The sequence below is a fragment of the Mytilus galloprovincialis genome, chromosome 1, assembly GCF_965363235.1.
Source record: "Mytilus galloprovincialis chromosome 1, xbMytGall1.hap1.1, whole genome shotgun sequence".
Taxonomy (NCBI): domain Eukaryota; kingdom Metazoa; phylum Mollusca; class Bivalvia; order Mytilida; family Mytilidae; genus Mytilus; species Mytilus galloprovincialis.
This window is the reverse complement of record NC_134838.1, coordinates 108,166,464-108,293,408: the sequence shown is the minus strand read 5'-3', so window position 1 is coordinate 108,293,408 and position 126,945 is coordinate 108,166,464. Positions and strand designations below refer to the sequence as shown.

Sequence of the window (126,945 nt, the reverse complement as noted above, 5' to 3'; positions counted from 1 at the left end):
AAACCACACATGTATCATCAAAAGTAAACAAGAGTGCACACGCTGAAATGTCTCGCCTTCTTTACTTATCATTGATATTATTTTGATAGTCCTAAATATAAATCTTTATTAGAGCTGTAACATAAACTTAACATTAACCAAGAAAACTAAACATTCACCTATGATTAATGAGGTCAAGGTCAGATGAACCATGACAGGCATACATGTACAGCTAATAGTTCTTCCATACCGCACAAATATAGTTGACCTATAATAATTGCTTATAGTTTAAGAAAAATAGAACAAAATACAAAAACTTAACACTGAACAATGAACCGTGAAAATCAGGTCAATGTCAACTAAAAGCTTTGTAACTGACATATAGATCATAAAATCATTCCTTACACCAAATATAGTAGACCGATTGCATGCATATATACAGTACAAGAAAAACAGACCAAAACACAAAAATTTAACTATAACCACTGAACCGTGAAAATAAGGTCAAGGTCAGATGATACCTGCCAGTTGGAAATGTACACCTTAATTATAGTTCTTCCATACACCGAATATATACTAGACCTATTGCTAGACCTATTGCTTATATACTAGTCAACAAAAGAAACGATACACGACTTTAGAATAAAACTTATCAAAAAGTGTTAAAACTAAAACAAAATGAGATACACTATTTTAAAAACATTTCAATTGCAATGTATGCACATATGATAATGAAAATCAAAACCTGTCGGAAAGTAACTAAATTAACTGTAAACGATCATAGGGTGCAAATTATTTTTGCGGAAAGTTGTGGACACAAAATCAACACATAACGGTTTCTAAGTACTAAATGAATTTTCAAATTTGTTTTAAAATATTCAATATGCTAATGAATTAAGGTTCATATTGTCACTAATGGGTTAAAATATTGTTTTTTTTTTAATTTGTGTTTTTTTAAATCTCAAAAAATGCAAAAAAAATAAAAAAAAAATGTTTTCGTCTCAAATCAATTTTTTAGATATGAAAACAACACACTGTAAATTTGGAACCTTTCTGATTAGTTTTAAGATTATTAACGGTTTTTTTTTTAAATTTAATTTACACATACTGTCAATGGTAAATCAATTAATAATAAAATTGAGAATGGAAATGGGGAATGTGCCAAAGAGACAACAACCCGACCATAGAGCAGACAACAGCAGAAGGTCACCAACAGGTCTTCAATGCAACGAGAAATTCTCGCACCCGGAGGCGTCCTTCAGCTGGCCCCTAAACAAATATATACTGGTTCAGTGATAATGAACACCATACTTAACTCCAAATTGTACACAAGAAACTTAAAGTTAAAATAATACAAGACTAGCAAAGGCCAGAGGCTCCTGACTTGGGACAGGCGCAAAAATGCGGCGGGGTTAAACATGTTTGTGAGATCTCAATCCTCCCCCTATACCTCTAGCCAATGCAGGAAAGTAAATGTTTACATTTTAACGATTTCTTGTGGGCCAAACTTTGCTTTACAAATAAACAAAGAAACTGTACGATTTTTAAAAAAGAATTGATGGCAAACATTGTCCTTATCTTAAGCTTTGAATGAGAGGTTGGCATCATTAGTTGGAACTTCTGTTTTTAAAATTATCGTTTTATGCAAATTTTGTCAAAAAAAATAAATTTCGCCAAATGACGTCATGAGCATGATGAGAGCAAAAAAAAAATTTTTTTTTTAAACGGATTTATATTTCCATGGCCATTAAATATTACTACCTTCAATATTAGTTTTATAAACGGAAAACTTCATCTTTAATTTGAAAAATAAGTTGTATATCGTTTCTTTTGTTGACTAGTATAGAGTATACCTGAGATATGGACTTGACCACCAAAACTTAACCTTTTTCACTGATCCATGAAATAAGGTCGAGGTCAAATGAAAACTGTCTGACGGGCATGAGAGCCTTGCGAGGTACGCACCGTGATACCAAATATAGTTATCCTATTACTTTTAACAAGAGAATATTTAACCTTAGCTGTATTTGGCAACACTTTTATGAATTTTGGATCTCAATGCTCTTCAACTCCGTACTTTATTTGGATTTTTTTAAAAACTTTTTTGGATTCGAGCGTCACTGATGAGTCTTTTTTAGACGAAACGCGCGTCTGGCGTATATATAAAATTGAGTCCTGGTATCTATGATGAGTTTATTTACAACCACTGGGTCGATGCCACTGCTGGTGGAGATTTATTTCCCCGAGGGTATCACAAGCCCAGTTGTCAGCACTTTTTGTGCTGACATGAATTATCATTGATATTGTTATATTTATAAATTAACTGTTTACAAATTTTGAATTTTTTGAAATACTAATGCTTTTCTACCGCAGGCATAGATTAACTGAGCTGTATTTGGCAACACTTTTAGGAATTTTGGATCTCAATGCTCTTCAACTCCGTACTTTATTTGGCTTTTTTGGGTTTTTTTTTTTATTCGAGCGTCACTGATGAGTCTATTGTAGACGAAACGCGCGTCTGGCGTATATATAAAATGTCATGCGTTCTGGTATCTGTGATGAGTTTATTTAACATTTTTTTTTCAAGTAGTCAATGAACCATGAAATTGAGTTCAAGTACATTGGACATGTGACTGACGGAAACTTCATAACATGATGCATCTATATACCGTTGAAAGTATGAAGCATCCAGGTCTTTCGCCTTCTAAAATATAAATGGTTTTTAAGAAGTTAGCTTACGCCGCCGCCGTATCACTATCCCTATATCGAGCTTTCTGCGACAAAAGTCGCAGGCTCGACAATAAAACCACATGCACATGCATCTCATCAAATGTGAATAAAACCACACACGTATCTCTCATGATAGGCGGATCCAGGGGGGGGGGGCCTGGCCCCCCATTCGTGGGGAAAATTTGGTTGATTACATAGGGAATCATTGAAGCATGACTGGAGCGGGACCCCCTTAGATCAGTCAGCGCCCCCCCCCCTTTTTAGGAAAAGTTCTGGATCCGCCACGGTCTCTGTTAATTCTGACAATTCTTATTTAAACTTCATCGAGGTGAATCGGTCTATATTTTGTATAAAATTTTCATTAATTCATTAAACATTTTTAACAATCTTTATCTATCGTTATTGAATCAGTCATTTCATTTATCTACATAAAAATAATTTGTTTTTTGCTCTTATACTCCACAGTGTCAGAGTCCTGCTTATGGTGTTCTCCGAGCCCAGATAGACATCGTCAAGAGGTTGTTTGGGTATTCAATGAAACAAACTACGACACAAAACTATCAATACAAGTCTAAAGGGTTGCCGACTTCTTTTTAGAGGACGTCAGACAGTTTTGTTTGTCTCATTCATACAATTGTACATCAATACATTGAAAAATGACAATTAATATTCACTTAACTTGACAAATCAAGTTCCTCTCCCTCAATATATATTGTATTTGTCTGAGTTTGCACAACGGAAGGTCCGTGTTGACTTATAGAAGGTCTGAGTTGGCTTTAAGTCTGTCCGAATTGAATTTACAAACAGTCCGAGTTGACAGTCAAAGATGTCTTATGTAAACGGCAGTCCGAGTTGACTTATTGACGCTTGTCTTTTTTGTAAACGGTCAGAGTTGTCTGGCATATTTAACTAGATCAGTTATTGTGTTTTGTAACTGAAGGTGTGACAATTTTGGTGAGATTCCTTCAATAATTGTAACCCGAATAACTCAGTCGTTATATTCCGCTGATCTACGAAGGCTCGTGTGGTAGAAAATCGGACACGGAAAGGGCTTGAATTATTCGAGTTACAATAATTGTAGCTTTTTTAACATTTTATTCATTCATACTGATGATCACTGATCGAGAAACTGAACAAAATGTTCATTCACAGTCAGTTAATGCGCATGCAAGTTCAGAAACAAGTGTCTGTGCTAGACATCTGAAAAATTATTGCGATCAAGTTTTGTTTCAATTTTCCAGTAGTTGTAGGAGAGAAGATTTTTGTAATTTAAGTTAACGGACGACGGACGGCAAGTAATGCACAAAATCGATGATAAGTTTTACTTCCGGATTTATCCGTTGTTGGTATATATTCAGAGCACGTTTCATTTCCGGTGCAAATTTAGCCAATCAAAATACGCCAAGTACATGTGCTTCCTGTGATACACGTCTGTCAAAATTTGCGTAAACGAAGTAAATACTCTAAAACGTCAAAGTTGAATGAAAGTTGGTGATTAATTTAGCAAATTTACCACAAGACTTAAAGAAAACTCAGTTAACTTAATTGTGCTCGTTGTAAACTGAGAATGAAGATTGAAATTGTATCTTGGGTGGCACTTTCGTGTCTCTGGTTAATGTTTGCCGGTTCAGCCGCTTTGAAAGCAGGGGAATGTGAAGGTAAGAAATAATGACTGTCTATATTAATATATGTGAGGGGCTGAGGGCTCGTGTTATAATTTTCTACAGATCATAATTGGTGGAACTTGAAAAACCAAGCTTTCGATTGTTGGACAGTCGCCCTAAGTAAATTTGAGCATAAACCCCCCTTTTTTTTACCCCGACACAGCTAAAATAATGTATGGGCACATGATGTCATTGAAAGCACAACACGAGGAAATTTATACCTGTAAGAATATACGAGCAATAATTAAAGAAAGATTAGATTAGAATGTAATTACAATTGTAGGGAGGAATCAAAACTTTCCCCCCAGTAACAAATATTTAAAGAGGCTCCAACTGGAGATCAAATTATGTATAGATGTCTTTTTGCTTTGTCTGTTCCTGCTGAAAAGCTCAGAGCTTCTCTGCAAGTACTCGACCTCCTTCACCATAATAACTTTTACAGTGTCATAACACTCCATTAGGTAACTGGATGGGGATTGTCCTGGTGTATTTAAGTAAGTGACACATCTCCATTCATCCTGACAAGGGAGTGAATATATACAGATTCCACTTTACCCTCCCAGGAATCAAGGGATCCTCCGTTCACAGACGGAACTGCATACATACATACATTTGTACATTTATATAATGGCAGGAAATTAGGCTTACTTTTAATAAACAAGGAAGGAACTCCTATGTTAACAACCTAATAGTGGTTATCAGAAAGGATAAATTTGTAAGTACATAAGCAACCAAAAGATTGAAAAACAAGGAATTCCACATTTACTTACTACATTGTCCATGTCCTAAAGAAAACAAAGTAGCAGAAACAGACCCTGAATATACTAAAGTGTTTCACATGACCAGAACAAAAATTTATACAACAGCAGCCATCACTAGTAGATAATCAAAGAGCTGAATGCTCTGAAGAAAAATGACGCCACTGTCTCTAATATTGGGATAGTTTTTATGCAAGTCTTGATTTTCACATACCGTAATTAGTTTAACAATGCAACATGTCTCGTAAGCATATAATTGATATTCGTATATGTGTGTGTGTGAAGTGAAGGTGCCAACTGGCTGGGTTTTTTTTTAAGACAAATGAATAGGTCAAGACTACCTGAATTGTACAAATAAATACCGTAGAAAGGCTTCTATATTTCTCACTGGTACATAGGCTGAATCCGGGTCCGTTCGCGCCCATTCACGTTTGCACCAACTCATGTTCGCCCCCTTTCACTTTCACACCCTACATGTTCGCAACTAATCTTAATTGGTTTTGTGTTTAATAACTCTGTAAGCAAGTGTTATCTTATAAGTATAATTGTTGTCATTGTCTCAAAATAAAGTGAGACAGCATTTTTTTTTTGTGTTGAATAAATCTTAATCATGTTTTGGATAGCGTATTGTTAAAGATAATAATAATCCTTTCTAAATAAAGTGGTATTTTGTCAACGTTTTATTTAGCGTTGAATAACTCTTAATCATGTTTTGGTTAGTGTATTGCTATACTTTGTTTCATTGACCTCTTTCATAATGAAGTGAGATTCTGACTATTTTTTTTCTGTGTGTTGAATAAATTTTATCATGTTTTGGTTATAATAGTGGATTGCTATATTTTGGTTCCTGTATTTTATTGTTTCGTTGTTTCACGAATCAGATCAAAGGGCTTAAAAACAATTATCTTTTGTGTTTTTCCTTTAAAATCTTCAATGTTTTACTCATACCAAGCTAAAAATACATTCAGTATTTACACCAAAGCAATTTAAAACAACAATCATGATTTTCCAATTATTCAACTTGAATTTGAATTAAAATTGGGCGCGAATGAGTAGAGTGCGAATGGACCTTGGGTGTGAACGTGCGAGGTGCGAAAGTGTATTGGGCGCAAACAGACCTGATACCACATAGTCTGAACCCCCTTCTCCCACAAAATATGATGTAAATTAAAAACAAATTGTTCAGAGAATAATTGAAGTCTTTCCACTAGAAAAGATCTATTTTTATATTGAAATATGAAAAATCAGTTTAAAATGTTAGTTCCTATGGCTTTATGACGTCCTATTAACCTATGACCTTGACCTCAATTTCAAGGTCACAAACCATGGACCTTGAATCAAAATATCCTAGGTCTTTAATATGTTTGGTTAATGAGAACTACCACTTGACGCGTAATTTTAAATGTCAGATGGACAAAAACTCCCTTTTATTGTATGCGCAGCCTTTCAACCAAAATATACAAGTAAGGACATGTCGCAACTAATAATTTATGAAAAATTATTTGTCAAAATGTCATACAGTATTTGAAAAGAAGTGAAAATAAGCCAAAATCAAAATTTATAATATGACCTTGACCTTTGACATTGACCTCATTTTCATTTTTAGTACCAATGACCTCATGAAGACCCTAGGTCTCTATCAGTTATGGTTTACCAGTTGAAAATGCATATCGCTTGAATCAAATGAAAAAGGGGGAATAACTCTCATATGGAGTCCCCATAGAGCTATGGTTCAAACGAATATTCTTATCCTAAATATGTAACGAGCAATTTGGTAAAATAAAATCTTTTACGGTTACGAAGGAGAGGTGGCCACAAGAAAAACAGTGTTTGGGGAGATAACTCTTACAACGTAATGTATTTTGTTATAATTACATTTGATATATGTTTCATTATAATACTTTATTCTGATTGGCTAACTGCACATCACATGTTATTCCTCAAGCAATTGCATCACTCAATAAAACTTTTCATTCATGATAACACGTGGTCCCACAATAAAGTGCACAGATGAATTGAATAAAAAAGTTATAAAATTCGTGTTTTCATGATCCTAGCTAAAAAAAGTAATTATAAGTATTGAATGTTTCTTTTTGTAACCTCATAGGGTTGCAAAAGTGTTGACCGTGTGCACATTTTTAGAATGAAGCGCTTATGCGCTTCATACAAAAAGTACTTCGGTCAACGCTTTTACACCTCAATGAATTTACAAAAAAAAGCATTCAATACTTATATGCAGTTGTAAATTTTTAAAGCAAAAAGAGTTAATACTAACTTTCACTTTTTTGGATGTTCATGTACATTTTGAATGTATTTATTTTTCTCAACTACATGAATTTTTTGGTGTATTTTTAATGATATATATGAGTAGTCCAAATAATTATTAAGTCTGGCAAGGTTTTTTAAATTTTATTCTGGGACACCTTCCTATGACCACAAGGCTATGTTAATTTTTTTCTGGGACGCCTTCTTAGGAAGCCTTCCTACGAACGTCTTAGGAAGGCGTCCCAGAAAAAAATAAAATAGCCTTATTGAATATTTTTATGCATTATTTAACCAGTTGAGTCTTTTACAGGATTGTTTGTTTAATGCTGTTTAAACATTACTGGAAAAAAAACCACCTTAAATTTGCTAATTATTTGGCATGAAAGTTTGATTTATTGAAAGGGACTCATAGTTTTCCATTTAATTTTAATAATTGTCTAATGGTTAAAACAATAGCTTCGTTGTTTACTTTTGTACACAACAACATATTCACTTTGGTCTCGTTGTTTACCTAATATTCACTATGTACTTGGTAACAGTTATTAATTAATTGAATAGAAAATATTATAATAAATATTATTGGAAGCCGAATTGACGTCAAATAGGTGCCGATTTGACTAGATGCCAATTTAACCAGGTGCCGACTTGACTTGTACGTTTCAATTCCTCTGCGATCGTTTGCGGTATTTTCTTGAGAAAACCTATTTTCCATCATCAAAGAGAAGAAGAAACTGCTTGAAATGATTCCCGAACGCTTCGTGATTGTTAAAATAAGTTTAATTCACTCAAAAAACAATTTTAAAACTTGCGATGTTTAAACAGGAAGTTTCAAAAGCACGTGTAAAAGAAATTAACCGGTGAGAGTGGAAATCCGTACATAACATATATCACTATAGTACTTCTGCTTCTGCCTGATAATGGCCACAATCAACGAGCTGATTATTATGCCATGACTTAGGTGCGCATACAGACCCCCCCCAACCCCCCAATTCGATAATTTAGTTCAGCTTTGTCAGTGAGGCTTTAAAGGCCTCAACTGACGGTGCTGATGCTACCCCAGGAGGGAGAGCGTTCCAATCCCTGATTGTTCTTGGGAAAAATGAGTATTTCCTGTAATCACTTCTGCTTGCAGGAATTTGATAGCTTTTGTCGTGCATGTTCCTCGACAGTCGTGTTGGTTGCATAAGACGACCTTCCTTAGTTACAGCCACTTGTCGTGTTCTATTTTATAGAGCATAGTTAGCCTAGCGTCTTTTCGCCTTTTTTCCAGAGATGGCCATTCCAGGTGCTCAATCATTTTGCTGACACTTGAGTGGTTATGGTGTTTGTTGGAAACGTATCTTGCTGCTCTTCTCTGGACCATTTCTAAACGATCTATTTCGGTTTTAAAGTATGGGTCCCATACTGGACTTGCATACTCTATTATTGGTCTTGCGAGGCTTTTGTATGCATTTTCTTTTACTGAAGTTGCTCCTATGTTTAAATTTCTCTTAAGGAAGCCTATTGTCCTATTGGCTTTGTTACATATATTATTGATATGATCATTCCACTTCAGTTCGGATGTGAAGGTGCAACCAAGGTATTTAGCACTTTTGACAGGTTCCAGTTTGTGGCCATGCAATGTGTAAGATGTTGGAATGGTGTTGTTTTTGCGGCTGATGGTGAGAACATTGCATTTGTCCGGATGGAAGGACATTTTCCATTTGTCTTCCCATGTTCCCAGTTTGTCGAGGTCGCTTTGAAGGTCATTTGAATCTTTGTCAGATGAGATGGTAAGATATGCTATTGTATCATCAGCAAATAGGCGGACAGTGGATTTGATCCCATCTGGCATGTCGTTGATGTAGAACAGGAATAATGCAGGACCAAGGACAGAGCCTTGGGGAACTCCAGATTCTACATCAATATGTGATGAGCACTCTCCATCCACTACCACTGCTTGCGTTCGATGGGATAGGAAGCTGGCTATCCATCTATTGGTTTTACCACTGATACCGTAATGTTCTAGTTTGTGTACTAGGAGACTGTGACCGACTTTGTCAAATGCCTTTGAGAAATCCATTATAAGAACATCTGTCTGTTTACCTGCACTCATATTTTTAGTGATGTCATCCACGAATTCGATTAGTTGGGTTTCACACGAGCGTTTAGTACGGAAACCATGTTGTAATGGATAGAGGATTTGATGTTGATCAGCATGTTTCATGATGTGGCTTGTAACTATATGCTCTATTAGTTTGCAGCAGATGCAAGTTAGAGAGATTGGTCTATAGTTTTCTGCTTTATATCTTTCTCCTTTCTTGAATACTGGTGTTACGTTTGCATTTCTCCAATCATTTGGTACTTCCCCAGTTTCTATTGATGTTTTGAAAATGATTGTAAGGATTGGGGCTATTTCTGTGGCCAGTTCGTTGAGAAGTTTAGGTTTTATATTATCTGGTCCAGCTGCTTTATTTGGATTTATTTTTTGCAGGAGTTTGAGTATACCATTTTCTGTGATGTTGAGTTCCTCTGCTTTGGGATATTGACCTGGCATATTGCATCTGGATTTAAACTCGTGTTCATTATATGTGTCCTTGGTGGAAAAGGCAGATTGAAATTGCTTGTTTAGAATAGTAGCTTGGTCTATAGGGTGGGTATGTAGTATACCTTCACTGCGAAGTGGAGCAACTCCATTGCTTTCTGTTTTTTGATGTTTGATGTATGTCCAGAACCGTTTCATACTACTATATTGGTTGTTTTCCTCCTTAGGTGTTACGATGTTCTCAATGTAGTTCCAGTATGAACGACGGAGCTCTCTTTGTACCATTCTCTTTGTTTCTTTAAGTTTGGATTTTATTGAAGGAACAGCTGACTTTTTATGTTTTTTGTACAATCTGTCACGGCGTTTTATTAGTTTGCGTACTGATGGTGTGAGCCAAGGCAAGCTGTCTTTCTGTTTTGCCATTTTGTGTGGGATGTGATTTGTCACACTCTGGTTTAAGTTGGTCTTAAAGATTAACCATAGTTCCTCAGTTGAACTGCCGTTTGCCGCTAGTTCCTTGATCTTTTGATGGGTGTCATTCATCTCCTTTTTAATGGTTTCCCAGTTTGCTTTTCTATATAGGGGAATTTTTCTTGGTTTTTGTTTCCTTGATATTGGCTAGGTGTCTATTTCGCTAAATACAATATCATGGTCGGACAATCCAGGTATTATTTTGGTACGTGTAAAGCGTGATGGGTTATTTGTAATAACTAGGTCCAGTGTGTTGGGGCCTCTTGTTGGTTCATCTACTAGCTGTACAAGACCATTGTCGTCCAGGATATCACCAAACTTATAGTGGTTTTTTTGGCAGGTGGATTCTGGTTTTAGGGTTCTTGTTAACCAATTCCAGCCTGGCAGGTTGAAGTCACCACCAACTACTATGAAGGCGTTTTTTGTTGTACTCGCTCGTTCTAGACTTATTCCAAATTCTTCGATACTGTCTTCGTTTGATGTTTTAGGGTTATAATATGATGCCAGATACATATCTTTATTCCCGACTAGGCTTATTTTGGCCCAAACAATTTCGCAGTTGGTGTGGAGCTCAGGCACAGGTGTGCTGAGGTGGTCATTTTTTATGGCTATTAGTACTCCTCCTCCTTTTAGGTTGCGATCATGCCTGTATATATGATAGTTTGGTGGAAAGATCTGATTGTCTGTTATAGTTGGGTCTATCCATGTTTCAGTTCCTAGGACAATATCAGGCTGTGTACTTTCTACTAGATTTTTAACTTGTCCTTGTTTAGATTTGATGGATTGAAAATTCACAGTAAGCATCTTGATTGGTATAGTTTTGGTTTTTGGTCTATAGCTTTGGTTTTTTCTCTCTGGTGTGGATGCATGAATTGGTTTGATGCAATCTAATGGAAGTGGACTTTTAAAGCAAAACAGTTTCATCCTTTTGTAAAACAGTCTTTAATATACCTATCACATTAATGTTTGAAGGGTCTTAAGCTTATTCAAACCATATAAGTCGGTATGAAACACCAAAACGGAATGATAATAACCGATTACGTTTTGTAGTTTACAAAATTCTGGACTGGTTCCTGTCAAACTACAACACTTTCTTCGACTGTAGTGGAATACAAACAGAAACCAGTTAGTTTGTAAACTGGTTCCTGGCTGATTACTACACAATGCTCATGCATAATGATAACACAAGCACATTCCTCCAGTTTGTATTGAAATTAGTAAATACGAAACCAAGCGCGGTAGGCAGAGAAATCAGGTCGACAGTTATGGAACAATGACTGCGTCATTTTCCAAAAATTAGAACAATCAGTCACTAAAAAAGGGTCTTAAGATATAAGAATATCTAGTTTAAATATTACGAAAGTAATAGGTTCACTGCCAACTGAACTCTTGGAGGTTGGGTCATGCTTCTTCCAACAATCTATCTACACAAGGGGAACATACTAATTAATTGCCAATGGCAATATTTTCCAACTTTTCAAGAAAAAAATATTGATCAATTCAGAGTAATTACAGATTGGTCTTATTCCCATTTATTATATGCAACCTTTGGGAATATATTATTTTCTCAAATTTGATGCAGTATTTTGAAAAGAATAACATTCCTAACAACTGATAATACACTTTCAGGAGACATCATACACGTGTACCTTCTAAGTAGTTAATGTCACAAACAATTTCCGCAACACCAAAAATTAAAGTACTATTGACAATGGCACTTTAATTTTTGGTGTTGCACTATCTATTTAAAAGAAAACTTAACTTTCTCTTTGTGATTTGCATAATTTTAAAGACTATTCCTGAAATTTGTAATTTTGTGTATTAATAATGTGTCATAGTTGAACTAGAGGTGTCAAAAACGACATGATTGGCCCTGTCTCAAAAAATTGAAAAACTGCGATTTCAACAACACTTGTGGACTCAAACATGATGGTAGTGTCACATATAAAAAATTAACTCAAAATTTGAATGCATATAGAAAAAAAATCTGTATAATTGTGATTTTCAACTATTTTCAAAGATGTAAACCCTTAATTTTGACAAAAATCAGCGGAGCAGAACCTAACTTAAAAGTGATCTGTAACTCATCATGGTTAACTCACATACCAAATATCGGCCTAATATCTGAAGGCATTTAGAAAAAAAAACGTATAATGATTTGTTGCGTAATGACAGAATTATGGAATGACGGACAAGGGTAAAACTATATGGTACAGACAACTTCGTTGTGGGCCATAAAGCTATATGGCACCAATTACTTCATTGCAAGGGCCATAATAATAGGCAAAAATATCTCATCTTTGAAAGCATTAAACAGGATACTTTACTTAACATGCTTAATCCTGGGCCTCTTTTTTTCTGCATATAATACTAGATTGTAGTTTTTGTCTCCAAATATACCCTGTCAGGTTACAGATATTTCTAAATGATTTGGGTGTAAGGTCAACTCCCAACTTAACAGTATATGAATCTTTTACACATGTTATAATAAACGTATTTACACTTTTGATATTTAGCTGTATCTTGCCTCCGAATAACCTTAGATCGACTCAGAATCACCTTTTGACGTCAAGCAACAATCACTTTTAAATTGTGGCGTAAAAATTTGCAAAGAAGTGTAAATATGTCTATTATAAATGCAGAAAAATTTGGAATTCTTACCTGTGATAACAAAATTTTACAACCTCTGCACACTCATTCTATACCAATCTCAGGTGTCCCATGCGTTGCTCATGGAACAATCCATAAATTTACACAAAATGTAATAAATATACAGCAAAGGGGACATTTTGCTATCTTGTTTACTCTTGTACCACAATGTTATGAATGCAACTCCTCTGACACCATTCAACAGAAAGCTCTCTTACTTGGTAGGTTTGTTTGCCATCAAATTGTTGGTGATATATTACTAAACTGTCATTTTGATTTGACTCTTTTTATGGAAGTTAGTTAATAAGGGACTTTTACCATATTTTTATTTAAGTACAACAATGATTTATTACTCAGCAGTGGGTACATTTAACTCGTTAGTAGCCATTTATCAATTCATTACTATTGTAAAACTGATATAGTATTTTTATTTTGTTTTTTCAGTGTGTATCAAAGTTTTAGACAGATTTGTTAACTCCATAGACGAGGATGTAAAAAAGAATCAAGATAAAGTCGAACAAGAATTGAAAAATTTCTGCAAAAAATTGAAAAATAAAGAAGAACGATTTGTAAGTACATACATGTATATGTCATGAATTCATGAAAGAGAAGGTAAATTTGATATTCCGGATCAAAATTGGTGAATGACTTGCTACCATTTTAGCTCATAAAGGTTATTGGTGAATATTGCTTTATTGATCATCATACTTTTATTATAATTGATAAGAATTAAGATATACAAATTTGACAGGAATCTAATACTTCTTAATGATGTATTATGGAAAAATAATACAAAGGAACAAAAAAAACAGGATAAGGTTTTTCAACGGACATCTTGTGTTATCGCTGCAAGCCTGCAATGTTGAATGCCTTCAGTGATCTTTTGTTATTTTGGCTTATTTTAACACTATCGAGGTGTTCTGTCTTAGATAATCATTGTAAATTCTTCTTGACAAAGGAGAGCAGGCTTTTTCATGGAAATAAAATATAGCTAATGACCATGCATAATTCAAAACTTACTGCATGTTTCAACATTTCCTTGTATGTGGGCTGGCAAAGTCATGCAAATTATATTTTGCATAGCATACGTTACAATACTTTAATAACTATACAATATTTTGACATATTACATTTATATAATAAGTATTTTGATATTTTCTTTTATTTTAGTGTTACTACATTGGTGGTTTAGAAACTTCAGCAACAAATATTCTACGTATGATATCTAAACCAATAGGCTACCACATGCCTGCAGAAAAACTGTGTAGTAAACTGAAAGACGCAGATGGTCAGATATGTGAACTTAAATATGGTAAGGATTGGCTTTAAGTTAATACCATTTACGGGTACTATGTTTATAAGATCAATGATTTTGACCATTTAAAATGCATAAGAATTTAATGGTTGTCATTGTAGCTCACCTTGACCTTGTTCATCACCTGATGTCCATCATTCTCTGTTAAGTTTTACAAAGATCCATTCCTCTGAAACTCCTGGGACAACTTGAACCAAACTTTACATCATTCACGCTTAGGATATTGAGTTTGAAAAAACTTGTCTCATAATTTATCCTGCCACCAAAGCTAAAATAGAACATACATGTAGGGGTAGTTATATGAAAGTTTTATAATCTGACAGGGTATAATTTTTAGAATATTAATATCTACCAAAAGTCCATTTGGACAAAAAATGTTTTGACAACTTTATAAAGGAGGTATTGCCCTTAGTTTTATGACAATTTTTACCATTTTATTTTATCTTCTGAGCTGAAATTGTCAGTTGATAGTTACAATATTCTATACATCTAAGTACTTGCAGGGATATTACAGTCATAAGACACTATCTGAAAGCTCTTCTCACTTCTGTTGATATTTTTAATTGTTTTGAAAATCAAATAATTTGACCTTATTGATAGTTGTCATGTGGCTTTCACTATTTGTTGAATTGTGTGCTGTTAATGGCAAATCTAATTCTTTTATTGCATATATATATATATATTTGCAACTAATATAGACTCAGTTCATTTGATTGTAAAGCCACCTATCTGTATGTTGCCCTAAAAATGTCTTATTTTTGTGGTTGGATGGTTTTCTAATTGCTATTTACCCCATGTCATTTATCCACTCTTCGTTTATTTCAGATAAAGAAATTGATCTCTCATCAGTTAATTTGAAGAAGTTGAAAGTAAAAGATTTGAAAAAGATTTTATCTAACTGGGGAGAAGATAATGCATGTAAAGGATGTGCTGAAAAGTCAGACTTTATTAAAGTGGTGGAGGATCTAATGCCTAAGTATGCTCCAGAGGCTGCTAAAAAGAGGAAGACAGAGTTATAATGTTAATACTACTTAGGGAAAAAAACTATTAGAACTATTGAGTATTGTTAGATTATTCGAAGGAAAATAAATTATTGTTTTATACATCTGCAGAAGTTTATGGCTGTTTAGTGGTATTTGTTTATATATTGTTATTTTTTACTGTAGAAAAGTGGTAAGAAGTGTGTTTCTTTCACACTTCAGCTTTAAAAACTTAAATGGAAATTTTCTTACACCTATATGTAAATTAGGGAAACATTGAAAGTAAAAACCCATTAAAACCATGTAAATAGTTAAAATGATGGGTGATATTGGTATATGTTGAGCAGTGTAAATGTATATTGTATAATTATGCTGATATTGGTGGAATGCTTAAGAAATGTTTAAAATTAGATGATTTTTGTAAGCAAAAATATCTTTTATATGCATAAAAAGATTAACAATTTCATGTTACAAGCTAAAAAAATTATAAATTTGGAAGATAAATATTTAGAAAAAGGATTTACTATCTGCTGTTTTAATGATAAAGATTACTTGACGCAAATTTGAATGTGTATCTCATGTCAGAATGAACAAATGTATGAAAAAAGCTTTATGATTCATGGATCAATGTTATCTTATGTTGAAATGAATATATATTTTAAGATATATGGAGAAGGTAACTATTACATGTATCAGGAAAGAAAAAGTGGAATGTTACATCATAGTTTAACTTAATATTATGCTGATGTTGTACGAAATATTGTAAACCTATTAAGACCATCACAGTGGTGGATCCAGAACTTTTCCTAAGGGGGGGCTGGCTGACCGACCAGTCATGCTTCAATGATGCCCTATATAATCAACCAAATTTTTCTAACGAAAGAGGGGGCCCAGGCCCCCCCCTTCCCCTGGATCTGCCTATGCATCATATGATGATGACTGTATACTGTGTAGTGTAAATGTACTATTTTTGAAAAAGTAGCTTCTATTTAGAACTTGTTTGTTTGTTTAAATGAAAATTATAGACTAAATTTATTTTTTTATGTGTCTGTACAACAATAATTTTCATAACAAACTTGGAAAATAGTCATGGGATCATTTTGGGACTTAACCATCATCCGTCTTTAAGTTTTTCCTCTACAGTAATCACTAACATGTCATCACCAAGGTTGCCATTTCAAACCACTGTCTGTGGATAGATTTATATTACTCCAATCTTAACTGACAAGAAGGATTGCCAGGATGTAGTTCACTACATAAGTATTCTGATTTTCTCAACCTTTAAAAACTGGCCTTTATGTATAGCGTAGGTGAATGAAGATTGAGTCAAATACCAACAAAACACGGAAAATGCAAAGGCACATTTAAACATAGGATTATTCATTGTTTGATTCAATAACCCTTTGCAGCAACTTCCATGTTTTACTGAACATCATCAAATAAAAAGGGATTGAAAGTCATGAAGATGTGTTAAGTCCTTTAATAACAAAAAGTACTTTAATAACAAAAATATGAAGATAAATGACTAAGTCTAAATTTTCCTTGCAATTTTTTTTAAATGTGTATTTTATGTAGTAGAGATATAAAAGTATATTTGCACAGATTATATAAATGTTTTGACTGTTATGGTAAGGGATATGAAAGTTTCAATGATGTATGAATGTAGATTCACTGCACAATGTGTCATTAACTCAAAGCGATCTTGTGATATCATCATGTCATTTAGGTATAGTTGTAAACGTATGGTGTGAGTTGTTAATGAACAGAAATATTTTGTCTAAATAAAATATCTTTATGTTATGGGTTTTAACTTATCTTTAACAATTCAAACATGTGTTTTGCACTCTTTCTGTGTCTTGCAGGGATTTGTATCTAACATTGATATTGTATGTTAATAACTAAAAAAGAACACAACATAGGGATAGATACACATATAGAGAATATAAAGAATTTTTATACGATCACAATTTTTAATTTAGGTTGGTATAATGCTATGATGTCATTGTCTGAAGACACCTTTGGTTTCTAGAAAATAACTTTAGGTTAAGTGAATGGATCTCTATGAAATTTTTTAAGAAGTTTCAAAACCACAAAAGGAAGGTTGGGATAGATTTTGAGGATGATGGTCCTAACTGTTTATGAATTAGGGTCCCAATACAAGCATTTTCTAGTTTCAGGATAATAACTTGTGTTTAAGTAATATGATTGCTCTGAAATTGTAATGAAATTAAAACACAATGCTTATTAACACAAAACACTGATCAAGTTTGAATTGTGGTGGCATCACCTTAACAGTTCTGAGTAACAAGTGTATGCCCCTTTATAAATGAATAATTGCTTAATTTTTAGTTTCAGTTCTCTAACTTAAGTTTGCCTCAACTAAATGTTATGAAACTTATACATGATGCTTATTACCACAAAACATCAAGTTTGAATTTTGGTAGTGTCACTTTAACTTTTCTAGAGTTATGCCCCTTTATAAATGAAAAATTGCTGAATGTATTTGTTCTTTTACTTTAATATGCCTCTTCCAAATGTTATGAAACTTGTACACATTACTTACTACCAAAAAACTCAGATCAAGTACAAATCGTGTAGCATCACTTTTACAGTTCTTCAGTTATGTTCCATTATAACTTTATATGATATGCAAGCGGGGGCATCATCTGTGTCCAATGGACATGTTCGCCATTTATTTTAGTATTAAAATTGGCAGGGCTGAGTTGACTGTTTGTATAATGTTCAGAGGTTTGAAGACCTTTGTTTTATCTGTTGTATGTCCATTGGTCTTGTTGAAACCTTATTTTTTCATGGTTCAGGGACTGTTTAAAATCATTGTTACTGTAAATTCAGAAATTATTGCATTTGTCATTTTAAACTAAAATGCAATTTTAATTTTTGTGATATTTAGAACTTGAAATACTGATTAATTTCATATAAACTGCAACCCTGTTGCATTTTTCACAAAAATAAAAACATCACAATAATTCCTGAATTTACAGAAGTTGCTGTCTCTCTTTGATGTAACTTCAGTGTGTAGTTTCCTGTGGCTGCAGCCATGTCAACAAAGTATTGGTCTGTGATTAGGTCAGTAGTAGACTACAAGTGTTAGATCTGATATTTCATTTGGCATGCAGTTGTATAAGCAATGACACATGTCATTTCCATGGAGATTGTTTGTCTATGAATGATTTGCCTAGTTTATAATATTTGTTAAAGTTGGTGATTTGATCAGTTTTTAATTAAGATAAATCACACAGATAAAGGTGAAAGATATATGGAATGCAGTTGTATTAGCAAACATTTCCATTAAGACTATTTGCCCCCCTCTATCATCTTTGTTTACTGACTTTGTATCTTTAGTAGTTTACGAGTTAGTTTGTGTTTAGATAAGTTTAAGGGGTACCACTTATGATAAGTCGATGGTATTTGGTAAGCAATTCAGTTCTTATTTCTCACTTATGAGTTATCTGATAATTATATTCAGTAATAAATGGGTTCCTTGCTAGGTCTACATGTCAAGGTTTAGTTGGTTTCTCAGATGCCATTAGCAATAGGTCAACTATATTAGAATGATTTTAAGAATTTCATGTGGTAGATTCATTCGACCTTCACTCCATTTTCATGGTTTACTGGTCAATCTCTTCAAGGCTTGGCCTTTTCCCCTAACCCGAATAATTCAGTTGTTATATTCTGCTGATCTGCCATTTCTTCACAAATAGGAAAGATTGATAACGGCGAGGGGCTAAATTAGAATGAAATTAAAACAAGTGTAGCTGTGGCCATTGATTGACACATTAAAATCATCCATTAACTGGGACAATCTTCGTGAACGTTTGTCTGTAACGACCACTGTTCACGACGTACCTACGATAGACATTTAAACTGTGGGGTCACCAAAGGTTTCTTAACGCCTTTAATTATAAAATAATTCGAAAAATTAATCAGGAATAACCTTTGTGTTTTGATTTATATAATTGATATAAATCAAAATATCGTGTTATTTCTGATTAATTTTTCGAATTACTTTATTTAGGTGTTGAAAACCTTTGGTGACCCCATAGTTTAAGTGTCTTTAAAAAGTACATAGTGAGCATTGGTCGTTACATACAAACGTTCACCTAAATTGTCCCAGTCAATGGATGATTTTAATGTGTCAATCAATGGCCACAGCTACACTGTTTTGAATTTCATTCTATTCTGGTTACCGCTTTCCTAGATACTTTTAGCAAAAGGTCAACTACATTTGGTGTATGTAATGATTGGAAGATGTACATGTCTGTGTGGCAAGGTTATTATCACCAGGTTTTAAGGTTTCCAGGTGAGCTAAAAAAGGATTAAAATTTGTATCCAGGTGCAATTATTCCGTAAAGGATACAGCTGAAAATTTCTGCCTCATTATGTTTTCTGCAAAAATGGATCATTTTTCTATTCACTCATGCTTTATCTAGTTCAGCCAAAAAGTGTTGGGTTCTTCAGGGTTCAATAATTGCTGTAAGGAGTCAGTTTGCAATTTTGGTCACAACTGACTAATTAAAGCTATTACATAAAGCATCTTTGATATTTTAAATTTCTGTAAAAAAAAAAAGATATACAATTGTCAGTCAGGGGCAACAACTCTGGGTCAATTGACCATTTTGGTCACTTATTTGTAAAACATAATCAACAACTGCCAATTTGCTGAAAGTCAGTATTTCACAACAACTCTAAAAAGGAGTATCCAAATTTTATGAAATTTTACATGTTTAAAGGAAACAGACAGTTTTGCTGATAATGTTTGCCCTATGTCCATGTGTCAGACTTCCTATATTTGCTTTAGTTTTTTTTAGAGAAAAGTAAAAAAACTGAAATGTGCTAAAAAAATGACATTTTAGAGGCAATTAATGGTACTCCAATTCTGAAATTTTAAGGGGAGTTAGACTTTGATCATCATCTACTATTTTTTTATCCATGTTAAATTAACTCTTCTGTAAATTAGTTTCAAGAATTAGATATAAGCTCAAAACTGTATTTTATACTTATGTTCAATTTTTGATAACAGGAGCCATGTTTTTAGCTCACCTGACCTGAAAGGTCAAGTGAGCTTTTCTCATCACTTGGCGTCCGTCGTCCGTCGTCCTGCGTCCGTCATCCGTCGTCTGTAAACTTTTACAAAAATCTTCTCCTCTGAAACTACTGGGCCAAATTCTACCAAACTTGGCCACAATCATCCTTGGGGTATCTAGTTTAAAAAATGTGTGGCGTGACCCGTCAAACCAACCAAGATGGCCGCCATGGCTAAAAATAGAACATAGGGGTAAAATGCAGTTTTTGGCTTATAACTCAAAAACCAAAGCATTTAGAGCAAATCTGACATGGGGTAAAATTGTTTATCAGGTCAAGATCTATCTGCCCTGAAATTTTCAGATGAATCTGACAACCGGTTGTTGGGTTGCTGCCCCTGAATTGGTAATTTTAGGGCAATTTTGCTGTTTTTGGTTATTATCTTGAATATTATTATAGATAGAGATAAACTGTAAACAGCAATAATGTTCAGCAAAGTAAGATTTACAAATATTTCAACATATTTAAAATGGTCAGTTGACCCCTTTAGGAGTTATTGGCCTTTATAGTCAATTTTTAACCATTTTTCGTAAATCTTAGTAATCTTTTACAAACATCTTCTCCTCTGATACTACCATGCCAAACTAAACCAAACTTGGCCACAATCATCATTGGGATATCTAGTTTAAAAAATGTGTGGCGTGACCCGGCCAACCAACCAAGATGGCCGCCATGGCTAAAAATAGAACATAGGGGTAAAATGCAGTTTTTGGCTTATAACTCAAAAACCAAAGCATTTAGAGCAAATCTGACAGGGGTAAAATTGTTTATCAGGTCAAGATCTATCTGCCCTGAAATTTTCAGATGAATTGGACAACCCATTGTTGGGTTGCTGCCCCTGAATTGGTAATTTTAGGAAAATTTTGCTGTTTTTGGTTATTATCTTGAATATTATTATAGATAGAGATAAACTGTAAACAGCAATAATGTTCAGCAAGGTAAGACCTACAAATAAGTCAACATGACCAAAATTGTCAGTTGACCCCTTAAGGAGTTATTGCCCTTTATAGTAAATTTTTAACAACTTTTCGTCATTTTTTGTAACTTTTCTAAAAATCTTCTTCTCCAAAACTACTTTGCCAAATTTAACCAAACTTGGCCACAATTATCATTGTGGTTTATAGTTTAAAAAATGTGTCCGATGACCCAGCCTACTAAACAAAATGGCCGACATGGCTAAAATTAGAACATAGTGGTAAAATGCAGTTTTTGCTTTATATCTTTGAAACTAAGACATTTAGGGCAAATCTTTCAACATTTAAATGTCCATCAGAATAAGATATATCCCCTCACAAATTTTGAGTTGAATCGGACAACCGGTTGTTGGGTTGCTGCCCTAAAATTTGTGATTTTAAGGATATTTTGCAGTTTTTGGTTATTATCTTGAATACTATTATAGATAGAGATAAACTGTAAACAGCAATAATGTTCAGCAAAGTAAGATCTTCAAATAAGTCAGCATGATCAAAATTGTTAGAGGACCCCTTAAGGAGTTATTGCCCTTTATAGTCAATATTGAACAACTTTTCGTCATTTTTGTAACTTGTATAAAAATCTTTTCTAAAACGACTTGTCCAAATTTAACCAAACTTCGCTACAATCATAATACATTGTACTAGGGTATCTATTTAAAAAAAAAGTGTCTAATGACCCCTCCTACCAACGAAGATGGCCGACATCAGTAAACACATTAACAGGTGAGCGACACAGGCTCTTGAGAGCCTCTAGTTTGATGGATTAAATCCCTGAACACAATTTTCAAACTAGATTCCTTTAGGAAATGGTCACATTTTTCCATATTGCATGACAGTTTCATGAGAAGCTAAAAAAGCTTATTACTGCAAACTGACTATACATATACCTGTAATTAACATAATGATCTCATATTTTATATAGATTAGAACGTTGGTTTTCCTGTTTGAATGGTTTTACACTAGTAATTTTTGGGGCACTTCATAGCTTGAAGTTCAGTGTGAGCCAAGGACCTATAATGGTTTACTTTTACAAATTGTGACTTGGATGGTGTCTCTTACCACTTCTTCTTATATCTATACAAGATATTTTTCTGCCTTGTGGACAGTTGTTTTGGCAATCATACCACATCTTCTTATTTTTATATATAAGTGATGGCAAAATCCAACATTGTCTTATATAACATGTGAGCTAAAAAAACAAATGTAAGGTGTAAATTTCAAAGAGAAACACTCAACATTACAATAAAGACACCTTAAGGTCAACATACATCTATAAACCTCAACAATTAGAGGCAAGAGAACATGTTTTTAACAGAGGTTTTATGAGCCTAGATCAGCTCTGAATCATCTGAACCTAGAGTGACCTAGCTATATATATATATGTAAGTTTATTGTTTTCTGTTCAGTATTAAATTTATATTACTGTGCCTATCCAATAACCTTTGCAGTAGTGAATTACCTATTGCCTGACCAGTTTAAAAAATTGTCAATACAATTTGTCCATTTAAATTGTACAATAGGTATTGTGAGAGCTATTATCAACAGGTGGTCATTTAACTACCTGTAGATTTACCTGGTTTGTTTTTGACAGAGCTAATTTAAATGAATGATAGCTAGCTTGCTTTCCTCATGTCCAATGTCCTGAATGGACTATTCTATTTAGGTATGGGACATTTTACATTTAATTCACTATTTGTTTTTTCTTAGGGAGCTACCATTTGATTTTTATGGGGGGGGGGGATGAAATTTGAAAAAAATAGGCAGGACAGGAGTTTTGAGTAAAAAAAAAAGGCAGGATGAGACACTTGCAAAAAAAAAAAGTCAGGACGACAATTTAGGTAAAAAAAAGTCAGGATAAACTAAAAAAAAAAAAGGCAGGACCGAACAGAGTGAAAAATAAAAAGGCAGGACAGAGATTACAGCTAAAAAAAAATGCAGGACAAAATTTTTCATCCTAGCCCCCCCATAAAAATCAAATGGTAGCTCCCTTATAAAGATATTTATTGTAAATTTATTTATTTTGCTTACAATCACAAATGAATCATTGATGGTAAATCCCACTTTCATAATAAAGCACTGAAATTTCTCTTCACTAAGCCATTTGTACTTTTTTTTGATATATTGAAAATAAATTTTTAACAGTAATTCCAATTGAAGTAGATCCTGAATATTAAATGAAACTTAGCATCACTACTATTCCATTTCAGGAATCGTAATATAACATAAAAATATATCCCATTAGAGAACACCAAGCCACACATAATTCATCTTGTAGAATTATTCACAATTAGATGGGCTATCCAAAAAAAAATTCATTTCACAAACACTTAATTCCATATCAGGAATCAGAAACTTAAAATACATCCCACATTAAAAACACCATGAAGCAAACATATAATATCTACTTTTTTTATAAACTAAATTCACTGATTGAAATTTCCATCTTGACTATTTAGAGACACAAAAAGAAATGGCTTAAAATGTCCCATATCTAAATAGAATAGTCTATTCAGGACATTGGTCATGATACATGAGGAAAGCAAGCTAGCTATCGGTCATTTAAATTTTACCTTTTAGGAATAGTGAAGATTTTTTACTGGGTAGTAAAATGACCACCTGTTTATGAGCTCTCACAATACCTATTGCACAATTTAAATGGACAAATTGTGTTGGCAATTTTTTATACTGGTCAGGCAATAGGTATTTAAATACCACAAAGGTGATTGAATACTGACAGTAAGATCCTTTTTGTTACATCTTTTGATCAATTTTATTTGGCAATCGCCAATGGCAGTCAGCAGGGTTAAAGAACATCAGTTGTTCGACCTGTTAGTCAAATGCGTTTTGTTTAATTATACTTTTTCACTTTTTTGGTCTTTTGGAAATGTTGTTTGTGCTGTATTTAGACCCTTCTACAACGAAATTTGTTTTACATGCACACATATAAAAATTGCGGTTTTTATCCAACGCAATCATAGGTTTGAACGTAGTTTTTAATTAAGACTTGTTTATATAGTCATATATAGTTATATATGTACAGGAATATTTCATAGTGAACTAGTTATAATCACCAGTTTTCAGGATATAAACTATTATCACAGAGATATGTCTCGTCTTTTTGTAATTTTGATTATGCAAATGTTAAAATCAAAATAGCAAAACTTTAACATCTTACACAAGTTATGAAAATATTTAAAGCCAATGAACCATGACTGAGTTACATGGCTTAGCAATCTCCATGTAAATGAGATGTGCCAATGCTTATACAACTGCATACATGCAAATACCATCAAGACCATTGACTTATTATAACTTTTAAAATAAAGTTGTCCCAAATCTAAATACAAACATTAACTAGTTAACTATAGAAAAGTTTCAAAGTCAATAAGAGGGGGTGGGGCTATATAATCTCCATGGAAACGATACTTGCAAATGCCAATAAATTTGCATACCAAATATCATTGACTTAACATTATCAGTTCATCTAAAACTGATCTAATCACAAACTAATACATGTAAACTAAGATAAGTTTTAAAGTCATTAGACTGTGACGGAGGGTTGAGGCCAAATATCCTCCATGGAAATGAGATGTGCCAATGCTTATACAAATGAATACCAATTAACATTGGCCTAGCACTAATGGTTCCCCTTGAATTGACCTAATCACAAACTAATACATGATAACTCGGATTTTTTTTTAAGTCAATAGACCACGATTAAGTGGTCTGAGCCAAATTATCTCCATGAAAATAAGATATGCCGATGCTTACACAACTGCATACCAAATATCATTGACCTACAACTTGTGGTTCACCATAAACTAGACCTAATCACAAACTAATACATTGTAGAAGCAGCCGTCACTGCCACCGCCGGAAACAGCATACCTATGTCTCGCTTTTGGACTCCGTCAAGGTGAGACAAAAATCACTAATTATATACCAGTGTTATTTTTTTCTTTGAACATATGAGAATATGTGAATATGTAAGAATTTATAAAACATGTAGTTTTACTGTGCGTATTGCTGTGTATTGCTGTGCATTTGTATTTTCTACATTGGCTAGAGATATAGGGGTAGGGTTGAGATCTTAAAAAACATGTTTAACCAAGCCACATTTTTGCACCTGTTCCTAGTCAGGGGCCTCTGGCCTTTGTCGTGTTTGTAAGGCTTGTATGATTTTTAATTCTAGTTCAAAAATATATTTCAGAGTTTAGTATGATGTCCATTATTACTGAACTAGTACACAATTTTGTTTAGGGGCCAGCTGAAGCATGCCTCCTAGTGCATGATTTTCATGTGTATTGATGTCTTATTGGTGGTTTTCCGATGTTTTCTGCTCTTTGGTTGAGTTGTTGCCTCTTTGACATATTCTCCATTCCCATTCTCAATTTTATGTAAAAATTAAAGTCTGTATAGCTCTTCTACCCTCTGAAATATTAAAGCTTAATTCATATTAGAAAAGTAAATGAAACTTTCAGCAAATCTTACATAGTGACTTATCTTGACATTTAATTTATACAAATTTACTTCAAGTCAGAGAAAAGTCTTTAAAGTCACTAGCAATCTGGCCTGACTTGAGATCCATTCGAATTGATAGGTTTATTTTCAATTACATTTGTAACCAAGTAAAAGTAATTTTTATTTACTTAAATTCTATTTAAATGTTCTGAAGTTGGCTGGTACATTTTTGTTACTAATCTTTCAATTTCCATGTACATGTACCATGCTTAAAATGATGGCTTTGATCTTCTCCATTTCCCCAATGAGTTGTGCACCAACATTTTCACTTACATCAGCCTCTACTCCTAAATACCCATCCTTCTCTATTTCATACACATATATAGTACTACCCATATCATTTGTGACTAGCAGGTACTTCTGATCCTTACTTAAACAAAGACCCATTGGCCTTATTAATTCCTCCTGCACGTCAAAGGCATATGATTTCGAACCATCACATGACATCAGACCAATCTTATCTGCTTCATAATCCGAATAATATACATTTCCTTTATCGTCAGTTTCTACAGCTTCTACACCCTCAAATGTATGATCAGTATAAATAAAGCTGTCACTTTCACCTTCTGGTAGGTCTGGAAATGTTTTAAAGTATATAATGTCACCACATGAAAAATAAAATCCTTTTTTGTTTACATGGACATAACTTGAGTTTTCAAGCCCTGGTAATCCTTCAACTTTGGTGCATAATGTTCCTTTTAAACGGTCATAACATTCAATGGTCTTTTCCTGTCTAACAACAAGGAAATTTTCATTTAGTGAAATACCATCTGAGTTTTTGTTAATAGAAAGTTTCTGTTCAATTATGAGTGTATTTTCGTTTAAGAATTCTATACTTCCATCCATATCATTTAGTAAAGCAATATAGCCATGTCCATCAGAAGCTAAATCATATGGTGAATATTGAAGCTGGAGAGTAATTAACTTTGTACTGTCAATACTGTACACCTCAATGCATTTTGAATAAAAATCAGCTACAAAAATGTATCCATTGCTAGAAAAGCATGCTTCATTGTTCCGTTTTTCTTTTTTGATTTCAGATATTAATTTTAACTTGACACTAGGCAGCAGATTACAGGTTAATGGGAATTCACATTGCTGGCTGACTGTTGACACCATACATTTTTCTAAGGCATTATTGATTTTGTCTAGTTCTTTACTAACAGTTGATGTTAAATGTGAATGAAAGTAGGTATTTGTAAAATGATTCGTAAACGTGGTATGTAGAGGAGATTTTTTTCCAAGTTCCTTCATCGTAGCCATTATCTGAACATTTGATGCCTTTTCAAAAACAGTTGTGAAAATGCTCAATTCATTGTCAATGACAGCGATTCTATCATCTAATTCTTTAACCTTTGTGCTATATTTCCTCTCGCTGTTTTCTGAAAACTGTGTCAATTCAGCAGTCAGTTTGTCAGAAATAATATCAACCTTGGTCTTGATATCTCGTCTGAAGTCATTTAGCTCTTCAACAATAGAAAGAACTTGATCTTCAAATTTTTTGGAATCCTCAATGAACCTTTCTCTTAATATTTTGAGTTTCTGTTTACTGCATACTAAGGTTTCTTTTATATTCTTTGGTAAGTCAGATTGACAAATATCTTTTGCAGCAATCTCTATTGTTTTCACAGTAGCACATCTCCTATGATCCACTGATACGCACAATGAACAGCATTCAATTTCATGATCACAACAGTACAATTTAAGCATTTCTCCAGGATGCCAGTTACAGCATTGTTTGAAATTTTTGAGTTCATCCCTTGAAAGCTCAGTAAACAGATGTATATTATGTGTAGCTGTTAATTTGTTAGCACGGTGATATTTAGTACACATTTCACATAAGAGTTCTCCACAATCTTTACAAAAGTTATTAGCCCCTGACTTTTCTCCAAGTCGTTCACAAGAAAAACACATTTTGTTTGTGCTCTCAAATTGTTTTCTTTCTAGAAGTTCAACAATGAGAAAGTTTAAAGGAAGTGTTTGTACCCATTTTTCAGGAGAAACTAACAATGTTTCCGAGGTTCCTTTAGGTTTTGTGTAATTTAATACTGAACGACAAACTGGACATTCTAATGTCTGCTGATTACCAGATGCAGCTGTGAAGTGTTCACAATAGGCTACTATGCATGTTTCACAAAATGAATGCAGGCAAGGCAAACACTTTGGAACTTTCATTTGTTCCAAACATATGGGACATGTTGTCAGATCCGCGTTTGAAATTTCTGGATTTATAGGAGAAGCCATGGTAAAGTGTTTCCAATTGTCCAGTCACTGTAAACATTACTATGATGGGACTTTGGCTGTGCTAAAATGAAAACAAAAAGCAATGAACAAAATGAAATGAACAAAATTAAATAAAAGCAAACAAAACTAAATATAATATATTTGATAGACTTAATCAGTGTCGGGTCCAGAACTTTTGTAAAGGGGGAGGGGGGCGGCTCCAGTGATTCCCTATGTAAGCAACCAAATTTTTCCCACAAAAGGGGGGGGGCCTGGATCCGCCTATGTTAATACTACAAATAAATGGGAAATGATATTATGATTAATTTAATATATATAAAATAAGGTAAGTGAAATACAGGTAAAAGTGAGTTGTTTTCAAATCTCAGTACTAAATATAAAATTTAAAGGTAGAAATATATGCATTACGTTTGTAAACAGTAAACATTAATGGAAGAATCAAAATATGACGATACTTTTAACTATATAAAATAAATATGCAAGAATATGTTGATTATGTGGAAATCAGATGAATCATAGCATAACAATATATAGGCAGAGGCGGATTTAGGGGGGGGGGGGCTGCCCCCCCCTTTTTGGAAAAAAATTTTGTTGCTTATATAGGGAATCATTGAAGCGTGACTGGAGCAGGCCCCCTCTTAGGTCAGTCAGTGGGCCCCCACTTATGTAAATTTCTAGATCCCCCACTGATAGGAACCAAAACAATTTCAACATCTGGATAGTATTTACCTGTGCAATATTTTCTGTCTTATAAAATCATGTTTTAAGTAAAAAAAAAAATCATATAAATTAATATAAAAAATAAGATTCAAAGGAAAATTTCACTATAAAATAGATTCAGGAATATAATATTAATATCTTTACAATATAAATTGATTATAATTACCTCCCTCTAATTGATAAATTATGCAAATTTGTTCTACCTTTGTGAAATATTTATAATTATTTTATCCTGATGACGGTGCCCTAGGCACCAAAACATGTCGATCAATAAATTTTCTGCAGCAGTCCCTAAAGTGTTGTTGTTATAAGACTCTCTACATTTTATGTTTTTTTATCATAACGACCCTGCATACCCGGCGAGGTATCCACTTTATGGACTCTACCATACTACAGACTCACCAGGTGTTGGTTCACTTTCGTTTGTAATTGATTTATAATTATTGTCAGGTATATATTGATTGTAAGTAACTTTAATACATAGTAGTCAATGGGATTCTATTTCACAAGGTTCTGTGAAATCTGTAAGAAATAAACCGTTACAAGAGCATGGAAACCAATTTTGGGATGTATGTAGACGGACAAGTGTAAAACTTAATCAGTGGCGGATCCAGAAATTTTCAAAAGTGGGGGCCCACTGACTGCCTAAGAGGGGGTCCGCTCCAGTGATTCCCTAAATAAGCAACCAAATTTTTTCCGCCTCTGTTAATGCTCACTGCAACGACGGGGCATAAAAAGGAATCACAGGTACCGTAAATGAATTGTAACTAACATTCCCCAAAAAGTTCATAGCTCATATAAATAAGGGAGCTACCATTTGATTTTTATGGGGGGGGGGCTAGGATGAAATTTGAAAAAAATAGGCAGGACAGGAGTTTTGAGTAAAAAAAAAAGGCAGGATGAGACACTTGCAAAAAAAAAAAGTCAGGATGACAATTTAGGTAAAAAAAAGTCTGGATAAACAAAAAAAAAAAAGGCAGGACCGAACAGAGTGAAAAACAAAAAGGCAGGACAGAGATTACAGAGGGTGGTAAAGGGTTATTTTTTCGCCACTTTATACTTTTTTTCGCCAGTAAATTGTAAATGGCGGGAAAACAGCGATAAGTAAAAAAGGTCCTCCCCCTACCCCTTTTACGTCTCCGATAAAATGATCGCACCTCCCTTCTTTAAAAAATCCAACTGACTGGATGTTGCATTTAATCTTGTATGTATGTACCTTTTGCTTTTCAGTCACACAACTTCCCTAGGGCCGATGAGCGATGGATAGCTTCGTGGAAGGGGATGTGAACCAATGTAAATGGGGTCTTTTAGGAAACCCTCTCGTATTTTCATCAGTCTCGGATCTTTTCATGTGATATGGACTGAAAAAATTAACCAGGAAGAAGGAAGATAACATCATCAGTAAATTATAAGTGAAAGAACCAACATTATGTCAGGGTTTCACGAATCTATTAAGTCTTTATTATCAGGTAAAATGCACAACCGCTAGCCCTACTTTCTTTTTAAAAGATTATGAATAGAAAAACCTTTTATAAATACATACTCCGTAACTCGGATAGTGATGTTTTCAGGGCGGACCATTTTTGTTCGAGACATGTATGAATTGTTATTTTGGGGAAATTCGGGATTTACACTTATCGGGATTCTCTATAACCATTCATTAGTTGTTGTTTTTTTATGAAACAAGAGAGAATGCTTCATTTTTTCTGGAATTCAGGATTTAGCATTTCCCCTCTGAATTCCTCCAACCACTTTTGTTTGTATGTCAACCTTCCATTAGCTGATTAGCATGACATGCTTTTGAGACATTTCGGCCATGAAACTGTTTAGCCTTATGACGTTTTGGCCATACACTAGTTTGACCTTGGTCGTTTTGGTCCATTTTTTCTTTTTTCCTGAATGCCTAAAATGTGCCTAAAAATAGGTAAGTTATTTTTCTGTATATGTGATACAGACTTTTTTTTAATAAAAAAAAATATTTTTATAAGCTTGAACTTAGCTTTAGACTGTTAAGCACTCTTTATAATCCATTTTTTGTTGTTGAAACGAGACAACTAATGCAACTTTTAAAATGTTTGTTTACTTCATGTTCTTCAAATATCAAATTGATTATAAAAAATAATGGTAAGTGTTATCTTCAATCAACTTCTTATTAACTTTCATATACTACTTATTTTTTAAAGTTATAAAAGGTAAATAAATGAGAGTCATAAAATACCAGTTCAACAAAATATCTTTTAATCTTAAATAAAAGTTTACTTAAACTCTCAGCTAAACTACTTTTATTACATGGCTGAAGTTGACATGTGGCTGAAACAACCAACGCCAAACTGGAAATATGGCCAAAATATCTTGTTTCCACGCAACCTCCTGCATACCGTAAACGTCCTCTTCGCATCAGAATGGCCAGGAGTTAAACATTCCATGTGACCACTTTAAAAGCTGAACATAGCTGAGTTACAATTTAAAACTACCAATATGGCATATTTTGATGACTCCCTTCATATTTTCGTATTATAAAAATTAAAAGTTCACAGTTAAATTATATTAATGTTTATTTGTTTATTTTATAACTTGTACATTTTATTTCATGATGATAGAAATTGGTATATTTCAGATATTGAAAAGTTTCTAATAGAGACATTGAAGAATGAGAAATTGGGGAAATCTGCAAAAAGCTATAAACAAGAAATAATAGAAAAAATATGCAAACTTAAGGAAGAATGGCCACAATTAGGAAGTGTGCACACTGCAGAACAAGTTAAACCAGCTAAAGGTAAAAATATATTTTTAGTAATGGAGATCTTTAGTTGCAAAATGAAATTGTTTGTTCTTATATAATTATAACATGATTTTGAATATGACTTTAGTTGTATTCCAATTTAGAACATACTTAAAAGTATCATTATCTGACAAAAAAAATAGTGCTTTTGGTGTCATTATTTACTTAATATTTAAGTAACTTAAAAATTTTGTTGCAAATTGGCTAAAAAAAGGTGATACATGTACAATTCAGGATATATAGAATAGAATAGAAATATATATAGAATAGAATAGGATATTTTTATTTCCCAAATTACAGGGCCCATAAAGGGCATAAAATCAGTTACAATTGATTTACGACGAGTTAAACTTAAATAAGATAAAATATTTTGAAAGCTGTTAAAATTGAAAAAAAAACATGGTTGCATGAATAAATCATGATTTTGAATTGTGGTCTAACACCTTTAAAAGCAGTATTTGTTAACGCCTGAAGTTTTTCTAAATTTTTTTTATTGAGTGTAGGATATTAATCAGTTATGATAAATGATAAAAGAATTTACATTACTTGATATATATACCTGTTTATTGCAGTATGAGACATAATAGTATATGTAGTTAATAGCTCATGTTCACATTAAATAATGTTATCATCATAGATACTTTGTATTACCAGTAAATACTGCATGTTTTAGCATGTAACTCAAGCATACATTGTATATATATATATTATATATATTAGAAATATTGTTGCATTTAACAATTAGGGAGAAGACAGCAACGAAAAATAAAAAATGGTACAATGAATTCATCCTTTATTTCTTGGCTTGGTAGAGTACAATTTGATTCTAGCTATAACTCCTTTGCACTATGCAGGCAGCTAAAAGAAAACAAGATTATAGTGAGATACTGCTTTTTACCCATCAGGCTTTTAAAGCTGTTTTTAAACTGATGTCAGTCATTGTCAGTTGAGATTTGTACAAGGATATAAATAATGTGTTAAAGTTTTATTTTAGTTTATACTGCTGTTCATATTACTTTACACATGTTAATTTAGAAACAAGTTTTATATGAAGATTAAGTAATCAGAAAATAGTATAAGATTTGATTTAAAAATATTTAGGAAGAAGTTATGTGGAATATTACAAAACTTGTAGCAAAAGTATCCTATGGTTAAAGAAAATTACAAGGAGATGTTGAATAGGCATTTAAGTGCCCTTAAATCTTACCCATGAATTTTCAGTAAATTTGTCAAGTACACCATTTCCTTCCATCATATTAATGTACACCATCATCATACTTTCTACCTGCTGGGAAAACAAAATTTTAAAGTTACAGAATTTGGAGTATTTGTTCTCCTTCCTCAAGGATGTTAGGTTCTATATACATGATATAAAGGACCTTTAAAATGAAATATTTCTTTGTTCATTTGTCAATTTGTCTTTTTAATTTTATATGGCTTTTTCTCTGAAATAATTAAGAGAAAGTAACAGAAATTTGCCTAGAAGCCTTATTATTTAATATCAAATTACTTAGTTCTCTCTCTATGATACATTTGTTAGCAAATTATTGTTAGAACTTTTTCCAGTTAGTTATTTATCATAGTATCCATATTTATGATATTTAGGTTAAGTTATCATTCAGTAAACCCTCTGGACTGCACATATTTTAAAATGTAATTGTTGTTACCATTTTTACAGAATTGTTCACTTAGTCAGTTTACATAAGAAATAGACCCCGTTCACACTAGCATTTTATTTTAATCGATCTAACTTGAATCGATCTAAATAAAACCAGTTAGTGTTCACATTATCTTTAATCATAACGATCTATATCGGTCTAAACCGATCCACTGCGTTCACACTACAATTAAAAACGCAATCGATCTAACCTTTTTACCCGTAAAACTGTAAACATTGTGTATAAATAGAACTGATTTATTAAATTCATCTATTAATAGTCTGACACACACACTTGAAAAAAAAATTGGATAAAGTTATTGTTTTCCTGAATCAGAATTTAAGGTAACGTTTTGGTACAGGTGTTATTGCTGTTTTCTTTAATTTTGAAAAAAATATCTGTAGTAACGAAGTTACAACACGACGAAGTATTGCGGTTCCTGAAAAGAAAAAAACTCATCATAAGAAAAGAAGACACAGATTTCACAAATCTATGCGATGGCGAAGACCAAATGTTTTCAGTTTGTTTTAAATGTCTGTAAACAGAGACATATATATAGTTTAGACGGATTGAAGATCGATTCAAAGCGTTCACATTGGCCCTTAAATCGATCTAAAGTGAACCGATTTAGTTTAAATCGATAAAAATGTCCTAGTGTGAACGGGGTCTAACATGTCACAAAGCTGTGAAGCAGTTTTAATGTAGAGCTGAACAAAAGATATGAATTTAAAGATGATAGTTTTAAAAATAAAGGATTACAATTCTATTCAACTAGTTTATTGCTACACTTATAACTACAGGAAGTAACAAAAGCTCCATTTTGTTTTTTTCTGTACTGAACATTCATTTAGTCTAGATTCTAGGAATCACATAAAGTAAATGTTGTATTATATCAGTCCATCAAGAATGTGCAATAATGAATTCTTACAGTTTTCTGAATTTACAGTTATAAAGCTGATATAGTTTAAAGAGAAAGAAGAACATTCTGTTACTGATTATTATATTTTAGTGATTTTGTAAGCCAAAAAAGTGTCCCATGAAATTGAGTCCTCTAGAACATTATTTCACAGTTCAGCCGTGAAATTTTGTTCAAGGGACAAAATATCACATTTGTAAACCATAAAATAGTGTCTCCCTTAGTGAAAAATTGTCCCTAGTACTTGCACATAATTTCTTGGATGTTATATAAAAATATGTCACAAAGGACAATATTTCATAGTGTAGCCATTTTTTCTGTCCCTAATGAAGGGAAATAATTTAGAAATCATTGAAATGTTTTAATCAATTAGTTTTAAAATAATAGTTGAAATTTAAATAAAGACAACACAGATGTGAACAAAAATGGAAAGTGATGAATATAAACAGCTGTATAATTATGTGTGTGATGGTCAATACCCTCCAGAATTTGAAAATAATGATAGATCATTTAAAAGGAAGGCAAAGCAGTTTCACATTAAAAACAATGAAATGTATTATATCAATGTTGACAAAAAACAACAACACAAGAGCAAACATTTAAACTTGATATTCAATCATAATTGCAATCAAGCATTTATGAATATTATTCCTGACATTTTTGATTTTGTTAAAAAGGATAATTCAAAGATGTTAAAACAATTCATAGATTCCTATTGCTTATTTAAATACAAATGTCAATTTAGTCTTATTATTTTTTGTTAAATAAATTTTTTGGTATAAGACAAGACTTTTATGCAATATGGACATGATTTTACTATGAAAATAGAATCTCTTGCCAAGGGACACTTTTACATAGAGGTGGACAATATTTTATAATAAAATTATGTCCTGGACCAAATTTCACAGATCATGTCTGTGAAATTTTGTTCATGGGACATAATTTTATGGGGGACACTATTTAATCCTACAATTACTTTAAATTTTCTTTCATAACATTTACAAAGTTACTTTTCTTTCACAACATATACAATGTCACTTTTTTATTACAACATTTACAATGTCATTTTTCTTTTACAATTACAATGTAATCTTTCTTTTATAACAATTACAATGTAATTTTTTCTTTTACAAGGAGTACAATGTTAGTTTTCTTTTATACTATATATACAATTATTGTTGAAGTAAGCATTTGAATAAGTCAGACCATCAAATTACATTTCCAATAAGTATTTTTTTAAAAGGTATATGTTATTTTGCTCTTTTTGGCATTATAACTTTTACATGTGTATATATGAGTGTGTTAATTTGATTGCCTTATGTGCCTTAGACTGGTTTGGCACATTAACTCGATGGAGAAGGAACAGTCGTATTATTTCATGGATTGGTAAGATTTTGCATGTATCATGATTTATCTGGTTTCTCAATTTTACTTTTGGTTTCAGGAAATTATTTAAAATGTTTTGTAATATATTTCCTCAATTTTTACTAATTTGAACAAAGGTTAGTATTACATTTGAGATGGTGTATCATCATACAGTCTTATGTTGTAGTAAAATACAGCAAAGGCAATACTGGTAAATGACAGATTTCCTAAGAATATCTGTGTTACAGGATTACAGACTTAACAAAAAATTTAGTCAACCATTTCTTCTTTAAGGTATTGTCCTTGAATGGTTCTGATGTATGATGGCAATTAATTCTTTGGTTTTCAGTAAATCATTAGTTTCTTTAAAATAATTGAAATTTCTGCCAAAATTGTACAAATATCTTGTTGTCTCAAATCAATTGACGTTTATTTAAGGTCACCTTTGGTTATCAGCATGAATATGAAGGTTTAACAAGCATGACGAGGATTGGTTGTTTATCAATTTAGTACTGATTTGAAGTGTCTTTCCATACATTTAACCTACTACAGTGAAGAAAAAAGTAGCAAATTGCATGCTGTAACAGCAAGATCTTAAATTTAAAGGTGTGGAAATTAACATTTTGGTTTTTAGGGATGTAAAAAAAAAATCAGTTCTAAATACAAAAAAGGTGTTAAGACACTATTTATCAATAATGTATATAACTTTTAAAGGAGTATATTAAAATGTTTGTCTCCTCTAAAGTTGAAACATATGTACTTGGTAATGTTATTATTTAACAGATTTTTTTTTTTTTTACATTTTAATATTTCTAGTATGAAAAGATAAACCTGCATTTTCATTCATGGTGGATCAAGCCAAATATTTAATTCATAATTATGGAGTACAAAATATCATAAAATAGGTACAAAATAAGGAGAATTAATGAATTTTGAGTGTTTAAAAGCAGATGCTGTATTTAATTGGTTTAATGAAAAATATTCAATAATTCTTAATTCTGGTAACCATTGCTTTAAAACTTTCGTAATATTGTAAGTCATAGCTTTTTTTAATTCTTAAAATGCATTTTTTTCAGTATTGTAGGTTCACGATTTTAAATTTATGGATAGAAGTCTATTTTGATTAACTTATGTTGATGGATTTTTATCTTATTTTAATAAAAGAAATGAATCTGCAGAATTTCTGATGTTAGAGCTAGTGTCAGTAATCAGAGGATTTCACTTTTTAGGCTAGCAGTTCGTGAAAACTACATCAGATCATTTAATTTTACTTAAATTAATACATGTATATTTTACTTTAATTAATATATTTATATTGGTTTTATTTTTATAATGCATGTTCTAAAGGTGAAACATTTGTATGTTAAATCTTATTTTTTAAAGGATTCATTGATAAAGTTCTTAAATGTGTTCAAAAGAAGTAGATGTAAACAAGTATAGGCAAGTGTACAGCCTTCAACAATGAGAAAACATATAGTTGGCTTTGAAAGGCGCTGACATGAAAAATGGAAAACAATTCAAATGAAAATAAACCCAAACATAACCAATTATGAAAAACAAATTGCATGCCAGAAATGAACCAAAGGCAACCACTGAATTTCAGGCTACTTGTGTTTATGAGTACACAGACAAAATGCTGTCTCTTTATACCCTGGCATGCCCATTGGAAGCAATTTCATATATTATATTCCAATCTTTAATTGCGTAAACCCCTCATGTTTACACAGTATATATTGGACGATGTCCGTAGTCTTTCGCAACACCGGATGTTATTTGGAATACATCTGTTCTTTCCAAGGCAACCTTGCATATAAATGTGCAATAGCTTATTAATTGACCTGTTGAATAAGCATTAGCATCTTAAAGTTGCCATCTAGAGATATGTTACATAGGATGCATAATTTATTATGACGCAAGCTACTTTTAATTATCATTTGAATACTTCCCTGCACGCAATTACAAGCTGCTAATATTTACTTTCAATATATGTGTGGTTATTTTAATTAGAGTCAAACGTTGAAACCAACTGTGTTTAGATATGAGATAAGATTTTCATGTAAGCAATACGATTTAGTTTATATTCGAAATGTGTTTTGTTAACTAAAATCTATAAAAGAAGTATTACTATCATTTCAAGTCATTTAAGATTATGAGTCTAGGGAATCAGGCTATTTTTTTCAACTGAAATTCAAAGGAAGCTAGTCTTTCTTGCACTTTCTTGAAATTTTACGTCTAGGATAGACCAAGGACGTGTATACATAATCTAAAAAACGTGCCTCGAATAGGTGTAAAAAATGAGGATTTTTCAAAAAAATATTGTTTATTGAAAATAAAGTTAAAATTAATTATGAAAGTATATTTCCGTTTTTGTTTTCATTTAAAATGCAAATTCAAAGTTATTTTCTGTGTTTAAATTACTTTTTATTAAAAAAATACATTCCATCTACGTTAGACAAACTCCAGACATACGCCAACATACGTCACCTGAACGCCTGATAAATGCTTAGTACACTTTTCGCACGCCCAATACACGCTTTTAGCTCGTTGTGCACATGATACAGATATGATTGACAGGTTGAACCATCCAAAATTACTAGTGTTTTGGTAGCGTGCATGATCTTTTACCATGGCCGACGTACGTCGGAGCTATAAATTGATGTGTGCCGCCGGTATTACATTCAGTAAACAATCAATGTCAGTTTCTAATTCTTATACAACAAAAGTAATATAAAACAATACATCTTTATTAAACAATTATCTAATATATAATGAAAAACAAGCATTTGGGTTTACGATTGCAATTCTTTTTTTTAAGAAAGCAACTTGTTAATAAGATTTTTTTACTTTTTGTATGGACAAAAGGGAGATAACTCAATTTAAAATATTGCATTAATAATTTACTTTCCAAAGACACATGATACAATGTAATTGTAATTTTATAATGGGGGAGATATAAGTCTTGATTTATTGTAAGTAATTATCTTTTGATTAGATACAAATAATTTTGAAGTTCATTCCAAACATGTATCATAGGGACAGAGTTTGAGTTGCATACAATCAGGAACATTTAATATGTAAATGTTGTTTTAAAAAAAATAATACATAATAATGACCGCTACTGCAGGAACCCATATCTCTTCATATATTGCTTTTACCCAAAATACTGGATCCCTGCATGTATATCACATCATTTGCATTAGACAGTGTGTTATATTTCATTATTGTAAGTATAACATACATATGCAGCTGTATTCATTTTCATATATATAGTAAAAGAATTAATGATAACACATCATTGTTCATAAGGAAGATATCAACACAATCAAAATATTTGAACTATTTTTCCTTTTCCTCTGTTGAAGATAATCAAATCTTGGGTTTCAATACATATATATTCCAATTTTTTTGCAATTTATGAATTTGTATTACAGATGTACCAAAAGATGATGAATCAACAAGAACTGGTGGTAGTTCTAATACAGATGAAACAGAAGACCCTTATGCTGATAGTGAGTATATTGAATACATAAAAACTTCAGTGACATGGCTCTAAAATGGGTAATTTCAAACTTATTTAATGTATTAGTTAAATTTTCATGAAATGAACTAAATTGCAAACAATTCAAAAGTTCATGTTGATAATGATCATGTATCTGATTGATCTGAATTTGAATTTTAGACAAGACAAATTCTTTATTAAAGTCTCACCTTATGTACGTACATCTAAAACATATAAATATATTAAACAACAGCGTAAACATAAGCCACTCTAAAAAGAGTAACGAGAGACTGACTAAAACACATATACATAAAAATTTATATAAATATATACACGTATTAAACCTATGTGTTACATCGACCTATATAAAAGGTTAATTTCAGCTTATACATAAAACACTCAAAAAAGAGTAATGAGAAGCTGATTAAAACATATTGACATAAAACATGTAAAAGTAATTTACAATCATTAAACATATAAAACACTTTTTCTATTATAATAATATATCATGGCAGATTTTGGCAGTATAAAATTGCATATCATCATTATTAAACATAAATATAAGTTTTTCACCATCAAGCATACTAATAAAACTATTCTCAAAGTGACTAGCATGATTAAAAAAGCTATCACGTAAATCTGCATATATTGGACATTGCAATAAAACATGTTTTTCATTTTCAATATCATTACTAAAACACAATCTTTTTTCTAAACAGAAATTCTGGTATCTTCCTGTTTCTATTCTAATAGGTGCAACACCACACTGAATTTTAGACATAGCACTCCTGTATTTACCAGGCATATTTTTAAGCAAATAATTCTCAACACTATATACACATTTAAATTTTCTGTAAGTTCATAATTTACTTGTATCATTAGAAATCAGTTTTATTAACCACTCCTGCTTAAAATTTTCAAATAATACATTTTCGATACCTTTTATATCATTCTTACTTAGAATATAATTAGTATTACATAAACTGTTCATACCAAGACTTATAAATTTGGAATTTACTCTTAATTGCCAATTTTTTATTCTACCCTTTCGGTAGGAATTACTCCATAAAAAAACTCTTTTATTCAACCTCTCATCACACATTTTTGTTAATCGTTACCAGTTTCTAAATACACAAGACCATTGCTTAATACTACAAGGCACCCATAAAGAAGCGCATGCATCTATTTTATGTCAGGACTTAATTTGACATTGTAAATGTGGTTCATGTGTTTATTGTTCATTTCTGCTTTGGATGCCATTTCAAATATATTTTGATTAATTTGAAAATATGTGTTCACCATTACAATTAAGAGAGTAAAGCATTTATGTGTTTGGAATTACCTGTGTGTTAACTGGACTTACAGGCATGGCAGGGCATTAACCTAACAGTTATAAAAATTGAAAGTGGAAGAACTAAAGTAACTTTTATAAATTCAACAAAAGAGAGATAAAAGTTTCATTTTATAAAATGTTCATATATAAACATATGCTATTGACTGAAAAATAAACTTACATTACAAGTACTGATTAATGCAAATGCTTTTTACCTTCAATAATCCAACAATTCTAAAATAATGTCAAACTGTACTTTCATTTTTATTCCTGGGATGTCAATTTTTGAAGATTTTGTGAACTACAGATTTAAATGTTCAAAGAGGTACACATTTTCTATATGCTTGTATGCAGACTTATGTAAATCCATGAGATCAAATATCCACATAGATTGATACACACGAAAATAAATGAATCCACAGTGAATTATGATACAATTTAACCATGAATGTATATTTCCCCTGGTGAGGAAACAACTCAGGTCTATGTAAATTGTATTCTTTAAACTGACATCTTTTGATCAGTAATTATCTAGGTAAATCCTGGTATGTATAACATTAAACATCTGACATCCTGGTCAAGCAAATTACTTTACATTAATATAGGTTATATAGGATTTAATACATTGTGGTAGTTACAATGAAATTTCCTTTTTAACATGGAGTTTTTATATACTAGAATAAGTATAAGGAATAAAGACAAAGGTAAATCACTAATTGGCATTGTTTGTTTTGTTTATCTAAATACAATGTACTTTCTTAAGAAACTACCTCTGCACCAAAAAGGTTACTTTGCTCTGAAAAAAAGTTTATTTTTAAACATTTGTAACGTTATTGAGTATGATACTCGTGATACAGTTGTTAGTTTTATGTATTGTGGATTCATTTGTTTCTTGGGTACAAATTTTCGGGGAAGGTTTTGAATTCAAGGTTTTTTTAAGATTTAGTTGAGCATTTAAGTTCATGGTTCACCTTAACCTACTTAATCCACGTAAATTAATAATTCAGGGTTAATAATGAATCCACGGTATCAAATTTACCAAAGAAAGATTTATACTGTAATGCGGAATCCTTTCTGATTTGTCTCATCAGTATGTTATAGTTATGATAGTTGAAAAATTAAAAATCATTAATGTTAATAAATGATACAAATTAAATGTTTGGTGTTACAGGTAGTGCAGACATACCAAATGTGCCGGCCATGGACCTTACTAATTTCACAAAGGCTGGATTTTTGGAAAAGAAAAGACCTACAGGTATTAGTATGTAGCTTGGATTCTAAGCATGTTTATTTTTATAAAAGGTTTGCAAAAGTTTAAATGGTTGGAAATAAAATGTTTGATCACTGACCATGGATGGGTAGTTTGTCTTTTTATATTAAAGCATGACAGTCAAAGTCTTTATCTTAAAGTAGTATGTCCCCATTGCGATAAGTTTATTATTACGCAATATGTTTGAATAATGAATCTTCCTTAATCACTATGGATATTCCCCATAACTTACAACTTTAAAATATAGGCTTTGACTGTCATGCTATTTATACATATTTTTACAGGTCTGAAGACAATGCAAAAAAGATGGTGTGTCATTAAAGGCAATATATTTTTCTACTTTGATGGTAAAACATCAAAGAAAATGAGTGGGGCTTTCAGATTATCAGATTATAGTTTTGAAGAAGCACCAGAGATGGTGAAGGAAGAAAAGAAAAAGGAACTTTGCTTTAAACTTGTTAGACCTGCCAACAGAACCTATGAAGTAAGTATATCTTAACCTAATTATAGAAATATGTATGCATTTGGAAATCGTCAAGATACCTATAATCATTGATAGAAATGATACATGTGGTTTTCATGATTTTAGAGAAACAACAATTGAAAAATGTGAAATAGATCTGCATCATTTGTCACTGGTGGAGAGTTGTCTCATTGGCAATTCTACTACTTATTTTTATTTTTTCACTTATAATGCACAACAGATGACATAACATTACTTTCTTGAAATATTGATTTCTTGAGAATCTGTCCACAGAATTCTCATTTTTAAAATTATGTAGTTTTGCTGCGTAAATTTCTATTAATATTTGAAGTCAATTTTTTAAATTTTTTTTGTCAAATCCCGCAACATATGCCATGGTGATTGATACCATTTTTGTCTATTGTACAATTTGTTTTAGTGAGAGAGAAAAAAATGAGTGGGATGTGAAAATTCTCATATTTTCTTGTTCAAAATATTTAAAAAAATGTTTATTCCAGTTTATGGCTTCAAGTAAAAGTGAAGTTGAAGAATGGAAAACTGCAGTCAAACAAGCCAGTGTTGTTGTTCCGTCTAAAATCACAGATGTTGATAATGAAGATGATGGTAAGCCATTCTGTAACTGGATAATATTCTTTTTTTAATACAATATTTACATTTAAGTTTTACTGCTGTCTATCGAGTTACTTTCAACTATTTCGATTTTGATGATGCTGCACTGAAAAGAAAATTCCTCTACTGTATTACAAAGTTGATCAATATCTCAACCATGCACTGAAAATAGATAAACTTTTTTAATTTTATATTATTTAAAATCATCATATGCATAGTATAAATTCTCTGTTTCTGGTGCACAAATCTAGATAATGTACATTACATTTAAAAAGTAGTCAAATGCGTAATTAAAAAAATCTTACAAATGGATTATTCCAAAGAATAACATCCCAACAGACATTATGTTCAAGAATGTAGAATATACATTGTTAATTTCTGGCAGTAACTATTACTCAACCAGTATTTAATATGAGGTTTTGAAATGTGTAAATCGTGAGTGTAACTTCCAGATGGTATTCTGTTCCGTTCATCATCATATGTACAGTTGGAAATCTTGTGTAAAAAAATGATCTCCTCTGCAAACACTGCAAATTGATATCAACGTTTGTCCTGATTTAGCTAGGACACTATCAATAATAATTTCACAAGAACATTTTCTTATGAAGTATTTCACATTTCATTAGTAAATCCTTTATAAATATATTTTTTTTTAGGTGATATATATGAGCCTGTTGGAGAGGAAGCACAGGAAACACAAGAACTTTACGATGATGGAACAGAAGGAGATATTTATGAAGCAGAACCAGAGTCTTATCCACCAGAACCTATACAAGATGATATTTATGATGAAGGAGCATCTGTACCAATACAAGAGGAGATGTATGAAGATGCCTCAACTCCCTCTTTGCCATCTGTACCTCCACCACGACAGGCACGTCCTCCACCACCCCCAGTTCCTGATGATGATCCATACCAAAGCAGACCACTTCCACCAATAAGGGAGCCACCTAAGAAGAAAGAAGAACTTCCCCCTCTTCCACCACCAAATAAAGTTGTGGAGGAGGAACCAGAATCTTACAGAAATGAGGATGACTTTGAAAATATGTTTATGGGGAAATGGGACTGTACTGGGGACAATGAAAAAGAATTGTCTTTTAAAAAGGGTGATATTATTTACATTATAAATAGAGATTTTGATGACCGCTCATGGTGGGTTGGTGAACTGAATGGGAAATTTGGATTAGTTCCCAAAAATTATCTCACAGAGGCATATACAGAGACACTAACATTCTGATCTTGAAAATGTTAAGTGCACTTTTTATTTGGATCTACCGATAAAATATATATATATCTTCACTCACTGTCATGAATTCGGGCGGTAAGGAGATATTGTTCTAAACTCTTTTTGACAAGGTTAATTGGAAGCAGGTTTTTTAATGCATAAAATACATCTGTGTACCCTGAAATTTAATTTATTCATGATTGAAATATAAATAAAACCTTTGTTCTCTCTGATAAAAAAAATGAAATGAATTTGACATGAATTGCAATTTGAATGATTGACCATTTTCCTTTATTCTATTGTTAGCTTGACAAGATTCTATCTTTGAATTCAAAAATATTCAGACATTTTTTTTTTATATTTGTTTTGACAGTGAGTGCAGGGACACTCAGGTTATCCAAGGAATACTGTGTGGATTGTTTTATAAATTTGCATGTCACTGAGTATTAAAAAGTTTAGATTATGAAAGAAATATTTTGTTTTTTGTAGATCTGAATTAAAATGAAGTTTTTCATTTTGCATTATTATTAAGGTGCTTATTTTTTATTATATATCTTAAATATGTATAATGTTATACCCTGATTTAGCAACTAAAAATTATTATCACTTTTTAGGTACACTTTTAAGAATGTGTTATTTTTTGCTGACTTGTTGAAATGTTGAAATGTTTTAGTAAAGCATGCAGTACAGACTCTTAAGTGGCACTTTAATTAAGTTAATCAAATCTGCTTTTATCTCACTTATATCTTAAAGAATGTTTTTTTCAAAATCTTTTCATTTGATGTAGTGTTTTCTTATGCAACATGTTAACTTTGTAAGTTTTATAATTTACAGGTGCTCTATTTCATTTAATCAAATGAAACAATGTTTATACAAATATGATTTTCTTTCAAAAATGTGTATAAATTTAAAAAAAAAAGGTGAATTGTCACAATAAAAGAGTTTGAAGTTTGTCATTATTATAATCATTTGGTAATAAAGTTAACAGATATTTCACTGATCATATTTGCATATATGCTAAAACTCTTGCCAAAAAACAACCCTTGTCTCAGAACAAAAATTGATATTCAGTCATGATTTTAAACATTTTGAATATATAAAAAAATTATGTATTTTTGAGGGGCTAGTAAAAAATCTTTTTACGAGCCCCTCAAAAATACATATTTTTTTTATATATTCAAAATGTTTAAAATCATAACTGAATATCAATTTTTGTTCTGAGACAAGGGTTGTTTTTTGGCAAGAGTTTTAGCATATATGCAAATATGATCAGTGAAAATATGATCAGTGTCAAAAAAAACTTGTTCATGAATATTTGTGATTTAACATTGAAAATTTAAGAGGGACCTCTGTCTGAACATGCTCAACAATATTTATGACTAAACTTGATCATAATTACTGAAATTTTGAAATGGAAAACTGTAGTTATTTATTGTCAAGCCTGCAAATTTGTTGCAGAAAGCTCGACATGGGGATAGTGATCCGACGGCGGCGGCGTTAGCTCACTTCTTAAAAGCTTTATATTTTAGATGGTGGAAGACCTGGATGCTTCATACTTTGTATATAGATGCTTCATGTTACAAAGTTTCCGTCAGTCACATGTCCAATGTCCTTGACCTCATTTTCATGGTTCAGTGACCACTTGAAAAAAAAGTTCAAATTTTTTGTAATGTTGAATTCTCTCTTATTATAAGTAATAGGATAACTATATTTGATATGTGCGTACCTTGCAAGGTCCTCATGTCTGTCAGACAGTTTCACTTGACCTTGACCTCATTTCATGGATCAGTGAACAAGGTTAAGTTTTGGTGGTCAAGTCCATATCTCAGATACTATAAGCAATAGGGCTAGTATATTCGGTGTATGGAAGGACTGTAAGGTGTACATGTCCAACTGGCAGGTGTCATCTGACCTTGACCTCATTTTCATGGTTCAGTGGTTATAGTTAAATTTTTGTGTTTTGGTCAGTTTTTCTCATACCATATGCAATAAGTCTACTATATTTGTTGTATGGAATGATTGTTAAGTGTACATGTCTAGCGGGCAGATGTCATGTGACCGTGACCTCATTTTCATGGTTCAGTGGTCAAAGTTAAGTTTTTGAGTTTTGGTCTTTTTATCTAATGCTATATGCCATAGGTCAACTATATTTGGTGTATGGAAATATTTTAGGATCTTTATGTCAGTCGAGCAGGTTTTATTTAACCGTGACCTCATTTTCACGGTTCATTGCACAGTGTTAAGTTTTTGTGTTTTGGTCTATTTTTCTTAAACTATAAGTAATGTGTCAACTATATATGTTGTATAGAAGCATTGTTAGCTGTACTTGTCTGCCTGGCATGGTTCATCTGACCTGGACCTCTTTTTCAAGGTTCATTGGTCTTTGTTTAGTTATCTTAGTTAATGTTAAGTTTATGTGACAGTTGTAATAAAGCTTAGCTTTATACTTAGGACTATCAACATAATATCAATGATTAGTATAGAAGGCGAGACATTTCAGCGTGTGCACTCTTGTTTTTTAATGATTCAGTGAATTGTAATATTCTATATACCCTTTTATGAATTGTAATATTCTATATACCCTTTTATGAATTGTTATATTCTATATACCCTTTTGAATATTTATTCTTTTCTCCACCATACTTTTTGAAGATTTTTGTTCAAAACTTGTATGCTCTCTATTTTTGTTGAAATTCATGACATTTTAATATTCATCATCTATTTTTTATCTAGTCTGTTTTATCCAGGTTGTCTGTTGTTGTAGCATTTTACAGTTTTATGCCTATTCATTCCAAATTTTGATAACATTGACAGGTATTTATTAATCTGTTTGATAACATTGACAGGTATTTATTAATCTGTTTGTTTGTTTGCTGATGTTTTACACTAGTTTCAGAGCCCCTGACTATTTCATGGCAGAAATCAAGTATCAGGAGAGAACATGTCAACTATAGATTTTTTGGAACCAAGAAAATTGAAACTGATCCCAGTTTTTTTTAGTTTCGTAAGGTGTGGAAGATTAAAAAGTATTCAGAAATTTTTATTCATCTGGTGCTACTGTCTGTTAACCACAAATCATGTTCCAAATTTCAATACTGAAATATATAATTACAATGGTTTCCATTTTATTTTATATTTTTTTTATTGATTGTCATATATATTTGTTATTGATTAATAGTCTTAGTATTAGTATTGTTGTTATAATGATTACATTTTATAATTTTGCTCTTAATTTGTGCAATAAATTTTTTATTTTAAAATATAGACTGATTATATTTTGTTGAACATATTATTTTATGCAAATTAAATTGTCTCTTGAATGAAAGGACAGTCTAGGTTTTGTCTCATCCTAACATTAAAATTGTTGAGGGTATATATTTTCAGTGGAACATAATTATCTGTTAGTCAGTTTGTTTTCCTGTCATCATTTAGTTTCCTTTGTTTGCTCACTAGGGCCCAAGGCGCTCATGTGAGCTTATGCCATCAGTTGGCATTCGTCGTCTGTCGTCGTAAACTATTTCAAAAATCTTCTCCTCTGAAACTACTGGGCCAAATACCTTCAAACTTTAAATAAATGTTCCTTAGGATATATAGTTTAGGAATTGTATCCGAAGTTTTGATCCATCTAGAAACATGGCTGCCATGGCTAAAAATAGAACATAGCGGTCGAATGCATTTTTAGGATTATATCTCAGAAACTAAAGTATCTAGAGCAAATCTTACATGGAGTAAAAATGTTCAAAAGGTCAATTTCTATCAGTTCTGAAATTTTTAGACAAACTGAACAACCCATTGATGAGTTGCTGCCACTTAATTGGTTATTTTCATGAAATTTTGTAGTTTTTGGTTATTATCTTGAATATTATTTAAGATAAAGACAAACTGTTAACAGCAAAAAATGTTCAGCAAAGTAAGATCTACAAAAACGTTTTACATGATCAAAATTGTCAATTGACCCCTTAAGGAGTTATTGCCCTTTAAAGATAATTTTACACAAGTTGTTTATGTTTTTTAAATCTTTTCAAATGAATCTAGTATAAATTTTGTATTTTATTTTCCTTTTACGCCAATGACTTAAATGGAACATAAAGGTAAATTACATGACAGATACAATGAATATTTAAATATATTTAAATGGCATTATTCATCCACTTATTAATATATATTGAAGAGCAAAAATAATCATTGATGAAAGATTTAAGCCAAAAAATAACAGGCGAGCGATTCAGGCTTTTGGAAGCCTCTTGTTTTAAGCAGGCCACACACACTTATTGATGTTGTTTTCTATGATTGAAGGTTAACTCTATCAAAACTTAATTGTTGTTCCTGTTTCAGATGATTAGATCAGGAAATGATTTTTTTTTTGTGGAAAGTAGGCTTGTTAAATGCACTTATCAATATTCAAATGCAAAATCAAAAAATAAAATCACTTTTAAAATTGTTCTTGAGACCTAAATTCTGAAAGTAATAGGCCAGTGAGCACAGTAAATGATTGGAAACAGATTTATGGCAATTGGGGATAAAGCTTTCTTGTTTTTGGTTATACTAATTCTTATTTTGTTCAGAACCACACTGATTCTATCAGAAAATATTTGAAGATAATTTTATCAAAATGCTTGGCTTTTTAATCAACAATATATTATCGACTTTGGAGGATTGATATTTCAACAGATAATCGGTATTCCAATGGGTTCTAACTGTGCACCCCTTCTGGTCGACTTGTACTCTTATGAGGCAGAATTTATTCACAACCTTCTACATTGATTGATTGTTGGTTGCTTAACGTCCTATGGATTCTAAAAGAAAAGAAAAAGCACCTTGCAAACTTTGAGTTAATTTTTTACTATCAGATATATTGATGATGTCCTATCACTGAATAACCCATATTTCAGTCAGTACTTTTATCTCATATATCCCAGTGAACTTGAAATTAAGGATACTACTGGTACAAGAAGGACTGCTATATACCTTGATTTTTTCCTTAATATTGATACAGATGGACGACTTCACACTAAAATTTATGACAAACGGGATGATTTCAACTTTCCAATGATCAATTTCCCATTTCTCTGCAGTAACATACCTCCGTCGTATGATGTATCTCAATTAATACGTTATGCTCGTGCATGGTCACACTATACTGACTTCATATATAGGAACGTGCTCTTAACGCAGAAACTGCTCCGACAAAGTTATGAGGAGGAAAGATTAAAAATGACACTACGTAAATTTTATGGACACCATCAACAATTGGTTGAACTATAAATAAGTGTTGCAAGTCACGGTTAAAAAAATTAAGGCTGACTTTAATGCTTAGAATGCTTTTTTACATAGGTGAAAGAATCTTCTAGAGTGACCAACAAAGAATATTGTTTTCCTTTTGACAATTTCAAAAGGACGCGTAAAACGGATTTTTAATAAAAATGTGAATATTCAATCACAGAACACAGAGTAGCAACTGGTACTTTTGTGAGATATCATAGAATATCTTTTTTAAAAGACACAATTACAGACACGAGAGTACGCACAGTTACTTAAAAAGTAGAAATACAAAAATACCAAACGCCGAGGCAAATTCAAAACGGAAATTAAGTCCATAATCGAAGCAAGTTCAAAATAATGAACAAACAAATAAATACTATAAGTAAAATGCATTTTCTAAATTTTTTATTTTGTTTAAAATGCCCATGCAAATTGAAACGGAAATTGTGAAACTGATCCTACAAAAACGCCTGACAAAAACTGAGCCACATGCAGCAAATATTGAACATTATTTAAGAATATTCTATGATTTAACTACATTGTGCGAACAAATTAAAATAACTAAAATATCGAACTGCAAGTAAAATTAAAATCGGAAAGACCTCTTGTAAGAATGTTAACCAAACAAAATTCTACCTTATTTTTTACCACCTGCACTGGTTTCGACTATATATTTATATATTTATTGCATGAACTGTTTGGATGGCGGTTACACATTTGTCCTGATGACATCGCTTAATTTGTGCTAAATCTGACATTTTTTAAAACCATCAACATTACAACCTAATTTCATGAAACCTAAACAAGTACACCATGCCCTTTTTAATGATTAAACGATTTAAAAAAATGCATGCACACACCATACCAATGGACATTTTCTATTTGCTTGTGTTCTAAAAAGATTAAAGGTATAAACATGCATTATTATAATAACTTAGACATCTTTTGGCATATCAGAGCGCACAAGAGGCTGAAGCAGATCATTATCTGATTGTAGATACCACAATCTCCGGAGACAATGCAGATGAATATAATCTTATCTTTTCACTGCAACAAAACAGGTCCTTGAACGACGATTCCTTAATATCTGTGAGATATGATCAAAACGTTTTCTGTCCCGAGGTCTGACCGGGGTATAACTATTGACCCCGCCTATACAATCTGTTGTGGGATGTATAAATAATTTGCAACCTTTTTGATTTGGAAATTTAATCTTACACTTCCATAAGGAGAGTCCAAAAGCCTTTCGCACACTGAGAACAATTAAACGGGTTCTTAGGTTTAATGGCATAAATTCTAACTTTTCTAAATACCCTCATTTTTAGCTTAATAGCGGCGGTCGAAATTCCGGGCCTTCATCCTGGTCAATATATTGTAAAACTGACTTATTGTATATCTAACGTCAATATATATGTTCCTGGTTGGTTTTAATATTTATTTGTGGTAGTCCTGATACATAAATTTCAGAACGTTAACAAACAACAACAATCAATCACTGAAAATAATTATATTTTTTTCTCAGCTGAATATATCACACTTCTGTTATGAAACTCTATTTTCTATGAGTTTGTTCGTATTTTTTTGTTCTTATGAAAGAACAATTTGCCAATCTGCCATCATGAGAAGATCATAAAAATTACCCTCTGAAATACTGTAAGACAAATAATCTTCCCTGCTGGCATTAGAAGAATAAATCCAATTTTACTGAAATAATTTTTTCCTTTTAAAATATTGTGGGGTTTTAGGTCATGTATTTCACAGTTAACTGAAAAAATAACCAGGCAATTTGTCGGATTTGGTTTTGAAGTTTAAATCACAAAAAAAATACCTCTCACAGTTTACTGAAAAAATAACCAGGCAATTGGTCGGATTTGGTTTTGAAGTTTAAATCCCCAAAACATACCTCTCACAGTTTACTGAAAAAATAACCAGGCAATTGGTCGGATTTGGTTTTAAAGTTACAACCATAAAAAATCACAAGCAAGATAATAATTTTGTGACTTACTGTTAGGTCGTCGTCTGAAATGTCGAGATTAAAGGTAATATTATTGTAAAGCGATTTCAATAATTTTCGACTGATTATCTCCCTTAATTTTTGTATACGGATATTGTGGGAAACAAGTGAAGCGTAAGCTAACAATGAATTGACATCAAACAACTGCGAGGGGGAAGTAAAACAAATACAATAAAATGTTTATTTCAGAAACCATTTATTTACAAGCTTCTCGGGTGTTTTCCTTCTGCCCCTGTTAGAAATGTACAAGGAAGAGGGAAGAAATCAACATCTTAGTGTTTTGACAGTCAAATAGTTGAAAGATCTTTCATTATGTCAGAATTTCACGAATCTATTAAGTCTCTTATATCAGGTAAAATACACAAACACTTGTTTCTGCTTAAAAAAGAAAATCCCTTCAATTTTAATATTTGTTGTAATTTCGCCTCTCTTGTAATTTATTGCTCTCATATGTATTTTCCGTCAAGTGTAATGTTCAATTGCAGATTGTGCCTTGAAAAACGATGATACAACTAACAGCAATCTTTTTTAAATAGCAGAATTAACACAAAAATGAAAGTTAGTTTTGCTGTCACCGTAATACTGGTTGTTTTCCTGCCCCTTAATAATACTGGTTGTTTTCCTGTCCCTTATTAATACTACCTATTTCCTGTCATCTTGATACTAGTAGTTTTCTGTCCAATCAATACAATAAATTTTGCAGTTCCTTAAATACTAGTTGTTTCTAATGTAATATAAGTTGTTTTGCTGTTCAATACATTCCAGTTATTTCCCTGTCCATCAACCGGTTTCCTTAATTAATACTTGATATAAAGAGTCGGTTTCTTGTCCTCTTAATACATTTTGTTTTCTGTCCTCCTAATACTATTCGTTTGGCAGTTCATTAAATACAAGTTGCTTTCTGTCCTCTAAATGCTAGTTGTTTTCTGTCCTCTTAATACTATTTGTTTTCTGTCCTTCTATGTTATATTAGTTGTTTTGCTGTTCCATAAATGCTAGCTGTTTTCTTGTCTCATTTATAAGGACTGTTTCCCGGTTTCCTTAATTAATATTAGATGTAGAGCTGTTTTCTTGTCCTCTTAACACTAGTTGTTTCCGGTCCTCTTCATATTAGTTGTTTTCTGTCCTCTTAATACTAGCTACTGTAAACCAACTTATTTTCGCGGATACTTTATTTCGCGTTTAGTCGTTTCTTTTCGACTACGCGGCTACTTGTATTGGCGATGTTATTTTTTTATTGATGTACTTATATGGGAGAAGATCGAAGTTTAACATATTCGCGACGATTTATATTAGCGTTTTATATCAATCGCGAAAGTCGCGAAAATAAATCGCTCGCAAAAATTAGTTGGTTTACAGTATTTCCTGTCTTCTTTATACTTATTGTTTTCTGTCATCTTTATACTAGTTGCCTTTTTATGTCTTCTATATACAAAGAGTTTTCTGTCCTTTTAATACTAGTTATTTTCTTTCGTCTTGATATTAGTTGTTTCCTGTCTTCTAAATAACTGTTACTATACGGTCCTCCTAAAACTAGTTGTTTTCTGTCCTCTTGATACTAGTTTTTTTTCTGTTTTCTGATTACTAGTTGTTTTCCTGCCCTCTTAATACTGGTTGCTTTATGTCCTCCTTGTATTAGTTGATTTACGTCCTCCAATTATTATCTATTTTCCTTATCTTTTTATACTAGTTGTTTTCTGTCCTTATAATACCAGCGATATCATTTTTTTTTGCACGCTACAGCATTGGAATTTTGGGTACTCAATGGTCTTCAACATCGTACCAGATTTGTCCTTTTTGACGCTCATCTTTTTTAACGCGCGTCTGACGTACTAAATGTACAGCGTGGTATATTTGATAAGCTTATTTGGTAGGCAAACAATGAATAAAGATGATAAGGTAATAATTGCCAGTTCATTTTGTATTCATTTTGCATAATGTAAAGAATTATAGTTTTAAATTATAAAAGAAATTCAAAACGTTGTGTAATTTACTGTTAGTTAACAATTTCATCGCATACAGAATTTCGTATTATCCAGTATAATATATTTTTTGCTGGTTACCAACATATTTTACCAGATGCCACGTTTATTCTTTTCTAACAAAGTTTTTTTTTCTATTATACCCTGTTGTTTCCATTATATTATAAATTCATGCATTTCAGATGTTGAAAAGTTTCTGATAGAGGAATTGAAACATGATAAATTAGGAAAAACTGCAAAAAACCGTAAACAAGAAATAATAGACAAAATATGCAAACTGAAGGAAAAGTGGCCACAATTAGGAACAACGCCCACAACAGAACAAGTCAAACACGCGAAAGGTTTGATTACTGTTTTCAGTAATTGAGTTGTTAAAAAACTGCACAATGAACGATGTTTGTTCTAAAAAATAATTTTAATTATGACTTTTTGCAGTATAGTTGGACACTTCTACAAGTTTTAGAGTGTATTCTTATTTAGTAAAATTGAGGATGGAAATGGGTAATGTGTCAAAGAGACAACAACCCGACCATAGAACAGACAACAGACAACAGCAGAAGGTCACCAACAGGTCTTCAATGCAGTTAGAAATTCCCGCACCCGGAGGCGTCCTTCAGCTGGCCCTTAAACAAATATATATACTAGTTCAGTGATAATGAACGCCATACTAAACTCCAAATTGTACACAAGACACTAAAATTAAAAATAATAAACGGATTGATGCATTGGAATACCATATACACATGATGCCTGTTCTGTGTTAATAGATTGAGAGAAAAAAAAAGTAAAATAAAAAAGGAAGAAATAATAGAAAGAAATAGAATAACAAACAAAAGACGAACTCCAAGGAAAATGCAATATGGAAAGTCCCTTAACAAATGGCAAACTCAAGTTCTCAAAGACACAAAACGAATGGAAAACAGCTATCATATTCCTAACTTGGAGTTTCTGAAGATGTCATATATTTTAGTTATAGCTATTTTTCTAATGGGATAAAAAGTGACGGGAGGAGCATTTAATATGTGTCGTATATAATATAATAGAACATACTTAAATGAAAAAAGCATATTTATTACAGTTACTTCCAAAGTTTTCCTAGCAGGTACAAAAAAAATGAATTTATTCAAATGTTAATAGAGTCACTTAAATCAAACTTATGCAGAAAGTTTAAATTCAGTGTAATTCATAAATAATTTGCCCACATGCAGTCATTATCAGGCATGAATACTGGTAAGACCAGATATTGTCACAAGGGAGATATAAGCGTTGCACATTTTGAAATTTGTACATTTTCTTCTCTTTCAAAGAGTAAAATCTATGTTTTCAATATATGATTATTCAGCCTTATTGCTATATGATTATTAATTACAGATCTTTCAAAAGATGACGAATCAACAAGAACTGGTGGTAGTTCTAACACCGATGAAACAGAAGATGCTTATTCTGATTGTGAGTAGAGTATATTGCCAAGTATTTTTTTTTCTTTTTACTTTTATTTAAATTACTCATAAATCTGTAATTTCAATCTTATTTTCAAATTATATTATGTATAAAATGTTGTAATTAAAGTTTGTGATGCCAAAATAATAAGTATATATATGCACTGGGGTAAAGCTGATGACCGTAACTGCATTCACGGTCATCCCAAGATGTCGGATGAAAAATTAGGTCAGTTTCTGTATTGTCTGTTAAAGTGTTTCTATATCATTTCCTTTACAAATCATACATTGAAACGATGTAAATTTATAAAAGAATCACTCGAAAATCACTAATTACTTCTGAGAAATGTGCATGAAACGGGAAATTCGATTTGAAAAAATCGCCAAGATGACCGTAAATCATAATCAAAATATTTTCAAGATGACCGTAACATAAAACAAGGATGACCGTAACTTGTAAAGGACGACCGTAATTTGTAAATACTGACTGTAATTTATATAGGACGACCGTAACTTTTATAGGATGACCATCAATTCTAAGAAATATCCGTTTTGTATTCAAAGCTTTTTTGTTGAGTTTGTCTATCTCAATAGGGGCTCGGTTAGCGGATATAAATATGTTTCATAAATTTCTTTTTTAAAACTATAATATAATTGGCCATAAATTTAGGATTTATAACAATGATAGTAAATTGCATATTTCTCGGAAACAATGAAATATTTATTGATATCGACGTTAAAATTTTAACACAAAATGACAGCGATAAGACGAAAATTTGAAGAAGCATGAATGTGTCCCTAGTACACGGATGTCTCATCTACACTATCATTTTCTATGTTTAGTGGACTATGAAAATGGGATAAAACTGTAATTTGGCATTAGAATTAAAAAGATCATACCATAGGAAAATGTGTACTAAGTTTCAATTTTATTTAACTTGAAGCTGGACAAACGGACAAACAAACAGACGAACGAACGAACGTACGCACAGACCAGAAAAACATAATGCCAATAAATGGAGCATTAAAAACATTAATAATTATACATACGAATATTTGGTTATCGAGCCCATGTTTATGGTTCCAGAGGAAGCAGATTGAAATCTTAATTCGTCTTGATATATGCAGGCGGAAACACTTTTGAAATAGAACAAAAGAATCAAAGCTCTGTGTTTATCGAGAAAGCGATAAATGTTAACTGTAATGTTTGATATAGTAACAAAATTTTAAAAAGTTAATAGAAACAAATAAAACGACAATTTTCTTATTTTAAAAACACCATTTGCATAAGTTTTCAATGTATCTATTACAAAGTAATGCAAAACAATAAGATATCAAGTCGACGACATGGTTCTTATCGGGGCCTTTTATACACAGGCACTTGTCTCAGAAAAAAAAATATTAAGGTATATAGGTAATTTTTTTTTTCTGAGACAAGTGCATATTAAGGTATATAGGTAATTTTTTTTTCTGAGACAAGTGCCTGTGCTTTTATAGCGGACTATGCGGTATGGGCTTTGCTCATTGTTGAAGGCCTTACGGTTACCTATAGTTGTTAATGTTTCTGTCATTTTGGTCTTTTCTGGATAGTTGTCTCATTGGCAATAATACCACATCTTCTTTTTTATATATAGTATCTAGAAGTTGGATGTAGAAAATGCATAACTTCCGATTTTTTTTATCACGGACGGAGAACAAATTATCAATCTTTTAGTTCAGAAATTTTCGTGTCTGCCCTTCCATAATGTGAATCAAGAAAAAATTCCCCAAAACGGGTAACGATTGCCACGGTATCGAAAAGAGAAAAATCGAGTGCACCTTTTTATGTTAGGGCATGTTTGGGGTGTATATTTTGTCTTTAAAACGTACAAAGCAAGAGTATTTTATATAGCATCTCGCTTCAGTTTCTATCATCATTATATATCAAAGCTACAGGTTGACTTTATAACGCAAAAAATGACAGTACGAAAAGATGAAATATATGGGTCAAGTGAGATACCTATCTAATGAATCACAAAAACAGAGTAGGTGTGTTCGAATAGCTATTTTTTTCTAAAAGTACTTGACGACAGTCTTTTAATTTGGATGATGAAAATGGATATCTTCGAAAAAATATGATTTTCTTGTGTGTGATAACTAGGGTTTATAATCTTCAACCACTGAAAATGTTAAGTCTGCCCTTCCACTAAATATTTAATTAGAATTTTTTTAAATGCTTAAGAATTTTCAAAAATTCCATCTGACATCCGAACAGACAATATTTTTAAGTTGAATCAATGCAGACGAGATCATGAACTAATGCTCATTAGCTAGTAGATACATTTGTCTTTTAAAATACAACTGACATATAACGATCGATCGTAATGGTGCTATGTGGATAAATTTATCAGTTTTCAAGAGCAAAATTGGCAGAGCGTCATCCCTACAATGGCTTCCATTTCTACGATTGTGAGCATGAACTGGCTTAATGGGGAGATAATTTTGAAGAAATAGAATCCTGACTATGAATAACATTTCTGGATATATACAAATTGACAACGTTCCGCCTTGTGATACGCTTTTCGTACAATACTATTTTAAGGATCTATTTTGCTGGAGCTCACCTTCACTAGTTTATTCAAATGATATTTTCAAAATATTTCTGTTATTTTATTTGCACGACAAAATGAAAGACGATATAATATCAATGGGTGTACATGCATTTTTTTGGCATTTTTAAAAATGTGTATTTATTATATGTCATTGAAAGGAATCCCAGAAACAATACAAAAAATCTTTTGTCGAGCAGTTGAAGGCTGTGCACCGCATTTTTTCATTATGCTTGTAAGGTGTAATTTTATCGCGCTTTTGTAGCATGTTTTCCCTTCCTGTTCATTTGCATGTCTTTTGGCAAATTCATTTTAAAAATTAAACCCTCTACTGTAAAAAAGATACATATGGTAATCTTTGCATTTGAAGCACGTCTTATTTTCTTCTACCTATAGGATAAAACTCTCATATTAATATGTGTATACCAACACGATTAATCATTTGATACAAAAAGACAGTTATATAAATACGGATATTTCTTAGAATTGAGGGTCATCCTTTAAAAGTTACGGTCATCATTTATAAATTACGGTCATCTTAAAAGCAGTTACGGTCAGCCTTGTTATGAATCGCTGATTCTGTTACGGTCATCTCGATTGTGATTTACGGTCATCTTGGCGATTTTTTCAAATCGAATTTCCCGTTTCATGCACATTTCTCAGAAGTAATTAGTGATTTTCGAGTGATTCTTTTATAAATTTACATCGTTTCAATGTATTATTTGTAAAGAAAATGATATAGAAACACTTTAACACGCAATACAGAAACTGACCTAATTTTTCATCCGACATCTTGGGATGACCGTGAATGCAGTTACGGTCATCAGCTTTACCCCAGTGTATATGTGTCTAATTAGAATGAATTTGAATCACTTATCAAAGTACGCGTGTTTCTGGTTAGGAAAAAGGTTGGGTGTTATATATAGTATCGTTCAAACTTTTGATCAATTATTATCTCAACTCAAATACTGGTACAAATAAAAGTTAGGTACAAGATATCAAAAGTCATCAAATGACATAAGTCGAAAACAAACAGTACACAAAGTACATCACAAAACTCTGAGCGCCATGAGTCCCACCAGAAACATGGGGTGATCGCAGGTGCACCTGAATGGTAGTCAGATAGCATAGTAATTTTAGTATCTTGCTCAAGATTATCATTTCATATTTTTCATTTGTATATATAAGGGATCAATTAAATTATGGTTATTTGAAAAGCAATTTCCTTCATACATGAAGCGTTTACATAAAATAATAAAGGCATTGGTAAATTCTTATATCGAATCGGATATTTTACTGTTGGATAACAGATTGCAATAATAAAAAATGTAAATAGTTTCAACTTACATTTTGCAAATGTTATCCTCGATTTGAAATACAAGACACTAATAAGTATATGTTAGCTAACTATTATATGTGAGTTTAGAATTAACTAGTATATGTTAGTTTAAAATTAAATTTGATTATCTTATTCTACAGGTAATGCAGATATTCCAAATGTACCAGTCGCGGAGCTTACAAATTTCACGAAGGCTGGAATTTTGGAAAAGAAGAAACCAACAGGTATCCATATATGGTTAAGGAAAAAGTAAAATTATAAACGGAAAGTTTAAAGAAAATAGCAAATTCAAAAGCTCAAACACATCAAACGAATGGATTACAACTGTCATTTTCCTGACTTGGTACAGGCAATGTCTTATGTAGAAAATAGTGGAACAAACATTGTTTGATAGCTAGCTTAACCTCTCACTCTTATGACAGTCGAATAAAATTCCATTATATAGTGTGAACAAAACAATCAAAACTTTTATAGGTAAGCATGCTAGTACTCACCAAAATTGGGAAAGTATCTTTATTGTTTGCTGATCAGAATAGTTATAGAAACATCTTTTGTTTTCTTTTTGCATTAGGATAAAACTTTAGTGTCTGTTTACTGATTATAGATGTATAGTTTGCACTTTAGTTATACAGTCAATTTTGTATCAAGCATTTGTTACTGAGGTATTTTTGAATCAATGAGCAAAAACAATACCACATAGTTAATTGTATAAGCTCTTGACATAACAAAATGTACACCAATTCAAACGAGAACACCAACGGTCTAATAAATGACAAAATAACAAAAAATAAAAGAAAAAAAATACAGAAATCCAAAAATCCAAAAATTCAAAACGGGAAATCCGTAATGAAATGGCAAAATTAAAGGCTTAAACACATCAAACGAATGGATAACAACTGTCATATTCATGAAGTGGTACAGAAAAATAAGAAAAAAGCAGGGTCGATACAGTATTTCGAACAATTCAAACTCAGTATTGAATTAATAAATATGACAATATCAATGATGATTTATGTCAACACAGATTGGTGACTGCTGAACTGGTGAACTGATTCCAAAAAGATGTAGAGCCTTTAAATCATAAGGTTTAACCCAGTAGGGCAAGACACCAAAGCCTTGCATGATGGAGATATATTTCTTGATTTAAGATCATTTCCAAGGTTTTGAAAAAGCCAGTTTTAATCCACATTGGCATGCCAGTGGCGAAATACTGACTACTACTGGTGCCCTAATATTATTCAATAATAAGAGAATGAATGACTAGAATTGCTTTGTGCTGTGCTTTGAACAGCAGAATACTGTTGTCTTTATTCATTTTTCTTCATCTTAATTACATGAATTCCCTTAAATTCATAATACGTTGTTTATTTGTTTTGTTATGATTTTATTGTGTTTAAATTCATGATTTATTTTATTAAGGTCTTAGGACTATGCAAAAGAGATGGTGTGTCGTTAAAGGCAATATATTTTACTACTTTGATGGTAAGACATCAAAGAAAATGAATGGAGCTTTCAGATTAACAGATTGTAGTTTTGAAGAAGCACCAGAAATGACGAAAGATGACAAGAAGAAGGAACTTTGCTTTAAACTTGTTAATCCTACCTCAACCAGAACCTATGAAGTTAGTATATTTTAGGTGAAGTACAGTATTTTAAAAGAAATACTAATAGGTGAAACATTTATATTCATTTAAAAAATGTTAAGCTTCATCTGAATATCGAAAATGAAAATATAATACAAATAGAATGGACTAAAAATTATGAACCTATTATGGTTTACTTTTTTAAATTGTTATTTGGATGGAGAGTTGTCTCATTGGCACTCACACCACATCTGCCTTTATCTATAGACCTATAAATGTATGATATGCTCGTAAAACGAGAGAAAATAATCATTTCCTGAGATTTCTAGTTTACAAAGAACTTTAATAAAATATATAAAAATGTCCACGAATTAATTTTGCTTTTCCTGCCTGAATCATTTAAGATTGAGTGATATATTAACTAAAAACGATACTATGATGTTGCATCTATTGACTGACAAAAATCTAGTGACAACATATAAACTGTAATCAAAATGGAAATGTTCAAAGCAATAGCATATAATTAGTAAACAACTTTCTGTTGAGAGGTAACACAATCTCATGGAGAATGGTTTTACATGTGAAAGCTATTTGTCAATCCTATCTTAACCACACATCTGTAGTGCTCTTATACAGTCTAACTAATTGTCATATCCTGCCTGCATAAAACACAATACTGGTTACACTTGATTTGTTAAAAAAAACCCAACACCAATGGATATTGTATGTCTTACATAAGAAATGTTTCCCTGTGCAAAAATCTAAAACAAGAAACAAAGTTAGTAATTGGAAATTCTTAATAGGGGATTTATAGAAAAAACAGTGAGCTATTATTGATGCCTTTTTGAAAATGCATCATTCGCAAGTCTTTAAGGTAAAGTTAACTTTTAGAACATACTGTTATTATCAAATTTGATAAAGGAACAAGGTTTTTTTTACATTTTATCTTAATAACTATATTAGTCTAGGAGAAATGCAAGCTTGAAAGAAAATGCAATGTAATATAAGACATAACTTATATGTCGAAGGGACATAGCTTTTTTAAAAGTATTTCATTAGCACATATTTCATTAGCACTTATTTTATGAAATGTCTAAACATGGCTGATATAGATTTGATAAATATCTGGCATAAATTGAACATGTGAGAGGGCTAACTATGTTATTGTCAATAAAATTAATTTTCGAACTTGTCCGAGACAATGCTGATATATATTTATGATATATATTTTATAAAAAAAATCTGACAACTATTGTTCTGGAGAGCGCGAACAAGATCGGACGGATGATAACGGGTATTTCTAGTCCCTTGCAACGCGTCGCGCGGGATTAAAAAAACTACACAAAACTGCAAAATTTGTATCATGGTTTTTGGTTTGATTCTATGTCTGTGGTTACATTTTTTCGATTAAAAACACAAAATTTATGTATGAGGTGTGGAATTTCTGATATTTTATTATTTCCAGTTTATGACCACAACTAAAAGTGATGTTGAAGAATGGAAAACTGCAGTTCAACAAGCAAGAGCTGTTGTTGCTACAAAAATGAAAGATTTTGATAATGAAGATGATGGTAAAGGATTGTACCGCTAGCTTGACTTCATGTTAACATACCATTTTACCCCACCCCTCGCTTTATATAGTACTACTGTAGTATATAGTCATTGTAAAACCATCTGTCTTTATCTTCGTTCGTTTTTTTGTTCCATGTTTGCACTGCACCTTATTCTAATGCATGCATTTTGTTAACATTTCACATAATCATAGTCAAATGAAGTGCTGTTGCACATTTGATTGAAGTTCTACTTTTAAATAATTGATTGCAAAAGCTTTAGGAGGACACAGCACTATCAAAATTAATAAAAAGAAATTGTAGAATGAAAATGACATGTGTTACTGTTGTTTGTTCAATGTTTTGTAAACATTTTCATTTCTGTGATGCAATACTGAAATCAAAATAATACCACTGGTCAGATACCTCAACAATGCCCTGAGAATATTTAAAAACATTCTATTCTAATATTTTTACCATTATGTTTTTAATTAGTTTTCCGTTTAAAAGGCTGTAATCTAAGCATTATTTCCAAAATACTTGAATATATAAATCAAATATATAGTTTCATAACGGTAGTAAGACTGATTTATAGATTACACATTTAAAGTTTTACGAAAGAAGGAAAAAATGTACGAACGAACTGTGATTTATATATGTGCACATTCTGAGTATTTCAACCAGAAACTAAACCGATGTTCTAGTTTTGTTTTCTTGAAAGTTATCCCCGTTTTAGGTAATCTCTATTGGTAGTATTTCTGTTAATTCCGCTGTTTAAATGTTTAAATTTCAGTATGACTTACGGTACAAGATATAATTGTCAACAAATATGTGACATGACTAGTAAATGCACAATTTACGTCTAATTTTGTTTTTATAATAGTCTATAAACGGACAATTCTAGATATCTATTTTATTCAAAAATTGTCATTTATTGTTCTTTGTATATTTAAACTTTTGTTTCAAACAGACAAATAAGTTTTAAACCATTAGCCTACAACATTTCCTAATATGTGAAAACACTTTGTGAAAAAATATTCATCGTAATCATTACAATATGTTAATGATGTCTGCTAGATTTTGATCTGATGTTGTACTGTTACACCACTGTCCCAGCTTAGGGAAGGGCCTTCGTCTTCAAACTAATTTAAACCCGCCACATTCTACGTTTGCCGGTCTCAAGTCAGGATTCTGAGCGATAGTTGTTGTTTTTTGCTGTGTATTTTATTTTGCTGTTGGACCAATGTCCTAGGTTAGGGGAAGGGTTTGGTGCTATCTAGTTCAACCCTGCCATATTAAAGAACCTATAACTCAGTAGTTGTCTTTTGTTGCTGTGTAACATATTTGTTTTTATGCCCCACCTTCGATAGTAGAGGGGAATTATATTTTCTGGTCTGTGCTTCCGTTCGTGCGTTCGTTCGTCCGTCCGTTCGTTCGTCTGTTCGTCCGTTCAGGTTAAAGTTTTTGGTCAAGGTAGTTTTTGATGAAGCTGAAGTCCAATCAACTTGAAACTTAGTACACTTGTTGCTTATGATATGATCTTTCTAATTTTAAAGCCAAATTAGACTTTTGACCCCAATTTCACGGTACACTGAACATAGAAATTGAAAGGGGGAGTTTCAGTTTAAAGTTTTTGATCAAGGTAGTTATTGATGAAATTGAAGTCCAATTAACTTGAAACTTAGTACACTTGTTGCTTATGATATGATATTTTTAATTTTAAAGCCAAATTATACTCTTGACCCCAATTTCACGGTCCACTTAACATAAAAAATGAAAGGGGGAGTTTCAGGTTAAAGTTTTTGATCATGGTGGTTTTTGATGAAGCTGAAGTCCAATCAACTTGAAACTTAGTATACTTGTTGCTTATGATATGATCTGTCTAATTTTAAAGCCAAATTAGACTTTTGACCCCGATTTTACGGTGCACTAAACATAGAAAATGAAAGTGGGAGTTTCAGGTTAAAGTTTTTGGTCAAGGTAGTTATTGATGAAATTGAAGTCCAATCAATTTGAAACTTAGTACATATGTTCCCTATAGTATAATCTTTCTAATTTTAATGCCAAATTAGATTATTACCCAATTTTTACACTCCATGGAACATGGAAAAGGATAGTGCGAGTTGGGCATCCGTGTACTTTAGACACATTCTTGTTCGTTCATTATTTTGTTCATAAATTAGGCCGTTAATCATGTCGGTGTCTTTAATATATGACTGTGGGGTATGAGATTTGCTCATTGTTGAAGGCCGCACACGGTGACCTATATTTGTTAATTGCTGTGTCATTTTGTTTCTTGTGGATAGTTGTCTCATAGACATATATGTTATTTTTATTATTTATATATAATTATCATTATAAATAATTCGATGTTTAATTCATTTTAGGTGATATATATGAGCCTGTAGGAGACGATGCACATGAGTCACAAGAATTGTATGATGATGGAACAGAAGGAGATATTTATGAAGCAGAACCAGTTGCTTTCCAACCTGAACCTATACAAGAAGATATTTATGATGAGGGATTATCTGCTCCTGTACAAGATGAGTTGTATGAAGATGCATCAACTCCTTCTGTGCCATCTGTACCTCCACCACGAATTGCACGTCCTCCACCGCCACCCGTTCCGGATGAGGATCCTTACCAATCCAGACCACTTCCGCCGATTAGGGAACCAATGAAAATGTCCGACGAACTTCCCCCACCTCCACCACCAGTTGAGGTTGAGGAACCAAAGTCATATAGAAAGGAGGATGACTTTGAAAATATGTATATTGGAAAATGGGATTGCACGGGGGATAATGATAAAGAGTTGTCTTTTAAAAAGGGTGATATTATTTACATTATAAATAGAGATTTTGATGACCGCTCATGGTGGATAGGTGAACTAAATGGTAAATTTGGATTGGTACCAAAAAATTATCTCACAGAGGCTTATACAGCGACACTAACATTCTGAAAATTTTACAATTTGATAGAAAAATATTATCAAAATTATTTCCTCTTTCCTCCTACTTTTATTGTTAGTTGAACCTAATGATATTTTTATGCTGTTTTGTATAAGGTAAGATATTCAAGTTGACATCGTTCATGGAATCTTTTGTGATTTCTATTTTTGTTTTCTTGTTTTTGAGTAAGTAAAGAGTTTAGACGGAACACACATTTGTTAAGAACTGATTTAGAATAAAATTTTGATAATTTGAAACTATGTGTTGACATTTAAAAAAAATGAAAAGTATGTTTTCACACCTGTTTTTTTTTCTCTATTTTTTTTTTTTAGATTAAAAGAGTATTCGACAGAAATTGTACTAAATTAATAGAATGCTTTCTTTTAAACATTTTATTTCCTCAAAAAATCTTTTAATCTCATCCAATCTTGGGCCTAGTTTTGTCAACCGCCTCCTTCATACATTTTTCCCTAAATATGATATTAGTAATTAAAAGCAGCTTTTCCGATTGAATCATATATAGAATTATAGCACAAGGAAACCAAATTTTGCATACATTTACATCATAATACAATTCAAAAATGCTTATGCTGTATTTATGTAACAATATTTGATTTTTTTAACATATTCAGATAGTTCAAATATTAAATTTTGTAGAAATATTTTCGTTGTTCAGAAGAACATCAATTTTTGTTAACTTGAATCATTTTGGTTTCATTACTAATCGAGGGATAGCTATTTTTGTTGATTTCGTGAGCAGGGAGTAATCGTGAATTTAAATACTCACCAAAATGCATAGTTTAAGAAACTATGATAGGGGTTCATAAGTCTTTAAATTTCATAAATTTTTTATAGATTGATATAAGTAAATTTTCAAAATTTATGTTGAATACTAAAATGAATTTGTCCGAAGTACTTTCTTTATTTTCCTTCATCAGGAACGTTCAGAACCAAAATTACAAGTAATTTTTACTGTGTCTGTGATTTTTTACACCACTGGGTCGATGCCACTGCTGGTGGACGTTTCGGTGTGGACATGAATATTAATAATGTGGTTATTTTTATAAATTTCCTGCTCACAAAACTTTGAATTTTTCGAAAAACTAAGGATTTTCTTTTCCCAGGCATAGATTACCTTAGCCGTATTTGGCACAAATTTTTGGAATTTTGGGTCCTAAATGCTCTTCAACTATGTACTTGTTTGGCTTTATAAATATATTAATATGAGCGTCACTGATGTAGACGAAACGCGTGTCTGGCTTACTAAATTATAATCCTGGTACCTTTGATACTAGTTGAAAATGTTGTTGGTTTAATATTATAAAGTTACTTCTGTCTAGAATCCTTGATTCTGTCTTGCATTTTCTACATTCGAAAATGCCTGTACCAAGTCAGGAATATGACAGTTCTTGTCCGTTCGTTTTTTATGTGTTTTGTCACTTGATTTTGCCATGTGATTATGGACTTTCCGATTAGGTTTTCCTCTGAGTTCAGTATTTTTGTGATTTTACTCTTTGGTTATGTACTGTAAATATGTTTATATTAAATATAGTTAGTAGACATAACTGATAAATTACGCAAAATCAAATCACATATGTACAAATATAAAGGTGAAGTACCAATAACAATATACAATGCACAGTACTGTCGTTAAATTGTCAAAAATATTTTTCTGTACATTTTCATATTTGTATACTAGTACTTACTTTTTATCATGACTACCATAAATATAAATATAATTTTTTAATGTATTTGGGTTATCTGTGAAAATTATAAAAAAAAATTGAAACAAGTTGCTTATATAAATATACATAAATGGATTGACCCGAGGGTATCACAAGCCCAGTAGTCAGCACTTTTTGTGCTGACATGAATTGTCATTGATATGGTTATATTTATAAATTTACTGTTTACAAATTTTTTAATTTTTTGAAATACTAAGTCTTTTCTACCTCATGCATATATCACCTTAGCTGTATTTGGCAAAATTTTAGGAATTTTGGTTCTCAATGCTCTTCAACTTCGTACTTTATTTGGCCTTTTTAACTTTTTTGGATTCGAGCGTCACTGATGAGTTTTTTGTAGACGAAACGCGCGTCTGGCGTATATACTAAATTTAGTCCTGGTATCTATGATGAATTTATTGACTTACCTCTGCTAGATGATAATGAATAACTACATTTTCATAAAATATTTATTGACAGTTCATGGAAAAAGATCAATATTACCGAATGATATATTCATGAGTCCTTTTTTGAAGTGCAAAACATTATGCGTATATTTTAAATCTTGTACCAAATTGCCATACAAATACTTAACATTTTATTCAATGCTTTCAAATAAATAGTTTAAAATTATTTACTTAGAGTAATGTAAAATTTTATAGACAAATATATATATATATATATTGACCATCACATCAAACACACACATTTAATAATGCACATTCAACCTACACTGTGACACCGTTTTTATTACGAAATATTGTCAATCGTTCAACGCATATTCGAAATAGAGAAAAAAACTGACAATTCATGCGAAAAAACCAAGATGTGTTCTTATCTCATCGTTTTTCTACACGTACTTACATCTAAACATTTTGTTTTCTATTTTCAAGTATTTATCATAAATCAACATCCAAACATACCTTTAATAAAAGTTATACAAATAGCAGTAACAAAATAAAATAAAATAAAAAGGTATTTTATCCGGTCAAATTAAATAAATAATTAAGAAAATCTAGCCAAAAACATTTGAGATTTCTTTTAATTGTTCAAGTAAAATACTGGTGCTTTTCAACCACAAATCACGTTTAACCGTGTAATACTCAAATCAAATGTTAAATCAAAATGGTTTCCATAATGAATTTTCCATAATGAATTTATATCGTTACTTGCATAGGTTAATTTCTTTTTGCTTATAGCCATAAATATGTATTTGCTATTTATTGACATTGTTGAAATAATAATAGTATGTTTATAATTTTGTTTATAATTGGTGGAAATAGATTTTTATTTATTCAGAGTAAATGATTTTATTGAACATAGTTTTCACAGAAAAATAAACCTAACTAAATGAACTCTTTTATGGAAGAATTATCTTCAAAGTCTGCAATTCTTTATCGTCATCTCATAACACTGAATTTGTTGAAAGTATTAATTTTCAACTGTTCATCAGTCCATTTGTAATCTTTTTGTTATTTAGTTTCTTTGTATAAGAAACTATATATTTGGTGAAGGTTGTCTTTGTTGTCTAAAGTTATACTATTATCAAAACCTGCTTGTTTTTCAAGTATCAAAATAAAATCCGGAATTGTAGAGACTTGTGCAAATATCAAAGAATTATATGTGCTTTTTGCATGTCAAACTCCCATTCACATGTGAAAGAGGATTTCCTTGTTATGAAAACATGTTTTGAAAATATTTGTTTAGGATTTTTTTGGTCATCAATGCTCTTCAACTTCGTACTTAATTTGGCCTTTTTCATAATTGTTTTATTCGAGCTTCACTGATGAGTCTTTTGTAGACGAAACGCGCATCTGGCGCAACAATATAATTTCGATCCTGATATCCATGATGAGTTTATTTACCTAACTACGTTAAAATGAAAGCAATTTTTATGGTGAGGAGGTATCATAGATAAAAGGCAACAGTAGTATACACCCTTTCACTATGAGAGGAAAACAACGGAACAGCAGCCACACTGCACTGCACTCCACTGCACTGCTACAAGAATAAACGCCAACATACATAGAATCGTAATCAGTCCAACATGTAATATTTTGAGAGAGATTTCTGAAATAAAGCTCTTCTTTGTTAATAAGAAGGCTCTTATTGGATTAGTCCCTTAATTTTCTCCTTGTAATATCTGAAAAGTACTAATTATCTTCCTGAATATTGATCTCACAAAACACAGTCGCAGTGAGAGATTAGTCCACCATTTTCTACATAAGGAAATGCCTGTACCAAGTCTGGAATTTGATCGATGTTTTCCGTTCGTTTGGTGTGTGTGAGTTTTTAATTTAGCCAATTCATAGGGATCTTTTCGTTTGAAATTGTCCTTGGAGTTCGGTATTTTGGTTATTTTACTTGTTGCTGTTATTAGAACATAAAGTTGTGATGGTGGTGTAAGAGTGAAATAAGAATACAAATGACACGAAATTTCTATACAAAAAAAAGCTAAGGAACTCCACTTCTTTTACTGGAAAAAAAAGTTCTCAAGATCCTAGTTTGTCGAGTACAATGCATGAGCGTCATATAGTGTGACAAGTATCAGATTTTGATATTAACAATAAGAAATTGATTTAAAAAATGAAAACAACACAATAACATAATAATTATAATTTTCCCCTTCTTCAGTACCACCACTGGTTTATTATCAACCATTAAGGGTAACAGCCTTCAAGTAGCAAGATATTCGATATTGTCATCATTTAATGAATATATTTTGCAAGTTGATTTTAGTTAAATAAGTTGTGTGAATGCGATAAAAATAAGGCAGTCTCACTCTTTGGCTGTTCTGTTTAGACCAATTAGGTTTTAAGGACTGGTGTAATGTGCAGTTATATTATATTCAGAGTTTTGTCTTTTTATTTGGTAAATATCTTTTAACAGCATCGTAGCTTTCTGTTTTTGCAACGATCTCCCAACTTGGAACATTTATTTTATTTCTTTCTTTGATCTCTTGTTGTACTTGAACAATTTGATTCACATTAACTATATATAAATTACAACCCTATTGCTGGTACCTAATTGCTTGGAAATTTGTCATTTGATGCATGCGGTACCATAAACTATAAGTCAATCTTTTCACAAAAATCTAAAAGGAATAAATATTTAACGTGTTAATGAGTTTGTTTACCTTTTGCAAATGATAATGACTTGAAAGGAGTGTGAATGAATTAGTTTTCGGGAGGAGTTTACCTTCATTTATTGGTTTGTTGAAATTATTTTCTAATTAGAAACATGTGTTATAATGATTTTGCGTTACAAATATTCCACACGTTTAAGAAGACATCCTTATAAATATGAAAAAATAATTCATAGATTACTATATTCAGACCAAGAGCAACTACAATGAGGTAAGACCATAAACACTCAACTATCATTCGATAAACTTTAAACTTGTAGAGAAAGAAAGAAAAGGAACCACTGAGCTTTTTATGAAAACTGCTATTTACGGTGGAACACTCACCAGCTAATAATTGTGTGTAATGAAAAACAGTAGAATATTTTCATATTCATTTGATTTAAATTCAAAGGTCTTTAAAAAAAATGTCAAGACTGACGTCAATATCTAAGATTTGTTTTTTGTACACAGAGTCATGTTGCAGCTTTTGACACTAATGGTTGTTGGACTAACGACTGTATCAGCTAGGAAAACCAAGTGTGTATGTCCAGGCCCATACCATCCAATGACGTTATTTGACTTTTCAGACTTTTGTAAGTAGTAAATGTATTGCAAAAACTAACTTGGTACGCTTTAACCCAAATTCAACAGGAATCAATATTCGAAACAAGGTTTAGCAGACTAACTCATTATGCTGTGGAGTCATTAATATTCGTTGGCACCAATTTTCGTGGTTTTTCGTGGGTACAGGATAACAAATTTTCTATAGGAATGAATGCAGAATTTGCCAAAACCACGAAATTAAATATCCACGAATTTGCAGGTTTTTCTCAAACTTGGTATCCACGAAGATAAATGAATCCTCAGTAAACAATTGATGAAACGGAGCAAAAAACGAGGGAAAAATGATAAAGAAGGTAGACTGTAATAGGACTGAACATACTTTCGAACCAGTCTGGGATCTTCATCGCCCATTAGATGTAAAAAAAAAGTTTCGTGAATGATCTTGAGAATATATGTTTGACAATATTTTTTACTTTTCTATTTTTAAAGGCATCAAAGGAACTGTAAAAGTAAAGAAACAGGTGTGGGTAGAGGATGCACCCCATGGTAAAGACCCGGAAAATAAAAGGCATGACAACAAATACAGTGTGTATGTCAAAAAGGTACTGAAGGTAAGAACTGTTAACTTTACGCTTGGTTGACAACTTTTTTTCTCATGGTCTGTAATTTCGAAATTTGAATATATTTAATATTCCTCCTTTACTATTTAGAGTTCGAAACCGAAACATAACTTTTGCCTTTTAAAGGGACACTAGCTACGAGATATAAAAAAAAATCAAATATATTATTTGTTTTGCTCCATCATTAGTGAAATCCAAATAGTGAAATAATAATTCGCTTTTAGCAGCCAGTATGGTTCAATTTTGACAAAATATGCTAAAATACAATAAGTGAATAATTGGACCTCATGAAATTTGTATTCATGTGAACTTCAATTTAACCCCTTACCTTGAGATAAATAACACGTGAATTGTATGTGTAAACTTATTTAACTATCTAAAAGATCAGAATGTCAACATTAAAAGTGAAACAAAGGTAAATCATTTGATTGACTGATTCGATCCACAAAATATCTTTCTAATACAGGTAAAAATGATGATAAACATTTATTTCTCATCTATAATGTGAAATTAAATAGACCTAGAATAATCCAACAGCACGAGTTTGATTAATCTATTTATATCTTTATTTATGTTTACATCGCTTATATGGTCATCGGATTATTTCAGAGGTCAATTCGATAAATAATAAGATGGCGTCTTGACTAAATTACACACGAAACGAAGCTACGTCTTTTCATGCCCGTGCCCTGTTAGATGTTTATTTTAGACTTTTTAAGATAAATTTTTTACATTGTTGTAAATAAAATATGAGAATTTGATTAAAATCGGTTAACATGAATTTGACAAATTCTTGGTCACCGATTCGGCTCAAATTCTCATATTTGATTTATAATAATGTTAAACATTTATCCTAACTACCAAAAGTCTAAAATAAACAGTTTACAGATCATGGGGTAGACAATATGAAGGTTCGTTTCGTGTGTATTTTAGTCCAGACGCCATATAATTAACTATCGATTTGACCTCATATGACCATATAAGCGATGTAAACATAAATAAAGATATGAATAGATTAAACCAACACGTGCAATAGGATTTTTTTTAAGGTCTGTGAGTTTATTTTATAGATTAAAAATATATGTTTCTCATTGTTTTTAACCGTATAAGAGTGATTTTATATAGATCGAATCAATAATCAAATGATTTACCGTAGTTTCACTTTCATTGTTGACATTCTTTTTCTTTAAATAACCAGTACACGTACAATGCATGCGTTGTCAATCTCTAGCAAGGGGTTAAATTGAAGTTCACATGAATACGGATTTAATGAGGTCGACTTATTCACTTGCAAGTGAATGAGTAATTATCAATGTTTCTTCGCTTAATTTGACAAAATTGAACCATTTTGGATGCTAAAAGCGAATTATTATTTCACTATTTCACTTTCATTATTGATTGAACAACAAAAAATCTTACTTTAGTTTTTTATATATCTCGTAGCTAGTGCTCCTTTAAACACCGAGGTTGCATTTGTTTCAAAACGAGATTTAGTCGAAGTAACTTAACACATCAGAAGTAGGAATTTCTAAGATTTATAGATGATATTGAAATTGACGAAAAGATCATCAAAGAGAACTGTCAGGCCATTTTACAGGGTGTCAAAATACGATTTGAAACAGAAATGTTTGCATCAATCAGTTCATACTGATGCAAGATATTTGTTTTCCGAATATCTTTGGATTGTATTTATTTTCTAACATACATATTTTATTCTCTGTTGGTGTTGTTGAATGCTTTTTTTGATAGTACATCTTAAATTTAGCTCAACGAAGTTTAAAACAAATTCGCATCTTTTATTCAGATGCTTCAATTGTTGATAGTTAATGTCTAATAAGTTATTGTCATTCCTGTTAATGATCAATTTTATGAATTATCATTAAAAATAACAAAATAAAACAAACAGCTAATGCGCCTTAAAGGGGCACTAGCTACAAGATATATGAAAAACCTAATATACAATGTATATATATGTTTTGCTCAATCAGTAATGAAATACAAATAGTGAAATCGCTAAATTAACCACTATTTTCCTTGCATGCCTCTTTCTGAGATAATAATTATGATATATCAAGTAAATTACTTTTTCATTTTGAAATAGGGACCATGTGAAAAGAAAACAACAATGCAAATCTATTCAAAGGGGTGTACCAGTTATTGTGGAATGAATTTAAAAGTAGGACAAACATATCTTCTTTGTGGTTTGTATATTATTAACATCAACACTCCTATTATTAATCTTTAGGTTAAATATACTATTACAGAAAATATTCCTTACCAAATCAACCAAGTGTTGACTGCAATGGAAAAACAAGTTGCTTTCTTTAAAAAAAGAAATGCAATCGTAAACCCAAATGCTTGTTTGGCATTATATATTAGAAAATTGTTTAATAAAGACGTATTATTAGTTACATAGTGTGCTAGTGACCTAATACGGTATATATGGGGTCAGTAAATTCCATATGGGGTGAGAGCGAAGCTCGAATCCCCATATGGAATTTACTGACCCCATATATACCGTATTAAGTCACTAGCACACTATGTAACGAATTTATCTTACCGACTATCTTAACGTGATAAAATTTAGACTAGTGACCTATCAAAATGAGCAAGTCTTCATACAGTTAGCATGTAGTTAACATGATGCCAACAATGACAACTTGTTAGATTTAAATGTGTTTTGAATTTATTTCACTTTATCATCACTTTCGTCGTCTGTTGAAACCTTTATGATTTTTTCTCAGTACTGTTTTGTTTTTCTAAAGGGACGTAACACCACTACTAACCGTGTATGAAATAAGCCCCGCCTCCTTATTACCTTATATGGAAAATAAAGGGACGTAACTCCACTACTAACCGTGTATGGAATAAGCCCCGCCTCCCAACTAACCTAATATTGAATATACACGGTTTCCACGAGGGCGCTTTTAACCAATCATATTCCTAGAAATGTATAGGAGGTAAGATAATGTTTTATATTACTTTTGTTGTATAAGAATTAGAAACTGACATTGATTGTTTACTTATGTAATACCGGCGTCACACATCAACGTATAGCTCCGACGTACGTCGGCCGTGGTAAAAAAATCATGCACGCAGGTAATTTTGGATGCATTCAACCTGTCAATCATATCTGTATCGTGTGCACAACGAGCTTAAAGCGTGTATTGGTCGTGCGAGAATTGTACCTAAGCGTTTATCTGGCGTTCAGGTGACGAATGTTGGCGTATGTCTGGCGTATGTCTAACGTAGATTGAATGTACGCTACGAAGAAAAAAGGCTATTGAACGTATTTGAGACGTGTCCCGGTCGTATCTGGAACGAAAATCCGTGCTTTCGGAGTTTCTTGGACATGATGGGGTGTTTGTTTTAGTTAAAGGCTAACGATTTTGAAGCGTATTCAACGTGCCCTTAGCGTGTCACAAACTTATCTGTAGCGTTTTCAAAGCCCTTGTAGCGTGTATATTATGTGCGTGTAGCGTACAGGTGTACGCTTAACACACGCTTGAGCTGAATGAGTTTTTTTATGCTCAATAAAAATTTCCTGGAGTAAAAGCGTATACCTTTGCATTTCGACGTACTTCAAACGTATGCAACGCGCGTTTAACGCTTGCTTAACGTTCCTCTGGCCAGCAACTAAGTTACGTATACGGACTTTGTTAATTTTCTGTTTTGACTGATTGTTTTACATTGTAATTTCGGGGTCTTTTAAAGCCGACTATGCGGTATGTGCTTTTCTCATTGTTGAAGGCCGTACGGTAACCAATAGTTTGTTATTTCTGTGTTATTTTGTTTTCTTGTAGACAGTTGTCTCATTGACATCATACACATGACATCTTCTTTTTTTATATTTGATATCTTAATGCCGACAATGTTAAGTCTGCTAAAATTGCATGCATGATTAATTTTAAGGCTATCAGTCGTAATTAAAGTGGCACATTTCATTCGTTGATTAATTGCTTGAAGTATTATTTCTTACACTCTGCATGGTCAAATGTATTTTTTTAAATATATTTTAGATTTAGATTTCAGTTTTTTTTGTTTTTTTTTCATCTTGAATACCTTTTTATCAGTCACATTTTAATGACGAAAAGGATCCAGAGGTTATGTAACCTCATAGTTTTAATATAAAGTAAATAATGTTGCAATAATTAAACAAAGAAAATAATCTTAAATAATCTTAAATTTGCAATGTAAATAAAAATAAAAACGGAAATATACTTTCATAATTTTTAACGTTGTTTTCAATAAATGATATTTTATTTTGAAAAATCCTCGTTTTTTACACCTATTCGAGGCACGTATTTTAGATTATGTATACACGTCCTTGGTCTATCATAGACGTCAAATTTAAAGAAAGTGCAAGAAAGAATTCAGTATGAAAAAAATAGCCTGCTTTGTACATCATGTACATATTCCCTAGACCCGTAATCTTAAATGAAATGATAGTAATTATTAATACTTCTTTAATAGATTTTAGTTAATAAATCTCGTTTCGAATATAAATCGTATTGCTTACATGAAATCTTATCTCATATCTTAACACAGCTGGTTTCAACGTTTGACTCTAACTAAAATAACTACGCATATATTGAAAATAAATATTAGCAGCTTGTAATTGCGTGCAAGGAAGTATTCAAATGATAATTAAAGTAGCTTTCGTCATTATAAATTATGCATCATATGTAACATATCTCTAAAGCAACTTTAAGATGCTCTTGCTTATTCAACAGGTCAATAAATAAGCTATTGTGCATGTATATGCAAGGTGGCCATGGGAAAGAACAGATGTATTCCGAATAATATCCGGTGTTCCGAAAGACTACGGACATCGTCCAACATATACGGTTTACGCAACAAGTTCTATATCTTCACTTGTGCAAAAAAAAAAAACCATTATCAATTTCTTACAAGCTACAATCTATTTGCCGTTATGAAGAAAATACTCAAACTCAAACAAAGCACGTAAAACAGAGGGAAAACGATAATTCGTCTTAAAACAACCCAGTTCGCTAGATATAAAATAATTCTACAATAGTTTTCGTAGTGAAAATATGTTTTCTTTTACGGCTGCACAGCACTGCAACAACATATTCGTAACGCATAATTATGCATATAAAACCAAACTTTTACACACATAACCAGTGACTTCATGGTTATTTGACATCGATCAAATCATTTGTTTGCTTGATAAGCTTTAAAATAACAAAAACTTAAGAATTATTAATCGCATGTTTTTCGTCGATGGTAAGTGCATTCTATACAAATTTTATTTTCAACCACAACGAACTGCATACAAACATTTAAAGAATCTGTAACATCGTCCGTTTACTGTATTTTGGGCTTTAAGACATTCAGTAAAAAAAAATCCAGTGATGTTACCATACGATGTGTTGATGTAGTTAACCTTACATAGTTTCAAAGCGATAAATATTCAGTGGCGGTAAAAAAAGAACTATTTAGTTTTACATCAATTGGAATTAATAATGAACGATATGTCAAATTAACAGCCTGCTACATATTTTAACCTTAAAAAGTCTTTGTAAAATAAGTGGGAAAATTTAAGATAAAAAAAATATCGCCATTGCAAACTGACACATACTAATGTACGTGTTTAATATCAGACGCGTCTTCATGAAATGAGATTGGCTGGTAAGTTCATTTAATAATAGTAATTATTATCAATAGATTACCGTGTAATGATTTCAATGCTAATATGAATACAGCAAACAATAAAATCTGCAAGCTATATCCCGTCATTGTCTTATGGAAAAGCTTTGTATTTTTGTCTTTCATTTTTGTTAATGCGCTTTGCCTATATGCCGTTTTGTTTTCTATATAACGTTTTTCTTAGTTTTATAGTGATTCAGATTAAAACACAATGTTGACCGCTGTACTCCAATTTTTGATATTTTTACCTTTTGTGTATGTTCGTTTGTTCATTTTTGTTTGTTTATTTTGTATGGTAGAATCAGAATGACCTGTTTAAGTGTTTCTATTATTTCAATTAGGCACCATGATTGGTAATGAATACTGGATCAATAAATGTGGATTTAATAAGAAATGGACAAAAGTGACGCCACACCAACATAATGCCATTAAATACAGATATAGACAACAGTCTGGGTGTATGGTATGTTCATTTAAAATAAACTTTTCATGACAATACAATCAAGTATATACATGTTAATGACTTTTAGTAGATCTGTACTAAAATGAAACAAAAGTCATAACACTTCGGTGTTGACATGAATATCAATAATGTGGTCATTTTTACAAATTTCCTGTTAACAAAACTTTGAATTGTTCGAAAACTAAGGATTTTCTTATCCCAGGCATAGATTACCTTAGCCGTATTTGGCACAACTTTTTGGAATTTTGGATCCTCAATGCTCTTCAACTTTTTACTTGTTTGGCTTAATAAATATTTTGATATGAGCGTCACTGATGAGTCTTATGTAGACGAAACGCGCGTCTGGCGTACTAAATTATAATCCTGGTACCTTTGATAACTATAACACCTGTTTCAAATAACATGTTCTGAAATCAATTGGTATACTTTTTGTTTCAAAAGGTATCAGCTAGAAACATAAATATGCTGGCATAATTCATAGATACTTTAAAGTTTCTTTATAATTTCATATTTTCCAGGAAAAATGTCAGATGAATCCAAAAAAGCCAAAGCATTGTTATTTCAATTATGCAACATGCCAAAGAAAATATTATGGATATAAATACCACAAAGGTATAGGCTACGAGTGTGATTGGTATATCAGCAAAGGAGGTGGCTTTAAAAAGTGCTGTGATGGCAAGGATCCATACTATACAAAGGGATGACCAATTGATTATTTAAAAACGATTAAAATAAATTGATCACAAATCTACAATTATGTTATTCTTATGCAATGTCTTGTATTGCTCATTTCGTAAACAAAATATTAAAACATAATTTTATTTTTTTTTAATATGGCTTATCACTAAAACAAAAACCTCCTTTTTTCAATTTATTAAATGTATAACATCAAAACATACATGGAAAACACAAAATTACTTATAATATATATATAAATACTATAAAAAGATTACGTAAAGTACAAATAGTCTGGCGAGACAAACACTATATTCCAGTATATAAAAGTTTTGACGGAATAACTCCTGAGACTTACAGTCTACTGAACTATGTTATTTTCACCTTCACTTTCCTAGCTTGTTTATCATTTTCACAATTTTCAAAATTTGGTATCCTCTGATGAATGTGGATGTTCGGTAGGTTCCAGTTCACTGATTGGGATAACATATCCATCACTACTGTCATGTAAAGAAGCAGTTGATGCTGAACATATATCAATTATTTCTAAAGATAAACGCAAGGAATCTTTTTCTGTCATTTGATTTTCATCATCTAGCATCTCTTCATCAGGAACAGGGTTTTCTAAAAACAAACTCTTACGTGGGTGTGACGTCATGAGTAAATCTTTCTCACACTGCAAAAAATGGATGAAAATGGTTTCATTTTAATTTGTCTTTTAGTAATATTATGATTCAATTATGTAATGACATATGGAACAGGCACTGCTTACCCTTCCGGAGTGTTTTCAACTTCGGATTTGTATGGTTTTAGTAGCCTAATCTTTACTTTTCTCTAAATTGGTTTGTTTTTAGTTGCCGATCTTTTCGTCGTTTTTTATTTTTGGCCATGCTTTTGTGTTGTCTGTTTTTAGCAGACGTTTGATTTTCGATTACACCATCTGTGTCTCCTCTTTCTCTCTCTTAACCATATAAATTCAATGATATGACTTTTCTTCATTTTTGCTTTAAATTTTATTTCATCGTGAATGAAGGACGAGACATATTTATTTGGGTTTTTATCACACGGGATAAGATTATTTATATATATACTTAATGATCATATGATGATTTTTGTTTTCGTTGGACTAAAGCGTTCCCATTTATACGAATGTCGTACAAGTGAGAGGTTGGGATAGCAGCAAAAAGCCTTGTTTAATCCACCATTTTCTATAAAGAAAAGCCTGTACAAAGTCAGGAATATGACAGTTGTTTTCCATTCGTTTGATGTGTTTGAGCTCTTGATATTGCTATGGCATAGAACTTCGGTATATTTTTTTTATTTCACTATTTTCTCTTACTACCACACGGTACTGATAAATACTCTGCGTTAGACAAAATTCATACATTGATTACAGTAATCATCTTATATATTACTTACTGAAAACAAGAGGGATTCGTCCTCAATAACACCTCCTAAAATAATGTTTTTAACAAACATAACCTAAACTAATAATTTCAAAGTGAGTTTATGTGCTTCATGAATGATGTACTTGTGACGTTATAGATGTAGAACAATTTAGTTAAAACATGATTTGTTTTGCATATAATGGCAGTTTCCTGAAAGATTGACAGTGGCGACACCTTTCCCCCAGAAATGTATATGCTGAAATGTTCTTTATATGCCATAACTTTTACGTTTCAACCAAATATTCAATTTGGAGACGGTTGGTGCCACATATGAAATCATGAAAAATGTAAAAAGTTGTGACAAACTTTTCGAAAAATGAACTAAAATAAAACCTTTTTCTAGTTCAGGCTAATATATTTATGAAAATGATGAAGATATGTTTCTCATCATACTTTAAAAAATAGTACATTTAGTAATGTATATACGATATCTCGCATGTTAAAGAATCCATGCAACTACTCCCTAATGGACCAATATGTTGCCTGTTGAAAGCCAACATTTCTGTCCTTAGCTTCACACTCTAATTTTCTATATTTCCAGTTTTTTTTTCTCTCGTTCTAGACATCGATGAATTTTTTGCCACTGGATATAAAGCAAACACCAATAAATAAAATAAATTTTGCAGTTAAATATATATCACACTTATCTATTGTTACTTAAGGGTCCGTGTTGAAGGCCGTACATTGACCTTTAATGGTTTACTTTTATAAATTGGTTTTTGGATGGAGAGTTGTCTTATTGGCGCTCATACCACATCTTCCGATATATAATTAAAACATTGTTGCAAGTCCCGGCGTGATCATCAACGGCCTGATTTTTAATTTTAAAACTGTAATGAAAATATTAATTATGGCAGACGGGAAGAAAAGGCAACCACTGAAGTATAGGCGTCTGATATGGGACATGCACCTTAAAAATGTGATGGGGTTAAACATGTTTGAATACGTTTAATTTTTTGCAAACTCAGAACAGCACATCATAAAAACAAAGACTGAAATTCTATAAGATATCAGTTAAAATTTTAAATTAAGATACATACTTTCGTATAGTACTCCTCTTGTCGACATGTCCAACTTCTTGCCTGTACTTTCCGTCTTATGCAGATAACAATATAACAAAAACTAATGCATAGGAAACATACTGTACATGGGACTATAATAAATAGCCCAAGATGTTCTAAAAATAAACTTTTTGTACGCGGAGTATCTGGTGTAACTGTTGTTGTCTTATTCCAAACAGAGACTGTTGAACTATCTTTTAAAGTTGAACTACTACTTTGTTGTACAAATAAACTAGGTTTAATTAATGATGAAGGTAAATGTGAAATACGAGAGGAAAACGATGACTGCAATTTGGCAAGCGACAAAGTCTTTACTGGGGAAATCGAAGACGATGGTAAGTGCTCCTCTGTATGGATGCTAATTTTACGAGAAAACACTATACCCTCTTCGTACGTTAAATGATTCATAACAGATGATGCGTTTGAGGCACTAAATAACTGGTTTATACTGTCTTCTGTTTGATAATGAATATTGTCTCCATTCGATAACCGAGAATGGTCTTTACGTGCAAGGATTGTTGGTGTTATTGAGTCAGAAACATCCTTCCGCTCTGCTGATTCCGAAAATAGCAAACTATTGACAGATATCAAGTTATTCACATGAGGTCTTTGCATGTTTCTAAGGCTTTCTGCTTGTATTGAATTTTGAACAGAAGTGGTTGAGATTACAGTTTTATGCGATGCTGCGTTCAGTAAAGTAAGTGCGTCATTTTCGATCTTTAAAGAAACAGCATTATGTGAACTAGAACTATCAAATAGATGTAATTTAAAATATGAGTTGGCTGACGAAGATAATGGATATCCAAACAACATTGATGAGGTTGATAAATCTAAAAGGGAATTTCTTTTAATTTCCATGAAAGATTCACCCGATAGTACACTTTTAGATGATGAAAATATTGGCTGGTCTAAAGACAAAACTGCAATATTTGTTGGTGGAAATGTAAATGATAAAGTAGAATAAATGTTGTCTGAATTCGCACCAGTGGAAGACAACACTTTTTGTGACAATGATGATGGTAATATAGTCTGAGTTTTTAAGCCTGTAAAAGATTGAACTTCACTTCTTGATGATGAATATAATGGTATTTTTGACGAGGATAGTTGGTTAGGATTAGATGGATGCTGAGCAGTAGTTCTAGCTGTTGTATGTAATCCGCGACGGTCGTTTCCCCTAATTGGAAAGGTGAAAGTTATCGGTGTAAGTCTTGTTGTGGAACGAAAAATTCCTAAAAAGATAAGACATCATTCTTAAGATGAAATAACTTTTCTATTTATAAGCACAAAACATAGAAGACATAGATTTTAAAGTATAAACATGCTTTATTTATTCCCTCCTTTTTTCTGATGAATATTTTTAATAAGGATACTTCCACGATTTCAGCGCTTTGGTTACCTTTGTTCATTGACAAAACGATAAAACGTATGAAATGTTGTGTGGTATAATCTGATGTAACACCAATGATGTTGTCAATCGAAATTCTTCATTGGTAATATTACACCAAAGATTTTGATGCAAATAGGTCGAAAAGTTTTTCCTCCTTATACCGGAAAATAAAGAAGAAATAAAAAGGCATATACGTCGACTGCAAATATGCACAATAGATATGATTTTAACAAGAATATAATATGATAACTACGTATACAGTATTTAAAAAAGTGTCAAAAACATGAAATACAACCTTTTTGAAGGTAACTTTACTAGCACAGATCAGTACACTAAAACATTTAGAAGCATGAAAATCTGAATTCCTAATATAAGCATACGATACTGATTTCCTCGCGCATTGTAGCAGACTCACCTGTCTGCATTTACAAGTATCTTCGCCATTTAGAGACAAACATCAACAGAGTTAAGAGTATGTTGTGAACTTGTTTGTTTATTTTTCGTCGCGTTTCATGTTTTTCAATTGCTTTGTCAGTTTTTCTCGACTAATGAGTTTGAATGTTCAATTTTTATTGTCTGTCTGATTTTAATTATAAGTATAAGGGTTATACCACGGACGGAAGTAAAGACAACTATATTTAAGGGATTGACAGAATGCACATTATCATTCATATAATTCACTTCGAGACACATTAGCAAGTAATTCAAATACCTAATGAAACAATTATTGCTTTGTTGTCTTTTTTTAATATTGTTTTTAAAAAATAAATACAATAGGGACCAAGATAATATGAATGCCATTTTGCCAGCTAGACATAAGATATTTGAAACCAGAGCCGCAAAAAAAAAGACACTGCCTATTGTAAGGGACGTCATAAAAAATCAATGAAGGATAAAAAACTTAATTCAAATAGTTTGGGGGTTGGGTGGGGGTCAAAAAGTTTTGTTTAATTGACATCAGTTTTATATATATCCTTATTGGTCAATAAATTTTTTCCCAAATTAAGTTAAGAGGGGGTAGGGGGGTCTGTAAAAAAACACTTTATGAACTAAGTTTGTTTTATCCTACATTGAACTTTTGATGTCGTCCCTTATTGAATTCACCTTTATTTGTGTAGATATTCTGACTATTCCCTTATGGAGGTAAAACTGTTATCTTTCTACTATATGAGGTGATCATATTTCTCGTGTCATACTTATTGAGGTCTTATAGGAATAGGTGTTACAAAAAAATGTTTTCATAAATTATTTTGTAAAAATGTTACAGATTTGTTTACTATTGGCTTTTCGTAAGGTCAATAGCAAGTTTAAAAGGTCATACGGACTGCTTTTCCTCAGCGATTACGCAGATTTGTGAGTTCTTCCATAAAATACGTATAGATTATAACATGCCCTTTTCCATATTGGCTCTGGTATCATCCCGAGACTCCCATATCGGCCTCGAGGCTTTATTGGCCAAGGCCCGATGTGGGTCGAGGCATGATATCCGGGCCAATATGGGAAAGACATGTTATTATCTTTTTATCACATATTTAAGTTCTGCAGAAATGAGAAAAAAGGTCAATCATAATAATTTAATGAAACATCAAAGGTAAAATCGTAAACATGTTATCACAAACGTGTCGTTAAGGGTGCAATGACGTCACGTGACGTCATTTGGAATCAGGGTACAATAACCAATCACCTCTTTTTTGCCCCGGGCAATTTTGAGGTTATTGCATATGCAAAACCCGACGTATTCGTAACTGATATGTGATAAATATAAACAACTTTGGTTGATATCAAACGATATCCAATTCTCACTTGTTATGAACATTGGGATTGCATCTTTACTGTCACTTGTTACCTTTTATTCTCTTTATTCACTTTTATATGAACAACCATCTGAACAAGACAATAGCAATGGAGAAGTTGATTATCTCCGTTTATTTCTTGTTGATTTCAATTGCGTGCGCTCGGCATTTTATCTTTGTGCTATAAAAAATTACATTACCTTCAATAGCACTATCGCTATGATTTAGGGTTCTTTGTGTGTCACTTTGCATCCCTGTATTTTCATGACTTGTTGTTATCTCGGTATTTGTTTGATGAGTTGTGTGAGAAGACTGGAGTTCGAAATGCTTTCGAACCGTTGTCGGATGAACACTAAACATTGTTTCAAGATCAGCAATTGTTGTAGAATCAATTGTTTCGGTTTTTTGAGGATTAATACTGTAAGCTGTTGAAGGACTGTAAATGTTGGTTGATAGTTCACTAAAGAATGTCTGTCGACAGTCGTCTGATTTTACTGCACATCTACCATTACCACACTTGTAAGAACCTTCTGGGCAATAGATTACAGCTGGAGAAGCAAACACAAATGCTTTATTTGTAGTTTTGGAGTATGGAGAAAATAAAGTTTCGCTTTTATTGATAAATCTTGAATTAACTACATTTGAGTAAATAAAGTCAATGCAGTATGGATAAAATAAAGTTCCGCTTTTATTTGATAAATCTTAAATTAATTACATTTGAGTAAACAAAGTCAAATGACGATTTTCAATCACAGAAATATTTTAAAAGTAAGATATATAGTAATTTTAAACACAAAAATACAGAAAATAACGAGAAGTATTTTCTTACGTGGGCAGTTATCTTCATCTGACCGATCAAAACAGTTGAACTCATTATTGCATCTAGTGGCATTATGGTAACACTCTTTGTTATCTACACAGGGAAGATATCCATCGTTACAAGTGATAGGTTGATCTGCAAATAAGTTTTAATAACATGATGATTGTTGAAACTGTGAGATTTATGCAAGTTTTAAGACATCATTAGGTTTCTACATGTTCGTTTGATGACCAAAACGCACCACCCTGCAATTAATTTAGATCGTAGTGAAGTCGCGGTATGAATTGTTTGAAAGTGTAAATTATATACTCCTATCACACTAGGTCACGGTCGCACTACAATCTCAGAAAAGAATGCAAATTTTTACGATCGTAGTGCGTGTAGATCGCAGTAAGTTATGGTATGATTGTCATGATCGTGGTGATATTAACGCATAGATTTGCATGTAAATTAGCAATGATAATAAATTGCAATAAAACATATTCTAAAACAGATTACGCTTAACACTGGTACATTAAATACAGCACCTTTAATAGTTCATGTTGTCTTAATTGTCCAAATATAGAAACAAGTTAGTTTTAAAATGCCAGTTTCATTTGTATCACATTGAATTTCAAAATCAATCGCTCCTTTCGGGGCTTTTTGTCTTGATTACACTTTAATAGCTTTTATCATAGCCAAATCGAACTGCAGTATATTTCGCAAGCAACTGTTTGGGGGAAAACACATCGTCTTTCTCCATTTTATAACCCTCAAACGTAAAACTTATCCATGAAAGACTTTTCATTGTATTCTTTGAATTATTTTCAATTATGTTTTGGCTAGAAAAAAGTAAAATAACAATAATACCGAAATCCGAGTAAAATTCGAAACGGCAAGTTCCTAATCACACGGCAAAATTAAAAGCCCAAATACATCAAACGAATGGATAACAAATGTCATATTCCTGACTTAGTACAGACATTTTCTTATGTAAAAAATGGTGCATTTTACCTGTTTTATAGCTAGCTGAACCTCTCACTTGTATGACAGTCGCATAAAATTTGATTATATTGAAACAATGTCACAACGATATACTTATCGATGCGTGAATTCCACTCATCTGATATTATAATGTATTCATTTGATGCCTATATCATTGCTATTCGTTGGTTTGGTATACTCCTAAATGAAAGGATATTTGATAATGTCTTGCACTTGAAATCTTTTTGATACAGTTAATGTAAGTGCATTTTTTGTAAATAAGAAGTGTTTTTACCGTTGGTTTATGGGGTTGTAAAAGCTTTGTATGAAGCACATAATTTCTAAAAAGCACGATCAACATTTTACGTTACATTTCAATTACTTCAAGTCATCAACGAAACCACGAAAATTGATACCCACGAATTTAAAGTACTCTCACAGTAACTTCATGCATGCATGCAATGAATCCACAAAAATGCAATCATGTTGATTAGGACACAATTGGAAAAACTACAGAAGAAAACACATGTCACTAGAGTGTTGAGACATAGACATATCGTATTGTCCATCTAATAGGGGAATGTGAATAATTTAACCAGAAGAGGAATACTGTTGGTTCACACAGTAATCATTATTTTGTGTGGAAAACATATTCTTCAAATGTTATAAATATGTTGTCAATAAAAAATGAATAGTTTCAGCGAAATTTTGGTTAGATTCAAATTGTTTTGTACAAAGTATAATCTAAACCTGTCTAAAATGATACATGTGTATTTACTTATATCATTTTTTTTTCAATCTGTCTTAACGAATAACTAATAAAAGTGCAACGGGTATAGAAGTATTTTATTTTTGATAATTTTGAACGAGGAAAAAGACCTACTTTGTGTCCTAACAGATGTTTAGATTTCTTTAGTATCAACACCTGATTCACGCCATTCACTGTAGGGTGTTTACTTTGCAGATTAAATTTTGTCCCCGATGGAATCCTAAGCTTGGTAGTGACACATATATGCTGACATCAAATATAATTAATATGGTCATTTTTCTGTTATTTACAAATAAAAAATTGTGAAATAAATTATTCAAAATATTCATTTGTTTCTTCAACCAGAATGGATAGCATAATCAAAATGTTTGCGCTCCTATGCTTTTCATTTCGTAAATACTTTTGCCTTTCGACGTTCATGTTTCGAGCAGTATTCGAGCGTCTCACGTAATAAGTTAAAGCCTGGACTCATCTATGTTATTTAACATGCACACAAACATACTTTGTTGCCTATTAAGGAAATTTTCGTCAATTTTAATCTAATTAAATGTTTATATATTTTAAGCATTTCTTATTTGATTTTTACCTTCCAATACAGATGTAATATCACGTGTCCGGATTGGATGATTGTCATGATTGTCACGCAAGTCATAATCTGGATTGGTAGGTGGGGAGTAGCTAAAACCATGCAGGCCATAATCTGATGGGTGAACGGTTTCTCCAGTCTTGACTGTAAAACGTCCTACATCATTCGTGTCTCCTAATTTAATTTTAGTTAGAAGTGATTAAAATAAAATTTAAGATAAATCTTAAAATAAAGTGCATGATGCTTTCAATGCAAAACATAAACTCTTTGTGAAAATATTTTTTATACTTTAATACTGAAGACAACTAAAAATCATTATATTCTAATCAATAATTAAAAAAAACTTTTTAAAAAGTTTTAGGAATAAATCACAGAAAAAAATCATTATAATAAATCAATCTAACATGTCATTGAACAGCGGTATAATGCTGTTGCCTTTTTCTAGATAGATAATGAAAATAACATCAGAGGGAATTTCAAGTAATCTATGACGATCATAGACAATATGGAGAAGTAGCTTCTAAGTATTCATCTTCTAGAAAATAGTATCATGCAGATGGATTTAAGGGAAGCATGCATATAGTTTTTTTTTTAGGAAAACATGCCAAACTAGGCTTCAAATGGCGATTTAGGTTTAACTACTTCAGGCATAAATCGAAAATCACCAGATCAGGACTTAAAGAATACTTTTACAACAACATCCAATAATGTTGTTGTTGAAATAAAGTAGTATCTATATTTTGGAAAGTGTACAATATACCTATAACACAATACCCAGCATTACATCGGTCTAGTGATGTCAATTTGTAAACATAAAATCCTTCGCAGTTCTTTACTTTTGCTATTCGTCTGAGAACACAGCAGTCCCATTTCCCTTCGATATGGTGTGACCCACAAATAGAGGCATCTTCAATTTGTCCAGGAAGTGGTGCATCATAGACGAACTCGATATGAAGCGGTACTCGGACACCACATGCTGGTCCCTGCATTGAAAAGTATGGTTTGTTGTATGTATTTCTGCGTTAACATTACAGTCATTGGGATAAGATAAGATGTTTGTAAAACTCTAGATTACTTCTTAATACAAATGTTTTACTATTTAATAAAATATCATTTAAATCTAGTACAGATACTCTGTTGGAGATCATGGAATGCAAGGAATATATGTAGAAGATGAAAACTTGGGATACTTTAACGATCACTTGTATAAATCCATTAATATAAAATACAATTCAGGTTCGTGTCAGTTTCACCAAATCTCGCCTTCTCCTTACAGTTTGGTGTACTTGTATAGATAAAGAAGAGAATAACATGTTCGGATAAACCAGTTAACTTTGTTTAAAACTAACAAATTAAGACATACTACTAAACGAAATATAGTTTGAAAAGTAAAATCACAAATAACCGGACTTTAAGGTAAAGTTCCTTCACAAATGGCAAGATCTTAAAAGCTCAAACACATCAAAGGAATGGCAAACTCAGAGATGGCAAACACCTGTCATATTCCTTACTTGGTACAAGCATTTTCTTATTTGGAAAATGGTGGATTCAACCTGATTTTATAACTAGCTGAACATCTCACGTGTATGACAGTCGCATAAAATACCTATGTACTGACAACAAACAGACATAAAAGATAAAAATGTAAAAAATTGGGATACAGCAGTCAACGTTGTGATATAATCTTAATCAATATAAGGCAACAAATTTATCAAGAAAAGAAACAAAATGGCATTTGCACAATTTAAAGATCAAGCCAATAAGCAAAAATTAAAGACAAAGATATAAACAAGCATTAGCCTTTCAAAAAGGGCTAGTCGACTCTTAGCTGATGAAAATGGAAAGTGTTCTCGCTTTGTAGATTAATTCATTTACTAGAATAGCCACGTGCATCAATCAACAAATTTTACCACACACGTGAGGTCACACGTTATGAAGTAGTATATATCATTTAATGTTGTTGTTTACGAAACTCCAGAAGATTCGACTATTTATAGATAAAAGTTACCTGTGTACCAATATCATAAATATGCATGATTAATGACCAGGCAACATATCATTGCTAAAATAGAGAGGACAAATCCGATACTCTACGGGATTGAAGGACATATACTAGGTTTGGATTGTCCTAACCAATCAATAAATTTTGATTATTCACGTCTCGTAATATCTTAGAATCAGGATGCAAGAAAAATTCTCGCACTAACTGTCCATCGTTCAATTCTTAATATCGACTCTTATGACCACAGAACAATAACACAATGATGGGATGAATACATTATGAGCCATCCGAAAACAATAATTCCAAAGTTTGAGTAAACGGAAAAGGTTTTAAATATGCAAAGACAGAAAAAAAACCATATAACTTATATATAATTAGGATGATAAACAACATCAGTAACAAAATCTATACTTCAAGACCATCGTGTATTATTTGTGAAGCTGATCCGGATAATTTATCAACAAAGTCTTGGTATCTTCCAATACCCCGATTCATCAACTTTCTGCTCATACGCAGGTCAGTGATGTTTTATAAAGTCTCAATAAAAGATGCTAGATCTTGAATACCGAATGAGTTTGGAAATGTATATACCGTATGCCGGTGAGGTAGGTATATTGCTACTAAGGTGGGGGGATTTATAATTTCAAAATTAAATTGTCTCGGTTGTCATAGATGATCGTTCTGCGATGACCGCATATGTCTAAATCGAGTTTTAAGTCGTAAATGAGGCAGAGGAAGTCATGTCTGTTGTTTATTTAATTTCTAGTTATGGGTTACATATTAATGAAAATCAATAAGAACATTTTGGATTGTTAATAGAAAGAACATCATCAATACATCTTAATGTGAAATTAAATTATCTCGCTTCATTGATCTACTTCTTGTGACAGTTGTGACAGAACTCCGACTCATAGGAAAATAAGAAGAGATAGGCAAGGAGAGGCGCACAGTACGTTCTCATAGGAATCCCCATGGAAATGCTGTATTTGTTTACCAAGATTCTATCCTAACTTTAGTTACAGATAAACAACAAGAAGCAAAGCTGTCACTTGAAACTATGCCTAGAATAATCTAACCATACAGTAAATTCAGTTGACATGTGGTCTTAAATAACACACGTTTCATCATATTACTTAAAGGATGTCTACTTGACAGGTACTATCGCCTAGTGTTGATACGCAGTTTTGCGCTTAATTCAGAAATGTTTAAAAACATTCAATCTTGAGGTCTAATATACACAATGTTGTACCTTTATGCATACAGTTGGTATGGTAGCAGGTCGTCCATTGATTTCCATCCTATACCAGCCTTCGGTGATATCCATATCACAATGCTCATCTGTTACCGTATTGTTGACATATCGCCAGTTATCGTCAATGATCGAGAATGATTCACATGGATCTGAATAATTAATAATACATTTTATAACAAATAATAAATGATGAGCAATGTATGACAATTGACAAAAACTAGAATAGAAATAAAAGTTATGATTATGATTGCCAAAAAGTATGTATCAGAATACAAATAAAATGAGAGTATATTTAATTAACTGTTCTGTAAAGTCAAGGCTTGATTTACAATGGATTTTCCACTTATTTTTTTCGGAAATTTCAAAGTTCATGGAAATACACATAAGTCTTCAAAATTGACATTTCCTGCATGATTTAAAATAATCATTATATGTATTTTTATTTCCTAAATAATAGATTTATACACTTATAATTTAGAGGGATGATTTCTCCTATTGTTATAATAAACAAAAAATGTATGTGATCTTAGACCAACCGAAACCAAATGTACTCTATTGTGCTGTAATCAAATGGACGCATTCAGAAACGAAAATAACTTGTAATATACTACAGTTCTAAAAAAATAAGTGGTTGGAAAGGATAAATTTCGTAAAATATAATACATTGTTTACCTCTGTAAGTTTAATTTCTTTTCCAAACGTGAATATATTTTTTTTATCTGGCTTATTCATGATGGAAGCCTATATTTTATTGTTATAAATATGATAATGATATATGGATTCCTAAAGCATTAATGTCAAAGGTTTCTTCGGCAGATTGTTCGGATTTCTATATAAGTTGTGTATCGTCATTGACAATTAAGTTTCAATATGACCGTTATCCGTTAGCATTTTAATTCCTGTATTTCTACATTTGCAGAATTGGCACACATCATTTGTTCCAACTGTATTATGAATAGAAAGGGGGCTGTAGGACATCTTTGTCTTATAGATCTGTTTATAGAAAAGAATTTAGCCAGAAAAAAACGTAAATTCACAAAAATACTGAACTCCGAGGAAAATTATAAAAGGAAAGCCCATAATCAAATGGCAAAATCAAAAGCACAAACACATCAAACGAATGGATAACAATTGTCATATTCCTCACTTGGTACAGGCATATTCTTATGTCAAAAAAGGTACATTAAACCTTGTTTTAAAGCTAGCTCAAACTCACATTTGTTTGACGGTGGCATCAAATTCCATTATAATAACAACGATGTGTGAACAAAACATACAGACATAATAGGTAAAAATGTCAAAAATAGAGGTACAGCCGTCAACATTGTGTTATAATCTTAATCACTTTAAAAACAAACAAATGTGTCGTCAATTAACGCAATATTTTTTGAAGATTTCCAGCACATTCTAATATAATTGACATTAGAATAACTCATGATTAAACAATAATTAACTCCTTTAGTAGTTTCTAATGAATTTGTTTTCCCATTAAAGTTTGTGGTTCAAGTTTTTTTTAAATTTTGTCGAAGGGTGAAAGTAAATATTTTGTCAAATTTTTATGAAATTGAACGACCCAAATTAATTTTAGTCAATTGAATTTGTTACCAACTTGGCGTGTTTTAAAATATCAACGCTAACGTGTCTCTAAAAAAAGCAATGTGGAAAACCCAACCGTAGTGTGTATCATATAAATATTTATTAAAATACGGCTAACCATCACTAGATAAAGACTAGATCTGACGACAGTATTCAGTGGGTGTGCAAAGGATGTAATGGGGCATCTCAGAAAATTTGTAAGATGTTGGCATTAATGCACGCTAAACAGGATAACATTTAAAAATAAGTAAAGAGTTAACAGCATGAATTATGTGTACAAAAACATCATCACAGGTCTAGGTGAAAATTTACCAAAGATAGCGTCAGAGCAAGTAAGTCAGATTATTTACTATAGGTCAGAACAAGATGCGAGAAACTTATATTATCATATTTGGTATACCTGAAGTTTATATTTGGAATTTCATAAAATGTATATTTACCTTGGAAAGTTGAATTACTGTCAGCATCATGATGAATAATGGAACTGGTTGCTAGAAATAGACCTAAAAAAAATACAGCCACAGTTTCAATGTTCCATAGATTTAAAATTGCAATACATTGTTGTTTATCGTGGCAATATGTATACATTAGTGTGTTATTCATTTGTATGTTAACATAAAAGGTAAAGATCAGAGGTTAATTACGAAAGTTGAAATATTTGGTTGAATACATTTTGGATTTGAATGGGTGGTATCACGGTAGGTATAATATCCGGCTAGGATCGTGGTTTTTCGAGTGATCTGACCGGTTTTTTTTTTCGAGTGAATATGATCAAAGATGCATGTAAACAAAACGACTTTCTTCCTGGCAAGACGTGATGTAGAAGGTTATACAAGCTATGTTAGTATTTGAGTTATAAAGATATTATCAATCCGACATTATTTTTCATTAAAAAAAGGTAAAATCTAGCCTTACAAAAAAAGTAAAAATCACTAAAACTGAACTCCGAGGAAATTCAAAGCGGAAAGTGCCCTAATCCAATCGCAAAATCAAAACTTCAAACACATCAAACGAATGGATAACAACTGATTTGGTACTGGCATTTTCTTATGTGGGCGTTTTTCAATAGAAACGTGTTTCGCAATTTTGCGCCTGTCCCAAGTCAGGAGCCTCTGGCCTTTGTTAGTCTTGTATGATTTTAGTTTCTTGTGTATAATTCGGAGTTTAGTATGACGTCCATTATCACTGAACTAGTATACATATTTTAAGGGGCCAGCTGACTAGCCTCCAGGTGCGGGAGTTTCTCGCTTCATTGAAGACCCATTGGTGGCCTTCGGCTGTTGACTGCTCTATGGTCGGGTTGTTGTCGCTTTGACACATTCCCCATTTCCTTTCTCAATTTTATTTCTTGTCCCAGCCACTTAAAAAAAAATGTGTTTGATCTTTACAAGTAATGTTTTATGCAGTCAGTACATTGAATTGGATTTAACATAAGGAAACAGTCTATTTTTCAGAGGGATTGATAAGATATTGATCCCTGAATGGTCCAAAACAACCAAAATATCATGTCCCTAAACCTAAAAATTTAGCACATCAAATGGACCAGAGTGATACCGTATTTTTGTTACTGTCCACTACGAAACGGGTCAAATCTCCTCCAGTATCTGGTTTTAAAATTATGAAAAAAATATCAGTGTACAGTTTAATACATGCTTTGATGAATACAATCAGTCTTGTTACTATTGTAATATAGGGATTGTGGGAAAAAAATAAAACATGTGAATATGTCCCCTACGAAACGGTCACCTACGAAACAAGTATGGGAGAAAAACGTTTCGTAGTGGACACTACCACTACCATGCAGTCTTTTTTTACTCTTTTTTCAATTATATTCGTGCAAAACAAATAACAAGTGTTAGTTTCATGTAATTTTTAGTATGTTTTTATTAACATAGAATAGGGTTGATGTCAGCTACGAAACTTTTTGTCCACTACGAAACGGTTTTGTCAACTACGAAACGCATCAAAATGTCCACTACGTAACCTGAGTTGTACCTTCATATGTGAAGAACTGTCTAATCTTTATCGATAAAAAAATAGTTCTCCAATTCAGAAAAAAAATTAGATCTTTCTAGTATATAAAGTAAACAAACCGGAATGTCTATAGGAAACATTTAAAATTGTCCCCTACGAAACAGTACACAAATTATGAAAATAATATCATTTTAAAGAGTATTTAAGATTGCACTTTTTGTTTACAAATAGGTCTATAATAAAGGTATTCAAAATAACTATTGAAATAAAATTTTAGACAAGTTGATTTTCCATTTTTTAGGTCTGAAAGTCACGCTTTTATTGAAAAACGCCCATGTGGAAAATGTTGGATTGGGCCTGGTTTTATAACTAGCTAACACTCTCACTTGTATGACAGTCACATCAAATTCCATTATATTGACAACGATACGAGAACAAAACAAACATACATAATAGGTAAAAATGTCAAAAATAGGGGTACAGCAGTCAACATTGTGTTTTAATCTTAATCACGATAAAAACAACAAATATTTAACAAAGAAGCACAAAAAGGCATATATCAAATTCAACTGCAATGCTTTTATTCCAAAATGAAGAACAAAGACATTTTTATACACAATCATATCAATGCAAATGTCGAAGGAATGCATACATGAATTTATATAATTCAGACACTTTACAAAAGTTCTTGTTATTGCATAGAAAACGACATTTTGAGACTAAATTCATATCTATATGTCCGGTTTTTTCGAGAGCACTCTGTGTTCTATCGAGTAATTATACAAATGTCTTATAGCTTAAAACGTTATGTGCATTTTCGTTAAAAACCAATTAAAAAAAAGTTTCAAATAAAGTGCTTTTCAAGACGCGATACAACTGCATTCGTCAGTCAAGTTGATATTGGTGTACTGACAATTACTTTGTATAAACATTTATTGGGAATATATATTGTCCTTCAATTAAATACAGTTAAAAACTAGAAAATGTCTTATTTAAATTGTCTTAAAAAAAAAAGAAAACCATTTGTTCAAAACCTGGAACCCGGAAGGTTTCACTGTTGTTCTCGAAAAAATCCGGACAATACTAAATACTGCATTTTTTGGAAAGTGTGGATCCTATTGTTCAAAATGTGTATAGCTTAAAATAAGATGGATAGTCAGGTAAAAAAACTTTTAAAATTACGAAATAGCAGTTAATTTTTTATCATTCGAATAAACCCGATCTAAGCTCGAAAAAGGAGTACTAGCTGATTCACTTGAAAAAAAAACACGATTCTAGCCGGACATAATTACCTACCGTGTGTATATAAAATTAAAGTATATATAGTTTTCTAGTTGTGTACAGATTAGAGGACGGTAATTTGCAGTTACCAATGTCCTCTATACCTTGTAAAATGGTGGTTTATTGAGAATAAAGATATATATATATATATTTTCATTATAATATTTAGAGTATTTTGCTACACAGCTTTGGAGCTTCATGTACACGAATACCATGTGACTTAAAATAGATTTTTGGATTAGTGTTAACGTTTCCCCCCCCTCCCAACTACTATTTAGTGAAACCCGTAGTAACCTTGTATTTTATAGGATACAAAACAGGCACATTTGGAAGAAGTCATATCAGAACCGATAAGATAACCCCTAATTAACCTTTATCAGCTGTATGCATATTTAAGATTAATAGCAAAATGGAAATACAATAAAAGGTAAATTTCAGCTTTTAATTATATATAAGAAATATCTAAACATATCCTTTGGAAAGGGTACTTTAATATTTGAGTACAGTCTTACTAATAAAAACATACTCGTCCTGAACATGTATGAAATATTTGCCACTGGACGTCAAGCAACCAAAAATCAATCAATTACAACTAAAACAATAATAGATTGTGTAGTCATCATAACATATAAATAATAGTACGCATGTCGGAATTGTTGTCGGTTGATTTTGTGACAACAAATTAATATATATATATATATACAACTCGTCTAAACATCAACCCAACAATGTTAGATCTGTAAATTTGCTTTCGCAAATTTTTGGTTCTTCCCTCGCCGGGATTCGAACCCATGCTACTGTGATATCGTGACACCAAATCGCCTGCACTGCAGCCGTCCCGCTAGACCACACGACCACCTGGGCTCTTAAATAGAGCTTTCGCTGGCCGTGTGTTACCTTTCCACGTCAGTTTTAATCTAGCGGCGTACTGCAGTACATGATATATAAGGCATGAAGATGTTATTGTTACAGATCAGCTAAATTATCTTTAGTAAAGGATCCTACAAATTAATGTAAGATACAGTCACAGAAAATAATTATATTTATAAGTACGTCTGAGTCAGTGACAACACTACAACAGATGTATCCATCGGATCGCCATCAATGATGGTGATACATGGCTGTGTACATAATGTATATACAACTCGTCTAAACATCAACCCAACAATGTTAGATCTGTAAATTTGCTTTCGCAAATTTTTGGTTCTTCCCTCGCCGGGATTCGAACCCATGCTACTGTGATATCGTGACCACCAAATCGCCTGCACTGCAGCCGTCCCGCTAGACCACACGACCACCTGGGCTCTTAAAATAGAGCTTTCGCTGGCCGTGTGTTACAGATCAGCTAAATTATCTATAGTAAAGGATCCTACAAATTAATGTAAGATACAGTCACAGAAAATAATTATATTTATATATATATAGTGAAAACATGCACGAATAAGGGGCACATATCTGTATGTTACGTTATTTTCAAACTTAGACCTTCATTACGAATGTATCGAATTTAGTGCAAAATTTTAAGAGCAATCTATGTTTATCACTTCTTTAAGCATGCTGGCATGACTTATCTGATATTCAAACATTTAACACACGTAAAATATATCGTAATAACATGTAGTTGAACGATATTGAACTGTAGGTGACAAATTCAATTAATATTTAGCAATGTCAATGTTATTCAAATGAAATACTGCAACTTGTACTGTACTGATAAAAGCACCAAATTAAATACATTTGAAGTTAGCTTGTGTTCAGCAGATCAACTTGAAAAGATTTGAAATTGGACAAATTGATAAAATTGATTTCTTTATTTAAATAGTCTATATTGCTTACAATAATACAATCAACATCAAATTGAAAAGTTTACATGAACTCTGTTCAAATGTACATGTAAATTGAGCAATCGCTAAATTATATACCAAATACCATTTCATTTGATAATGAACTAGAAGTCCAATTTCATTTTCCTCTTGAATATATTTTGAAATTGTAAACAACTATTCGCCGTACACTTTATCTGTTTTTATTACACGAATTTCTCCCGAGTATAAATAGTTAAGATAGTAAAACACAGTTAGGAGTGTGGTTTCACATTTTGGCACCGGTGGATTTTTCAAATAGAAAAATTAATTTTTAGACAGCGGATGATTAATTTAGATTTTAAAGTAAGAACATCAACATTATTTTGTTCATGTTTTATGAGCTATTTTATGCTTGACTGTACACGTGTGTATCTTTATAGCTAGACGGGCCACGGTACAAAAAAAATGTAATGTTTACAAATACGTTTTTTCAATCGAACATTTTAACGCAATTTTACAAAACACTGAGACAAAAAGCACGTTTTTTATTTGATCTCTTGATGGATATGTGTAAACAATTTCAGGTATCATTACAAGAGATTCAAAGTTTCTACTTCTGGTCAATTTTTTTGGGAAATATATGACATCTGTACCCTCCTTTTTGCAATATTTCATTTATCACAAATAAATACACATTTTTTCCATGGGTACGCAAAAAATACATTTAAATATTTGAACAACTGGATCAATGGGAAAAAAACTCATAATAGATACCAGGATACAAATTTTGTATTTGCGCCAGACGCGCGTTTCGTCTACAAAAGACTCATCAGTGATAATATAGTATAATCGTATAAAAGGCCAAATAAAGTATGTCAAGTTAGTATTTGAAGAGCATTGAGGAGTCTAATATTCCTAAAAGTTATACCAAATACAGCTAAGGTAATCTATTCCTGAGGTAGAAAATCCTTAGTTTTTCAAAAATATAAAGTTTTGTAAACAGTTATTTTATAATTATGACCATATCAATGAGAAATTGAAAACAACGTTTAAACCCATGATTGAGTTGGATAAAAACCGCAATTTTTATACGTGTGCATTTAAAGCAAATTTCATTGTTGAGGGGTCTCAATACTGCACAAACAACATTTTCCAAAAGATCAAAAAAGTGAAAAAGTATATTTTAACAAAACGCATTTGACTAACAGGTCGAACAACTGATGTTCTTAAACCATGCTGACTGCCATTGACGATTGCCAAATAAATGAATCACAAGATGTAACAAAATGGATCTTTATACTTATTTGAAATCAAACAGAAAACAATATACTTGCGACAGACTTGATAAACCACAAACATAAGGTGCAAAAATGTGTACACCATATCCGGATTTCGACAATCAGTGTCTCTTCAGTGATAGTAGGGATGGAAACAGTATTTGGAAGGCCATAAAATTTATCTTAATTTATGATAGATTGTTATATTTTGAAGAGTCGAAATAAGATTTCAAGATTTCAAGATTTTATTTGAACACTCAGACAAAAATACATGTGTAACATGAGGCCATACATAATAGGATTATACAAACATGATGAACGCGTTATATAAACCGGAGGAACCTCGCATTTCCCCTGTTTCTAAGCATCATACAAATAAATTTCATATTTCAAGACACTATACATATATTGTCTAAATATGAAACAGAAAAACTATAAACTTGCGGAAAAATTGATAAACCACAAACATGAGGTGCAATTTTTTTTACACCATATGCGGATTTAGACAATCAATGTCTCTTCAGTGATGTTAGGGATCGAATATATATAGTAATCCAGTGGTCTTGCGCGTCGGAAATAGTGCAAGGCGATTTGGTGCCACGATATATCAGTAGCATGAGTTCGAATCCCCTCCAACTCCTGACATTGGTTCCTGTTCATCAATATTAAATAACTTACCGATACAAATCTATCGTGACATAAAAATAAATCCTTGACTCGTCTTTAACTTTATAAAGTCTATGTTTAAAACTATGTCAATGTGAAGTCGAATTTATCAATTCATTAAAATTACAGGTAGACGTCTATAAGGTAAAAAGCGCATTTAATACAGGTGTATCAAAATTTAAAGCGCAAATGGCCATAGTGTTTGGAGCTGTCTTGTAGGTAAAAAAGCGCAAATATTATGTACTCATACATGTATAACATATCATTCATTGTCATTAATTTTCACTTGTTATGCATCGTGTTTTGTTTACATAATTTGACATATTTGACATATGTCATTTATATTGTACAATTGGCTTACGTAATGTCATTTTATTATATATGCTTTATCCAATAAAATGTTCATTTTGAATTTTTTTAAGTGTAACCAATTACATATATCTCAAAATAACATTAACCCATTTTTAAAACAACTTATCTTAACCACTTTGAATAAATTTACTACATTTAGTTAGGGGAAATCCATAAAGTCAAACGGAAAGAAATATATTTATTAAATAGGTAGAAACGAAAAGAGATAGTTCAAATGAAAAAGAAAGAAGCTAGGACATATGTATAAATTATAGAAGCAAAAAATAATAATACAGATATGGGTTTTTTTCAGAAGCCAAACATAATACAGTGATATGTATTTCAAAAGATATATATTCCAGGAGCCAAAATACAGCACTGAGCACTAGCAAGTATTTCGGTTTTCAACAACGTAATATACATATATATCTCTCAATTGGTTTCTTACCTTGAGAAAGAGTAAAAAGTCTTAAGAGAAAGTTTCCCTCCATTTCTAATCAAAATGTCACACGAAAAAGAAACAGAAAATTCCCGTTATCGCATTCAATTATTAAGAGATGAAATTACGTCACCTAAATGGCATCAAATGTTGCACCCAGTTTATCATGAAAATAATTAAAATTGATATATAATAAATTGGTGGTGAATTTTTGTTTTATATATTGGCTGAGCTGACATTTGTATTATCTGTAATATTAACATTATCAAATGGAATTTGGTTACATGACTTAATTGACCCTGTGATAACTAAATTATAAACAATAGGCAGAACAATATAGCCTATAAGAGGACCATTTGGGAAAATAAACCCTCTGAAATCAATGCTGCATGAAAACCACTTTTACCCAACGAATATTAAAATTATTCATGTGTATAGTATTCCATAAGAAACCTTTTTCCTACACTGAGTAATAAACATTATGTCACTAAGTAAACTTTTGTTGTAAATATAAACGTATAACAATGTTGGATTTCCGGATAGTTTCGAAAGTGGGTGTTTGATATATCTAATATATTATGCAGCGTGGTAGATAATGAAACGTGTCATTAAATGCAGGAACATGTACTTTACGACTAAAATGAAAAGTAACAACAGATGTTTACCTATACAGTATATGTTTACAATAGGATGTTTCTTGTGGTGTGAAGTTCGCCAGTAAAACCTTTACACTGACCATTGTAACACAACAGTGTTCAATTTAAACTATTAGGCCCGAGAACACAGTTATTCCGTCGTGCATTTCTTTTAGACAATAAATTCAAATTAAAAAAATCGCACCTGCTCTTTCTCAAAAAGGTTTTTACAGTGTAGTGTACTACCAGTGAGACAAATAATATCAAAATTATAGAAACTTCTACCAGCTCTAACTCAAAATATTGACAATTCTGTGTTAAGGGGTGTAAAATTCAGTTTGACAGCTTCAGACGTGATAAAATTTGACCATTTGAACTGGACCAAATCATATATATACTTAACATAAAGATTCAGATTTTTTGGACATGTAATTTCAGCATTCCCCCTACTTAATATTTCATGCATTTGATGTATCAAATAAAACATGCAAGTTGTACACTGCATGTTTACACTAGGGACTATATAAATCTAGCCATAGAACTCTTAGATCATCGGTAATTAATTAGTTTACTCGCTGTACATACGTTACCTCAAAGGTACACACCAATTATCTGGTTTGATTTTTTTATATTGAGAAAATACAAACAAAATCGTTTGTTTTTTTTTTCTTTTTCAACATAAGTTACCATAGATTCTTGGGGGCGGGACAAATTTTTTAGCCCTCTCCCTTTTTTTCAACCCAAAATCCGATATTTCAGTTTTGGGTTTCCATTAATTTCAGATAACTCCGTGTTTTTCTGCATAATACATAATATGCATACATATTAGTGTGCTAGAAATAACTTGTACTTTCTATTTACTATCAATTCCAAGTTTATTAACCACAGCCGTCACTACAATATAATGATATTTTTTTGGGAGGTGGGGAGCTAAGCTAAACAAATGTTTTCATCCCCAAACTACCCAATGTTATTGTTACATATGTTTAATTTATAAATGTTGGTGTTGTTACATCACTTTCATTATTTCAGGGGGTTGAGGTGTCATATTCGTGTGAAACCGGGCCACATTCTTTATGTGCTTGTCCCATATTGAAACGATAACATATTGGTTGTCGTCTGTCATAATTCCTTTACATAATAAGTTCGATAGTATTTTGAATTATATCACATTTTGTTTTGTCAATATAGAAATATAATAAAATTTGAGGTGTGTTTGTAATTCAGTGCCCAGTAAGACATATAACGATTGGTCAGATAACTGTGTAGTGATTTCAGAAAACGAATTTGCTCAACTAAAGTGATGAATTTATGCAATCAAACAAATTCTTACTTTTTGGAAACTCATCTGCGAGTCCTTTGATGCGGACTAGTCATTTCTGGGGGGTATCATCAGGAGGATGAACCTTTAAGAATTTTTTTTAACATGATTTGGACAGAAAGTATGTTATATTTATGCCAATTGCAAGTCGAAATTTTGGATTAATTTTTAAATCTACATTTTAGCTAATCAACGTAACAGAAGTTCCACTGGAAACTTTGACTAGTGTCAAGCTATCCAGCAATTCTCATCCTGCAATTCTCTTTATGAAAAGCTATCCTGCAATTGCGTTTGGAAAACTACTTGAGCGACGATTTTGTTTTTCTTTAAAATCATAGTTATTGACTTTATTTGTTCGAAAACAAGATTTATATAGAAAATCAAAGATTTTTATATCCCATTAACAAAATTCTAACTATAGTTTGTAGATTTCTAACTCATATTTACGATTTTGTAATTAACATTTACAATAAAAAAATCATGACAACGATTCAAATAAAGTATTATCTATTAAGTCCAGGAAGTGATTCGTATTAACACATGTTTAACCCACATTTGCGATTTTCAACACTCTTATCAACGACTAAAAATATAGAATTTTGATGTAAAATAAATTTGTTCATGGTATATCGACAATACAACTTCATAGCTCACATTTCCAACCCATTGCCTTGGCTGTTCTGTATGGCTAGGAATTATAGACTCTGCTCTAATAAATAGCTATTGGATAGTACTACAACGAGAGGGCAAAGAATTTCTGGGGTAAGCATTCCTAAAGGTCGAAAATTTCGTCAGAAACATGGAAATAAAGCCAAATTCGATAAAATACGCATTGAGGGCACCCACTTTCCGACCCATTGCCTCGGCTGTTCTGTATGGCTAGGAATTATAGACTCTGCTCTAATAAATAGCTATTAGATAGTACTACAACGAGAAGGCAAATAATTTCTGGGGTAAGCATGCTTAAAGGCCGAATAGTACTATTCAATAGCTATTTTTTTGGAGCATAGTCTATAATCCCTAGCCATACAGAACTGCCGAGGCAGTAGGTTGGAAAGTGCCCAATGCGTATTTCAGCAAATATGACTTCTTTGCCGTGGTACGGACGAAATTTTGGGCCTTTCAGAATGCTTACCCCAGAAATTCTTGATCCTCACGTTGTAGTACTATCCAATAGCTATTAATTACGGCAGCGTCTATAATCCCTAGCCATAAAGAACAACCAAGACAATGGGTCGGAAAGTGGGTGTCCCCAACGCGTATTTTATCGAATTTGGCTTTATTTCTATATTTCGAGCGAAATTTTCGGCCTTTCAGAATGCTTACCCCAGAGATTCTTTACCCTTCCGCTGTAGTACTATTTAATAGCTATTTTCTGAAGCAGAGTCTATAATCCCTAGCCATACAGAACTGCCGAGGCAGTAGGTTGGAAAGTGCCCAATGCGTATTTTAGCAAATATGACTTATTTGCCGTGTTACAGACGAAATTTTGGGCCTTTCAGAATGCTTACCCCAGAGATTCTTTACCCTTCCGCTGTAGTACTATTCACTATCTATTTTTTGGAGCAGAGTCTATAATCCCTAGCCATACAGAACTGCCGAGGCAGTAGGTTGGAAAGTGCCCAATGCGTATTTTAGCAAATATGACTTTTTTGCCGTGTAACGGACGAAATTTTGGGCCTTTCAGAATGCTTACCCCAGAAATTCTTGATCCTCACATTGTAGTACTATCCAATAGATATTAATTACGGCAGCGTCTATAATCCCTAGCCATAAAGAACAAACGAGACAATGGGTCGGAAAGTGGGTGTCCCCAACGCGTATTTTATCGAATTTGGCTTTATTTTTATATTTCGAGCGAAATTTTCGGCCTTTCAGAATGCTTACCCCAGAGATTCTTTACCCTTCCGCTGTAGTACTATTCAATAGCTATTTTTTGGAGCAGAGTCTATAATCCCTAGCCATACAGAACTGCCAAGGCAGTAGGTTGGAAAGTGCCCAATGCGTATTTTAGCAAATATGACTTTTTTGCCGTGTTACGGACGAAATTTTGGGCCTTTCAGAATGCTTACCCCAGAGATTCTTTACCCTTCCGCTGTAGTACTATTCAATAGCTATTTTTTGGAGCAGAGTCTATAATCCCTAGCCATACAGAACTGCCGAGGCAGTAGGTTGGAAAGTGCCCAATGCGTATTTTAGCAAATATGACTTTTTTGCCGTGTTACGGACGAAATTTTGGGCCTTTCAGAATGCTAACCCCAGAGATTCTTTACCCTTCCGCTGTAGTACTATTCAATAGCTATTTTTTGGAGCAGAGTCTATAATCCCTAGCCATACAGAACTGCCATGGCAGTAGGTTGGAAAGTGCCCAATGCGTATTTCAGCAAATATGACTTTTTTGCCGTGTTACGGACGAAATGTTCGGCCCCTCAGAATGCTTACCCCAGAAATTCTTTAGCCTCACGTTGTAGTCCTATTCAATAGATATTCCTCAGGGCAGCGTCTATAATGCCTAGCCATAAGGAACTACTGAGACAGTGGGTCGGAAAGTGGGTGCCCCCAATGCGTATTATATCAAATTTGGTTGGATTTCCATGTTTCGATGCAATTTCCGTCTACTAGTAATGCTTACCCCAGAAATTCTTTACCCCCTCGTTGTAGTAGCACCCAATAACTATTCATTAGAGCAGGTTCTATAATCCCTAGCCATACAGAACTGCTGGGGCGACGAGTTTGAACAAGTGGGTGATCCCAGTGCATATTTCAGCAAATATGACTTTTTTTCCGTGTTACGGACGAAATTTTCGGCCCCTCAGAATGCTTACCCCAGAAATTCTTTAGCCTCACGTTGTAGTCCTATCCAATAGCTATTCCTCAGTGCAGCGTCTATAATGCCTAGCCATACGGAACTACTGAGACAGTGGGTCGGAAAGTGGGTGCCCCCAATGCGTATTATATCAAATTTGGTTGGATTTCCATGTTTCGGACGCAATTTCCGTCCACTAGTAAGGCTTATCCCAGAAATTCATTACCCCCTCGTTGTAGTCGCACCCAATAGCTATTCATTAGAGCAGGTTCTATAATCCCTAGCCATACAGAACTGCCGGGGCAACGAGTTTGAACAAGTGGGTGACCCCAGTGCATATTTCAGCAAATATGACTTTTTTCCGTGTTACGGACGAAATTTTCGGCCCCTCAGAATGCTTACCCCAGAAATTCTTTAGCCTCACGTTGTATTCCTATCCAATAGCTATTCCTCAGGGCAACGTCTATAATGCCTAGCCATACGGAACTACTGAGACAGTGGGTCGGAAAGTGGGTGCCCCCAATGCGTATTATATCAAATTTGGTTGGATTTCCATGTTTCGGACGCAATTTCCGTCCACTAGTAAGGCTTACCCCAGACATTCATTACCCCCTCGTTGTTGTTGCACCCAATAACTATTCATTAGAGCAGGTTCTATAATCCCTAGCCATACAGAACTGCCGGGGCAACGAGTTTGAACAAGTGGGTGACCCCAGTGCATATTTCAGCAAATATGACTTTTTTCCGTGTTACGGACGAAATTTTCGGCCCCTCAGAATGCTTACCCCAGAAAATTCTTTAGCCTCTAATTGTAGTCCTATTCAATAGCTATTCCTCAGGGCAGCGTCTATAATGCCTAGCCATAAGAAACTACTGAGACAGTGGGTCGGAAAGTGGGTGCCCCCAATGCGTATTATATCAAATTTGGTTGGATTTCCATGTTTCGGACGCAATTTCCGTCCATTAGCAATGCTTACCCAGAAATTCTTTGCCCCTTCGTTGTATTCGCACCCCAATAGCTATTTCTCAGGGCAGCGTCTATAATGCCTAGCCATAAGGTACTACTGAGACAGTGGGTCGGAAAGTGGGTGCCCCCAATGCGTATTATATCAAATTTGGTTGGATTTCCATGTTTCGGACGCAATTTCCGTCCACTAGTAATGCTTACCTTAGAAATTCTTTACCCCTTCGTTGTAGTCGCACCCAATAGCTATACATTAGAGCAAGTTCTATAATCCCTAGCCATACAGAACTGCCGGGGCAACGAGTTTGAACAAGTGGGTGACCCCAGTGCATATTTCAGCAAATATGACTTTTTTTCCGTGTTACGGACGAAATTTTCGGCCCCTCAGAATGCTTACCCCAGAAATTCTTTAGCCTCACGTTGTAGTCCTATTTTAATAATAGCTATTCCTCAGGGCAGCGTCTATAATGTCATAGTACATATTCCTGTTGGAACAAATATTCTATACCATTTATTCCGTTAGGAACATATAGTGTAATATTTATTCATGTGGAAATAATATTCCAGAATATTTCTTTCTTTTGAAACTTATATTATGAAGAAACTTCTATTCCGCGACACCCTCCTCCTATATTTTTCCTGACGGAGGTATCATCATATCTTTGTTTTAATTATATTTTAGTATGCCATTTGTAATAGGATACCTAAAGGGTGACCACTTTTTAAAGTCATATTTCAAGTTATAACTGTCTTTTCAGGAATTTTTATCTATGCAGATTGTATGTTTAACAAGAGACATATAATACAATATGATAGCTTCTTCTTCTTCTTCTTCCAAATCTTCACATCCTTTGTAGGACAACCACACCGTTAAGGCATGTAAAACAAAACCCACCACCATACAAGTAGGAATATATTTACATTATAATTTGAATAATTCCATCCTCCACCGCTATATACAGGATCACTTTTGTAGTTTCACATATATCTTGTTGTATGTATTCTTAGTTGCGTTTAAAATTGTTAGGCTAGTTACCGGACATATATACAATGGGATTATATATGTTTACGTAGTAAAATAGTTCATTCTTAAGAGACAATGTAGTAAAATAGTTCATTCTTAAAAGACAATGTTGTAAAATAAGTTGCTACACTCAAGTTCGCACCAATAAAAAGAATAATAGATTTGCAGCAGTAAAATGTAAAATAGTTCGCCTTTCGTGATATGATAAAAAGATCTAAAAGCTAAAAGAAAATCACTTTTTTCCTTTTTCATATACTTAAAATTGATTAAAATGTTCATATTGCCTAAAAACTTAATCCACGCATATAAATAGACAGTTTCACATCATAAAATATAGAACTAGATTTTTAAGATTTCGTTGCATCTATATATTAGCACTTTGTGCGACGTTTACGATCTAGGCACGCACTGTAATGTAACAGCAATTGTCATATGTTTATTAATATAGTTCTAAAAGCTTGTCTTTAAAAGGTAAAAGATTTTATCTCACATCTATATTGGCACCCGGCACACCCATATTACATATTTGTTGCAGCATTCTGCATAATGTTCATTGTAAATATGGTCAAATTACACCCATGAATTCCGAAGCGTTTGAAATTAACATGTTATACAGTGAGCTCGACTTATTTGGAATTGGCTGCCCTACACACCCAGACCCAACCCTACCATAAACCCTGATCAAAGCATCTTCCAATCAGCTATGGTTGAAGTAGAAGTTTACATCTGGCGCTGTGTATAAGGTATATGAGACGTTTTGCTTGGTGTTCTATCTTTGAGACTTCTTCACTGTTCAGACGAAGTTGTCGTTGTACCATGGTTATGTCCATCAATATCTGTATTTTGGTCCCTTCATTAAGAGATTCCCACTCTATTTTGCTGTTGCTTGTTAATATGTTCTCTATCTCTTTAATTACAGGTCTTCTGATGTTATCCCAAGCTTTACATTTGATCAATAGATGTTCAACCGTTTCCACTTCCTGGCTGCATGCGTTGCATATTTCCTGGTTTCCTTCTTTGTAGATTTTATATCTCAGGGGCTGCAGTGAGTAGGTTCCAGTGAGGAGTTTTAGTTTGATTGGAATTCTAAAACGGTCTTTGTTGGTGTATCTTTTAATCTTCAGTATGCTGTGGATTTTGCCTGCCATGAAGTTGTCTGTTTGAAGGTATTTTAGCCCTTGATACAGGTTGGCAATAACTGATATTTCGTTGACCCAGTGGTTAGCAATTTGCCTTTTTATTTGATTGACAGTGGTTTTAGTCACATCTGCATTATTCAGCATATCAATGGCTTTGCCGAGATTGTATTTGAACATGACCCTCTGTACTTCAATATACCAGCTGTGGCTTCCTGAGGATTTTACAGCTAGTTGTCTTTTACCAAGCTGTTTTTCAACACTATTGTCTGATTGCTGACATATGTTACTAAAGAATGTCATCATTTTGGTATGGATTTGTGCCTCGACTGGTAGGATGCCGGTTAGAATGTACACTGCTGGATCAGGAGTACTCATAGGGACTGAGATAATTTGTTTGAGCATCTTTTTCTGGAACTTCTCTAGGGTTTCCAAGTGTGCTGATTTTGGTGTCAGAAGCTCCATCCCGTAGAGTAGTACTGGTGATATGTAAGTCTTGTGTAGATGAATTAAACTTTCAGGATCTAATCCGTTTTCTCCATGGAATCCACTTCCGAACAAGGCATAGGCACTTCTTCTTGCTTTCTTGATATTTTCTTCAACATTGGACTCAATGTTTTGTCTCATTGATGTTGTCCTTATTATACCAAGATGTGTTGATTTTGTGACGTTTGGCATTGGATCTTTTCCTAACTGGTAGTATTCTGGTTCACAATTGTTCTTGGTTGGCTTAGGTTTGATGTGTATTGCCACACTCTTTTGGGGTTGGAGCTTATAGCCTTCCATTCCTGCGTAGTCGGCAGATATATTTATTTGTACCTGCATATCAGGTGGTCTTTTTCCCAATAATGCTATGTCGTCTGCACATGCTGTAGTATTGCAAAGGACATTGCCAATTTTGCATCCAAGGCCTGATTGTTGTAATCTATTCAGTAGAGGGTTAACATATACCTTGTATAAGTCAGTGCTGAGGATTCCTCCTTGGCGCACACCTTGGCTCACTGGGAACTCTTCAGCAATCATTCCTTCCCATTTGATGGCACTAGTTGATTGCCAGTGCATACTCTGTATTATCCTCCAGAGAGTGTCGTCGATACCGCAATGAAATAGTCGTCGCATGAGGTGACTGTGTACCACTACGTCAAATGCAGACTTTGCATCTAGTAAAACCAGCTCAAATTCTTGGTTACTGTCTACACTCTCTCGATAGACTTCTTCCACAACCAGACCTGCGTTCAGTGGCGATGATTTTGCTGTGAAACCTCGTTGGGTTGGATTTTTGATCTTTAAGGACTCTTGGTTGTATTCTATCCCTGATTATTGCCTCTATTATCTTGTTAACGACTGGCAGTACTGTTATACCTCTGTAGTTGGCAGCATGACATCAGTCTCCCTTGTTTTTGAAGACAGGTGTAAGAAGTCCTTTCTTAAGTATGTCTGGGACACAGCCATGTTTAAATACCAGATTGATGAGCCTTAAAAGTAGTTGTTCTAGCTTTTCTCCTGCATAGATGAGGTGCTCAACAGTGATGCCATATATGTCTGCAGATTTACCTCTATTTAGTGACTTTATGGCCTTCTTAAGCTCTGTCTGGGTTGCCAGGGGAGTTTCCTTACTTTTTACCATGTCGTTGATTAATTTGATTTCATATTCAACCAGTTCGTGATAGTGTTGGTCCTTCAGCTGGGATGATTTTTCTGCTGATGCTAGATTTCCAAAGTGTTCAGTAAAGCCTTCGATTCCTTGGTCACCAGAGTAAAGATTATCATTTACATGTAGATCCATTATACCAGTTCTGTTTCTATTCCTGTTGCCTTTTACTAGTTTGTGATACAGCTTACTGTCTCTTGTTCTTGCCTCCAGTATCTCTTGTTTTTCTCTGTCACGCTCTCTAGCCTGCTCAACTTTCACCTGCTTTTTAAATTCCTTTCTGCTGTTGACTCTGTCTTGATAAGACTTGTCATCTGGGTTGGTGGGTTTCCCATTTTTACTCCATATATCATAGCATTTTCTCATCTCTTTCAAGCTACTTTTGATGATTGGTGTCCATACTTTCAGTTTTGGTTTTGCCTTGTACTTGGATTTATTAGATGAGCTCTCATTTGCTGCGTTTGTTAGCATTTGGTGCATCTTACTGATTAGGAGTTCGGCATCATCTGCTGTCTCGGCTGGGCTTTCTGCCATCGTGTCCACCTGCTTGTTGATAATTGCCAAGTATAGATCTTGGTCTACTTTGTCCCATTTTATAGTTGGTTGAAGTTGCTGAAGTTTGCTGTTTTGATTTGTACCTCTTTTTGGAATCCCTATCTTAACTTCACATTTAATAGGATAATGGTCGGAGTGGTTACTTATGACATCTTTCAGGACCTCTTTTTCTGCCATCTCCATATGTCTGGACTTATACAGGAAGTAGTCAAGTTCGGAACATTCTTGGCCATTTGTCTTAATAAAGGTCTTCCCAGTATTCTCATAGCCTAGACTGTAGTCTTCGATTAGTTGTTGTAAATACTTTTTCCGTTTGTTTTGCCTTTCATCATTTCCCAGATCTTCATTGAGGTCTCCTCCAATTATAATTTCATGTGTGCCTTGGTATTTAGTGATGATCTCATTTAGTTGGTCAATGGTGTCCAAGAACTCATCTGTACTGTTTCGCTGAATTTTGGGTCCGGATCCTTAATCCTACTTTTATCTCTTTCCAATATGTCTGCGCAGGAAGGGGAAACAACTCGTTACCTCAATGCAAACGCCATCTTGATGCTCGGAAATATTTTTTTCTGTTTACCAAAAGGTTGATTTATCGGATCGTACATATCAGAATGACAAGTAAGTCAGCCACATAATATTTTGAGAACATGAGCTTGCGATCTATTTATATGACAATAATAATCGCACAGAAAGAACTATCTAAATCAGACGATCAAAAAGTTGTGCTATTGAAAATTATTGAAAGGAAATCGCAAGGCACTTGCGATTTCAACTTTTTTCAAGAAAATGACATGGACAGTTAAACTATTCTATTTTTTTTACATAATATACCGTACACATGGTGTTTAAAGTTCTACTGCTCGATATTGGAAAACAAAAATTAAATCAAAAATCAAAATAACGAGTTTGCAGTTGCATGTTGACATTGTTGTTGTTCTATTGATATGCTAATCAAAGGTAAACGGACAGAAAGTCACAGGACAAAAAGTCACAGGACATAAAGTCACAAATTTGGTAGGACAAAAAGTCACAGGACAAAAAGTCACAAATAATTTATTGACAATTGTTTTAATCTATAAGAATATATCTTGAAATATTTACTTTTAAATACATATATTCATATTAAAGTTTAGGAAATGTGTCATTATACTTGAAAAATGAAGATTTATTTAATTTTAATCATGCAAAAGATGTTTTTCTTGGCACCATGAAGCCATTTAAGTGCCAAGTCACTTTGACATTTTGTTTTTTTAACAATTATTTGATAATCTTTGATATTTTTTTTATATATTTTGTTTAAAAAATTGGTTTATATACAATAGTTTAAGAAAAATACAAAAATATTTTTGTAGAAATAAGCGTTATTTATTCAAAGAAAATAATCAGAAAAAATGAATTGTGACTTTTTGTCCTGTGACTTTTTGTCCGTGACTTTTTGTCTGTGACTTTTTGTCCTGTGACTTTCTGTCCTACATTCTAATCAAATACCACGTCATAAATTATTTACCACACAGTCATGCCGAATCCTTGAAATAGTTCCTATTTAAGTGTTGGCAGAATGTAAGTGAAAAACATCCTAAATTTTACATAATTTATATTGCTTGATATAGTCATCATGGTCATGTAATGTTTTTTTTTTACAAAAATGTACCATGTTTCATTGTTTGTACTCTCAGTCATTGTTAATTGTCAGGTCAGTTGTAAATTGTTGTATTGCACATGGTAAGCATTTTTTCTCAATTTATAAAGGCACCCAAAGGTGTGGTATGATTGCCAATGGGACAACTCTCCACAACTTGTGGCACAAGAGACCAAATGACACAGAAATTAACATTTCTATAGGTCAATGTACAGCCTACAAACATGAGCAAAGCCCATAGTGCAGTCAGCTATAAAAGGCCCAGAAATGACAAATATATAACAATTCAAGCGAGAAAACTTACATATTTGTACGAAAAAAAAAACACCAAAAATAATAAATATGTATTAAACATGTCATCAACAAGCGACAACCACTGAATTGCTATTCTCCTGATTTGAGACATGCACATACATACAGAATGTGGCGGGGTTAAACATGTTAGCTGGATACCTACCGTCCCCTAACCTGGGACAGTGGTGCAACAATACAACACCATAACAAACTATAAGAATCAATTGAAATAGACCTAATATATTGTAAGTAAAGTTAGTAAAGAAATCTTTATTTACAGTTTGGTTGCATATATATATAAATATTAATAGCAAGGAACATTCATGCTTTTAATTAGAGCTCTTTAAGGATTATGTACATTTTTGCTAACCATGGAAATTTCTGAGAAAGTCCAGCCTTTCCTTTGTACTGTACATTTTGTAATATTTGACCATTCTATATACATGTACATTTTTTTGTACATGTACAATGTATGCTTGATAGATAGAGCATAATTGCATACCTTCTAACATGTAGCAATAATTTCCTTTGTATGACAAGTTTATAAATCAAATTCATGAAATTATTGGTTACAACAAATGTAAATATGGGCCAATTCAAATACATCTTCTAAATTTCTAATGTGCATTCAACTTTAGTAACTCACCAGGAGGATTCTTGGAATGCAAAGGTTAGTCAGGGTGAGGCCTTTTTGTAAATAACGGACAATTGCATCCCATTATCCCTATTTTCTATGGCATGCAATAATTTAAAACAATAAATAATGTACATGATGTATCTGCGTTGAAAGGAGTTTTCCCTTGGGTAACATGCATATGTGCAAAATGGCACATCTCTAATACCATGAATACATGTATTCATTATTTTGGCTGTTTTGACATTTTTGATATTATTGAACTAAAAACATTCCAATTTTTTTTCTTCAAACCTGTAGATTTTGAGTGTTGCAGATGCTGTACATTATGCAGAGGTATGTGAAATGGAAAGAAAGAGATATATGAACATACAGTGACTGTTTTGAATTTAAGGTGTACCGGTAAGTACATTGTATATATATATATAATATAATTATTAAAAAAATGATATATCAGCTTATCAGTGAATGTTAAAACATTTATTAGAGTTCTATATTTCAGTTAAAGTAACAATTTTTGTTATTTGTGTATAAAGCAAGGCAAATGTAAAAGTTAATTTGTTAATACATGTAGTATATTGCTCATCTTACAATATCATATTTATAGAAAAAAATAATTTTATTGGACTGTTTTCCTCTGTTGGATATGCAATTGATATTTAAATGAATCATCAGTAACACAAAAAATCTTTATCTTCAGAGGCAGATTAAGGGGGCAGTGGCCAACCCCCACCCCACCCCTTTTTTGTGGGTTGATTATATAGTGGGTCTCATTGGAGTCTGAATGTGACGCGGGATTGCCGACTTTTTGTAAGCGTAACATGTGAAAGTCAAATTATTGTGTCTGGAAAACGGGAAATGAGGTCTAGCGGGACCCAGGAAAATAACAAAAAAATGAGAATTGCTTACGTACATAGTGTAAGCGGGATACGGGAATCTGACAAAACGGTAAGCGGAATCCGGGATCGGAACCCCCCCCAATAATGAGACCCCCTATATAGGGAATTACTGAAGCATGACTGGAATGGGACCCCTCTGATGACTATTTCTGGATACAAATGATATTTATATTATATAATAACATGCAATTGTTTTAAATTCTTGATTTATATTATCCGATATCTATATGACTCTTCTCTTTTTCAGGTAAAAATGTCGAGCTACAAATTGTACCAAAAAAGATATTGAAAATTTTAAAACTGTTTTAACAAGGGCATCAAAAAATAGAAAAAAAAGAACAATACCAGGGCTGAACTTTTGTGGCTGCATGCAATTATTTCTAAAATACCAGGAAACAAGATGTAGCTGCACAGAAGACACGGCAGATCATGAAATTGCATATAAAATAAGGAATGCTAGAATCCAAGAAATCTTTTAACCAAGTCAAGTGTTTATAAGACATGTAATCATGAAAATACTAACACATATATTAGTATTCACAGTCACATGTAATATCCCAAATATAAGAACTATATGGTATGTGTGACTATGTCATGTTACAACATGTATGCTCAGAATATTTTAATTTCACAAGGATATGAACTGGATAAATGAAATATTGTCAACCATTTAAATAAAGCAGACTGGCTAACATAAAAATCAACTGTCTATAGATGTGAAAGTTCAAGTTGAATAAAATTGTCTCGAATTAACATACCATATATCCAAAAGTACTGAATTGCCTTTCTCAGAATATTTGTATGTTTAATAGAATGATAGCTGTATTTTTTCTTGGAACTGTATCAATATAAAAAAGGGAGATGTGGTATGATCGCCAATGAGACAAATCTCCACTAGAGACCAAAGTAAACATTAGAAAGGACAGGTCACAGTTGTGTTTGTCATTGTGTAGCAATCTATAAAAGACACAAAGATTTAAAAGTGTAAAAATATTCAAACAAGATAAACAACTATCAATGATTCCTCTTAAACCTGCAGCCAACACACTGAAACTAAAACAACAGTCAATTACAGTCATATTCACAATAGGTACTATTTTTGGACAACAGAGAATTCAAAATACCATCAAAGGCAATAAAGGTCAACATGAGAACTCAATAGGATATTGAATTTTGGTTAATTTTCATTTACAAAGCTACTTTTGCAAAGGTACAAATCAAGTACTGTAAATACAGGTACATGTACCTAAATATTGATTTTGTGTATTTGTATATAAGGTACACAGTTTTCTCTGCTTTCAAAAGTTCCTATATGAAGCTGTCCAGGTTTCTTACTATTTTATCATTATTATCTGGAAGACATCGCTTATTTCCCCTGAGAAGGGTAACTCATGTTTATCATCAAAGATGTGCATCACAACCTTGGTAGTGTACTTGCTCACAATATGCCATTAGAGACATATATTCCATTAAAAAGTAGATAGATGGTTGTTTTCAGGGTTTGTATTCTGCAATTCTTGGAACACAAAAATAATAAAGAATGACAGGAAATAAAGTAAAGTGGGGAATTCAGTTTAACAACATACAGTCTGTGTTTGAGTTTTAGACTTAGCCTTTGAGTGTTAAAAGTTTCACAGTTCTTGAGTTATGTCCCTTTTTAACGTTATATGCTAGCTAGTGAGGGCATCATCTGTGTCCCTTTGGACACATTCCCCATTTATTTTTTAGAAGTTACTATTAATTAAAATTAATATTAACCATGACATTTTATTTTAAATGAGTAGTTATTGTTGCAAACTCCATTAGAAATTTGAATTGAGATCATTTTTAGAATAAGGGAAAGGGGGAGATGAAAAAAAGGGGGGGGGTTCAATTTTTCAGATTTCAGAAATAAAAAGAAAATTTCTTCAAACATTTTGTTTTTGAGAGGATAATATTCAACAGCAAAGTGAATTGCTCAAAAAGCAAAAAAAAAAATTAAGTTCATTAGACCACATTCATTCTGTGTCAGAAACCTATGCTGTGTCAACTATCTAATCACAATCCAAATTCAAAGCTGAATCCAGCTTGAATGTTGTGTCCATACTTGCCCCAAGCCTTCAGGGTTCAACCTCTGCAGTCGTATAAAGCTGCGCCCTGCGGAGCATCTGGTTGGTTATTGCTTAAAACTTACCACACTTTTTAGTTATATTTATGTTAAGATCTGTATAATTTTTGGTGAAGATTTACAATTTTATTTTAGAGTAATAAGGGTAAAAAAGGAGGGGGTTCACATGTCGCACCATATGTCAGAAACTATTTATGATTATTGCATAATATTCACACACAATACGAAGGGCGTATCATATGCTCATGGCGCAGCTGTTTATTATGGTTTGTTCTTAAATTGGAATACTATAGCCCAGGCGCCTGAGGTTATAATCCCTCATTCTGTATGCTTCCCCCCCCCCAAGTCAGGACCCTGCAATTCAATGGTTTCCGTTGGTTTCTCTGTTTCACATTTGTTTTTCGTTTATTATTTGATAAATATTTTTAAGTAAGTTTTTTCGTTTTAATAGTTTTAGATTTGTCATTTTGGGGTTATATATATATAGAAAATGTAGTAATTGTTTTGCTCATTGTTGAAGGCCATACGGACGTCGTTGACCTATAGTTGTTAATTTCTGTGCCATTTGTTCTCTTGTGGAGAGTTGTCTCATTGGCAACCATTCCACATCTTCTTTTTGTATAGCTTGTGACTTTTGTAGCAAAAGCGAGACAGCTATCCTACATTCCTTCGTCGGTGGTGTGGTGTCCATAAAAGTTCACTCTTTGGTGAAAGTTTTTGGAATTTTAATAACTTTTTTAAACTGCCCTCGGTTTCTACCAAACTTTGAAGGAAGCTTGTTTATGATGTGAAGATCATTACTATCCAGAATTAAAAATTTTTTAAATCGGTTTATCCGCACTTTACTTATAAATGGACCTACTTTTTCTGCCAATTACATCCAGTTTAAAAAAAAAACATTGATTAGATTTATAATCCAATATTGATTTTAACTCGATTGAACCGAACCAAAAGATATATATAGTATCTAAAGAAAAAAATGTTTTCACCATTTTTTGTTGAGCCTGCTACATTTGGTACTTAAAAATTTTACAACAAAAGTAGGCGAGACCCTTACGATTTTTTTTCTATGATGAACTCTTTAGATCATAATATATATTAATGATAAGATGAAAAGAAAATAGAAAGTCTATGTACATCTTATATGAGTCACATTGACAAATACAGCATGTACAGAGTGGTCCAAAAAATGTAGAAAAATCAGAAACTGGAATGAAATACTCTGTTGTCTGTGGTTCTGTCATAAGCACATATATACTTACAAGCCGCTTTTGTAATATAAAATAGATAATTATGCATTCATATATTAGAATAAGAAAAGTCTGACAAATTAAGACGATAAAAATTAAATAATCATCACTGACACAAGAGTAACCCGGACAGTTCAAATAGTTTATACTGCAACGACCTGCAGGTAGAATGCGAATTACCTGTCACTAGATTCGAGGGGGGGGGGGGGGGGGGGGACAGGGAGAAAGGAGAGGAATTTAAGGCTGGGAGAAAGTAGAAAAAGTTGGAGAATGGAGAAAAAATAAAATATCTCTCCTTTTAAAAAATGATCTATAAATATTTCAAGAAAAAATATCTCAAAAGGAGATGTTTTATTCTAATGAGAGAAAGGAGAACGGGGGTTGGAGAAAGGAGAAGAGGGATGGGAGAAGGGAGAAGGGTACTCCCCCTCAGATTCGTTAATAATGTACAAAAATATTTGCACTACAGAAACAAATAAATTGGGGGAAATTTATTTTTCTTTTAGTTAATTACCATTTTATAATCATATATATATCATGAGTTGAACAAGCGCATGGGTGTAATTAATACGCGTTAGTTAGTTATCAAACTGTGTAATGACCTTTTAAATTTAGAATAATCGAGTTCAAATATATCAATATTCATGTTGTAACTTATTGTCATTTTGACGTATTTTTTTTTAAACCAATGGCAAGATACGATTTATTTTTCGACTTTCTCTGTTATTTAGCCGTTTGGTATGGTAAAGTCCCAACAGCTTCGAATAAGATCTTCCCAGCATATTAGCATTGGTTTCCCTCCCCCTTACTTATATTCCCCTGGTCTGCGCCCATGAGAACAAATCCATCAGAATAAAGAAGTTGTAAAGTAAATGTATACGGTCGATAAAATAGAATATGGGTAAATTATAAACAGCACAAATCCCGTGTTACAAGTTAAAGATGATGGATATTGGAGAAAGCAGTTAGGTGAAAACCTGTAAAAATTATGCCGTATAATTTTAATATTCTGTTAGGCCAAAAATATCATACGTATAAATTATATCCATCATCTTTAATTAACTTGTGCACCATCGTCTAAATACTGCTAAGGACTCCTTAGTGCACTTAATACTAAACAATGCCACTAAGGACCTCTTGTACTTGTGAAAACTTGTCACGTACACCACTTCCGGGAAATAAAAAAGGTAAACATTAACAAATCGCATACTAACTTGCTTTAGTTCTGCTTTACTTTTCATGTACTAATATTGCTCATTTGTCAAGTTCATTGTCCTCGTGGGTAGCAACACGAGTCCAGTATAACAAATCATTATTTACTAACGCTTATATTCAAATTTTTGTCTCACTGTCTATGTTCGAGCACATCATATTAATAAACAGTTATAAACAGCTTACCAATAAAAATGTCGTTATTTAGTACAGTACTCACACTGATAACAATTTATTGTGTGTGTCATGAAGTAGATCATAAGTTTGTGTCATTAGAAAATGGCAAAACTACAGGTAGATCACCATTTATCAAATCTTACCCAAAAGACATTGAAGATCATCATGCTTTGTTATTTGTTCCAAAAATTAACATTACAGAGAACAAATTTGTATCCATGTATTTCTGGCTATACCATTCAAGCAAAATACACTGCTGCAATAAAGCATTACATGCAACTTTGAAAAACCACCACTTGTTGCTAAAAATTCTGTTAAGTGGCCAAATTGAACTCAACCCAGGCCCTAGAGTGCCACGCTGGCCATGCGGTTCATGTGGAAAAAATGTCACTTGGAAATGTAAAGCTCTAGAGTGCGACTCTTGTAAAACTTGGTACCATGTAGACTGCCAAGGAGGTATGCAAACAACAATGTATAACATAATGGACAACAGTAACCTGTCCTGGAATTGTATTAAATGTGGACTCCCAAACTTCAGTAGTTCATTTTTCAACCAAACTGATATATCATCATCAGTCACAAACAATTCTTTTTCATTGTTAAGCGAGATTGGTAGTCCTGGACAGCCACATGCTTGTTCATCACCAATATCACAAAAGGACATCAGAAAACAAAACAAAAAAGGTATAAATACTCAAAATAAGTTACTCAGACCTTTAAAAATAGTAAACATTAACTTCCAGTCTATTAAGAACAAAAAACCAGAAGTTGATATTTTGATTGATACCACACAGCCTGATATTATTATAGGTACTGAAACCTGGTTAGACTCTAAAACATCATCTTATGAATATTTTTCAAAAGATCATTACACAGTATTTAGAAAAGATAGACCACCAAATAAAAAAGGACAATGTCATGGAGGTGTACTCATAGCTATATCAAATAATTATTTATGTACAGAAATCAAAGAACTAGACACAGGATGTGAAATGATATGGGTAGAATTATCGATATCAAATGCACGTAAATGTTATATATGTGCTTATTATCGACCCCAGCCAGATGATGATACATCTTTAGATTTACTAAATGAATCCATAAGTAGAATAAATGTAAACTCAAAGTCAGCCATAATTATTGGTGGGGACTTTAATTTAGGAAACATCAATTGGGAAACAACAAGTGTCATCCCTGGAAAACCAAACCAAAAACAACATCAACAATTTTTAGATATGATAAATGACCACTCGTTAGCACAAGTTGTAAACATACCAACTCGAAATGATAAAATTTTAGATCTTGTGTTAACAAATTATCCAGCCATCATTGAAAAAACTGAAACCATACCACCACTAGGGGAGGCAGACCATGATATTGTATATTTAGAATGTTTACTATCACTAAAAAGATGCCAAACCAAGCCACGGAAAGTATATAAATATAAAAATGCAAATTGGCAAAAAATAAAAGAGGATATAGACAAAATATATCAAAAGATCATACATAAAAAAGATAGTGAAGATACAAACACACTTTGGTTAATATTCAAAAACTCATTACAAAACACTATCACTGAGAACATACCACAGAAAATGATGAGAAATAGTAAAAATTTACCTTGGATAACAGACAGTATTAGACGGCAAATGAAAAAGTACAAGAAAAAATATCAAAAGTACAAATTGAAAGGCAAAGGGAAACTAGACCAACTTAAAAAATTGAAACATGATATACAAAAACAACAAAGAACATCTTATTGGAATTATATTGAAAATATGATATGTGGGATACCAGTTGATGAAAACCCTACAACTATATCAAAGAGCTTCCCAAAAAATCTGTTCAGTTACATAAAAACACAAAAGTCTGAAAGCTCTAACATACCACCACTCCGAAAAGAGGGCTCACTAACATCTGACTCGAAAGCAAAAGCTAATATTTTAAATGAACAGTTCGAAAAAGCATTTACACCTGTAACAGATGACCCAATACCAGACAAGGGCGTCAGTAAACATCCACAGATGCCTGATATTAAGATACAAAAACAAGGCATAGAAAAACTCCTAAATAATATCAACATCAACAAAGCTGCTGGGCCTGATCATATCCATGGTAAAATTTTAAAAGAGTGTAAATCATCTATCTCTCCCATCTTATCCATCATATTTCAAACATCACTGAACTCTGGAAAGATCCCAGATGACTGGCGTCACGCAAGTGTATGTCCAGCATTTAAAAAAGGCGACAAACACGATCCCATAAACTATCGCCAAATATCATTGACTTGCATCTGCTGCAAACTATTAGAACATGTTGTAGCTAGTAGCATTATGAAACATCTGGAAAAAAATAAAATACTATATGAATTACAACATGGTTTTCGATCCTCCCGCTCCTGTGAAACTCAGCTAATATCATTTATTCAAGATCTTGCAAATTCAAATAATAAAAACATCCAAATAGACATCATAATAATGGATTTTGCAAAAGCATTTGATAAAGTTTCACACCACCACCTCATGTATAAAATTGGTTTCTATGGTATAAATTGTAATGCATATTATTGGATTCAAGATTTCTTAACAAACAGAACACAAACAGTAGTCCTTGAAGGTGAAACATCAAATAAAATTCCTGTAACATCTGGGGTACCTCAAGGCACAGTGCTTGGTCCAATTTTATTTTTAATCTTCATTAATGATTTGGCAGAATATATTGAACACAGTACATTAAGATTGTTTGCAGATGACAGCATTATTTATAGGGAAATTAAAAAAACAGATGACACATTTAAATTAAAGTCTGACTTAGAAGCGGCCGGCAGGTGGGAGCAGGACTGGCTCATGCATTTTCACCCTGATAAGTGCAACATTCTCAGTGTAACCCAAAAACGCAAACCTTTAGACTTTACCTATAAATTACACAATCACTCTTTAGAAAAAGTTGACTCTACAAAATATTTAGGCCTAACTCTTCAATCAAATTTAAAATGGGACAAACATATAGATAACATGACATCAAAAGCAAACCAGTCCCTTGGATTTATTCGTAGAAACCTAAAAATAGCATCACCGAAAGTTAAAGCTCATGCATATAAAGCTCTTGTCCGACCAAAATTAGAGTACTGCTCAACAATTTGGGACCCACATCAAAAACAACAAACTCTACAAATTGAAAAGGTTCAGAGAAGAGCAGCACGCTTCTCATGCAACCGCTTCCATAACACCAGCTCAGTTACTGAAATGATGACAGACCTAAATTGGTACCCACTCGAAATTAGGCGTTTACGATACAGACTTGTTTTCTTTTACAAAATTATTCATGAAATTGTTGCAGTTCCTACACATAATCTTTTGATCCCACTTGACAATAGAACCAGACATAGCAATCCACACTCATTTAGGCAAATACAAACATCTAAAGACAGTTATAAATATTCATTTTATCCTCGAACAGTTATAAATTGGAATCATCTGCCACAACAAATAGTATCATGCAGTACAGTAGAGGGATTCAAGAGTATGATCTCAGAATCTGCTCTCATCCCCATATTCTATCCCTAACTATTCTGTTATCAAATGTATATAGTTTTATCACAATTTATTTTTTCAAATGTACATACGTTATGTTGATTTTTTGATTTTTTGATTTTTGATTTTTTGTTGCTAAATTAGTGTAAATTATAAATTTTATAGTCGACGCCCGGCGAATAATCTTCAATAATTGAAGGATCGCTAGAAACCTAAAGAAGAAGAAGAAGAGGACTAGAAGGAGTGATGTTATATGTATTATTTTTACATATTATGTTAGAGATTGATATTTACAAAGGCTTCATACGGTTCTTATTGTATGTACTGAGATTCCGCCAATTAAGACGCACCCCTTGATTGACTGCAAGGGTACAGCGGATCCATGTACGAGGGGGGGCAAGGGGTTTAACTGTTATGCTGTTATGGGGCAATTTTATTCTTTGTTATCTGTTATTTTGAAAATATATTTGCTGTTAGCTGTTATTGTCTTATTCTTTGTTAGCTGTTATTGGGCTTTCAGTTTTTTTGTTATCTGTTATTGTGATAATGTATTTGCTGTTAACTGTTATTGAAAATTGGAATGTTAGCATTTTTTTTGACAGTCAATATTCGGTATAAATTGAAATCATTGGACATTGGGGTCTACCACTACTAATATGTTTGTCCCGTATTCAGAGAAGGATTCCATTAACATATACCCATCACAGAGTTTATATGAATAACAAGAATTGATTGGCCCTTTTTTGCAATACATAAGTAATTTAGTGTACCATCTTATTACATGACTATTAATTTCTTGATTTTTGAAAATATAATTACTAATACAAAAAATAAAATAAAATATATATAAATTATTTGCAAAAAGATGCTAAACACAGTCAATATATATAAACAATACACCAACGTTTCATGAGAACTGCTGAAAGCATTTTTGAGTTATTTTTAAAAACTAGAAAATACCACCTTTCTAATGAATAAAATCCCTTAACTCAATAACATAAAATCTAAAATTAATAAAAATCGAAAGGGAATTTACAACAATAGAGATATTATCAGAAAACTGAGAAAAAAAACCCACCAATTTTATTGAATAAAAACCCATTACCCAGAAACTTAAAATCTAAAATTTATAAAAAAAAAAAAAGGGAGCTCACGTCAATAGATATAAACAATTTCCCAAAGTTTAATGCAAATTGGTTAAAGAGTTTTTGAGTTAATGTCTGACATGTTGACAACAGAGGGACAACTGTATACCATAATACGTTCCGTTAACGAGCGTATAAAAAAATATTATAATATATTGAGTAGTAATTTAAACACATTCTATATACATAAATTAATCCTAAAAACATAGTCATAGAAAATTGAATGCATTACAAAATTAAAGGATTATATACGTAATAAGAAATACTGATTTGTCAAATAGATATAGGAAGATGTGGTGTGAGTGCCAATGAGACAACTCTCCATCCAAATAACAATTTAAAAAAGACCATATTATTTATATTATTTTAATATTTCATTTACTGTTATCTGTTTTTGTCCATTTTAATTCCTTGTTATCTGTTATGAGCCAAATCAATTTGCTGTTTTGCTGTTATTGGGACCCCCCTTGCCCCCCCCCCCCCCCCCTCATGTACACTCCCTAACTGATCCCACCACCAGAACAATCCCCACCCAACACCGCCCAAGGGAGCGTGTAGGACACCGGGAAGTCTGTTATTATGGTGGAGGAAGCCAAAGTACTCGGAGAGAACCACCGGGTCACTCGGTGTAAACAGACAAACCAGACAGATATCAGAAGATTGATCTCCAGGTCAAAGTAGGGGACAACTTTGACCAACCGAGGCCCCCAAAGTACCCATTCTAGTTTAAACTCCGGTCTGGGTACCAGAGATGTGTGTGAGAGGGTGAAAATTACCCTTCTGATGTACTGATATTTTTAGCACCCCGAGTGAGAAACGAACTCGGGACCTTCAGCACTGTAGCCGTCGGTCTTAACCACTAGACCACGAACTCACACTTATTTGTTTGTATTTGTTCGACTTTTTTTTTTTCTTCTAAAACTAAAAGAAGTTTAATATTTTAAAATCATTTCCAGATTTTTAGTCAGATTAAGTTTCATTTTCAAATAGGATAATCTCTGCCCAAACAGGTCATATATGAACTTAGTGTGGTTGCATGTAGTAAAAATGTTTAATCTTATTGGTTTTGTTTTGTCCAGTAATACATTGCTTAACGTCTTCATATATGAAAATAAATTTTATAAAAGTGCACCACAAGACACAAAACAAGTGTTCCAGCTCCATACCTGTTTGTTGTTCAAACACATGTCCATCGTCGCCTGTCATCACATTAAAACACACTTGCAAGAAATAATAAACAGTATGGAGATATGTGTGCAAAACACATTATAGATCATGTGTCCGACCACCTGAAAAATAAAATTGGTTCCAACAACAAACAACCCTACGAAATATTAGATTCAATTTTCGGATCAATATGACATATCACAGCCCAAGATCAAGATAAGTTTAATGAAAAAGCAACAAACATCTCTGTTGGTTATCCAAACTTCAACACGTACGTTCAAAATATATATATAAATGTGAATTAAAATATTAAAAAATATATATATTTCAGTCATTTATTAATTTATTAACATTAAATAAAAAACCGACATTAGATACATGTATATTGCTCTGGTGACAAATTTAATTTTACAAGAAATAAATACAAAATATACACTTGAGAAAATACTTCTTCATTTTGAAAAAAGAATATTTATAAAATTTCAACATTAATTCACTTTTTACCAAACTTGTCGATTAAACACAACAAATAGCAGGATTCTCGTGTAATCAGTTATGTAATTTGATACGTGTCAAACGGTTCATTGATTTTCGGCATATCAAAGAAAAACAGGCACGTGTTTAAATCAGGTTGAATATCTCGTTTATTTTTAATTATTTTTCTATAAAATTTGAAATTTATGCATTAAATATCAATTTCTACCATAATATGAAAAGAAATTACATATTACAGCACCCCATCTAGTCCTTAGTGGCATGTTATAAGTCCTTAGTGCACTAAGGACTCCTTAGCAGTGTTTAGACGCACCCTAATTCAGTTACCTTGTTTTGTAACCCCCATTGACATAATGGTTACATTGGTTACATTGGTTACACTCATACAAACTTTCATAAATCATCATAATCATAAATTCTCAAATCCTGGTACATTTGTAACCTTCATTGACCTAATGGTTACATTGGTTTCACTGGTTACACATACACATATGCAAGTTATTTGTAGTTAATTTATGTTCTTACAATATTGAAACATGCCAAACTAAATGAAATCAATATAAAACGAAAAGATTTTGTAAAAAAGGGGGAAGTAAAAAAAAGTGGTCCTGTCATCAAGTCTCAAGAATCTATTATTAAGTTGGGACATATTTTCATGAAACACTTTTGAGGTCCAAAACCTTTCCCTATCATATAAATTGAAATGGGCAATGTTGTGAAAGTTAACTAGGCCATTTTATTTAGTGCTTTTGGTGTGTAAAGGGAGAGCATGATTCTACATACAAAATCATCTGTGTCTCCACCAAAACTCCAACCTGGGTCCTCTGTTTTACAAGGCAGCGCTTTAACAGACTGAGCTAAAGAAGTACTTCCTTAGCTCAACTGTTAGAGCTGACTTAGTATCTTCCACATATTCTAAGCCAAAGGGAAGCAATCCCGTCACGCTTCCACCACCTCAAGAGTCATCATACCATTATGACTCTCACACAAACATACTCTAGCTATAATTCCTCTCTAACTATCGAGGGTTTTTTTAGTTTGGCGTCAATGTAACTGGAGAGGATGATTCTACATACAAAATCATCTTTGTCTCCACCAGGACTCAAACCCAGGACCTGTGTGTTACAAGGCAACGCTTTAACCATCTGAGCTAAAGAATTACTTCCTTAGCTCAACAGCTAACGGGAAGCAATCCTGTCACAGGTGTCTAAAAAATGGCCAGCTAAATTTTGAGAATGCTCTTATTTAAGGACAATGTCTTATGTAATTCATCTATGGTAGAAAATTGCATTGATATACAAATTGTATTGGCCTTACACTGTTAATTTTTGTATACATGTATGTCTATCTCTGGCATGTCTGGATTTGATCCAACCAGAAATATAATGTTTTATGTGTCTCTGGTCCAACTTATTAAACCATGTCATTAATATATATAATTAATACATGTAGCTGGTACAAATTCAAATGATATTACATGTACTTTTTTTTTTGGACATAATAGTTGTTTGTCCACAATTTAATCAGTAAAACCATAAATAAATACATGTATATATAAACAAATCTTCTGATTTCCAAAATGAGTTTGTTACTGGTTTTGAAAGATCATATCTTTTATCAAATTTTATACTTAAAAGCAGACAAAATTATTTAACATAAATGGAGTTCTTGATTCACTTTAAAACTTACAGATGATAGATCTACATGTACCCTCCTTTTTTACTATACAGACTCATTAATTTATTATTACATGTATTCTGTCACCATTCCATTTCATATTTTAATATGATAAGTCTAAAACGTAGTTAAATATCTTACTCTCTTAAAAGGATACCGTAAAATATGTATGTATGGTATTTTGACCAATTTATGATAAAATCTGTCTAATAAATTAAAATAATTATTTTATATGTCTTACATGTATTCTTATTTTTTTCTAGGTAAACGTAAATAAACTATGGAAAATCTATACATGATATTGGAATCTACAGAAAATGCAACATTTGAAGAACTGAGACAGAATTATCAAAAATTAGCATTGAAGTATCATCCAGACAAAAACGTCGACAATACTAACACTGAAAACTTTGTTAAGATCAGAAAGGCATGGGACATCTTAAGCAATGGAAAACTGAAGAAAGAATATGATATTAAGTGGCAACAAAGGAAAGTTGCTCAGAACTATCCCATCCAAAATGAGGTAGATATATTGGAGTTCGATGAAGATGATGAATCGTCATTGACTTATCCATGTAGATGTGGAGGATATTACACCCTGTCTGAGAGTGACATCAAGTTTTGTTATGATATTGTGTGCTGTGATACATGTACTTTAAGTATAAAAGTCATATACAGTGACAAAGATCAGACTTGAATCTTAATTTAGAATCTGCCTGAAATATAGAACATAGTATGACTCTGAATTCAAAACAGTGTAGCTGTGGCCATTGATTGACACATTAAAATCATTCATTGACTGGGACAATTTAGGTGAACGTTTGTATGTAACGACCAATGCTCACTATGTACTTTTTAAAGACACTTAAACTATGGGGTCACCAAAGGTTCTCAACACCTTAATAAAGTAATTCGAAAAATTAATCAGAAATAACACGATATTTTGATTTATATCAATTATATAAATCAAAACACAAAGGTTATTCCTGATTAATTTTTCGAATTATTTTATAATTAAAGGCGTTAAGAAACCTTTGTTGACCCCACAGTTTAAATGTCTATCGTAGGTACGTCATGAACAGTGGTTGTTACAGACAAACGTTCACGTAAATTGTCCCAGTCAATGGATGATTTTGATGGGTCAATCAATGGCCACAGCTACACTGTTTTGAATTTCATACTATTATATGGATGTACATTTACATGATGTGAGAATGTAGGACACACAAGCCATCAAAGCATTACAAACTTCAGTCTTATCAAGTATTATAAAGAAAAACTAGATGTATGATGTAATAATTCAGCTGAGTATCCGTTAACTACATGTAGCATGACTATTGACAAATCAACAGATCTTGCCAACAAAATTTTTTGATAACATACATGTACATTGATTACATCCATCAGTAGTATTAAGAACACCAAAAAGACATGCTTTCTTACAAACTTACAGCTATCTTCAGGTTCTGCAAATGCTGAGATGATTACAAACTTAGTTTTAACTAATCTTAAATCAAAAGATTTAGAAATCAACAAACTATGTTGTATAAGCAAAGATGGGGCATCTA

At 32.4% G+C, this 126,945-nt stretch overlaps 5 protein-coding genes and 2 long non-coding RNA genes across 12 annotated transcripts; 5 read left to right on the top strand and 2 right to left on the bottom strand.

The window, feature by feature from the left end:
- Window positions 1-4,098: 4,098 nt before the first annotated feature.
- On the top strand, window positions 4,099-16,093 carry LOC143049955 (mesencephalic astrocyte-derived neurotrophic factor homolog). Its single transcript, XM_076223735.1, has 4 exons — window positions 4,099-4,367; window positions 13,485-13,609; window positions 14,211-14,352; window positions 15,181-16,093. The coding sequence occupies exons 1-4, from the start codon at window positions 4,277-4,279 to the stop codon at window positions 15,372-15,374; spliced, it is 552 nt and encodes a 183-aa protein (XP_076079850.1). The 5' UTR covers window positions 4,099-4,276; the 3' UTR covers window positions 15,375-16,093.
- Window positions 16,094-25,999: 9,906 nt separating this feature from the next.
- LOC143049949 (uncharacterized) lies at window positions 26,000-30,198 on the bottom strand. Its single transcript, XR_012970374.1, has 2 exons — window positions 30,114-30,198; window positions 26,000-28,238 (listed from the first exon to the last, which is right to left on the bottom strand). It is a non-coding gene; the product is annotated as an uncharacterized LOC143049949 (long non-coding RNA).
- A 21-nt stretch (window positions 30,199-30,219) lies between these two features.
- On the top strand, window positions 30,220-44,989 carry LOC143049926 (src kinase-associated phosphoprotein 2-like). Of its 3 annotated transcripts, none has more exons than XM_076223712.1 (8): window positions 30,220-30,366; window positions 31,515-31,673; window positions 35,583-35,639; window positions 39,050-39,127; window positions 41,622-41,705; window positions 42,005-42,204; window positions 42,702-42,807; window positions 43,470-44,989. In XM_076223712.1, the coding sequence occupies exons 1-8, from the start codon at window positions 30,327-30,329 to the stop codon at window positions 44,048-44,050; spliced, it is 1,305 nt and encodes a 434-aa protein (XP_076079827.1). In that variant the 5' UTR covers window positions 30,220-30,326; the 3' UTR covers window positions 44,051-44,989. The 3 variants fall into 3 exon arrangements, with proteins under 3 accessions (XP_076079827.1, XP_076079819.1, XP_076079833.1); XM_076223704.1 differs by having other exon boundaries at window positions 41,622-41,711; XM_076223718.1 differs by lacking the exon at window positions 35,583-35,639 and having other exon boundaries at window positions 41,622-41,711.
- A 6,457-nt stretch (window positions 44,990-51,446) lies between these two features.
- LOC143049918 (src kinase-associated phosphoprotein 2-like) lies at window positions 51,447-65,003 on the top strand. The gene is made up of 7 exons (XM_076223694.1): window positions 51,447-51,666; window positions 53,479-53,637; window positions 54,668-54,745; window positions 58,803-58,886; window positions 60,082-60,284; window positions 61,711-61,816; window positions 64,183-65,003. Exons 1-7 carry the CDS (start codon window positions 51,627-51,629, stop codon window positions 64,755-64,757), a joined length of 1,245 nt encoding a protein of 414 aa, XP_076079809.1. The 5' UTR covers window positions 51,447-51,626; the 3' UTR covers window positions 64,758-65,003.
- A 5,045-nt stretch (window positions 65,004-70,048) lies between these two features.
- On the top strand, window positions 70,049-77,656 carry LOC143049913 (uncharacterized). Its single transcript, XM_076223683.1, has 5 exons — window positions 70,049-70,187; window positions 70,648-70,769; window positions 72,880-72,979; window positions 76,790-76,911; window positions 77,430-77,656. The coding sequence occupies exons 1-5, from the start codon at window positions 70,070-70,072 to the stop codon at window positions 77,613-77,615; spliced, it is 648 nt and encodes a 215-aa protein (XP_076079798.1). The 5' UTR covers window positions 70,049-70,069; the 3' UTR covers window positions 77,616-77,656.
- Window positions 77,657-77,769: 113 nt separating this feature from the next.
- Window positions 77,770-99,260, bottom strand: LOC143049893 (uncharacterized). 3 transcript variants are annotated; one of them, XM_076223672.1, is made up of 10 exons: window positions 99,066-99,260; window positions 91,704-91,766; window positions 89,665-89,816; window positions 87,174-87,396; window positions 86,414-86,587; window positions 84,105-84,230; window positions 83,476-83,823; window positions 80,075-81,324; window positions 79,006-79,040; window positions 78,099-78,262 (listed from the first exon to the last, which is right to left on the bottom strand). In XM_076223672.1, the coding sequence occupies exons 1-10, from the start codon at window positions 99,106-99,108 to the stop codon at window positions 78,241-78,243; spliced, it is 2,436 nt and encodes an 811-aa protein (XP_076079787.1). In that variant the 5' UTR covers window positions 99,109-99,260; the 3' UTR covers window positions 78,099-78,240. The 3 variants fall into 3 exon arrangements, with proteins under 3 accessions (XP_076079777.1, XP_076079783.1, XP_076079787.1); XM_076223662.1 differs by lacking the exon at window positions 79,006-79,040 and having other exon boundaries at window positions 77,770-78,262; window positions 99,066-99,258; XM_076223668.1 differs by lacking the exons at window positions 79,006-79,040; window positions 86,414-86,587 and having other exon boundaries at window positions 77,770-78,262; window positions 99,066-99,258.
- Window positions 99,261-109,658: 10,398 nt separating this feature from the next.
- Window positions 109,659-113,367, top strand: LOC143049879 (uncharacterized). 2 transcript variants are annotated; one of them, XR_012970344.1, is made up of 3 exons: window positions 109,659-109,766; window positions 112,016-112,117; window positions 112,862-113,367. It is a non-coding gene; the product is annotated as an uncharacterized LOC143049879 (long non-coding RNA). The 2 variants fall into 2 exon arrangements; XR_012970345.1 differs by lacking the exon at window positions 109,659-109,766 and adding an exon at window positions 110,628-110,708.
- Window positions 113,368-126,945: the final 13,578 nt, after the last annotated feature.

Excerpts from the sequence above, each read along its gene's own strand:
- LOC143049893 (XM_076223662.1), bottom strand. The coding sequence starts at position 99,108 with ATGGAGGGAAACTTTCTCTTAAGACTTTTTACTCTTTCTCAAG. Across the intron at positions 86,588-87,173 it reads TGCTGGGTATTGTGTTATAG|GAGACACGAATGATGTAGGA; the intron begins GTATATTGTACA and ends AAATTAAATTAG. Across the intron at positions 83,824-84,104 it reads AGATGAAGATAACTGCCCAC|CTGTAATCTATTGCCCAGAA; the intron begins GTAAGAAAATAC and ends TTGCTTCTCCAG.
- LOC143049918 (XM_076223694.1), top strand. The coding sequence starts at position 51,627 with ATGTCAGAATTTCACGAATCTATTAAGTCTCTTATATCAG. Across the intron at positions 51,667-53,478 it reads TATTAAGTCTCTTATATCAG|ATGTTGAAAAGTTTCTGATA; the intron begins GTAAAATACACA and ends CATGCATTTCAG. Across the intron at positions 58,887-60,081 it reads GGAAAAGAAGAAACCAACAG|GTCTTAGGACTATGCAAAAG; the intron begins GTATCCATATAT and ends TATTTTATTAAG.
- LOC143049913 (XM_076223683.1), top strand. The coding sequence starts at position 70,070 with ATGTTGCAGCTTTTGACACTAATGGTTGTTGGACTAACGACTGTATCA. Across the intron at positions 70,770-72,879 it reads ATGTCAAAAAGGTACTGAAG|GGACCATGTGAAAAGAAAAC; the intron begins GTAAGAACTGTT and ends ATTTTGAAATAG. Across the intron at positions 76,912-77,429 it reads GACAACAGTCTGGGTGTATG|GAAAAATGTCAGATGAATCC; the intron begins GTATGTTCATTT and ends CATATTTTCCAG.
- LOC143049926 (XM_076223704.1), top strand. The coding sequence starts at position 30,327 with ATGTCAGGGTTTCACGAATCTATTAAGTCTTTATTATCAG. Across the intron at positions 30,367-31,514 it reads TATTAAGTCTTTATTATCAG|ATATTGAAAAGTTTCTAATA; the intron begins GTAAAATGCACA and ends GGTATATTTCAG. Across the intron at positions 42,808-43,469 it reads TGTTGATAATGAAGATGATG|GTGATATATATGAGCCTGTT; the intron begins GTAAGCCATTCT and ends ATTTTTTTTTAG.
- LOC143049955 (XM_076223735.1), top strand. The coding sequence starts at position 4,277 with ATGAAGATTGAAATTGTATCTTGGGTGGCACTTTCGTGTCTCTGGTTA. Across the intron at positions 4,368-13,484 it reads GAAAGCAGGGGAATGTGAAG|TGTGTATCAAAGTTTTAGAC; the intron begins GTAAGAAATAAT and ends TTGTTTTTTCAG. Across the intron at positions 14,353-15,180 it reads GATATGTGAACTTAAATATG|ATAAAGAAATTGATCTCTCA; the intron begins GTAAGGATTGGC and ends CGTTTATTTCAG.